Raw genomic sequence first — 144,179 nt, 5'->3', positions numbered from 1 at the left:
CAAAAAACTTAAGAGATGGGGGACGTAGCTATGTAACGGAGGAGAGAGGATGCGTCCTGGCAGAGCTCCCATAATCCTGCCATCATCCTGCATTTTAAACCCTCCTCAGCACGATATACTTACAAATATCGGGACCCCTCAAGCTCCGGGAAGCTTTTGCCCCCTGTGGGAGACTGACAAGAGGCTCTGGTGAGCTGGACGCTGCAGAATCCTTGGCAGACGGCGGGGCCTGCCTGATGCGGCGGCCATTTTCTGAGGTGCGCTCCAGCAGGAAGATGCGACGCCGGATCTCATCCTCATAGTGCCATCGAATGGTGTTGTTCGCTCTGAAAGATGGGCCCAGCGCTCCCCCACTGATAATACGCCAGATGCGTCGGTGCCACCACTTTAAGGGTCCTTATACCCTTGCTGCTGTCTCTGCAGGTGCTGTGGATCCTTTTTGCTGCGTAGGATCCTGGCAATAATCCAGAACCTGTTATAATACTTAGAACTTCATTCACCCAGTCTACTTAGAGTTATCTCAAGATATAAATATGGTACAATAGCCCTGCTGTATTTGGGATTGGGAGTGTGGAACCCCCACAACTATAAGTTAAGTCATCCTGCTTAAGCAGCGGACTTCTGAGACCAGCTACAAGTTGGTCCCTCAAAAACCCGCTGGGTGATTGCCGAGTGAATCATTTGTAAGGCGTTCATATATTGGGTCACAGACTCCCCTTCACTCTGAATGCGGCTAAACTAGTGCATGAACAATTCTCCAACATCCATTAAGTCCCCATGCATCTCCTTCACAATTTGTAACACCTTGGTGAAAGTGTTTCACTCATGCAGGGGATGAAACAAAACAGAACATAAAGCTTCACAAACTCATCTGCAATGTCTTCAGAGGAGATTCCACAGCTCAGGGTATAGCAATGGCCGGTCTCTGGTTTTACCCGTTGAGTCCATAGTAGTGATGAACGAGCACTAAAATGCTTGGGTGCTCGTTGCGTGGGTCGAGAAAATTGGAATGCTCGGGTGCTCGACCTGAGTGATGAGCCCAATGTAAGTCTATGGGAAAACCAAGCATTTTTGCCAAGATCACCCCCAGCGGTCCTTTAGGGTAAAAAATGTCTGAAATCGATGGGAACAGTGCTCAAATGACAGACAGAGGAACATCATGGGGAAGTCCTGTGGAAGCATTTCTGACTCCTAGGTTACTGCTGTGAAAGATGTTGTCAGAGTGTTATGCCACTTTTACAGGCGCACACTAAAACATACAAAAACAAAACCAAAATGGATTTTCCTGGGAAATATGTTAAGGAACATCCTTTCCAGGGAAATAATTTGTATCTAAGGCAAAAGAAATAACCCCCCCAAAAAATGTACCTCCACCACTTGTGCTATGTTCACATTTTTGATGCGTTTTTCAACTTTAGCATTGCTTTCAACCAATACAAATTCATTCACTGGGAAATTTTAACATTTGCCATGTGGTGTGTGACACATCATTAGACACATCTTGTTTCATCTATGAAGGAGGGACTCTGAAAAACTATAAGTCTATTTTTATTGGGGCATCAGGCAGCATTAATATTCTTAAAGGGCCATCAGCCGGCTATGCTTTGTTGTTCCCATTATTAAACAGTGGGTCTCCTATACTGTTATTGCCTATGCATTGAAGGCAAGGCCTGCCCCAAATTTGGACGCATCTCAATACTTCTTTGACGAGACGTACAGGAGGGCCTCTTGAAAAAATGTTCCCATTATAAGAAAATGGGTCTCCCTCCAATAGTGTTTACATATACATTGAATACAATGTCTACCCTGTACCAAAGTAACGCGCACCCCAATAACCCTTTCAATAGATGTACTTGAGGGCCTCATGACAAAAATGTTCCCATTAGAAGAAAGTGTGTCTCCCACATGAAACCAGAGTTCCCATTAATTTTCATTTGGTACTGCCATACTTTTAGCTCATGCATTGAATGCAAGACCTGCCCTGCCACAAAGTTACACGCACCCCAATAAGCCTTGGAACAGACGTCCTGGATGGCCACATGAAACCAAAGTTCCCATTATTATTTATTTGCTACTGCCATACTGTTAGCCTAAACATTGAATGCAAGGCCTGCCTTGCCACAAAGGTACAGGCACCCAATTAAGCCTTTGAACCCATGTACCGGATGGCCACATGAAAACCAAGTTCACATTATTCATTTGGTACTCCCATACTATTTGCTTATGCAGCCTTTGAACCCATGTACTTGAGGGCCTCATGACAAAAATGTTCCCATTAGAAGAGATTGTGTCCCCCATAGTGTTTGCCTTTGCATTGAAGGCAAGGCCTGCCCTGCTCCAAAGTAACTTGCACCCCAATATCTCTTTCAACAGACGTACTTGAGGGCCTCATGACAAAAATGTTCCAATTATTAGGAAGAGGGTCTCCCATAGTGTTTGCCTATGCAGTGAATTCAAGGGCTGCAAAAAATTTGAAGGCACTCCAATGTCCCTTGAAAGAGATATGGAGGGTGTCCTCCTATAAATCTTTTCCCAATTAAAAGGAGTGGGTGTCCTATACTTAGAAAACCCATACACTAAGTGTATGAACTGACAAACATTTCCCCCTGGGGTACACATCAACATATTTGTTAAAAAAAAATTTACGGGCAACATAAAAACCCTTGCAAAAATTTCTAGTGGCTGTTGCATCACAGAACATGGTCACCATGGTGATCTAGTGGTGGTGAATGATGAGGATGAGGAGAATAACACCAAATAGCCAAAATCAGGAAGCATATACCCATGTGTGGGAGTGAAGAGGTGCATGGGAATATACCTCCCAAAATAAAACACTGTATTGGAGGTTATTGTCACGATCCATTTTTGGATTTGTGCTAGTTCTGGCTCCACTAAGTTAAAACTTTTTTTCCTTTCAGGCCATCAGGGGTTAATGTTAGTTTTTCCCTGCTGGCAGCGGCAACCTAGTGTTACTGCAGTGCTGTAGACAAAATATGGAAAGGACAGTCCAGCTCAAAAGGGTAAAATCGAAAACATTTTATTTATTTATTTAAAATAGGTATGCAGAATACAAAAATGAATGAACCTGACCGGAAAACCAGAGGGAAGGTTGAGGAGACACTGTACGCGTTTCGAACGAAAAGTTATTAAGCTCAGTAAGTAGTTTAAGAACTTTTCGTTCGAAACGCGTACAGTATCCTTTCTGTATTTTGTCTACTGCCTGACAGAGCTGTGGCCCATGCTTGAAAGCAACATGGAAGTATAAAGGGTAAGCTGAAAACTTTTTTTTTTGCACTAAGTTCCTTGGGGGGTCTAGGTTTCAAAATGAGGTCACTTGTGGGGAGTTTCAACAGTTTAGGCAAATCAGAGGCTCTCCAAACGCGACATGACACCCGCATACCATTCCATCAAAGTCTGCATTCCAAAACGTCACTACTTCCCTTATGAGCCCCGACGTGTGCCCATACAGTAGTTTTCTCCCACATATGACATATCAGCGTACTGAGGACAAATTGGTCAACAACTTTTGGGGTCCAATTTCTCCTGTTACCCCTGGGAAAATAAAAAAATTGGGGACTAAAAGATCATGTTTGAGGAAAAAATATTATTTTTTTTTCACGCCAGGGCATTATAAACTTTTGTGAAGCACTGGGGGGTTCAAAGTGCTCAACACACATCTAGATAAGTTCCTTGGGGGTCTAGTTTCCAAAATGGGGTCACATGTGGGGGGCTTCCTCTGCTTAGGTACATCAGGGGCTCTCCAAAGGCAACATGACACCCGCAGACCATTCCATCAAAGTCTGCATTCCAAAATGTCACTACTTCCCTTCCGAGCCCCGATGTGTGCCCATACAGTAGTTTTCTTCCACATATGACATATCAGCGTACTGAGGACAAATTGGTCAACAACTTTTGGGGTCCAATTTCTCCTGTTACCCTTGGAAAAATTAAAAAATTGGGGACTTAAAGATCATGTTTGTGGAAAAAATATGATTTTTTTTATTTTCACGCCCGGGCGTTATAAACTTCTGTGAAGCCCTTGTGTTCTCACCACACATCTAGATAAGTTCCTTGTGGGGTCTAGTTTCCAAATTGGTGTCATTTGTGTCAAATATTGGTTTACTCCAACATGTGGGGTATCAGCATACTCAGGACAAATTGCACAATAACTTTTAAGGTCCTGTTACCCAGGGGAAAATAAAAATTGAGGGTGAAAAGATCATTTTTGTGGAAAACAAAACGGCTGTACGTTATAAATTTCTGTGAAGCACTTGTGGGTTAAAAGTTCTCACCACACATCTAGATAAGTTCCTTGAGGGGTCTAGTTTCCAAATTGGTGTCATTTGTGGGGGATTTCCACTGTTTTGGCACATCAGGGGCTTTCCAAACGCGACATGGCATCCGATCTCAATTGCAGCCATAAAAGTCAAATGGCGCTGCTTCCCTTTCGAGCTCTGCCATACGCCCAAATAGTGGTTAACCCCCACATATGGGGTATCAGCATACTCAGGACAATATGCACAATAACTTTTGGGGTCCTGTTACCCTTGGGAAAATAAAAACTGAGGGTGAAAAGATCATTTTTGTGGAAAAAATATGATTTTTTAATTGCATGGCTGTACGTTATAAACTTCTGTGAAGCCCTTGGGGGTTTAAAGTTCTCACCACACATCTAGATAAGTTCCTTGGGGGGTCTAGTTTCCAAAATGGTGTCATTTGTGGGGGGTTTCCACTGTTTTGGCACATCAGGGGCTCTCCAAACGTGACTTGGCATCCGATCTGAATTCCAGCCATAAAAGTCAAATGGCGCTGCTTCCCTTCCGAGCTCTCCCATGCACCCAAATAGTCGCTTACACCAACATATAGGGTATCAGCGTACTCTGGAAAAATTGCACAATAACTATAACTTTTGTGTCCAATTTTTCCTGTTACCCTTGGTAAAATAAAATAAATTGGACCTGAAGTAATTTTTTTTGTGAAAAAAAAGTTAAATGTTCATTTTTTTTAAACATTCAAAAAATTCCTGTGAAGCACCTGAAGGGTTAATACATTTCTTGAATGTAGTTTTGAGCACCTTGAGGGGTGCAGTTTTTAGATTGGTGTCATTTTTGGGTAATTTCTATCATATAGACCCCTCAAAGTGACTTCAAATGGGATGTGGTCCGTAAAAATAAAATGGTGCCGCAAAAATGAGAAATCGCTTGTCAACTTTTAACTGTTATAACTTCCTAACAAAAAAAATTTTGGTTCTAAGATTGTGTTGATGTAAAGTAAACATATGGAAAATGTTATTTATTAAGTTTTTTGGGTGCCAAATCTCTGTGATTTATGGGCATAAAAATCCAAAGTTGGAAAATTGCAAAATTTTCACCAAATTTCCATTTTTTTCACAAATAAACACAAGTTATTTGAAAGAAATTTTACCACTAACATGAAGTACAATATGTCATGAGAAAACAGTGTCAGAATCAGTGGGATCCATGGAAGCGTTTCAGAGTTATTACCTCATAAAGGGACAGTGGTCAGAATTGTAAAAATTGGCCCGGTCATGAACGTGCAAACCACCCTTGGGCATAAAGGGGTTAATGGCTAACTGAAATGATGGTAACAAGTTGCAAGCTTTCGAGACTATGCAGGTCTCTTCATCAGGCATTGACTAATACAAAATCTGAAGGATAACATATTTATACTAAATGTCCAATTGGTGGTCTGTTTGTGGGTGAGACAGGGCAAAAACTGAGAACAAGGATGAATTCTCATCGTCACACAATAAGAGAAAAAAGAATGGATCTACCTGTGGCAAAACATTTTTATATCCCTGGCCATAGCATGATGGACATTAAATTACTTGTATTAAAAGGTAACTTCAAGTCTCAGAGAGAAAGAAGAATCTCAGAGTACAAATTTATGAAAACTTTCCAAACATTCAGTGCAGGAATGAATGTGTCGCATGGATTTATATCTTTTTACATCAATTAAGGAATTTGCTCTTTAGACCTTCTGGGGTCATCACAGAACCAGACAGAGGGCAATTAAACCTTCACACTGCTTATCTATGAACTGTCCCAATATATATGCTTATCACTCCCCCATAATGACTAATCCACTTCACATCACTTGTCTTTGCTATTGGGTTATTTCTGTGCTGTCTTTTGTATAAATGTTATCCTTCAGATTTTGTATTAGTCTATGCCTGATGAAGAGACCTGCGTAGTCTTGAAAGCTTGCAACTTGTTACCATCTTTTCAGTTAGCCATTAAAAGGTATCAACCTTTAGGGATCGAACTGGACAGTTAGTATCTGGAGCTAAACGCCGAGCACAGATGTCTCCTGGCTTTCAGAGTTCTGGGGATGCACATTGGCAAGAGAAAGATTTTTCATTCCATTTCTAAGATTTACATCTCACCCATCCTTCATCCACGTCCCATCCACTTACCGATTTGAACTTGTCAAGCTCCTTTCAACCATAATATGTCACAACTTTCACAGGCAGCAAGTTCCTATGCTGCACAATCAAATATGAGGAATAGTTGAAAAAGGTGGAATCTCACTCCAGCTACCTGTAAATGTACAAAAAGAAAATTGTAAATGGGGTATTGTTTGAAACAAAAGAAAATTAGTTCTTTGGGCTTTTAAGAATTAATTTTTCTTCCCCTTGCAGGACACACAATCCAGAAATCAGTGGGTTAAATGTAAAAGATTGGAAGCACACATTATGTTCAGTCTCTTGGAGAATAATGTCAAATGGCCATAAGTAATCCAATTAATTAAAGTAGAATCTGAGAATGGAAATCTGTACTTAGTATGAAAACAGAGGCTGGGGGCTCTGATACTTCATGAAGTATGATATTTTAAATTAAATTGCAAAATCAAGTCTTTACACAACTCTAATTAGAAGCATAAATGATCAGTGATCCATCCGCAAAAGAAGTTTACCAATTTTTTTTTATTTAAACAGCATGTTAAATATCTTTCAATTATGGAGAATTAAAGGAGTTGTCTCATCATAGACTTCTACTCTAACATGAAAGCTGCATCAATGATTAATCACCCAAGACCATCTACAAGACCATCTACTAGCTATTAGAAAAAATAGTATAACATGTGGTCTTCCCATTAACTAATCATCCATGTAATATTAGGACTGCAGTAGATTAAAAAAAAAGTCTGCAATTTTTTGGAATGTAATCTGAAGACAGCGAGAGATAGGGGCTGAAATACAGAATATTAAGGATTTGTCACTTTTTTGGATGTGTGCTGTTCTTTACTTACAATGAAGGTTTTATCACCTAGGAATTATCACTCCCAGGACTGGTGCTTATGTGAGTGGTGTGTGTGGGGTTGGCTTTCTGAGCTTTGCTTCATGCTAGATCTAATAATTCTGATTGTGTCACAACTGCTGCACCCAGTAAACTAATTGATATATTATTTGGAATATTGGAATCAGGCTCACTTGTCCTATATTATACTACTCACAGTTTATATAGCCAAAACCTACTGACAGATTCTCTTTATGCAACAGATTTGTAGGAGCTTTCTACTGTGGATCATGAAGATGGGTAGTGAGTGGGATACTTTTTAATTATTTGCATATATTTTCAAAAAATAAAATACACAAATAGATTCTTCCCTTTAACTTGCTTTCTACAATGCATTTATTTCGAACTGTAACATGAAAACCTTACCTCCAATTTGAAATTTTAATTGTGCCCCTAGTAAGCATGTACTTTTCATAAAACAAGTGGTTTACACAGTAGAGAAATGTGTGGGCCTCCTAATGATCATCATAAAGATGAGCAAATCTTTCAAAATTCAAATTCTTCAGTTTGACAAATTTTTAGAAAAATTGTGATTCAAAGGTAATCGATTAGCCACAAATTGAAACTACTGCAAAGCCTCTAATTGCCTGGAATAGACATGTGTGATTCTCTAAGGCAGTGTTCCCCAACTTCAGTCCTCAAGAGCCACCAACAGTTCATGTTTCCAGGATTTCCTTAGTATGGCCCAGGTGATAATTGCAGTACGTGCACAGGCAATAATTCCATCACCTGGGCAATACTAATGAAATCCTGAAAGCATGACCTGTTGGTGCATCTTGAGGACTGGAGTTGGGGAACACTGGTCTTAGGTCTTCTCCTGTGTATTCAACCCCTTTTAAGCTAAGCAAACACAGTCTAATGCTAAAGTGACCTTAAGATATATTATAGACTGTGAGTAAATGAATGGTACCTGTTCTTCACTGCTGAGTTGTCACACACGCTATGTATACAGTTTTTTCAGTGTTTTATAGCTTTCTCTCCCCATCAGTCAGGTTAAATTGTTAACCATGACATCATTTCATTATCAAGATTTACCTAAATCAGTAAGGCCACGTGAACTAATAAATTAATAAATTGCTGAATAGAATGTTAGCAGTAAAGGACAATTCAAGGACTCGTATCTTCATTGACTGCTGCATTTCCTGCTTCAGCTTTTTTTCAGGCTGTGATGGTTCCTCTTCAGTGGCTGCACCATAACATGTGATAGCTATAATAAATTATGTGGAAGTTCATTTGACTGTGCTTGAGGTCGTATGAACCTTTTTTGGCTGCAGCAATCTTCTACATGTTTACAATAAAGGTGGCCATTTTAAGTGATTCATGCCAAGCAAATTGCAAAATATTGAAGTTCAATGAATTACTAAAAATGTGGGACAAGTTTGATTTTCATCAAATTGATTTATTCCTCTCTAGCTTCTGGTTCCTACTAAGACTGCTAATTCAGCACCGACAATGCCTAAACCTAACTTTTTCGAGTGGCTAATCTAGCCAGATATGGCAGCCATGAACTGCTGGAAATTAAATAATACTTGCATGCCAATACAGTCATCATTTGAAGACTCTTTCAGGCAACATCTTACAGGATTAATCAGAAAACAATTTTTTATTGTTTGTAACATCTTTTCTTTAATAGAATCCAATATAAAGAAGCCTTTGTTCTCTTGTGTGCAGCAATGTTTCCAGCCAGGATCTGAGCACAGAACAATGAGTGCTTAGAAACTGCAAACATATATTCTTTTTTGTTCCACGGTTTCTGATCTTTCACTGAAATAGGTAATGTAATTGAATTTTTTTTAATAACAAAACATTTTTTTTCAAGTATACAAACCCTGTTTTCATTTCCTTTTGAAAGGTGTATATAAATTTTGTGGAATTTAGTCAAGGCATGAATGCGAACTATAGTAACAGCAAAATTACTAACTCTGGGGAGTAGATATTACCATTAGGTAATGAATTTGAACTGTAATGTCAAGTGCAAGTTTAACTTTTTTCTTGTACTTTTTGATAGTTATGTAAAGCAAATAAAATATGTTTTTTTTTAGATATTATAAATTCACTAAAAATGATGTCCCTAGACTGGATGAGAGCCCAGTGAAATGCAGCATTTGGGTGATAACTTAAGTCTGTATTTCAGCAGACAGATACGAGTCCTTGAATTGTCCTTTACTGCTAACATTCTATTCAGAAATATATTAATTTATTAGTTCACGTGGCCTTACTGATTTAGGCCCTGTTTAGTCATTGCATTACCATGACAGAATCTTAAATAGTATCAACAGTGGCTTTCATAGCCAAATCTTTTTAGGCACTTAAAGAGTATCCGTCTTTTTAATTTTTATTTCATAAATCAATAGTACATGTGAAAGTAAACAGCTTTGTAATGCATCTTATAAGAGAAATTTGCTTCTTTGTCCTCCTGGACTGATTATTCATTCTCAAAATTCTCAATTCACGGTTAAAATCTGTATTCACTGAAGACAGATTGTTTTATTACCGAGATAGGAAGTGGCAATTGCTTCTGATAAGATTCTATGTAGAGTGGAAGGAGCAAGAAGCATAACATCTCCCCAATCATCTACATAGAATATTATCAGTAGCAGTTATTATCTCCTGTCTCAGAAATGTAAAAATGTGTCTTCATTGAACACAGATTTTACCCGTGAATTGAGAATTGTGAGAATAAAAGATCAGTGCAGGAGGAGAAAGTATCAGATTTCACTTCTGACATATATTACAAGATTGCCCATTTTCACACGTTCTATTGAGTTACAAGATGAAAATTAAAACGACGGTTACACTTGAAGGATATGTTCCCAAGCATTGGATATGCAACCAATTTATTTAACTGATTTTACTAAAATCTGTAGTGTATTAAAAAAGTCTGTAAGGAATCACACAAAAATAGATTTTTGGTTGAGATTTTACATTCAAAGCATATCAATTCATATTCATACTTATCAAGAGAAAGAAGCTAAAGGCAAATATAAAACCACATCCTTATTGATAAATCTAAATGAAAATACTGTGACGCTAGTCACTTTTCATGGCCAAGCCGTGAGTAAAGTGGTGAAGGAGTCCCAGGTCAGAAGCCAGGATGGTACGTCATAAAGAGAAGGAAGAGACAAAAGCATAGTCAGGTAACGTTCCGAGGTCCGAGTATAGGGATGATAATGGATCAGAGCTGAAGGAGTTAAACAGGTGGATGGTTAGAAAAAAGTCCAAGGTTAGGCAACAGATCAAGCATACAGAGCTCAAGACACAGGTAAGCACAAACCTCACAGGCTGAATGTACATCTGGCAGAGACACAGCTCATTTAAGAAGCATGGCAATTAACTGGAAACATGGAGACAGCCGACTCCTCACAGTTGGATAGTTGGACTGTCAATCAAGCTCAGCTTGCCCATGTACAAGATTGAATGGCCGAGCTGTCAGTAGCTGCATCCCAGACACACTGAGGGGTGGAACCGTGACAAATAAATTGCCAGTGTTAGTATAGACACAACACTAGGGGGTAATAAAGAAAAGCCAAATGACATAAGTTTTTAAAGTCGATTTGTGCCTTATGTTGGGTTCTCAAATTTTCCTCTTAGAAAGGCTGATAACAATAGCAAACAACTAGTGCACTGGAGACACGTTGATGTTCTCATCTATGGACTAATGATGCATGTAACGATGTTTTAAATAGTATTTAAATAATACTGAAATAGAGCTGAAGATTTTGTACTGTTGAGAAGGATTTCTCCTATTACTTTCTGATCATTAATGTCGATGACAGCGACATTCATTCCGTGCTTCAGAGAGACTAGACAACTGTTGAGAGCTGGCTTTTCTTCTTTTTCCAGTTTACAATACATAGTAATACCATCGATGTGATATGGAGTAGAACAGCAGGTAGCCAGGGACTCACAAGACCTGAAGCTTGTTCTGCTTGGAAAGCTTAACTTGATTGCGGATCCAAGTACTATCTTACTTCCCTTGGCTTTATGTTAGTAACTTAGTATCTTACAGAACTCCATATTGTTTCATCATGACAACAATTACACTTGTAGTTGTACTCTGCTTTCTTGAGGTAGACATTCAAATTGCAAAGTGTGCATTTTTATCCAGGTGTTTTCTCAACCTATTTTCTGTATTCTTGTCAACTTATGGTGTCTTTATACTAATATCATATTTGTATTTTATTTTAGAAGTGTCGTGGATAACAGCCAAGAGAGTGGCAAAGATGCCACCATTCTTACCATTTTTGTCACAAATTACACCTGAGAGATCAGACAGGTCCCACCACTGCCACCAATAGGTTACGGATAACAGCCAGGAGGTGTATGCAGAGCTCATCACTGTTCTTACTTTGTGATAGATAACAATGGAGAGATCACATAGATCCCTCTGCTGCTATCAGTTGTCAAGGAAATGCATTTCTGCTGCCTCCAATCACCATGGCAATTATGCAACTGAGTCATGAGTGATGACAAAGCCATAGCTGCTTCCACTACTAAGCTGTGGTTGCTGGGGAACTCACAGTGATAGTATGGTATATACACATGCAATTACAACACATGAGGTGTATATATAGTGCAAATATATATATATATATATATATATATATATATATGTACACATACATATATACCCTGGTACGTCACTGTCGGGGTATATAAAAAATAAGCTAAAAAAATAACTGCTAGCTGCCACCACCAATCATTTATACAGGCCAATTAGACACCCATTACAGGTAGCATATGGATTCAGGGATGCGGCTTGCAGAGCAAGAGAAGCATAGCTATTTAATGTGATATATATAATCTTAAATGATGGGCAGTGTTTTAAATAAACAATTACATAAAGCAAAAAGAAGTAATGAAATAATTACTAAACCTGATGTCACGGAAATGACTCAGAGCTTAGTGGAGGGAAACACTCTAATTGGGAAAATGGCCACTCTCACAGCGAACTATAACTTCCAGATTAAACAAAAACAGAGACCAAAACTTTCAATTTTTATTAGCACAGTGCTACATCCACATACCTCCCCTTGATGAGCTCATGTGTGGACTGATTGTGGGATGTGCTGGGTTTTCCAGAATTTTAAGAGATCCCAAATTCCTATGCTGTAGATACTGTTGTTATGTTTCCTATTGTGATTTTATATATTTATGTAGATTAAACATGACCTGGGTAGCACCATTCATGAGACATCCATAAATATCGGATTGATACAAACCCATATATACCTCACTGATCACTGGCACCGGCTGGGCTGAGTTGAGAGAGATCCTTTGATCAGCTGAAGCATATGCCTCTGTGTAAACAAATCCCCAATTTGGTATCTGGTTTCCTGGTCACTGCAGGAGGCTGCCACTTCTATGGAGATGGAAGTGTTAGTGCGCTTTCTCACTTCCATTGTTAGAATTAGTTTTTCTCACCTTCCAAATATGTTTAATGTGAGGGGGATATGTCCGTTCCCTGGAGATGTCTGCATGGATTTTAATTTTTCTCTATAAGATATATTAACAAAAATGTGGTTTTATCTCAGATTTTTACTTTGCACTTATTTCTCTTGATACATTATCTCACAAAAGTGAATACACCCCTCACACTTTTGTAAATATTTTATCATATCTTTTCATAGGACAGCACTGAACATATGACACTTTGATACAATGTAAAATAGTGAGTGCACAGCTTGTATAGCAGTGTAAATTTTGTGTGCCCTCTAGATATCTCAACACACAGTTATAGAGTACACCCCTAAGTAAAAATAGCAAAATTTTGCCCAATTAGTCATTTTTACTCCCTGATGACATGTGACTCATTAGTTTTACAGGGACTCAGGTGTTTTCGAGGAGCAGGTGTGTTAAAATTTTCTGTCATCGCTCTCATACTGGTCCCTGGAAGTTCAACATGGCACCTCATGGCAAAGAACTCTCTGAAGATCTGATAAGAAGAATTTCTGCTCTAGATAAAGATGGCCTATGCTATAAGAAGATTGGCAACACCCTGAAAATGAGTTGCAACATGGTAGTCAAGACGATACAGCAGTTTAACAAGACAGGTTCCACTCAGAACTGGCCTCACCATGGTCGACTAAGCAAGTTGAGTGCATGTGTTCAATGTCATATCCAGAGGTTGTTTTTTAAAAAATAGACGTATGAGTACTAACAGCATTGCTGCATAGGTTAAAGGGATGGGAATGACATGGATTGGGGCTGCATGAGTGCTGCTGACTGTGGGGATCTCCGGTTCGCTGAGGGAAACATGAATGCCAACATAAATTATGACAAATTGAAGCACACCATGATCCCCTCCCTTTGGAAACAGGGTCGCAGGGCAGTATTCCAATATGATAATGACCCCAAACAATCCTCCAAGACAACCTGCCTTGCTAAAGTTACTGAGGGTAAAGATGTTGGACTTCCCAAGCATGTCTCCAGACGTAAACCCTATTGAGCATCTGTGGACCATCCTCAAACAGAATGTGGAGGAATGAAAGATCTCTAACATCCAACAGCTCAGTGATGTCAACATGTTGGAGTGGAAGAGAATTCCAGTCGCATTCTGTGAAGCTCTAGTGAACACCACGCCCAAGAGAGTTAAGGCAGTGCTTGAACATAATGGTGGCCACAAAAAATGTTGACACTTTGGGCACAATTTAGCCAATTTCACTTAGGGAAGTACTCATTTTTTTTGCCAGTGGTTTAGACATTAAAGGCTCTGTATTGAGTTATTTAGAGAGAACACCAAATTAACACTGTCATAGAAGCTGTACACTGACTAGTTTACATTTTTCAAGGAGTCGTGTCTTGAATGTTGTCCCATGAAAAGATATAATAAAATATTTACAAAAAATTGAGGGGTGTAGTCACTTTTTGGGGATTCTCTATTTATTATCTTTTATGATGCAATTGGCTAGTACATGTGCGAACATAGTATAGGTTCCTTTTAATTCATTTTGACAGCAGAAGTCACCCTTTACAATGCTTAGTGTAGTGTGAAATTAGTTCCAACTTTGCAACAAAATCTTTTGCATATCTATATATACCTAATAATGCAGATTTTGCTTTGGACGTTGCACAGATTTAATTTACACTATATTTCTGCTCTTGTAAAAGTTACAGAATCAAGAGTAGTGATGAGCGAGTGTGCTTGTTACTCAGTTTTCTGAGCATGCTCGGGTGTTCTCCAAGTATCTTGGGCGTGCTCGTAGATTATGCCCGCAGCTGCATAATTTGTGGCTGATAGACAGCCTGAATACATGTGGGGATTGCTAGGGAATCCCCACATATATTCAGGCTGTCTAGCAGCCGCAAAACATGCCGCTAAGGGGACTCAAACATAACCTACGAGCACGCCCAAGATATTCGGAGAACACCTGAACATGCTCGGAAGACTCGAGTAACGAGGCACACTCGCTTATCACTAATCAAGAGATCCTATGACCTAGTCAATTCTAAAACATTAGGGAGAAAGTAGCTTATCTGACAAACAATTAAAAAATATATTTAGCAGATTGTGCTAACCTCTTCTTGATTTAATAAATTTTTGAATCATTGTTTAGCTCCTGCGGATCCTCGGTTTGTCAAACCAACGAGAATAAAGATATGGAGAATTGGTTGATATCTCCCGTGAGCAGATTATTGAAGATGTTAATTCACAGGAATTTATTAAACATGTTGTTTGTATTCAATGTGTTGAAAAAAACTGCATCTTTAATACTCTCTTGTGAAGTAATGTGTACAATAATCGGAAGTGTGGGAGATATCCACCAATTCTCCATATCTTCACGATCTAATCAATAGCACAACTGGAACATCTTTAATTGCTGCTCTCTTCTGCATCTGTTGTTTTGGAACTAATACATTTATTCATAAAAACATACCGTACATACAGCAGGTGAAATAAGAATTGAACACGTCACCAATTATCTAAGTAAATATATTTCTTTAGTTGCTATTGAAATGAAATTCTCAATAGATGTTGGTAGCAATCCATCCAATCCACACAGGCAAACAAATCACACCATAGATGTCAATAAATTATATTATGTGTATGTTATGTGTAAAAATGAGAAATGACACATGGAAAAAAGTATTTAGCACAGGAAGAAAAAGAGCTGCAAAAAGCCATGGAAAGTCATGACACCAGTTGAAATCTATTCTAGAATGCTTTAATAGGGGTGTGTTTTAGTACTAGGAGCATTGGCTTTTACAGACAGGCCATAGTACCAGAATAAAGATTTAAGAAACTCCCTCATCTGAGATCAGACCCGTAATGATTATATAATAATGGTCTAGCCTTAAGATAGCCATCAAATTCCTCTTTAACCTCAGCCAAAGGAGCAGGCTTCATAGGTAGCACTGTTCGCTCAGTAATAAAACTCTGCTTGACAGTCCCATATAAAAGGTTGTGTCTGATACCAGCAAGTGTATTCTTAGCAACAACTTTATCTCGAATCACTCATCTCTGCAGCTCAGTGCTGCATTGGCAACTGGGAAGATAAGATCAGCCTGACAGCAGTGAGATCGTCCCAATCCCCTTCTCAGCCTTAGCTATTCAATGAAAAAATAATATTGTTGTCTCTCTACAACAGCTGACTTTATTACATAACAATTTGATATTTATTGTATCTTTCTCATACTTTTATGTAGCAATTTCATGAAGTAAGTAGTTACACAATCACATATAAATACTGCATTAGGTATATTCATATCATTAACAGGCCAGCATTATTAATAATGTTATCTTTCTAGTTAGCAGAAAAATATTTGGGCTTTCTCTGGCACCTTTGTCCAGATCTTACAGTTATTGAACCTCTGCATTCCATTTTCATACAGAATATGTACAACTAGGCTATTGTTTTTTTAGATGCATTATATTATAATTAAAGGGAATCTGTCACCCCATTTTTTGAGTATCAGCTGCCGGCACCGCCATCAGGTACTTATCAACAGCATTCTGTAATGCTGTAGATAAGCCCCCTGTAATGGTTTGAACAGGGTTCTTGCCCTGCACTCACAGGGTTAAGTGTTCATGGCCTCTTTCTGGATCTGGGAGGGGTATTTATACTCACTCTTTACCAGGGTTCTCTTTCAGCTATAATGTCAGGAGCCCCGCACTGCACTTGCTCTCTGAGCCAGTGCGGGTGTCCTGAGTACAAAAACAGTGCTCAAAGATACCTGTGGAGCAGGGCAGCAGCGGTGACGATGCGTGCTTCAGAGTATCAGGACCTGGAGCACATGACTGCTGGGGGCGTGACCTAAGCTCCACAGATCTAGGAGCTGCAGGGAAACTCCAAGAAAGGTAACTACAGGACAATGTTACCAAGGGGCATAGACAGAGACAGAAACCAGATGAAGCCAGGGTCAAAGCACAAGATAGCAATACAGTTCCAAAGGGTTAGACAGAGCGAATAGTCAGGACATAGCAATAGGTCAGAAAACCAGAACGGGCAATAGACGGTACAATAGGGACAAACTGTAACGGAGTAATGATAACCAAGCCAGGAGGTCAGAACCGGAGAAGACAATAGTACCAAAGCAAGAGACTGAGTACAGAGTGAGGGAACAGGCCGGTTCATACACGGGAAGCAAACAAGCAACGCAGAATACACGCACACTAGGGGTCAGACACACCAGAACAACAGTATAGCTGAAAGAGAACCCTGGTAAAGAGTGAGTATAAATACCCCTCCCAGATCCAGAAAGAGGCCACAAACACTTAACCCTGTGAGTGCAGGGCAAGAACCCTGTTCAAACCATGACACCCCCTATGTAACCTGAAAGATAAGAAAAATGAGCTATTTTATACTCAACGGGGTGGCGGTCCGGTCTTGGTCCGATGGGTGTTGCATTCCGGTGCCTCCCATCTTCTAACAGTGACTTCCTCTTCTTTGCTGCCTGTCGTGGCTCCTGTGCAGGCGCACTGCTCTGCCCTGTGGAGGGCAGAGCAGAATACTGCAGTGTGCAGGTGCCGGACCTCTCTCGGTGCCTGCGCACTGCAGGACTCTGCTCTGCCCTCCACAGGGCAGAGCAGTGTGCCTGCACAGGAGCCACGACAGCAAAGCAGAGGACATCACCGTTAGAAGATGGGAGGTGCTGGACTGGATCGCGACACCCATCGGACCAAAACCAGACCTGGACCGCGCCTGGGTGAGTATTATATAACTCATTTTTCTTAACTTTCAGGTTACATCGGGGGGCTTATCTACAGCATTACAGAATGCTGTAGATAAGCCCCTGATGGCGGGTGTCGGCAGCTGATACTTGAAAAATGGGGTGACAGATTCCATTTAAAGGTGAGCGGTTCCTTTGAAATTTGAATTTGTGCAATTCGCTAATTTTTGGTCTCTGTAGGAGAGAAACTTACCCAGTGACTCTGAAGATGGAAACGATTCTGCCATATAAACTGTGATCTCCTGACAACCACTGATATGTGATGATGGCCCTGGTACTGACCACCAATGAACAAGGTATGATAATCTTCTAGATGTCATAGCTGCAGTTCATTATAAGGAGGTTCACAGGGGCTTGTCTTGTGAATAGACAAATCAAATTTTTTTTTTTCGAGATCCAAATTTATTAAAGTCTGTCACCATATTAGACGTATATATAGCATATAAAACTCTGAACTGAGAAAGTAAATTAATGTGTATGCACAATGTAAGTGCATATTAACACATGACCATTAACCAGAGAAAATAAAAAGCACAAATATCCTGAAATTAAAAGTAAAAATTAAACTGCAAATAATGCATAAAAGTAATAATAATAATAAGGGTATTTAGTAAACATAATTTTGATCAAAATAATGTACAAGCCATCCCACCACATCACGGCAACCCTTGCGGGACAATCCTACTCTAGTATTGAAAACCTTTTCACTTGCCAAGTGATGTGAATGTGAACAAGGATCGAGCGACTGAACCACTAGTAACAGCTTAGGCCAGACAGGATGGGTTTCCCAGCTCAGAAAGAGGGCGGTCACACCAATATATGCACTGAATGCACAATGAAATGAATAAAAAACTGGAGTCTGAACTGAGAAAGTAAATTAATGTGTATGCACAATGTAAGTGCATATTAACACATGACCATTAACCAGAGAAAACAAAAAGCACAAATATCCTGAAATAAAAAGTAAAAAATAAACTGCAAATAATGCATAAAAGTAATAATAATAAGGGTATTTAGTAAACATAATTTTGATCAAAATAATGTACAATTTACTTTCTCAGTTCAGAGTCCAGTTTTTTATTCATCTCATTGTGCATTCAGTGCATATAAGGGTGTGACAGCCCTCTTTCTGAGCTGGGAAACCCATCCTGTCTGGCCTAAGCTTTTACTGGTGGTTCAGCCGCTCGATCCTTGTTCACATTCACGTCACTTGGCAAGTGAAAAGGTTTTAAATACTAGAGTAGGGACTGTCCCACAAGGGTTGCCGTGACGTGGCGGGATGGCTTGTACATTATTTTGATCAAAATTATGTTTACTAAATACCCTTATTATTATTATTACTTTTATGCATTATTTGCAGTTTATTTTTTACTTTTTATTTCAGGATATTTGTGCTTTTTGTATTTATAGCATATGTTAGTTCTTTGTTAAATATGTATCTCTGCAAGGTTATTTCTTTCGCCAAACTTTACTGATCCTAAAAGACCTCCATACATATTAGAATGAAGTCAGCTGAACCAAACCATATCAGCGGGATTGGGTAACAATCTAAGGAAGATGGAGGCCCCCTGACATGTTCCACAAGTAGAAAAGGATCCAGCTTGCCTTATTTCAGCAGCTTATTCTTCTGTTTTCTGGAAGATAACTGAGTGCAAATGGATTCTGGCAGTCACGTTCTTATAAAATATGTACTGCCTGGCATGATAAATTACTTTGTACCATGACCCATAAACATTTCATGGTCCAGGTAGGGGTTAAAATAATCTTGCTTACAACTGAGGTCTGACAAATGTGTGAACCGTATGTACGAAACATATGGCCAAAGGATGATGGCATATACATTGCATATGGTCTTACAATTAGCAAAGCTACATTTGTGAATGGTCTGTCCGCCGCACGATATGTATCAGATTTAACCTTTCTTTTTTAAATTAAATGTGCTCATTTCTCTTTTGTGCCACTGAAATGATGAAAAAAGAGCCCCAAAAAAACATCCTGCACAGAGGACTTTACTCCCAGTTTCCAACCCTGATTAAAAATACTGTATGAGCAGCTTATTATAAAACGATTGCATATCAAATTGGTGACATTTAGACACATAGCAAGTATTCATTGTATTCATTGAGAAACATGTTAAAATGGCACTATATTAATAGAATGTAAATCAAATGTGAAAAGCCTAATTTAAGTCAAATTAAATACAAGAAATCTTTTACCGCATACCTTGTTGAAACCTAGATATGACTCACAGAAAAAGTGAATGATTTAAAAGATGAAAGTAGTAAAGGTGATCTCTAGATGCTGAACCTTAGAGATATCACAATGTCATTGATACAGGGCAAAATTAATGAGAAAAGGACAAATAAGTTAATAAAAATAATGAGTGGGTCTTATTATACAATGTTACAATCTACCGTGCATTCGGTACTGGAAAAAGTAAGATGGAAACCCTAAAATGTTATGCTCCTGTTTTAAAAATTATTTTTCATAGCATGCTTTTTATTATTCTTTAAGAACAATGTAAGCAAAGGGCCCACAACTTCCTTAGGGTACCGTTACACCTAGCGATGCACCAGCGATCCCGACTAGCGATATGACGCGGTCAGGATCGCTGGTGCATCGCTGGGTGGTCGCTAGTGAGCTGCCACACAGGCAGATCTCACCAGCAACATCGCTGGGGACGGGGGTCGCTACTTACCTGTCAGACGAGGCGATCCTGACGTCCTCCCGTCCGGCTCCACGTGTCGCTCGTCGTCACAGCAGGAAGCGCCGCAGGAAGTGACCGACGAGAAATGATCCAGCAGCTTCTCGCGCGATCAGCGATAACCAGCGGGGGAGCCGGTCGGAGGTAAGTAACACATGCAGCGATATCGCTAGCAATATCGCTGCAATGTCACAAAATCGGTGACTTTGCAGCGATATTGCTAGCGATATCGCAGTGTGTGACAGGGGCTTTAAACTGTTCTTCCTTCTCATTAATTGAATTACCTGAGGGATAAAGAGTATTTCTCAAAAAACTTAAAAGAGTATTAAATGATTCTCCGAAATGGCAAAAAGGAAGATATTCCATAAAGAATACCCTTTTCCCAGCACAGTAGCTACGCAAGGGTCTTCTTTCCTACATCTTGTATCAGCCCTTTACTGCCTACATCCACCACTGCTATACTCTGTAGGTTTGCGCACACGAATGAGTCACTCAACCTCTGCTCATTTATTGCTCAAGTGACTTCTTCCACGTTTGCTTCGTTGCATTCACTCTAAACTTTTATCTATTACCACTGAAGCCAATTTTCACTTTTTGCTCTTTATTTTTTTTTATGTGTCTCTCAAGAAGCCAACATTTATTTATTTTTCAGTCAACAAAGTCATAAAAAGGTTTTTTCTTTTTTTGTTGGGTGAGTAGGAGTTTTGTTTAACACTGAAAAACAGAAAAATTAAAATTCCAAATGAGGGGAAATTATGAAAAAGACACAAGTCCATTGTATTTTGCATTTTATTTATTCAGAATTTATTGTGTAATACAAATTACCTGTGAGCATATTTTAAGTCAGAAAAATTTCAGTAATACCAAAATTGTAAAGTTTTTGCTTATTATTATTTATTTTAGTGACTTAAAGAATTCTGAATTTTCTAAAATAAAAATAGCCATGGAGATGATGGAGCTACAGTATATGAATGCTTGATTTTTATGTTATGACCTTTAGTGTTTAATAGTACTAGGGATACATACAGAGACCTGATGGTTTTTTACTTCATTTATTTTCAGGATTACTTATAAATAAAGATAAGTGGATCTTCATAAATTCATATTTGCCAACATTCTCTACATGATGTATGTCGTGTAGCGGAAAAGGGCTAAAAATGATACTACGGCTATCCTCCAAAACAATTGTTTATTATATTTTTTTTATAAATCTCAGATTAAGTCATGTGAAATATGGTTTTTAAAGATTAAAACTTGAGCCTCTAAACACCAAGTGCGAGATAAATCATAGTTTCCATATCACCAAAGCAGCATAAATACAGCTTAAAAGCTTAACAACTGACTTTATTTCTATTTGTTTGCTTTGTTTTATAAAACTGATGTCCTATAGGTGTACCTTGTATTTATTGGCAATAAAACATACTAAAAAAGTACTGCTGCCTGTTTGTCATTCCACATAAATTTTGTGACAGTTTTGGCTTTAGGAGCAACAAAAGGACACCTGGGAAAATACGTTGAACAGGGCTGAATTACAAATAGTTTAGCCTTTGGGTTGTGTATGTCTATGTATAAAATACAAGTCTTTCATTTTGTCTTTGATGGAATGCTCATATCAAAGGACAACTATCTCTGTATTAGTATGTCATTAGTTGTACTGTTCCCAGAACTTTCAAAATATGATGTACCGTCTTTGTATTTTCTGGCCACAAAATAACCATTTCTTTTAAAAATTATTGCAATAAAAGGGGATTTACCATGGTCAAAAAGGTCTTAATAACATAATTTTGTAATGAAACCTTAATAAATTACATTGTAATTTATTAAAATATTCAGGATTGAGAGTCCTCAGTAGTTGATACCTTTTAATGGCTAACTGAAAAGATGGTAATACATTGCAAGCTTTCGAGACTACTCAGGTCTCTTCATCAGGCTAGACTAATACAAAATCTGAAGTCACATATTTATGCACAATACAGCCTAGAAAAAATGCAATAGATAAGACAAGTGACGTGAAGCAGAACTATCAATATGGGAGAGGGAGAAACATAAATATAAACATTGGACAAGTTCATAGATAAGGAGTCTGGATGTTTTATGGTCCTCTGATTGGGGTCTAGTTCTGTGTTGCCCCGCAAGGTTTTAAAAGGAAATTCCTTAATTGATGTAAAAAGACATAAATCCATGCGACACATTCATTCCAGCACTGAGAGTGTCAAAGTTCGTCATAAGTACAAGTAAGTACATATTATAAGTACAAATTTATGACGAACTTTGACACTCTCAGTGCTGGAATGAATGTGTCGCATGGATTTATGTCTTTTTACATCAATTAAGGAATTTCCTTTTAAAACCTTGCGGGGCAACACAGAACTAGACCCCAATCAGAGGACCATAAAACATCCAGACTCCTTATCTATGAACTGGTCCAATGTTTATATTTATGTTTCTCCCTCTCCCATATTGATAGTTCTGCTTCACGTCACTTGTCTTATCTATTGCATTTTTTCTAGGCTGTATTGTGCATAAATATGTGACTTCAGATTTTGTATTAGTCTAGCCTGATGAAGAGACCTGAGTAGTCTCAAAAGCTTGCAATGTGTTACCATCTTTTCAGTTAGCCATTAAAAGGTATCAACTACTGAGGACTCTCAATCCTGAATATTTTTCTATCCACTGGCTAACACGGTACAAAGATATACATCTTTCCTGTATTGTAATTTATTGTAACTCTTTGTTACTTACTGCACATGCTCAGCATCTTAAAAGGAACCTTACACACTGCACATCCAATCCGATAAGTAGACAGAACGGAATAGGAAAACCTGAGAATGATGCATATGTATTGTAAATATGCATCTGGACAGGTCCTGGATGAGAGATATCTGTCACCAAGGTGATTAGCCTTGGTGATGTGAAACTTGGAAGAACAGGCTCAAGCACACATAGTGCTGAAAGGATTTTTAATGGGCCCAATATTAGGAATGACTGGAAAAACTGTGATGGACTGGTCATTTCCATTCTCCAATCAAGGGTCTGCAGCTCATTTAAAAGGCAGCTGAGCTACCTTAGAAAGTGGTCTGTGTGGGAAGGTGGAAAGACCAGCTTGTAGAACAGTCTCTGCTAGAGGCGGTAAGAGCAGGGCTCTTATTCATACAGGTGAGCCAATGCTGTTATGTGACCTGTTTATTTTTACTTTTCTACCCAAGAAAAGGCCATTTTGTGAGCTGCGACTGTTTATGGACTTTCAATAAGCTGCTCCCTAATTGAAAACCAAAATCAGATCCCTGTGTGTGCAACTGCATTGATAAGGGAACTGCTCGCCCTATAATATACAGTGGGGCAAAAAAGTATTTAGTCAGTCAGCAATAGTGCAAGTTCCACCACTTAAAAAGATGAGAGGCATCTGTAATTTACATCATAGGTAGACCTCAACTATGGGAGACAAACTGAGAAAAAAAAATCCAGAAAATCACATTGTCTGTTTTTTTTTTCATTTTATTTGCATATTATGGTGGAAAATAAGTATTTGGTCAGAAACAAAATTTCATCTCAATACTTTGTGATATATCCTTTGTTGGCAATGACAGAGGTCAAACGTTTTCTGTAAGTCTTCACAAGGTTGCCACACACTGTTGTTGGTATGTTGGCCCATTCCTCCATGCAGATCTCCTCTAGAGCAGTGATGTTTTTGGCTTTTCGCTTGGCAACACGGACTTTCAACTCCCTCCAAAGGTTTTCTATAGGGTTGAGATCTGGAGACTGGCTAGGCCACTCCAGGACCTTGAAATGCTTCTTACGAAGCCACTCCTTCATTGCCCTGGCGGTGTGCTTTGGATCATTGTCATGTTGAAAGAACCAGCCACGTTTCATCTTCAATGCCCTTGCTGATGGAAGGAGGTTTGCACTCAAAATCTCACGATACATGGCCCCATTCATTCTTTCATGTACCCGGATCAGTCGTCCTGGCCCCTTTGCAGAGAAACAGCCCCAAAGCATGATGTTTCCACCACCATGCTTTACAGTAGGTATGGTGTTTGATGGATGCAACTCAGTATTCCTTTTCCTCCAAACACGACAAGTTGTGTTTCTACCAAACAGTTCCAGTTTGGTTTCATCAGACCATAGGACATTCTCCCAAAACTCCTCTGGATCATCCAAATGCTCTCTAGCAAACTTCAGATGGGCCCGGACATGTACAGGCTTAAGCAGTGGGACACGTCTGGCACTGCAGGATCTGAGTCCATGGTGGCGTAGTGTGTTACTTATGGTAGGCCTTGTTACATTGGTCCCAGCTCTCTGCAGTTCATTCACTAGGTCCCCCCGCGTGGTTCTGGGATTTTTGCTCACCGTTCTTGTGATCATTCTGACCCCACGGGGTGGGATTTTGCGTGGAGCACCAGATTGAGGGAGATTATCAGTGGTCTTGTATGTCTTCCATTTTCTAATTATTGCTCCCACAGTTGATTTCTTCACTCCAAGCTGGTTGGCTATTGCAGATTCAGTCTTCCCAGCCTGGTGCAGGGCTACAATTTTGTTTCTGGTGTCCTTTGACAGCTCTTTGGTCTTCACCATAGTGGAGTTTGGAGTCAGACTGTTTGAGGGTGTGCACAGGTGTCTTTTTATACTGATAACAAGTTTAAACAGGTGCCATTACTACAGGTAATGAGTGGAGGAAAGAGGAGACTCTTAAAGAAGAAGTTACAGGTCTGTGAGAGCCAGAAATCTTGATTGCTTGTTTCTGACCAAATACTTATTTTCCACCATAATATGCAAATAAAATGAAAAAAAAACAGACAATGTGATTTTCTGGATTTTTTTTTTCTCAGTTTGTCTCCCATAGTTGAGGTCTACCTATGATGTAAATTACAGACGCCTCTCATCTTTTTAAGTGGTGGAACTTGCACTATTGCTGACTGACTAAATACTTTTTTGCCCCACTGTATATATAAAAATAGAAATCAAAAAGCAGCAACAAGAGAATACAAAGGGTGCAAAAAATTCTTCCAGGTATATACCAAACCTCATGCTATGATCCAGAAAAATGAAGGCAGCACTCCAAGATGAAAAATAGATGTGGTTTATTGGCCCATGTGCAAGTTTCGGTCCTAAGTGTGGACGTTTCTCAATCCTTAATAAAATGGTGGTGCCTCTTATAATTCATGTGTCTTCTTGCTTTCCGTGGAGTTTTGACTGCGGTGACGTGGGGTCCCAGGGTCACTGCTGGAGGTGGCAAGAGTGGCGCGTTGCTGCTGGCCGCAGGCTCGGATGACAGGGTGTTCTGAAGTGCGCCGCTGCGGGTGAAAATGGCTAAGGTTCTCTGTGTGGTGGGGGGCTCTGCCGGTATTTTGTGAAAGCCCGGAGCCTCCCCACATATCCATTACTGCAATGCGGCGGCCTCTAGAAAAATGGCCACCAGGGCAGTGCATGCTCAGAATGAGATCTCGACAATGAGGTTTCGAGTGCCAAAATCTTGTTTCCTGAGATCTCGGTATGACATCTTGTTGCCGAGATCTCAATCTCAGCATGCGCCGCCCCCGATGGCCATTTTCCCAGAGGTCACCACATCATAGTAATGAATTTGTGGGAGCATCCAAAAAAATGGCCACAGGGGGCTGCGCATGCTCAGATTGAGATCTTGACAATGAAATCTCGGGTGCCGAGATCTCGTTCCCCGGAAACTCAGGATGCAATCTGATTGCCAAGATCTCAATGTGAGCATGCAACGCCCCAGCTGCCATTTTCCCGGAGGCCACCGCATCACAGTTATGGATATGCGGGGGGCTCCGGGCTTTCACAAAATGCCGGTGGAGCCCCCCAGCACCACAGAGCACTGCAGCCATTTTCACCTGCAGCGGCACACATCGGAACACCCCCTCATCCCAGCCTGCGGCCTGTAGCAACTCGCCACTCTTTCCATCTCCAGCAGCGACCCTGGGACCCTGCTCCACCACGGCCAGAAAGGTATATCCACATTATAAGATGCACCCCCATTCCCTCCCCCATATTTTGGGAAAAAAGTGCATCTCACAGTCCGAAAAATACGGTAAGTTGCATTTTATTGCATAAAATAAGTATTTGATAACCTACCAGCCAGCAAGAATTCGGGCTCTCACTGGCCTGTTAGTTTTTCATTAAACTCTGCATTCATTACCTGTATTAATTGCACCTGTTTGAACTCGTTATCTCTACAAAAGACACCTGTTCACACACTCAATCACACTCCAACCTCTCGAACATGGCTAAATCCAAAGAGCTGTCTTAGGATACAAGGGACAAAATTGTAGACATACACAAGGCTAGAATGGGCTACAGGACAATAGGCAATAAGCTTGATGAGAAGACAACAAATGGTGGCACAATTATTAGAAAGTGGAAGCATAAGATGACTGTCAATGACTCAATCTTTCTTGGTAGGGGGCTGCAAGCTCGGTCTCATCTCATCTGGTAAGAATGATTCTGAGAAATGTCAGGAATCAGCCCAGAAATACATGGGAAGACCTGTTCAATGACCTACAAAGAGCTGGGACCACAGTCTCAGACATTACCGTTAGTAACACACTACACTGTCATGGATTAAAATCCTGCAGGGCATTCAAGGTCCTACTGCACACATTAGGACATGTTCAGGCCCATTTGAAGTTCGGTAATGACCATCTGGATGATCCAAAGGAGGCATAGGAGAAGGTCATGTGGTCAGATGAGAGAAAAATAACTTTTTGGTATCAACTTCTCTTGCAGTGTTTGGAGGAAGAAGATGGATGGGTACAACCTAAAGAACATCTTCACAACTGGGAAGCATGAGGATTGAAATATCTTACTTTGTGGGCGCTTTTCTGAAAAGTGGAAAGGATGACTCCACCATATTGAAGGGAAGATGGATGGTGTCATGTATCTCGAGATTTTGGCTAAAAATCTCCTTCCCTTAGTAAGAGCATTTAATATGGGTTGTGGCTGGTTCTTCCAGCATGGCAATGACCCAAAAATAACAGCCAGCGAAACTGAGGAGTGGCTCCGTAAGAAGCATTTCAAGTTCATGGAGTAGCCCAGCTAGTCTCCAAAGCTGAACCCAATAAAAAAATCTTTGGAGAGAGCTGAAACTCAATGTCGGCCAGCGCCAGCCAAAAAAACCTGAAAGATCTGGAGATCTGTATGGAGGAGTGGGCCAAAATCCCTTCTGCCATGTGTGCAAACTTGGTCAAAAACTACAGGAAACGTCTGACCTTTGTAATTGCAAATAAAGTTTCTCCACCAAAAATTAGGTTCTGCTTTTCTATTGTATCAATGTCATGAGGGTATCATATCCCCTGGGAAGGTCTGGGGTTAGGCGATCTTTGCATGTTGCAAATCGCAGGTCTTCCATTTAGCCAGTGAGTTTTGTTACTCAAAATAAATAGACTTTGTTTCTTTTGGCACTGAAGAGGTTGGCAATTCTTTGTATGCTGGTTACATTATGCAGCTCCATCTCACAGCTGCTCCTGACCTGCTTTTTTTCTCTCTATAAAACCTAGCCAGACATTCTCATCCCCGGCCTGTGAAGGTTTTGCAGTTGCTGCTGGAGTTTGTTGTCTGCTGTTTTTGGGTGTATGCTTTCTCCTTTATGCTATTCCCATTTGGTTTGTACCTTCATATCCTTCCTTTTATGAAAAGGGGACAGGATGACTCCACCTTTTTCCAACCCTTGGTGAGTGTTTTTATATTTAAATTGCTTTTTGTTATCCTTGTTTTAGTTTACATGTGTATACACTATCATATCTGTCCCAGGCCTCCTGGTGGGGGGAGAATATATATATTGTGAGACAGTGACCGAAATTGTTGGGAATGGCCGGTATGTGTTGCAGAGAAGGACGTCCTCTGCGCTGTAAGTCTGAAATGTTGCTCTGGGATTTGTAGTTCCATGAGCTTTGTTTAGCTTGTATGGGGCTGGGCTAACATGGTTGGCCGGAGAGCTGGGCGGAACTGGCCAACCACCTGCCTCTCATCAAGGGGTGTGTCTCATGCAATATAATGAGACTGTGGTGTGATCACATGGTCTGTGTTGTAAGGTTCTGAAAGAGGACAGGTCTCTGTGTTGGAAGGTCCTGCAAGTGGACCAGATTCCTGAAGCACACAAGGTGAGGCCATGTACCTGGATAGTCTCTGTTTTGGAAGGTTCTACAAGTGGACCAAATTTCTGAAGAACACAGGGTGAGACCATGTACCTGCAGAGCCTGTGATGGCTAACTGTATTGGGGCCAGGACTGACATGGAGTCAGCGTGTTTGGGTGTAGCTCCTGAAAGGTAACCTCAGACAAGGGGGTTGTAAGAAATGGCAGAGAGGTTTATCTGCTACATGAATAAACTGGTGGTCATGATATGTTCATGGATGTAATGAAATGGACTTTACCTTATGCGGTTTATGCTGAGTAAATAAAGCAAACAGACTGTTTATGTGAGAAACCATTCCTGCGTGCCTAAAGGTACTGTCACACTTAGCGATGCACCAGCGATCCCGACCTCGATATGACCCGGTCAGGATTGCTGGTGCATCGCAAAGTGGTCGCTAGCGAGCTGCAAAACAGGCAGATCTCACTAGCAACATAGCAGCGGTTGGCGGTCGCTACTTACCTGTCAGACGAGGTGATGAAGACGTCCTCCCGCCCTCGTCCACGCGTCACTCGTCGCCACAGTAGGAAGCCCAGCAGGAAGCTGATGACGAGAAACGGCCCAAGATGTTCTCGCGCGATCAGCGATAACCAGCGGGGGAGCCGGTCAGAGGTAAGTATCACACATAGCGATATCGCTAGCAATATCGCTGCTGCGTCACAAAACTAGTGACGTTATAGCGATATTGCTAGCGATATCACTTAGTGTGATGGGCCCTTTAATCCTATTGCCAAGCGAGTGTCCCCCGACACACTCAGGGAGCGCTATCTCACTATATCACTATATACAGTATATACACTCACTGGCCACTTTATTAGGTACACCATGCTAGTAACGGGTTGGACCCCCTTTTGCCTTCAGAACTGCCTCAATTCTTCGTGGCAGAGATTCAACAAGGTGCTGGAAGCATTCCTCAGAGATTTTGGACCATATTGACATGATGGCATCACACAGTTGGCGCAGATTTGTCGGCTGCACATCCCTGATGCGAATCTCCCGTTCCACCACATCCCAAAGATGCTCTATTGGATTGAGATCTGGTGACTGAGGAGGCCATTTGAGTACAGTGAACTCATTGTCATGTTCAAGAAACCAATCTGAGATGATTCGAGCTTTATGACATGGCGCATTATCCTGCTGAAAGTAGCCATCAGATGTTGGGTACATAGTGGTCATAAAGGGATGGACATGGTCAGCAACAATACTCAGGTAGGCTGTGGCGTTGCAACGATGCTCAATTGGTACCAAGGGGCCCAAAGAGTGCCAAGAAAAAATTCCCCACACCATGACACCACCACCACCAGCCTGAACCGTTGATACAAGGCAGGATGGATCCATGCTTTCATGTTGTTTACGCCAAATTCTGACCCTACCATCCGAATGTCGCAGCAGAAATCGAGACTCATCAGACCAGGCAACGTTTTTCCAATCTTCTACTGTCCAATTTCGATGAGCTTGTGCAAATTGTAGCCTCAGTTTCCTGTTCTTAGCTGAGAGGAGTGGTACCCAGTGTGGTCTTCTGCTGCTGTAGCCCATCTGCCTCAAAGTTCGACGCACTGTGCGTTCAGAGATGCTCTTCTGCCTACCTTGGTTGTAACGGGTGGCAATTTGAGTCACTGTTGCCTTTCTATCAGCTCGAACCAGTCTGCCCATTCTCCTCTGACCTCTGGCATCAACAAGGCATTTCCGGCCACAGAACTGCCGCTCACTGGATTTTTTTTCTTTTTCGGACCATTCTCTGTAAACCCTAGAGATGGTTGTGCGTGAAAATCCCAGTAGATCAGCAGTTTCTGAAATACTCAGACCAGCCCTTCTGGCACCAACAATCATGCCACGTTCAAAGGCACTCAAATCACCTTTCTTCCCCATACTGATGCTCGGTTTGAACTGCAGGAGATTGTCTTGACCATGTCTACATGCCTAAATGCACTGAGTTGCCGCCATGTGATTGGCTGATTAGAAATTAAGTCTTAACACACAGTTGGACAGGTGTACCTAATAAAGTGGCCAGTGAGTGTATAGTATATGTATATATATATATATATTTATGTACTATATATATATATATATATATATATAGTGAAAAAGAGTCAGTAAAACCTGTATTTCACCCATTTAATTCATTGGTGTTTACATGCATATGAGTGTAATGGGCGAGCCTGCTCACCCACTGGACATATGCATACAAACAGCAGGTGTTAGGTATTTCTAACAATCCCCACATGTATTTAGGCTATTTAGCAGCCACAAATCATGCAGCTGCTGCAACACAAACTAAATCTCCAAGCACGGCCAAAATACTCGAAGAACACACGAGCAAGCTCGGAAATCTCGAGTAAAGAGCATACTCGCTCATCACTAGCAGGTATCAATTTAATCAGCTCTTCCTGCTCTACAACATACTGCCTGCAGATCAGATACCATTTTGAATGACAAGCTCCCCTTAAATATTTTCTTTGAGCTTGATCGATGCCAAATAATTGTATTATTCACAGAATATTATCAATAGAGGACTACTTGACCTGCAGTCAGGTAGTCCAACCATGACCCTACCACTGATTGGCAGCTTTCTGCTTATGCACAGTGTATATAGAAAGCTGCCATTTAGTGGTGTGAGTGGGGATATACAGAGCTCAGAATTCAAAAATCTAGTAGATCTGTAGCAGATAAAAAAGAGAATTTATCAAAGCTGCAGCACACAGTAAAGTGACACAATGCTGGAATTAGGCTCAGTGACAAAACATCATGCTGCTTTCACTTGGGTAGCAAAAATCTGCAAGGTTTCTGCATCTCTTGGCAGAAAAACTGCTGTGGCAAAAATGCGCTTTTTTGGTGCGTTTTTGCCTAGTAATTTTATGCATCTTTTATGCATGTTTTGTGATGTATTTTCTTGGTTCAACACCACCTTTTTCATGCTGTTGCAGTGGATTCAGGGTAATGGGATTAGGGATTGTTGTCAGCAGCTGTCATTTATACTTAGCCCTAGGCTTAGTTATGAGAACATGGCAGCCTGACACTCTCATTACTAATCTGAAAAGTAAATACAAACAAACACACATTATCTCCAGCCTATGTAGAAGCATTAACAGAACGAACTCATATAGGCTGTAACGAAACTACAACTTTTAATCTGAAAGAAAAAAATGAAAAAAAAAATTGCTTGGGTTCCTACGTAATTTTAATAACCAACAGAGGGAAAGCCGAAGGCTGAGGGCTCATGTTATTATTCTGGGAAGGAGCTTATGGCCATAAAGGTTCCCAGGCAATTAATATCAGCTCACAGCTGTTTGCTTAGCCTTTTATGGCTAGTTTACAGGGGAACCCCGGAAAAAATTGACATATGGTCCCCCTATAAAATCTAACCAGCAAAGGCTAGGCAGACAGCTGCGAACTGATATTAATAGGCTAGGAAGGGGCCATGGATATTGACCACTCCCAGACTAAAACATCAGCTCTCAGCGGCCCTAGAAAAGGCGCATCTATAAGATGAACCAAATGTGGCACTTAGACTCACTCTTCCCACTTGCCCTGTAGGGGCTGCAAGTGGAGTTCATATTTGTGGGGTTGATATCGCCTTTGTCAGATGACATCAAGCCAAAATGTTAGTAATGGACAGGCGTCTTTAAGACACTTATCCATTAGTGACCCCATACTGATATTGTATAAAAACACAGACACCCAGAATAAAATCCTTTATTTGAAATAATGACAGACTCCTTTAATGAATTTTATTTAAACCATACTCACCAAACGCCTGACACTGATGCCAATGTCTCCCACAAGAAAAATAAAATAATTAACCACAATTGTCCACCTCTCCACAGAGAAGATAATTCATAATGTTCCACGACGATCCTGATGACTTTGAGAGCAGTCATTGATGTGACTGCTCTCAAAGACAGCCTGCAATACACTGACAGGAGGTAATCGCTCCCACAGTGTATCACTGAGCTTCCATGATAAAATTCTCACGCAGCGGTGATGTATGTGAGAGCACTGGAGCTGATCAGCTGATGAGCAATGGTAAATTCACGGGAGCTCAGTGGTACACTGCGGGAGCAATTACCTCCTGTCAGTGCATCACCGGCGGCTGGGTAGAGAACTCACATCTCCTGATGTGACTGTTCTACATGTGAGATCGCCATGGGACACTCAAGATTATGTGGACTATGGCAGACAGGTAAGTGTTATGAATGGGTCACCGAGGAGAAAAAAGCTAAAGAAGCTAAGTCACAGAAAACCAGAGAGGTTGGTAACTATGCAGATTGCAGATCCCTGATCCTACCACACAACTAGCAGCAGCCGTGGAGCGTACCTACGATGTTCCTAGATGCTTCGTCACAGCCAGAGGACTAAATAAGCCTGAAGCATGAAAAGGGGAAAACTAACTGCCCCAGAGCAGACCCCAAAGGAATAGATAGCCCCCACACATGTATTGACGGTGAAACAAGATGAAGGCACAAACACAGGCAGGAAAATAGGCTGAGCAAGCGATGGGGCCCAAACTAACTAGAAAGGAAAGGAAAGACACTGTCTGCAACCTGCAAAAAACTCTACAAAAATAATGTCCAACACTTCTAATAGCAAAATTAACCCTGAAGTCACTAGACTTCTCCCACTTTATCAGCACTCTGAAATATTCTGAGACCGAACAAAAAGAGACCAAACTAGTAAGGGACAAAAAGCAAATTGGCAAAATACTGATAAATAAGAGTGGAAATAGGGCGTCGGCTGTCTTAAGTCCAATCTGAGACTCCTGAGGTCCAATCGTCATACTCATTCTCAGATGGCAGATCTCCACCGATCAAATCAGCCTCACTACCTCCTGTTACCACCAGAGGAAGTCTGGAAGGAGAACTCACAACTGGTGAACCAGAGAATGTACTCACAACAGTACCCCCCTTGAGGAGGGGTCACCGAACCCTCATCCATGCCACCAGGCCGATCAGGATGGGACCGGTGAAAAGCACGAACCAATCTATTGGCATGAATATCGGAGGCAGAGACCCAAGAATTATCCTTCTGACCATAACCCTTCCATTTGACCAAATACTGGAGTCTCCGTATAACCAAACGAGAATCCAATATTTTCTCTACCTCATATTCCACATTGCCTTCAACCAACACAGGGTCAGGAGGTGCTGCCATAGGAACCACTGGCTCAACAAACCTCTTCAACAGAGATTTGTGAAATACTTTATGGATCTTGAACGTAACTGGAAGAGCCAATCGAAACGAAACAGGATTAAGAATTTCCAAAATCTTATAAGGACCAATAAATCTTGGCTTAAATTTAGGAGATGCAACCTTCATAGGAATATTCTTAGATGACAACCAAACCATATCACCCACTTTAAACCTTTAAACCGGGGACCAATGGTCCTATGCCGGTTGGAAAATCGCTGGGCCTTTTCCTGAGAGAGTGACAACTTATCCACCACTTGGTCCCATATCTGCTGCATTCTCTTAACCACAGTGTCCACACCTGGGCAGGATGAAGATTCCACTTGCCCTGAAGAGAATCGAGGATGAAACCCAAAATTACAGAAAAAGGGTGACATCAAAGTGGCAGAACTAGCTCTATTGTTCAGTGCAAATTCGGCCAAGGGCAAAAATGAGACCCAATCATCCTGATCAGCAGATATAAAACATCTCAAATAAGACTCCAAGGTCTGGTTTGTTCTCTCAGTCTGTCCATTGGTCTGGGGATGAAACGCGGAGGAGAAAGATAACTGAATTCCCAGATTGGAACAAAAAGCTTTCCAGAATCTGGAAACAAACTGGACTCCTCTGTCAGACACAATGTTCTCAGGAATCCCATGTAACCAAACCACCTGTTGTAGAAACAAGGGCACCAACTCAGCGGAAGATGGCAACTTTGGGAGTGGTACAAGATGGACCATCTTCGAAAATCTATCACAAATCACCCAGATAACAGTCATTCTCTGAGAGAGAGGAAGATCAGAAATAAAATCCATTGAGATATGGGTCCATGGCCTCTTGGGCATCGGTAAGGGCATCAGCAACCCACTAGAACGAGAACAGGGTTTAGACCGAGAACAAGTCCCACAGGACTGTACAAAATTTCTGACGTCACGAGATAAGGCAGGCCACCAAAAGGACCGACTCATTAAATCTCTGGTACCAAAAATACCTGGATGACCAGCCAATGCGGAGCAATGAATTTCAGACATCACTCTCTTTTTCCACTGGTCAGGAACATACAATTTTCCCATAGGGCAACGCTCAGGTTTCTCTTACTGAAATTCCTCCAGTACGCGTCTCAAACTGGGTGAAAAGGCAGAAAGAACTACCCCCTCACCTAGGATGGTAGTAGGCTCGGTCACACTAAGAGAATCGGCAAAGAAACTCCTAGAAAGGGCATCTGCCTTAACATTCTTAGTGCCCAGAAGAAAAGAGACCACAAAATTAAAATGCGTGAAAAACAAGGCCCATCTAGATTGTCTAGGATTCAAGCGTTTGGTCGACTTCAGATAAATCAAATTCTTGTGATCGGTGAGGACCACAATTTGATGTCTAGCTCCTTCCAACCAATGTCTCCACTCCTCAAAATGCCCACTTCATGGCCAACAATTCCCGATTCCCCATGTCATAGTTGCATTCAGATGGGGAGAACTTTCGAGAAAAGAAGGCACAGGGATTCATCTTAGAAGTCACAGGGCCTTTTTGGGACAAAACAGCTCCTGCACCAATCTCAGAAGCATCTACCTCCACCTGAAATGGAAGTGAGATATCAGGTTGCCATAAAACAGGAGCTGAAGTAAATCTCTGCTTAAGCTCCTGAAATGCTGAGATAGCCTCAGGAGACCAATTCAGCACATCAGTGCCCTTCTTGGTCAGATCAGTCAGTGGTTTGACAATACCAGAAAGATTACCTATAATTTTACGATAGAAATGAGCAAAATCCAAAAACTTCTGGAGGGCCTTCAAAGAAGTAGGCTCAACCCAATCATAAATGGCCTGTACCTTGGCCGGGTCCATTTCAATAGTCGATGGAGATAAGATAAATCCCAAAAATGAAATCCTCTGTACACCAAAGAGGCATTTCGATCCCTTAGCAAACAGGGAATTCTCCCTTAAAATCCGGAGCACAGTCTGGACGTGTTCCACATGAGAATCCCAATCACTAGAAAAGATCAAAATATCATCCAGATAGATGATCAAAAACTTATCCACAAAGTCACGGAAAATATCATTCATAAAGGACTGGAAGACAGAAGGGGCATTAGTGAGCCCTAAAGGCATCACCAGGTAATCAAAATGTCCCTCCGGAGTATTAAACACCGTCTTCCATTCATCCCCGTGCTTGATGCAAATAAGATTATACGCCCCCTTGAGGTCAAGCTTAGTAAACCAGCAGGCACTCTTAACTCTAGAGAATAAATCAGACATCAGAGGTAACGGGTACTGATATTCAACCGTCATCTTGTTAAGGGAATGATAAAATAACCCAGCACCTAAAGGTGATGAGGATGGTCTAATATGACCCTTCTCCAATGGCTCATTAATATAGGATCGCATAGCATCATGTTCGGGTACTGATAAGTTGAAAAGCCGACCCTTGGGAAATTTACACCCAGGCATCAACTCAATTGCACAGTCATAACTCCTATGAGAAGGCAAAGATGCAGACTTGCTCCCACTAAATACATCTGAAAAATCAGCTAGATAATTAGTAATATCATGAGACTGAGGAGAGGTGGAGAAAACAGGAGCGTCCCTATGAACACACTGACAACCCCAACTCACCACAGACCCAGATTTCCAATCCAAAACTGGATTATGAGTTTGCAACCAAGGAAAACCCAGAACAATAGTATCATGCAAATTATGCAGCACCAAAAATTTACAATTTTCTTGGTAGTCTGGGGCAACTCGCATTGTCACCTGGGTCCAAAACTGAGGTTTATTCTCTGACAAAGGAGTAGCATCAATACCCCTCAAAGGAATAGGCATCCGCAGAGGTGTCATGGAAAAACCACATTTAGCAAAGTCCAAATCCATCAGATTCAATGCTGCTCCTGAATCCACAAAAGCCTTCGTGGAAAATGTGGATAAGGAGCAGATCAGAGTAATTGCCAAAAGAAACTTAGGTTGTATACTGCCCACAGCAAATGTGTGTGCAAAATGTTTCTCTCGTTTTGGGCAGACAGAAATAGTATGAGAGACGTCTCCACAGAAAAAACACAGCTTATTACGCCTTCTAAACTCCTGTCGTTGCGCCCTAGAAAAAACCCCATCACATTGCATAGGTTCAGACGTTTGTTCAAAGGGTGGCAGCGCCTCCCGTGTAGTTTTACGTTCACGTAAACGCCGATCAACTTGAATGGCTATTGACATAGAATAATCCAGAACAGAGGGAACAGGAAATCCCACCATAACATCTTTTACGGTCTCGGATAAAGCCTTCCGAAAGAGAGCTGCCAATGCACTATCATTCCATGTAGTAAGGACCGCCCACTTTTGGAATTTTTGGCAGTATAACTCTGCAGAATCCTGACCCTGGTTTAATGCCAACAGTGTTCTCTCAGCTTGATCAACAGCATTAGGTTCATCATACAACCACCCCGAGGCTTGAAAAAATGCATCCACATTAGTCAGAATAGGATTTTCAGGTGTCAGAGAAAAAGCCCAGTCCTGGGGATCGCCGTGCAGCAAGGACATGACAATTTTAACCTGCTGTACAGAGCTCCCTGATGAGTTAGGCTTCAAGGCCAGAAATAATTTCAATTATTCTTAAAATTCAGAAATTTAGACCGATCCCCAGAAAACACATCAGGAGTAGGGATCTTAGGTTCAGCAGCATTTGACTGAATGAGGTAGGTGGAAATTCCCTGCACTTCAGCAGCCAGCTTCTCCACACGATCAGACAATTGCTTAATCTCCATTAGAAAAGAGAAAAAAATCCTCCTACGGCACCAGAGAAAAAAGTGGAAAAAATATAAAAAAAAAAATTCTGACACTTTTTTTTTTAACAACTTTTTCCTGCTTTTGAGTACCCTAGAATCTGCAGTATGGCTGGTGATTCTGTTATGAATGGGTCACCGAGTAGAAAAAAGCTAAACAGGCTAAGTCACAGAAAACCAGAGAGGTTGGTAACTATGCAGATCCCTGATCCTACTACACAACTAGCAGCAGCCGTGGAGCATACCTACGATGTTCCTAGACGCTTTGTCACAGCTGGAGGACTAAATAAGCCTGAAGCATGAAAAGGGGAAAACTAACTGCCCCAGAGCAGACCCCAAAGGAATAGATAGCCCCCACACATGTATTGACGGTGAAACAAGATGAAGGCACAAACACAGGCAGGAAAATAGGCTGAGCAAACGATGGGGCCCAAACTAACTAGAAAGGACAGGAAAGACACTGTCTGCAACCTGCAAAAAACCCTACAAAAATAATGTCCAACACTTCTAATAGCAAAATTAACCCTGAAGTCACTAGACTTCTCCCACTATATCAGCACTCTGAAATATTCTGAAACTGAGCAAAAAGAGACCAAACTAGTAAGGGACAAAAAGCAAATTGGCAAAATACTGATAAATAAGAGTTGAAATAGGGCGTCGGCTGTCTTAAATCCAATCTGAGACTGCTGAGGTCCAATCGTCATCCTCATTCTCAGGTGGCAGATCTCCACCCATCAAATCAGCCTCACTACCTCCTGTTACCACCAGAGGGAGTCTGGAAGGAGAATTCACAACTGGTGAACCAGAGAATGAACTCACAACAGGTAAGTATATGGTGGTTTATTATTTTAAGTTCCTAGGAGACGAGGGCATCTGGGATTGGGTGTTAGGTGAGTATAATGGGTTACTATTTTTATTTGAATATGTATGTAACTATTTTACTTTTTTTAACTGTGAGCACAGTCATCGACTGAAGAGACTACCTCTCCCATCAGTGGTACCTGCTGTCACTGTTATCAGTGACAGCAGTAGTAGCCCGATGGGAGCAGTAGTCTCATCAGCCCACACCTGCTGACCTGTGGTAAGCTTTTTACTGCGGGTCACAGTCACAGCTGCGGGGTTACACTGACATCTGACAGCATGATTCTGTAGCACTTTGACCAATGGTAACAGCTACTGAAGGTAGCATTACCGCAGGTCGCAGTCACAGCTGCGGGGTCACACTGATATATGGCAGCATTACCCCACAGCACTCTGACTGACGGTCTTACCGGTGGTAGCATTACACACAGATGACAGCATGAGAAGCACCATAGGAAGCTGGTGAAAATGCAAACAAAACCAGCAAATCTGCAAATGTTTTTATACCTGCATTTTTGCTGCAATTTTAATGGACTCAATTGAAGTTAATGGGTTAAAAACGCTGCAAAAATGCTCAAAGAACTGACATACTGCAGAAAAAAATGCAAATACTGAAAGGGACTTTACTAGTCATGTGCACAAAACTTCAGGATTGTCACTGAATTAGCTTGCACAAGGTTTCTATAGCGATATTGGCCCATTTCTGAGCGAAAAAAAAGCATCAAAAACGCACCGCGTGCATACAGCTTAAATCTGCTTTTATAATGCAGCATTTATATTACATTGTAATTATGTGTGGATAGTAATCTAGATTTTAGTTTTTTTGATTTTGCTGCTCAAGTCAGATGAACATTTTTTAACGTACATACTTTAACAGCAGTATTATCAGCATTTATATTGAGGTTTATAACATGATGGAATACATTTCCATTCTTTAAAAGATAGCATACTGTACATTCCCAACATTGTGGACTTTATCAATTTTCTCTGATGTCGTAATATATTTTACAACTGCTGTTGGCAGGGAATAGATAGTAATGATTTCTGCCTACACGGGGTCAAGCAAAGACGTGAGTCCACACACATAACAGTCATAGGACCTTTGATTACATTTTTGCGATGCGGGTAATCAGGTATTAAACCTTCATGAGTGCTCAGTTGAGATAAGCACCGAGACACACATCGGCTCTTGTAAAAAAAAAACTTCAGGACTATTTAAGAAACACATTCCAAAAAGCATACACTTTTTGATAATGGTACAGTATCTGCATGTGGGGAACTGCAATTGATTTGCGCTCGTGTATCTTGGCACACATTTTATAGGAATTACTGAAACATATTAATGTAAACATTCAGAATCAGAGCTTCTAGAGAGGAAAATATTGTAATAAAGTAACACGTTGCTGGATATTGATCGTTTGTCCATCATTTAGAAATTTTGACATGACTCATAGTAAAAAATGTTAGCAGAATGTTTTTAATTGGACTACATGTAGATGTCATGAGTTATCATATTTCAATTAGGAACCATGTCATACATATTTTTCAAGCAATGGCTTGTAAAGATTTTGTGCCACCACATCATTGCATGCATTAAAGTGGACATGTCAGCACAATAATGTAATGTAAAGTATATAGCTATAATGGCGTTGTAAGGCCAGGATCACACATGCAAGGAATACTGTCCAGTCTCGCATGTTAATACCGGCACTCGGGAGCGGAGCGTGGGGCTCCATGTATTCCTATGTGGCCGCACGCTCCACTCCTGAGTGCCGGCGGTAGTGTTGAGTGTTAACATGCGAGACTCAGCCATATTCCTCGCATGTGTGATCCCGACCTAATACTGATTATATTGATACCTTTGGTGAATAAGTCAGCTTCTTTAATCACCATGTGTAGTTTTCTAGTAATTCAATTTTGGTGCACAGAGACTGGACTGTGCACTTGGCCTTCTCCTCCTTGTCTATGATTCCCTGGCCTCTCCTCCTGTAATGCAAACCCAGTGCCGTAATGAGGCACCTCATGCACTTTTACACTAGGTTGACACGTTGCATATTTGTTACGGATTTTATGCATTTTTTGCCATAAAACCCAACTGACTTTTTGTTTTTTTAAATCACTAGCATGTCATTTTCTATTGCGGAAAAGTACACTTTGGTGCAAATTTTACTAGTTCATTTCAATGGGGCCCTAAATCCTCAATTTAAACCGCTTACTTGACATCGTTTTTCCTCGTTTTTAATGAATTTCTGCAACATAAAACGCACTTAAACAGTAACACACAGGAATAAACGCAGAAAATATGGAAGGATTTTGATGAATAAATCTGAATGTGAAATTCACATATATAGTTTGGACCCAGTTTTAAATGCATCTCTGCAAATAAATGGAGACAATTCTGCTGGAAGCATTCTTGGAATATTGGTGGCCAATGTTTGCTTACTTAGGAACTACAATATAGACAGTAAAAAAAATTCTTCTATATCTGTATGTAAATTTAGCAGCATTATTTTATGTGATTGTGATTGTCTCTCTGTTCTCTGATGTGCACAATTACCATGTAAAACACAGAAATTCTTTCATTTTTATGTTCCTTGCAAGAATTGGAAGTAAAAATCCAGAACAACCTAATGAAAAATGCTCAATCTGTGGTAAACAAATTTCATTACATGCGGAAAACACAGCCAGGTGCATGGAATTGGCAATCAAAGTGGAGCAGCGAACTTCAGAGGTGTGTAATAAGGAAGAAAACAAGTTTGACATCTACAGATAAAAGGGGTCACAATCTATGCCTAATCCTATTTGTATAATATAATAAAATTGATGTCACTGAAGTCTAGATTTCTAAGGAAACGTTTGATATTGAATAATAATGATTGCTATTTCTTGAACCTTAGAAATATACAAAAAAAAATGTTGCTTGTTTTTAAATGATTATTAAATGATAAGAAAAAAAATAAAAGTTAAAAAGATGGTTGCCCATTCAAATGAGTACCAGCCCTATATTTGTCACCCATACACCTCTTATTGATCAATTTGTAAGCTTGAACTGCTGCACCATTATAAACTTTTTATTGTGGGTCCATTGATGCCACTTTCCTGGTGTCTGCACCTAATTTTTTAAAATGTTTTTACTGCAAATTGTGTGCTGCCTGAATTTGGCAGGGCTCCCAATATAGCAGACCTACATCGGTTCTTCACAACCTCTACATTTTAACTTAAATTCTAAGCTGTAAATGCTGGTACAGGCCCTGTTTCATGCGGGATTTGGATGTTTCGCCCCCAGCAGTTCGCCCCAGGTACATTTCGTCCATGCACATTTCGTCCCCAACATTTTGCCCCAGGATGGTTCAACCCTGCACATTTCACCCCCTCACATATCGCCCCCAGTTCGCCCCCAGATGTTTCGCCCCGAGCAGTTTGCCCCCGGATGTTTCGCCCCGGCAGTTCTCCCCGGATGTTTCGCCCCTGGCAGTTTGCCCCTGGTTATTTCACCCCCGAAAGTATGCCCCTGGATATTTTGCCCCCAGCAGTTCGCCCCCAGTAGTTAAATCAACTGTTTCCATCTGTAAACTTGATCAACTTGTTATTCCCCAGAAGTTCCAGGGGATCAATATTGATGGTATGCGCATCAGTGTCTTGGTGACAGGACAGGCATCCCGCCCCTGGATTGACTGATGAATGGGGCAGGAGTGACGTCATGTCAGTGAGCGGCCAGGAGACATTCGGCCTCACTGCCGCGGCATTCATCATGCTTCATGGATCAGTGATCCAGGCAAGATGAAAAGACAGATGGAAGCAGAAGATGTCTCGGGGAACCTCTAGATTGCACTCCGGGACCCAAGGAACTGCAGCTGCGACAGGTAAGTATGTCAGTTTTTTTGTGTTCTAGGGTGATAATACTCCTTTAAGGCCAGCCAGAAGAGACACTGGGTGAGCTACTGAAAAGGCAGCCACAGGAATCCCCAGCAATTGGGGTCCTGTATATTTTACCCCCAGGTATGTTCAGCCCTAGATGTTTTGTTCCGTGCAAGTTGACCCCAAAAGATGAGGGTGAAACATCAGGGGTCAAAATGCTAGGGGTGAAACATCAGATGGCGACACATCCGGGGACAAAATGCTGTAGGTGAAACATCCTGGGGCAAAACATCCTGGGGCGAAACATCCAGGGGCGAATCATCCAGGGGCGAAATGCTGGGGGCGAAATGTGTGGGGTTGAATCTTCCTGGGGGCGAAATGATAGGGACGAAGTGTGCGGGGGCAAAATGTACCTGGGGCGAACTGCTGGGGGCAAACTGCTGGGGGCAAGCTGCTGGGGGAGAAACTTCCTATAACCGGTTCACACCAGTCCCTCACCTATCTCTTTATTTTAACTTAAATTCAAAGCTGTAAATGTTGGCCCAGACCTTGTGTCATTCGTCACCCATGCCTGACTGCTTCATCATTATAACATTTATACTCTGGGTCAATTGATGCCACTTTGCCTGGTGTCTGTCCCTTACTTTTTTTGAGATGTTTGGACTCCAAATTGGGTCTCCTTCTTGTGTATTGCCTCAATTTGGCAGGGCTCTCAGAGCACCAGTCCTTTACGTAAAAATCATCCACCTGTTACTGATCAATGTCTAAGCTAAAAATGCTGGCCCAGCCCTGTCCCTGCATCCATGCTGTGCAATTATACATTTTACAATCTGGGTCAATTGATGCCACTTTTCCTTGTGACTGCCCCTAATTTGAGCTGTTTTTAGCTGCTTTTAGACCCCCTTGAAGGTGTGGTCTTTGTGTTTGGTCTTGCCTCCCACTGAATTCAATGGGGTTCAGATGCTGTATGTTCAGTGAACTGTTTTTAATGGTGAAAAATATTAAAAATAATTTAAAAACATATAATATTTTCTGCAGTACTTTTTTTAACCCTTTTGAGACAAAGCCTGTTTTCTCCTTAATTACCATGCCCATTTTTACAATTCTGACCACTGTCAATTTATGAGGTCATAACTCTGAAACGCTTCAACGGATCTTGGTGGTTCTAAGAATGTTTTCTCATGACATATTGTACTTTACAATAGTTGTAAAATTTCTTTGATATGACTTGCGTTTATTTGTTAAAAAAAACGGAACTTTGGCAAAAAATTTGAAAATTTTGCAATTTTCAAACTTTTAGGTTTTATGCCCTTAAATGAGAGTGTCATATCACACAAAATAGCCAATCAATAACATTTCCCACATATTTGCTTTACATCAGCACAATTTTGGAAAAATATTTTTTTGTTAGGAAGTTATAAGGGTTAAAAGTTGACAAGCGATTTCTCATTTTTACAGAAAAATTTGTAAAACCATTTTTAATTTAGAAACCACCTCAAACTTGATGTGACTTTGAGGGGCCTATATGACAAAAAATGCCCAAAAGTGACACCATTCTAAAAACTGCACCCCTCAAGGTGCTCAAAACCACATTCAAGATGTTTATTAATCCTTCAGATGCTTCCCAGGAATTTTTGGAATTTTTAAAAAAATGAACATTTAACTTTTTTTCACAAAAAATGTATTTCAGATACAATTTGTTTTATTTAACTCAGGGTAACAGGAGAAGTTGGATCCCAAAAGTTGTGCAATTTTTCCTGAGTATGCTGATACTCCATATGTGGGGGTAAACCACTGTTGGGCACATGGCAGAGCTCAGAAGGGAGGGAGCCCCGTTTGACTTTTCAATGCAAAATTGGCTGGAATGGAGATCAGACACCATGTCGTGTTTGGACAGCCCGTGATGTGTCTAAACAGTAGAAACCCCCACATGTGTCACCAATTTGGAAAGCAGACCCCCTAAGGAACTTATCTAGATGAGTGGTGAGCACTTTGAACCCCCACGTGCTTCACAGAAGTTTATAATGTAGCGCCGTAAAAATAAAAAATCATATTTTTTTCACAAAAATTATATTTTCGTCTCCAATTTTTTATTTTCATAAGCGTAACAGAAGAAATAGGACCCCAAAAGTTGTTGAGCAATTTGTCCAGAATATGCTGATACCCCATATGTAGGGTTATACGACTATTTGAGGGGAAGTGAAGGAGCGCCGTTTGACTTTTCAATGCTAAATTGGATGGAATTGAGATTAGATGCCATTTGCAGAGCCCCTGATGTGCCTAAACAGTGAAACCCCCCAATTTGTGTTTGGAGAGCCCCTGATGTGCCTAAACAGTGGAAACCCCCAATTCTAACTTCAACCCTAAACCCAACACACCCCTAACCCTAATCCCACCCCTAACCATAACCCTAGCCACAAACCGAACACTGACACACCCCTATCCCTAATCCCAACCCTAACCCTAATTCCCACCATAACCCTAATTCCAAACCTAACCCTAATCCCAACCCTAACTTCAGGCCCAACCCTAACCCTAACATTAGCCCCATCCCTAGCCCTAACTTTAGCCCCGACCCTAACTCCAACCCTAACCCTCACCCCAAACCCAATCCTAACCCAACCCTAGCCCTAACCCCACCTCTAACCCTAACCTTAACTCTAACCCTAATGGGAAAATGAAAATAAATAAATTATTTTCATTTTATTATTTTTCCCTAACTAAGGGGGTGATAAAAAGGGGTTTGATTTACTATTTATAGTGGATTTTTATAGCGGGCTTTTATGTTTTGCAACTGTTACACACTAAAAAGCGCTTTTTGTTTCAAAAAAATAGTTTTTGCATCACCACATTTTGAGACCTATAAATTTTCCATATTTTGGCCTCCACGTGTGGTAAAATTGATAAAGCATTTTTGTTCTTCGGGTCAGTACGATGACAACGATACCTCATTTATATCTTTTTTTCATGTTTTGGCACTTTTACACAATAAAAACTATTTTATAGAAAATATAATTTTTTTGTGTTGCTTTATTTTGAGAGCTATAACTTTTTTATTTTTCTGCTGATGGTGCTGTATGGCAGCTTGTTTTTTGTAGGACAAGATAATGTTTTTAGAGATACCATTTTTATTTACATCTGTCTTTTTGATCGTGTTTTATTGCACTTTTTGTTCGGCGGTATGATGATAAAGTATTATTTTTTGCCTTGTTTTTTTAAATTTATTTATAGTGTTCCCTGAAGGGGTTAACTAGTGGGAAAGTTTTACAGAGTGGGTCGTTACCAATGCGGCAATACCAAATATGTGTACTTTTATTGTTTTTTTATTTACATAAATAAATGGATTTATTGGAAATATATATTTTCTTTTCTTTATTTGGGCATTTTTTAAAAAAAAATATTTTTACACATTCTAATTTTTTTTAACTTTATAACATTGTCCCAGTTTGGGACATCACTATATCATGTCAGATCGCTGATCTGACACTTTGCATAGCACTGTGTCAGATCAGCAATCTGACAGGTAGTGAGGGTGGCTTGCTGGTGCCTGTTCTCAGCAGGCACTCGCAAGCCACCTACCTGCAAGACTCGGAAGAACCCTGCGGCCATCATGGAACTGAGGGTCTCCATGGAGACCACCGGAATAACGAGATCGCATTATGTTATTCCGGTGGAAGAGCGCAGGAAGCTCCCTCCCTATGCAATTCTTCTCTATGCACCTGTCAGTACTGACAGTGGCATCAGAGGGGTTAAATGCCCACGATCGGTGCTAGCACAGATCGTGGGCATTGCTGCGGGGTGTCAGCTGTCACATACAGCATGAGGATGCGCGATCGTGCCACCATACTAGTACTGCTGTTTGTGGGAACGCAGTACTAGTACGGCACATGTCAGGAAGGGTCTAAATACTAGGGGGAGCAGCTGCTGAAATTTGCCATGAAAACCTATTGTACAACTAGCTCATAGTGTGCCTGCAGTAAATGTGGGCTTGATCTACTCACATGTGTGTGATGTCTCTCCTCACATTCTGGGTGTTTTCAAAAGGATAAGAAAAGATGAAGTTTAGGATCACAGTGGGAAGCAATTTTGTTGGTAAATGCAAAGTGATACTGACAAGTAGACAGTGTCAATGAGGACAGGTGACAGTGCTGATTCTGTTAGTCTGTGCTACTCTCTGTAATAAGATGATTTTAGATACGCTGAGTGTATCAAGTGCTGTAATTAGATATGTTTAGCGTAACACAAGCTGGAATTAGATACAGCGCATCACACGAGATTAGATATAGGGCCCAGCGAAGTGTATCACACAGGATGGGATTACATACACAATATCCACCTTAGAAATGTGTAACTCCTCTTTTTCTACTTTTATGAGAGCAGTGGTGTAATGTAATGGAAATTAGATATAGCTCTGTGTGGTATAATCATGATGGCCATGGGATATTCCCATAATGGGCATTAGATACATGGCTTTGGGGGGTATCATTAGGGTCATACATAGAAATCACTAGGCCCATTAGCAGAAGTTTTAAATGCGCCCTCTCAAAATAAAAAAAATAATATTCGAAGAGTCACAGAAAAGCATATCTCATAATTTTGCTGCCCTTGCAAGTAATTCTTATCCTATTGAAGCCACTAGATTCCCCTTTCATTGCTCCCATATAGTATGATGTCAACAAAAGTGCCCAGCCCAAACCAAGTATAATACCTCCACAGTGAATTTCTCCATAGTACTCCCTCAAAATCTCCAGCAATGTATTGTGAACTCCAACACAGTACACAACACTGTGACTTCCACAAAATCCTCTATACAGTATAATGGCCCCAACACAACCCTTCAAACAGTACAATGGGCCTCACATTGCCTTCCATACAGTATAATGGCCCCACATAATGATCAATACAGTATAAAGGCCCCATATAGTGCTGCATATGACACAATAGTCCCAGAGAGTGCTCAATACAGTATAATGGCGCCACATAATGCTTCATACAGTATAATCACCACACATAGTGTTCCAAACAGTATAATCGCCTCACATAGTGCTAAATAAAGTGTAATGGCCCAAAATAGTTCTTCATACAGTGTAATGGCCACACATAGTGCTACATACAATGAAATGGCTCCAAATAGTTATCCATATAGTATAATAGCTTCACATAGTTTTCCATAAAGTATAGTGGTTCTACAAAGTGCTCCATGCAGTATAGTAATCCCACATTGTGCTCCATATGGTATAATGGCCCCACATAAAAATCCACACAGTATAATGGCTCCACAAAGTTCTCCATACAGTATAATGATGTACCATAATGCTCCATACAGTATAATGACCCCACATTGTGCTTCATTAGGTATAATAGCCCCACATGGTAATCCACACAGTATAATTGCTCCACATAGTGCTCTGTAATATATAAAAACCCCACAAAGTGTTTTATAAATTATAATTGCCCTATATAGTGTCCACACAGAATAATGGTAAATTGAGTGTGTAACAAAACCCTTTAGGGATGAGAAATCTTACTAACAGATTACCCTGAGGGTAAACGAACCCAGCTTAAGGAATATTGGGATTAAAACTTGACTTTTCTTGTAATTAATTAAGGTTGTCAAACAAGTAAGGATTGAAAGAACTCAGGAGGTATTACTTTGTACCATTTCTTCGGGAATCTTTTCTGGGATATCACTCTCCTAAAGCTAATATATCTCCTACTTACATTAATGTCTGCAGTCTTCTAGCTAGGGTAGCTTTTTTCAGGATAGCTGTAGATATCAGTTGCAAGACCACAATCACCCTTGTTTCCCCCCGCATCACAAATTTCAAAACACCCAACTGGTTGTGGGGAACCACAGATGGGCCATTCTGCAGAGCTGTTCACACATTGTTTTCCATGGATATCATAGATCTGCTTTGAAGAATCACAGAATGCAGAGGAGGAAAGCATCTGCACTGATGCCCTAAATTTTTTCACATTGTATCCGGTGCCGAGCGATGTGGAGTCCAAGCAGAATCTAGACCCTCCTCATCAAACTTTTAACATCAAGGATGGAGGTGATCCTGATGAGACTCAGGTACCCGTTGTGCATGCAGACTGTACTGTGGTGTCAGGGTAGGAAGAGGAGGTTGGTGACTCTCATGGTGAGAAGAATGAGCATAGAGAGCATGATGATGAGGTTGTAGTTCCCATTGGTGTGAACACATAGCTATGCAGCTGAGTAGTTCAGCAGAGAAAATGGAGTAGTAGAAAGACAAGGAAGTTATCTGGCTGCTTCCTTCACAGACATGAAGTATTGCAACCATGACAAGCACTGCAAACTCAGCAACAACTCAGGCTGTGGCCAGCACCTATCGCGAGTGTGCAGTTTGCAAATGTTGCAAGGGATGCCTAGCCTGGGCATTTTTTGAGACCGCAAAGTATGACTCAACTCATATTATCTGGCATACTTGCAAAAAAACCTCAGTAGAGGCAAAACTTGAAAAAATTTAACAACTACATGCATGAACCGCCACATGCACGAACAACATAAATTAGTCTGCACTAAAATGCCGACTAGCGGGCCTCAACCTCCGGCTATCCCATCAAACACATATGCTGCTTCTTCCTTTTCATGCCTGTGCCAAGTGTTCTCTCACAGGTCTCTGGCTGTAGAAAATCCACTTGTTTGCCCCCTACAGTTGATATGAATGAGAGCCCGTCAGATGTTGCGGAAGTCGACATGTCTACTATTTTTCTGTCGCCTAGCACAACACATCTTTTTCTATCTGCCATAACATTTCTGCCTGCTCCTCGCTCACAGTCCAGTAGTTTGTCCTGTTCACCCTATTCCACCCTCTCTCAGCACAGCACCCTTTCCTTGGTCCTGCAGTTGTAGTCACGTAAAAGAATGTTTTCTCCTGCACATGCCAACGCAGAGAGATTGAACTCCACCATCTCCAATCTTTTAGCCACAGAAATGCTGCATTTCCATACGGTGTATACAGTCAGTTTCAGAAAGTTGATGGCCGTTGCAGTCTCTCACTACCAGTTGCCCAGTTGCAATTACTTCTCTAAGAAAGCTGTGCCTGCGCTACACCAGCATATCAAATTCAAAATAACCATTACCTGAAAAAAAATCTATGTCTGCAGGGTGCATTTGACCACTGACACCAGGACAAGCAAACTCAGGCAGGGGCGTTACATCTTACTGACTGGGCACTAGGTGACTCTTGTGGCTGTGGGGGCAGGTGGTCAAGGGGCTGCTTCACAAGTATTTGAATACCCTAGGCTTGTGGGACAAATCTCTATATCTAACATTTCCTCCACTGCTTTTGGCTCCCCCACTTACTCTATGGCCAACACCTGTGCTCTCAAACTCTCCCTTTATGACACATGTGTTTCAAAAGTGTAGATAGAATCTCCCACCTCTGTACTGCACAGCTGTGGCTCACCATAATTAAGCAGTGTTAAAATTAATATGACTTGGAGATCGCAGTCACAAAGCTCAAAAATTGTTGACAGCTATCCAGACCGAGTTTGAGCAATGGCTGTCTCCACAGAACCTGGAGCAAGGGAAGGCCATGTGCGATAATGTTGCAAACCTGATGGTGGTCCTATGCCGTGGCAACCTCAACAAGCCTTGCACTGAGATAATGACTTTTGGGTTTTCATTGACTGTAAGCCATAAAAGTCCAAAAAAACTTTTTCCTTTTTTTTTTTTTTTTTTTGACTAATTCTTTATATTGTTCGCAAGCACTCATTCATACTTTCTGCATGAAATATTTATTATACGTGCAAAAAACTCCATTTGATTGTTATTAATTCCATATATTGTTTGTAGGTACCTATTTATACCTTTTGCATGGAACCACTCATTCCTGCGCATCTATAAATTATTTTTGAGGTGTAAAAAAAAATTCTTTTTGATTCTGACTAACTTTACATTGTCCATAGGCACTCATTCACACCTTTCGAATGGAATCATTCATTTCTGCGCAGAAAATCCGTTTTCCATTGGAAGATTACCTTGGAGTTATTTGATTACTTTTAGATATATCCATTTATATTATTGTACCTTTTTTTTTTTTTCTCTCTCTTGGGAACTTGAATCCTGGAGTGATCTGTATCATTGCAAGGAACCGTTCACTTTTCCTTTCATGTGTTGCCACTTTTTGTAATTAATTGCAAGCTTTGTGATTGGTTTGTAACCTGTATATATTTTTCTATGCATATTGTTTTTATTTACCTATGACTAAGGGTGCCTTTGTGCACCGGAAACGCGTCAGGTGTTTTTTGCATTTTAATATGGCATATTAGCCTAATAAAGTTTTTTTCATTTATGCCGGTGTGCTGAACGAACTTTTTCTTCTTGTGGACATCTGCTGTGCTCACCAGCGTATTCATGCACCCACCTGTGGATCAATGAACTCAGCCCAAAGTGGTTTTCATTTGGATACGATGCAAACTCCCAGTCCTCCCTCTCCTGTAAGCCATAATAATCAACATTAACAGAAAGAAACACTTGAAAAAGATCACTCTGTAATGACTATATATAATATACGAGTTTCACTTTTTGTATTGAAGAACTCAAATAAATTAACTTTTTGATGATATTCTAATTTTGTGAGATGCACCTGTATTACAGTAAAAATAAAATGCTGAATAATAGATATCAGCTATGCATTTTCTTGACTCGCTTAAGCTTCTGTTCCCAATACAGCAGCTGCAATTTTTAAATAATTGAAGGTATTTAGGTGTTTTAGGTTCACCAGGTGAATCTAAAAGTTACCACTTGCCATTGTAATTTACATGTATTCAATGTTTGCAGATGCAAGGTAAAACTTTCATGCCATAGGTAATTTGAAGCTGTAATAAAATATCCACAGAGCATTTAACAAAGAACACTGGCCTGGAAGCATAATTAGGCATAGCAAAATGCTTACTTTGGAACCTGCAAATGAAAATTGATTATGAAAGCCTGCGTGACCCATCTGCTAAATCTAATACTTTGCATAATGGTTGTGGAGATTAAAAATAGAAAGTTAAAATTAGATAAGATTATTGATATTCCAAAGAAATATTTTTCTATTCATGGGAGTGATTCATCATTAACCAAAAGCAAGAGGAGATAACAGAATGCAGCTGTGTCACAACTCTGCTGACACGGCGTTCTGACAGAGCATGGATAGCTGCACACCACATTCAGAGTGGCGACAGCATTGTGACCACCACAACTGAAGACATGACTGACAGGTAGAGATGAGTGAACGTGCTCAGAAAATGTTTGCCAATCTCAAATTCGGCACATTCTTATTCATATTCGTATTTCCTAGCATTTTCCTCAAAGTCAGCAAAATTCGGTCAAAGTACGGTAAATGGTCGAGTTTCCATTACTGGTTTGTTAGAACTTTGGCTTTGATAGTGGTGCTTTATGATGAGCGGGGGGCATGTGTTTGATGAGGGGAGGGTGTGGGGAGAGGTCTGATTAGCAGCGGGCTGTATTTTTTTTTAACTTAATTTGTGGAGATTCCGGCAGAAACCATCCACAACGTCCAGATACAAGGGCTTTTGTTATTGGCTGCCAAACTCACATGTTCCTCGCCATATAAAAAGGGGACATGTAATTTTTGTGCCATTTTGTCAGTGTAAAGCTGGAGTCACACATAGCAATCTCGCTAGTGAGATCGCTGCTGAGTCACAACTTTTGTGATGTAATAGCGATCTCACCAGCGAGATCGCTGTGTGTGACAGTGATCAGCGAGCGGCCCCCCTGCCGGTATCGCTGATCGCTGTAAGAAACCTCTGGACATTTTTTTGGTCGCTGGGCTCCTGCTGGCCAGCATGCATCGCTGCGTGTGACAGGCGGGAGACCAGCGATCAGCTGTATAAAATAGAATTAAAATAAAAAATATTGTTACTCTCACCTTCCGACGTCCCGCACAGCATTCCTCTCTACACTCTCTGGCCCCAGTGATCCTTTGCACGAATGACCGCGAGACTTTGCGCTCCCGCGAGACCGTGACTCTCGCGGTCATTCTCACAAACGATTACTGGGACCGGAGCGTGGAGAGAGGAAGGCTGCGCGGGACGCCGGAAGGTGAGAATAACAATATTTTTTATTTTAATTCTATTTTTTACAGGGATGGCAAGCGATGCCGGGCGCTCGGCATTGCTGTGCTGATCGCTGGTGAAGCTGCCTGTGTGACAGCTCACCAGCGATCACATAGCGACTTACCAGCGATCCTGACACCTTGATATCGGTGTCGGTATCGCTGGTAAGTCGCTATGTGTGACTCCAGCTTAACAAGGCAGTGAGGCTGCTACTGCTGCTGAAACTGATCAGATAATTCAGATAAACATGATCCTTTTTAAGATCGATCTAGCATCAAAATTGTTTGTGCTAACAGTGTGGGCCAGAGACCAGGGCACATTTCAGAATATAAATCATTTCTGCTAATAGTGTGATCCAGCCAGGAGTCCACATTTCCAAATCTAAATCCTTTCACCTAATAGTGTGAACCATACAGGAGGCCCCATTTCAGAATCTAAATCATTTGTGCCAATAGTGTGGGCCAGACACCAGGACACATTTCAGAATCTAAATCCTTTCTGCTCATAGTGTGGCCCTTAAACCAGGCCACATTTCTGAATCTAAATCTTTTCTGCTGTTAGTGTGGTCCAGACAAACTCACAGCAAATAAATACTGATTGTTAATTGAGTGACAAATGACTGACATGTCTTGGCCTGGGATTGTGAGACATCTGGTTAAAAGAGGGGAAGGGTACATTCAGCATTACTTGGAAAAAGAAAGGTAATTGTGGAAAGGGTAATAGTCTTGGTGTTCAAGGTGTACGTGGGTTAGGCGGTAATGTTACTGAAAGCTCCCCTGAACAAACACCGTCTCATCCTATCCAAAGACAACTGACAACATTTGTTTCTGGATGGGCTATTCGACTCCCTTTCTTTGGCAGTCTCTCAGCGGTACACCTTATAGTCGAGGGCCAGAAAAAGCATGTGCTCCAGTTGATAGCAAGTGTTGCATCAAATGACCTCGCCTCCTCTTTTGCATACCAGTCGCAGACTGAGCAGACTAGGCGATCGGGTAGTTTTCAGTGCTCTGCACTGATCTCGCATTATTGCAGTCTGTTACACCATTGTCGTGGCTTCTGTGTCTGCTGTTGCTACTGCTGGTGATGTTACCAACAATTTCTTGAAATATGGAAACTCCAATTTGGGTCTTTATCTGATAGGTTGCCTGTAGTGGAAGGGGTCTCGAAGCACCATTATGCTATTTCTACTCTGAGGAGTTTGATGCTACTTTAGTGTTGTGTATCAATAATTTTTGTAATGTGGAGAGTATCCATCTGGTGTGTTGCTTGTAGTGGAAGGGATATCAGTGGCCCGTTATACTATTTGTATTCTGGGGAAATTGCTGCCACTTTAGTGATGTGTGACAATAATTTTTTTAAAATTTTTGCACTCCAAGTTGGGTCTCCTCCTTGTGTGTTGTCTGCAGAAGTAGGGCTCCCAGACCAGCAGGCCTGCACTTACTTTCAATCCACTATCTGTGCTAGGCTGGAGTCACACTAGCGAGGAATACGGACGAGTGCTATGAGATAAAACATTGTATAATAACTAGGATATCCATGGATACTCTCCGTGCAACTGTGCAGATTGAAAATCAAACAGGTCAGTAGATGAAAAAATGGTGATTTATTCACAATCTCAATGCGTTTCAAAGTCAAACACAACTTCTTCAGGAGGTGATGTAGATATACATAGATATACATGAACGGCTATGTATATCTCCATCAGCTCCTGAAGAAGAAGTCGGGTTTGACTTCAAAACACATTGAGATTGTGAATATATCACCATTTTTTCATCTACCGACCTGTTTGATTTTCAATCTGCACAGTCGCGTGGAGAGTATCCATAGATATACTAGTTTTTATACTATGTTTTGTCTATGGGTGCGAGAAAAAATCGCACACCACACAGACCATCTGTATGACTTACGAGAAATACGCACAGGTGTCCTTTGAAAAGCCAGCAATTCATGTGCCCTGTGCAGAAAATTCACACTGACAGGTTAGAAAAGAATAGATATATACACATATAATATATATATATATATATATATATATATATACTGCTCAAAAAATAAAGGAAAGACTAAAATACCACATCCTAGATAACTCTGAATGAAATATTCCAGTTGCAAATTTTTATTCATTGCATAGTGGATTGTGTTCAGAACAATGAAACATGACAAATATCAATGTAAATCAAAATGAATATCCCATGGAGGTCTGGATTTGGAATGATACTCAAAATCAAAGTGGAAAATTAAATTACAGGCTGATACAACTTCAGTGGAAATGCCTCATGACAAGGAAAAGATGCTCAGTATTGTGTGTGACTTCCACGTGCCTGTATGACCTCCCTACTGTACAATGCCTGGACATGTTCCTGATGAGGCAGCGGATGGTCTCCTGAGGGATCTCCTCCCAGACTAGGACTGAAGTATCCTCCAATTCCTGGACAGTCTGTGGTGCAACGTGATGTTGGTGGATGGAGCGAGACATGATGTCCCAGATGTGCTCAATCGGATTCAGATGTGGGGAACTGGCAGGTCAGTCAATAGCTTCAATGCCTTCATCTTGCAGGAATTGCTGACACACTCCAGCCACATGAGGTATGGCATTGTCCTGCACTAGGAGGAACCCAGTGCCAACTGCACCAGCATATGGTCTAACAATGGGTCTGAGAATCTCATCTTGGTACCTAATGGCAGTCAGGCAACGTCTGGTGAGCACATGGAGGTTTGTGCGGCCCTCCAAAGAAATGCCACCCAACACCATTACTGACCCACTGCCAAACCGGTCATGCTGAAGGATGTTGCAAGCAGATCACTCTCCTCGGCATCTCCAGACTCTGTCACGCCTGTCACATTTGCTCAGTGTGAGCCTGCTTTCTTCTGTGAAGAGCACAGGGCGCCAATGGCAAATTTGCCATTCCTGGTGTTCTGTGGCAAATGCCAAGCGTCCTGTTCGGTGTTGGGCTATGAACACAACCTCCATCTGTGGACGTTGGGCACTCAGACCATACTCATGGAGTCAGTTTATAACTATTTGTGCAGACACATGCACATTTGTGGCCTGCTGGAGGTCATTTTGTAGGGCTCTGGCAATTCTCCTCCTGCTCCTCCTTGCGCAAAGGCGGAGGTAGCGGTCCTGCTGCGGGGTTGTTGCCCTCCTACGGCCCCATCCACATCTTTTGTTGTACTGGCCTGTCTCCTTGTAGCAGCTCCAGCCACTGGACACTACGCTGACAGACACAGCAAACCTTCTTGCCACAGCTCACAATGATGTGCATCCTGGATGAGCTGTACTACCTGAGCCACTTGTGTGGGTTGTAGAGTCCGTCTCATGCTTCCACAAGTGTGAAAGCACAGCCAACATTCAAAAGTGACCAAAACATCAGCCAGAAAGCTTTGGTACTTAGATGTGGTCTGTGGTCCCCACCTGCAGAACCACACCTTTGTTGAGGGTGTCTTGATAATTGCCAATAATTTCCATCTGTTGTCTATTCCATTTACACATCAGCAAGATAAAATTGATTGTCAATCAGTGTTGCTTCCTTAGTGGACAGTTTGATTTCACAGTAGTTTGATTAGCTTGGAGTTATATTCTGTGGTTTAAGTGTTCCCTTTATTTTTTTGAGCAGTCTATATATATGTAGATGTCAGTGACACACATATATTAACTGCTCAAAAAAATAAACGGCGCACAACAGAGCTTGGAAGGGAAATAGCACCATTTGACTTTTTCGAAGTAGAATTGGCTGGAATAGAGATCGGACGTCATGTCGCGTTTGGAGAGCCCCTGATGTGCCTAAACAGTGGAAACCCCCCAATTCTACCTCCAACCCTAACCCCAACACACCCCTAACCCTAATCCCAGCCCTAGCCATAACCTTAATGACAAACCTAACCCTAACACACCCTTAACCCTATTCCCAACCCTAACCGTAAACTAAACTCTAACCCTAGCTTTAACCACAACCTTAACCCTAACTTTAGCTCCAATCCTAAGCCAAACCCTAACTTTAGCCCCAACCCTAACCCTAACTTTATCCCCAAGCCTAAACCTAACTTTATCCCCAACCCTAGCTTTAGCCCTATCTCTAGCCTTAACCATAATGGGAAAATGGAAATAAATACATTTTTTTATTTTAATATTTTTCCCTAGCTAAGGGGGAGATAAAGGGGGGTTTGATTTACAATTTATAGCGGGTTTTTATAGCGGGTTTTTATGGTTGGCAGCTGTCATACGGTAAAAGACGCTTTTTATTGCAAAAAATATTTTTTGTATCACCACATTTTGATAGCTATAATATTTCCATATTTTGGCCCACAGAGTCATGTGAGGTCTTAATTTTTGCGGTACTAGTTGACGTTTTTATTGGTACAGTTTTCTGGCACGTGACATTTTTTGATTGCTTTTTATTACAATTTTTGTGAGGCAGCATGAACAATAACCAGCAATTCATGAAATTCTTTTGGGGTGGGGCATTAATGCCGTTCCGTGTGTGGTAAAATTGATAGGGCAGTATTATTCTTTGGATCAGTATGATTATAGCGATACCTCACTTTTTATGTTTTGGGGCTTTTATACAATAAAAACTATTTTATATAAAAATAATTATTTTTGCATCGCTTTATTCTGAGAGCTATAACTTTTTTATTTTTTTTGCTCATGATGCTGTATCGAGGCTCGTTATTTGACGTTTTCAGCTGTACTGTGGTTATTTTTATCGCTCTTTTTGATTGCGAGTTATTCCACTTTTTGTTCAGTGGTCTGATGATAAAGCATTTTTTGTCTTGCTTATTTTATGAGGTTCACTAAAGGGGTTAACTAGTGGGACAGTTTTATAGGTTGGGTCATTACAGAAACGGCGATACTAAACATGTGTACTTTTACTATTTCTTTTTATTTACATAATAAAATTTATTTATTGGGGATTTTTTTTTATTTATTTAGGAATTTAAAAAAAATATATTTTTATACATGATATATATATATATATATATATACTGTGTAAATAATAGATATATACACATACAGTATATATATATATATATATATATATATATATATATAGAGTACAGACCAAAAGCTTGGACACTCCTCCTCATTCAAAGCGTTTTCTTTATATTCATAACTATGAAAATTGTAGATTCACTCTGAAGGCATCAAAACTATGAATTAACACATGTAGAATTATATAATTAACAAAAAAGTGTGAAACAACTGAAAATATGTCTTATATTCTAGGTTCTTCAAAGTAGCTACCTTTTGCTTTGATTACTGCTTTGCACACTCTTGGCATTCTCTTGATGAGCTTCAAGAGGTAGTCACCGGAAATAGTCTTCCAACACTCTTGAAGGAGTTTGCAGAGATGCTTAGCACTTGTTGGCCCTTTTGCCTTCACTCTGCAGTCCAGCTCACCCCAAACCATCTAGATTGGGTTCAGGTCTGGTGACTGTGGAGGCCAGGTCATCTGGCGTAGCACCCCATCACTCTGCTTCTTGGTCAAATAGCCCTTACACAGCCTGGAGGTGTGTTAGGGGCCATTGTCCTGTTGAAAAATAAATGATGGTCCAACTAAACGCAAACCGGATGGAATAGCATGCCGCTGCAAGATGCTGTGGTAGCCATGCTGGTTCAGTATGCCTTCAATTTTGAATAAATCCCCAACAGTGTCACCAACAAAGCACCCCCACACCATCACACCTTCTCCTCCATGCTTCACGGTGGGAACCAAGCATGTAGAGTCCATCTGTTCACCTTTTCTGCATTGCACAAAGGCACGGTGGTTGGAACCAAAGATCTCAAATTTGGACTCATCAGACCAAAGCACAGATTTCCACTGGTCTAATGTCCATTCCTTGTGATCTTTAGCCTAAACATGTCTCTTCTGCTTGTTGCCTGTCCTTAGCAGTGGTTTCCTAGCAGCTATTTTACCATGAAGGCCTGCTGCACAAAGTCTCCTCTTAACAGTTGTTGTAGAGATGTGTCTGCTGCTAGAACTCTGTGTGGCATTGACCTGGTCTCTAATCTGAGCTGCTGTTAACCTGCGATTTCTGAGGCTGGAGACTGGGATGAACTTATCCTCCACAGCAGAGGTGACTCTTGGTCTTCCTTTCCTGGGGCGATCCTCATGTGAGCCAGTTTCTTTGTACCGCTTGACAGTTTTTGCCACTGCACTTAGGGACACTTTCAAAGTTTTCCCAATTTTTCAGACTGATTGACCCTCATTTCTTAAAGTAATGATGACTACTCATTTTTCTTTACTTATCTGCTTTTTCTTGCCATAATACAAATTCTAACAGTCTATTCAGTAGGGCAATCAGCTGTGTATCCACCAGACTTCTGCACAACACAACTGATGGTCCCAAACCAATTTATAAGGCAAGAAATCCCACTTATTGAACCTGACAAGGCACACCTGAGAAGTGAAAACCATTTCCGGTGACTACCTCTTGAAGCTCATCAAGAGAATGCCAAGAGTGTGCAAAGCAGTAATCAAAGCAAAAGGTGGCTACTTTGAAGAACCTAGAATATAAGATATGCAGTATTTTTAGTTGTTTCACACTTTTTTGTTAATTACATAATTCCATGTGTTAATTCATTGTTTTGATGCCTTCAGAGTGAATCTACAATTTTCATAGTCATGAAAATATAGTAAACTCTTTGAATGAGAATGTGTGTCTAAACTTTTGGTCTGTACTATATATATATATATATATATATATATATATATATATATATATATAGCTCTGGAAAAAATTAAGAGACCACTTTCAAATGTTTTGTTTGACTGATTTTTCTCTTTATAGGCATATTTTTGAGTAAAATGCAATTTGTTCTTTTAGTCTATAAACTTCTGACATGTCTCTGAATTTCCAAGCAATACATTTTGTAATTTTTTTCTGACAAAGATAGAGGGTCAAAATTAAAAAAACAACCCAGTGCTTTCAGACCTCAAATAAGGCAAAAAAAAAAACAAGTTCATAATCATTTAGAAACAACAATACTAATGTTTTAACTCAGGAATATTTTGTGGAATAACCATGATTTTTAAAAACAGCTTGGCATGCTTTCCACAAGTCTTTCATACTGCTTCTGGCTCAAAAATTTAAGCAGTTCTTTGATGGCTTGTGACTAGAGATGAGCGACATTTCCTTTTTTAGGGTCGAGTCGGGTTTCATGAAACCCGACTTTCACAAAAGTTGGGTCGAACGAAATCGGCTGACTATAGGGAAAAGTCGGAGTCCGACTGAAACCCGAAACCCAATGCAAGTCAAAGGGGAAAAAAAGTCGGCAGGGAGTGGAGGGCAGTAAACACACCTACAGTGCCCATTTCAATGCCAAAAGCATCAATTCTTATTACTGAAGCTTGTCAACCTTAATATACTTCATAATAATAGTTACGCACTGAAAACTGGGGGTTATTTGGCTAAAGTTGTGGGGGGTAGGGCTGGCTCCAGGTTTTCATGTGCCTTGGGCCAATGAGAGCCCCTTTAACACATACCACAACTCATGATGCTCCGATACGGCACAGAAATATATGTATAGTACAATGACAAATACTTCACTGCTTACATGACTGATATCTATTTTAAATTCTACAATAGCTCAAAAAAGGACAGTATATTACTCCATACAGTATTATGGCCACCACATTGTGCAACATACAGAATAATGAGCCCCATATATTTCTCCATACAGAATAATTGGCCACATATAATGTTCCATACAGTATATGATGAGCTCCACATAATGCTACAGTATATGATGGTCCCCATCGACGATGTTCCAGTGTGTTATGGGACCAAATAATGCTCCACATATCATGGGCTCCATTTCTAATGCTCCAGTGTATAATGGGCCCCATAAATGGTGCTCCAGTGTCTGATGTCCCCAATCTGGATTGCTCCAGTATATGATGGGCCTCATGGATAATGCTCCAGTGTATGATGGGCCCTAATAATGCTTCATATATAATGGGCTCCATTTCTAATGTTCCAGTGTATAATGGGCCCCGTAAATGCTGCTCCAGTGTCTGATGTCCCCAATCTGGAATCCTCCAGTATATGATGGGCCCCATGGATGATGCTCCAGTGTCTTATGGGCCCAAATAATGCTCCATATATAATGGGCTCCATTTCTAATGCTCCAGTGTATAATGGGCCCTGTAAATGCTGCTCCAGTGTCTGATGTCCCCAATCTGGATTTCTCCAGTATATGATGGGCCTCATGGATGATGCTCCAGTGTCTTATGGGCCCTAATAATGCTCCATATATAATGGGCCTCATTTCTAATGCTCCAGTGTATCATGTGCCCCATAAATGCTGCTCCAGTGTCTGATCTCCCCCATTTGGAAAGCTCCAGTATATGGTGGGCCTAATGGATGATACTCCAGTGTCTTATAGGCCCTAATAATGCTCCATATAATGGGCCCCTTTTCTAATGCTCCAGTGTATCATGTGCCCCATACAGTCATGGCCAAAAGTATTGACACCCCTACAATTCTGTCAGATAATACTCAGTTTCTTCCTGAAAATGATTGCAAACACAAATTCTTTGGTATTATTATCTTCATTTAATTTGTCTTAAATGAAAAAACACAAAAAGAATTGTCCTAAAGCCAAATTGGATATAATTCCACACCAAACATAAAAAAGAGGGTGGACAAAAGTATTGGCACTGTGCGAAAAATCATGTGATGCTTCTCTAATTTGTGTAATTAACAGCACCTGTAACTTACCTGTGGCACCTAACAGGTGTTGGCAATAACTAAATCACACTTGCAGCCAGTTGACATGGATTAAAGTTGACTCAACCTCTGTCCTGTGTCCTTGTGTGTACCACATTGAGCATGGAGAAAAGAAAGAAGACCAAAGAACTGTCTGAGGACTTGAGAAACCAAATTGTGAGGAAGCATGAGCAATCTCAAGGCTAGAAGTCCATCTCCAAAGACCTGAATGTTCCTGTGTCTACCGTGCCTGTGTCTAAGATTGTGCGGATGTTGGATAAAGAACCTCCACTAACATCCAAACAAGTTCAAGCTGCCCTGCAGTCCGAGGGTACAACGGTGTCAACCCGTACTATCCGTCGGCATCTGAATGAAAAGGGACTGTATGGTAGGAGACCCAGGAAGACTCCACTTCTTACCCCGAGACATAAAAAAGCCAGGCTGGAGTTTGCCAAAACTTACCTGAAAAAGCCTAAAACATTTTGGAAGAATGTTCTTTGGTCAGATGAGACAAAAGTAGAGCTTTTAGGGCAAAAGCATCAACATAGAGTTTACAGGAGGAAAAAGAGGCATTCAAAGAAAAGTACACGGTCCCTACAGTCAAACATGGCGGAGGTTCCCTGATGTTTTGGGGTTGCTTTCCTGCCTCTGGCACTGGACTGCTTGACCGTGTGCATGGCATTATGAAGTCAGAAGACTACCAACAAATTTTGCAGCATAATTTAGGGCCCAGTGTGAGAAAGCTGGGTCTACCTCAGAGGTCATGGGTCTTCCAGCAGGACAATAACCCAAAACACACTTCAAAAAGCACTAGAAAATGGTTTGAGAGAAAGCACTGGAGACTTCTAAGGTGGCCAGCAATGAGTCCAGACCTGAATCCCATAGAACACCTGTGGAGAGATCTAAAAATGGCAGTTTGGAGAAGGCACCCTTCAAATATCAGGGACCTGGAGTAGTTTGCCAAAGAAGAATGGTCTAAAATTCCAGCAGAGCATTGTAAGAAACTCATTGATGGTTACCGGAAGCGGTTGGTGGCAGTTATTTTGGCTAAAGGTTGTGCAACCAAGTATTAGGCTGAGGGTGCCAATACTTTTGTCCGGCCCATTTTTGGAGTTTTGTGTGAAATGATCAATGTTTTGCTTTTTGCTTCATTCTCTTTTGTGTTTTTTCATTTAAGACAAATTAAATGAAGATAATAATACCAAAGAATTTGTGTTTGCAATCATTTTCAGGAAGAAACTGAATATTATATGACAGAATTTCAGGGGTGTCAATACTTTTGGCCATGACTGTAAATGCTGCTCCAGTGTCTGATCTGCCCCATTTGGAATGCTCCAGTATATGATGGGCCTCATGGATGATGCTCGAGTGTCAGATGTTCCCCATTTGGAATGCTCCAGTATATTATGGGCCTCATGGATGATGCTCCAGTGTCATATGGGCCCAAATAATGCTCCATATATAATGTGCACCATTTCTAATGCTCCAGTGTATAATGGGCCCCATAAATGCAGCTCAAGTGTCTGATGTCCCCCATTTGGAATGCTCCAGTATATGATGGGCCCCATTTTTAATGAACCGAGTCATGGTATGTGAAAAGGGCTCCATGGAGATATCTGAAGTGTGTGCTGCCACATCCTTCACTTTTGATGTGGGTGAAGGACAAAAGGAAAGGGGTTGCTCCTGACCAGAAGCCTGCACTGACGACTCAGTGCTTTGATTTTTTTAAACTTCAGAAGAGTAGGCGATAGAGCTGGAGGCTGTTTCAGCAAAGTAATCCAAAAAAAGTTCCTGATGCTCCGGCTTTAAAAGCAGTCTACCTACTCCCAGAAAAGGGAGCCTTACAGGCCTTCTGGAGCTAGGCCATGACGCAGGCTCAACACCTCCTGTCTTAGCTGCTATTGTGCTTTTGGCACTACCAGCAGATGCACCACCACCACCATCAGTACCAGGTGGCCCCCCAAGCCCACGGCCTCTTCCACCATACTTGCTCATGTTTTGGAAAATGGACCCAAAATACCAGCAGATATATTGTACTGTATCAGAAGCATACAGCTCTAGACACTCTAGGAATAATAGTACATCTCTGTATATATTTCATGAGTCATACACAGATGCTCACAGGCTCAGTATGGATTACACAATAAAATAATAAGTTGAAAAAGGGTATAGTATCACCAGATACAAGGTATATATAGTATAGTGTAAACAATCTGAATCTCCGTATATATTTCAGGAGGCAGACACAAACGCTCTCAGGCCCAGTATGGATTACACAAGAATATGAAAAGCTGTAAATGGTTAATGTAACACAAGCGTACAGCTGTATACAGTGTTGGGGTAATCTTAAATCTCCAAATATATTTCCAGAGTAAAAGACAGACATTCACAGGCTCATTATGGATTACACCTGAATCTAAATAGCAAAAAAGGTTACTGTATCAGAAGCGTACTGCTCTATACAGTGTTGGTCACATTTGAAATCTTGGTATATATTTCCAGAGTCACCCTCAGACGCTCACTCAGTCTGGTTTTGACCATAATAAAAAATGTTATTAAAAAGGTACTGGATAACAAGATAGCAAGTATATATATTATAGGGTACAATTGAAATCTTTGTTTACATAGTCCCGTAGTCACTCTCAGACGCTTAATCAATATGGATGTGATGGTAACACTAAATGTGTACCAAAGGTACTGTATAACAAGATACAAGCTGTATCGAGTATAGGGTAAAAATTTGTAACTCCGATTCAATGTCTATGTAGAAGGCGGAAACCACACATGCTCACACATTATGGATGATACCTTAATAAAAATTTTGGGCAAAGGTACTGTATCAGCACATACCAGGTGTATCCAGTCTAGGGGTAATTGTAAATTTCCGTCTACACTTCAGAGTCAGATACTGACACTCACCGGCTCAGTATGTATTTCACCAGAATTCAAAAAGTAGAAAAAAGGAAAGGTATTCGAAGCGTACACCAGTATACAGTGTTGTGGTACTTTTAAATCTTAGTATATATTTCAGTCTCAGTAAGTCAGTGCAGATTCTCCGCTACTGCAAACTACAAGGCTAAAAGTACAGACGGAAAGTCGAGTGTTTGCAGAAATGCGGGAATTACTCATCACGGGAAAACATGACAGTAGATGTTGCAGAGGCGATGCAGACCCTCACTTACTTTGTCTGTGGAGACAGCGAAAACGGTTCTTTGTGAAGAAAGGATAGCTTTATCGCAGTAGCGTGGATCACATCACCGTTACTCGTCTCAATCAAATTGTGATCACAGGGAGAGATGTAGACATTGTCCTCAGTGCCTATCATGATGTGTCTGGGCATTTTGGACGGCAAAAGACAGAAGCCACAGGCCGTAGGCGATTCTATTGGATTGGCATGAGAGGAGACATTGAAAAATGGTGGTGGCAGGAATGTCACACGTCTGTGACTATCACAACTTTGAAAGGAGATCATAAAGCACCACTGCATCCGCTTGTAAGTTGACATCCATTATAAATGGTAGCCATTGATCATCTGAAGGTAGAGGCCAGCAGGACAGGCCATAGCTATATCTTAACCACTATCAATCAAAACACCAAATTTCTATTGGCCGTCCCTGTGAAGGAATTAACTGCCCAGACTACACAGCGGTGGAGCAGGGAGAGGTAAGTATTGCAAATTGCAAGTGCTGTGGCCATGACCAAGCAGGGAGGGCACACACATGGGCGATGGTACTGGCACAGGGCCACTCATAGTACGCTGTTGTGTCTGACGGCAAGTGGGCCCCTCCACCATCAGAGACTCTGTGTTGTACTATGAGGGGCCCTGTGCCAGTGCAGTCGGCCATCAGTTGGCCCATCCACCTGTTCAGAGCAACGGCACTTACCCGGGTGTGCCAGGTGTAGACCCCATCCCTTGGGGGGTGTTGGTCAGCCCATTTAGGGAGGTTTAAAAAATGGCATATGTTGATGTGTAGGCTGGACATTCAGCAGCTGTAAATGGCGGAATTGGGCAAGTCAGAGGAAGAAGAGAACAAAGGCAAGGCAGTTTTCTGGCAACCTATGTGTCATCAGGGGAAGGTGGTACAAAATCCTTTGAGAGCCATGCATGGTTCATTTTAATGAAGGTTAGATCATCAACATTTTGGGTCGACAGACGGGTCCTTTTTTCTGTCAGGATTGATCCAGCAGCACTGAAGACACTTTCAGATAACACACTAGCAGCAGGGCAAGCGAGCTCCTGTAAGGCATATTATGCCAATTCAGGCCAGGTGTCCAGTTTAGAGTCCGAATAGTCAAAGGGGAATGACCTTGTATGGAGAAAATAGATATGGGAGGATAGGTAGTTTGTCACCATAGTTGACAACTGCTGTCTCCTGTCACTTTTAATCGATGCAGTATTAGGAGATGTGTGAGCGGTACTTGAGAAATCAATCCACACCATGGTCATGAAACCCCTATCTCCAACGCCACTTCTGCTGTGTGCACCATTAACACCTCTTCCATTGTGCCCACTACGGCTCATGGGAGAACCAGCACCGCTGCTGTGTGCTGGGAAAGCCTCAAACAAACGGTTTACCAGAGTGGCTTGTTTGTTAGCCAATAATATCTTGAGGTTCTCCTGTGGCGTGATGTTGTGTAACTTGCCTTTGTAGCATGGATCGAGGATGCTGGCCAGCCAGTAGTCATCATCCTTCATCATTTTGGCAATGCGGGGGTTCCTTTTTAGGATCCGCAAGGCATAATCGCACATGTAGGCCAATGTTCCAGGTGTCAATAATGCACTGCCAGTTGTGGGTGGAGGAGCACTTTCTGGCAAATCCACATCCATACAGTCATGCACAAACACTGTAAATGACCTTGGAATGCCAACATTTTCTCTTGCCCCCTGAGAAGCATCCTCCTGCTCAAAATAATCATCTCCTCCTCCTCCTCCTCCTCTTCTTCCTTTTCTTCCTCCACCTCGTCCAAGACAGTTCCCTGACCAGACAATGGCTGACTGTCAGCAAGGCTTCCCTCCTCCTCCTCCTCCGTCTGTTCCTCCTCTGCTGCAGACGCCTGATCCTTAATGTGCGTCAAACTTTGCATGAGCAGACGCGTAAGTGGGATGCTCATGCTAATGATGGCGTCATCTGCGCTTACCAGCCGTGTGCATTCCTCAAAACACTGAAGGACTTTACAGAGGTCTTTCAGCTTTGACCACTGCACACCCGACAATTCCATGTTTTCTCTCAAACTGCCTGGCCTTGTATCGTCCCACAAATGCATTATAGCCTGCCTCTATTCGCACAGCCTCTCAACCATGTGCAGGGTGGTGTTCCACCTTGTTGCAACGTCTATAATTAGGTGGTGTTTGGGGAGATGGAGCAATCGCTGCAGCTTCTGCATATGACTGGAGTGTACGGTCGAGCGATGGATGTGCTAGCACAGTCTTCGCATCTTATGGAGCAGGGATGTTAACTCCAGATAATTATTAAGGAAGCACTGCACCACCAGGTTCAAATTGTGAGCCAGGCAAGGTATGTGTGTGAGTTTTGCAAGGCCTATAGCTGCCATAAAGTTACGGCCGTTATCACTGACTACCTTGCCTGGCTCATGATGTAGACTACCCAGCCATGACTCAGTTTGTCGCTGCAAGTAGTCGGCCAGTACCTCTGCGGTGTGTCTGTTGTTGCCCAAAGACATCATCTTTAACACCGCCTGCTGACACTTACCACTAGCTGTTCGATAGTGGGACACCTAGTGTGCAACATTGCCAGCTGCGGATGGAGTCCTCGTGCGACTGCGCTCTGTGCACGAGCTTTTGCTTATGGAGGAGGAGGAGGGTCGAAAGCCTACAGCCAACTGTTTCCTGTCACGCCGTTCTGTTTGCATTTGGTTGTCGGCGTGACAATGCATGTTTTTTGCTTGAACCCCTTACTCCTTTCCCCCTAATTGAGCTGGGATACTGCTGGCTTTTACCTATATGGAGCCTGCTCAGTTCCCTGCTCTGCTGCGTACCTGCACATGTGGTGTTAGGTCTTTGCTCTGCTGCTTGACCATTCACATGTGCGGTCCCTGGTCGCCGCTGTGGAAGCTGTCCGCAGGTTGTGAGGTCATTTGTAGCTGGTGCATGACTTTCCACGTGTGTCTAGGCTTGCAGACAATTACAGGTGCTCTGGGCTGCAGTTCCTGCACTGATTGTGCTGCAATGGTTTCTGTGTGTGCTTAGGGCATGCGCAGCCACACCTTCCCTGCTTTTATCAGGGTTAGTGTGTACTTGAAATGCTGTCCCCAGCCAATTGCTGAGGGGCAGCTCCTTTATAAACTGACCCTGCTTTATATGTGGGGCCAGAGCTACTCACAACGCTCCTGGACTTTGCCATGTGTGTCTCGTGTCTGTGTCTCTGGACCTCGTCTGTCTCGGTTATGGTACCAAATTCCCTTCCTTGATTCCTGCTTTGTCCTGTTCCTTCGCCCTGCCCCGGAGGCGGTATATCAGGGCCTGATTCCCTGATCCTGTACCTGTCCTGTACCTGACCCCGTCTAAATTTTCCCTGGCCTAGAGGTGGTGTATCCAGGCTTGAATCCTTGATCCTGTACCTAACCTGTACCTGACCATGTCTGAACTGTCTGCTGTGATATGTTCCTGGAATCCCTCTGTGTTTGGAGCCCCGCACACAGTGACTCTGAGACTCTTGTAACCGGTGTTCCTGCTGAGCATCTACTATGCTGTGCTCTGACTACCATGCGGTGCTAGCTCCATGCAGGCCCAGCAATCCTGCGGTGTTAGCACAATCACGTTTGAGTTCCTTCCTCCGATGCCCAGAGCCTGACGACCGCAGTCTGGAACCTGATGACCGCTGCCTGGAGCCTGGAGCTGGATGACTCCAGTGGTGCCTGTAGGTCGTGTTGAATGTCCGGAACCAAACGACTCCCGTCTGATGTCTGCCGGTGACTCTGATGTCCTGTGGGTGACCCTGATGTCCTGATGACCTCGTGTACCCTGATGTCCTGATGACCTCGTGTGTCCTGATGCCCTGATGACCTAATGTGTCCTGATGACCTTGTGTGTCCTGATGTCCTGATGACCTCTTGTGTCCTGATGTCCTGATGACCTCATGTGTCCTGGTTTTGTCTATGTACTGTGACTTTACTTTAAGTAAACTTTACTTTATTTATACCTGAAGTTGTGCGGTGTCATCCAGTCCTACGTGTCCTTGTCCACATGCTCAGCTGCCACAGAATCCTGGTCGCTGCCCTTCCCTAGTTGGGTAGGCCCGGGTCCCCCTCTGTGGTATAGAGGGTCCATATTGCGCCCCCGGGGGATGCCTGCCCCTCGCCATCGGCATGGAGGCGCCTGCTGGGCCGCATCTGCAGCTGCGAGTGTGACATTTCCTATACTGTGGGCTAGGCAGCACTGTTCCACCGCCACTGTCCCCTGTGGAGCCTGCATCCAGCACATTAACCCAGTGTGCAGTGATGGACACCTAATGGCCCTGGCCATGCCTACTGGTCGATGCATCTGTTGTGAGGTGCACCTTTCCACTCACTGATTGCTTGAGTGCATGGACAATGCTGTCATTCACATGCAGGTGGAGGGCTGGGATGGCTTTTCAAGAAAAGAAGTGCCGACTGGGTAGGTCATAGCGTGGGACTGCGTAGGCCATGAGCTCGCAGAAAGTTTCGCTTTCAACCAATCGGTAGGGCATCATCTCTAACAAGATTAGTTTGGCAATGTGGGCGTTCAAATACAGTGTACACGGATGAGAGTATGAGTACTTTCTTGTCCTACTCAGAGTATCTGGTAGGGTGAGCTGGAATGGAAAGCTGCATATGGGGGAACTAGCAGTGGACCAGACGGAGTGAGAGGGGGTCGGTGATGGTATTGGTGCTTATGGCCTTGATTCAGTGTTGTGTTGCAAAACCATTGTGATTCCCTGAGTGCTTTGGCCTTGCGACAACACCTCAACATTTAGTGCTGGTGGTGTGCTTAACGGTGGTGGTGGTGTTATAGTGGGGGAAGCAATGGAGCATTGCTGGCTATGTTCAGTCGGAGCAGGTGCACATGTGCTCCCTGTAGTCCGTCCACGCTTGCAAGTGCATGTTGTTTAAATGTCTAAGCATGCAACTGGTATTCAAATTTCTGAGTTGTTTACTTCGGCTAAAGGTCCTTGCGCACTTCTTACAGGTTACCTTTGCCTCATCAGTAGGATTTTGGACAAAGAAATGCCACACTGCTCTATTCCTACTATGGTATACATTTTTTAGCCTTGCACTCTGTGCTAACTTGACTGACTGGCCAAGATGTCCTGCAACTCTTTCTTTTTCTTGCTCAACGTTATTGCTCAGCTACGGGCCTGCCAGATAACCGCTGCTGCGATGTCAATGCCTGCTGCGGATCCTTCTCCTTATCTGAACTATTGCCAGTGCCACCCTCCTCCCCCAATGGTCAAGAACTGGGTCATCCATCACCTCCTCTTCAAAGTCATCTGCACCTTCCTCCTTACCTTCCTCTGTGTCAGCGTTTAAGGAGGTATAGTATGCGGGAAGGGGCAACTGAGTTTCATCAGTGTCAGATTCTGGCTCAGTAGACTGTGAGGGCAATGTAGTGGTCTGGGTCAATGCACCAGCAGAATCATCTAGCAGTAGCTGTGCATCAGTGCACTCCATGTCAGATTCATCTTGGACTGGGGAATTCATAATTTGACTGGATAACCCAGCCATGGTATGTGAAAAGAGCTCCATAGAGTAATCTGAAGTGTCGGCTGACGCATCCTTCAATTTTGGTGGGGTGAAGGGCACAAGGAAAGGTGTTTTTCCTGACCAGAACACTACACTGACGACTCCGTGCTTGCAGGTTTCGAACATTCAGAAGAGGAGGCAATAGAGCTGGTGGCTGTTTCGGCAATGTACGCCAAAACCTGTTCCTGAAGCTCCGGCTGTAAAAGCGGTTTTCCTACTCCAAGAAAAGGGAATCTTACTGGCCTTCTTGGGCCAGACGATGATGCAGGCTCCACACCTCCTGCCTTAGCTGCTATTGTGCTTTTGCCAGAACCAACCGATGCACCACCACCACCATTAGTACCAGCCGCGCCCCCCTGCCCACGTCAGCGGTCTGTTCCACCATACTTCCTCATGTTTGGGAAAATGTAACCAAAATACCAGCACAGAGATGGTACTGTATGAGGAGCGTCCAGCTGTGTAAGGTGTATTAAAAAAATTAAATCTACGTATCTATTTTGTTAGTCATAGATGCTCTCCCAGTATATATTTGACCATAATACAACAAGCAGATATACGGTACTGTATCAGAAGTGTACAGATCTATACGTTTTTTGTGTAAGTAACAATCTGCGTATATGTGTTTACGGAGTGTCACACACACACACACGCTGCCTCTGTATAGATGTGACTGTAATGCGATCAGCAGATATACAATACCGTTTGAGAATCGGACAGCTCAATACGGTGTAGGTCTTGAAAAATGGAAAATCTCCTCTGTTTGCTTTTCCAGAAAAACACACAGATAGCTTGTATTTGTCTGTGATGCCAGACAGTACATGGTAGTGTTTGAGGAGCGTACACCTCTAGAGGGTGACTGTATGGAAAATTGTCAATCTCAGGCTTTGTTTATACGGAGTGACACATGCTGACTCTGTATAGTTTGGACCGTGATGAAACAGCAGATATACTAAACTGTTTGAAAAGTGGACAGCACTCTAAGGTGTCGGTCTGGAAAAACGGAAAAACTCCTCAGCTTTTTTTTCCAGAGTAACACACAGATAGCTTGTATTTGTCCCTGATACCAGCCGGTACACGGTAGTGTGTGACAAGCATACACCGCTAGACGGTGTCTGTATGGAAAATTGTCACTCTCAGGCTATGTTTATACGGAGTGACACACGCTGTCTCTGTATAGTTTGGACCGTAATGAAACAGCAGATATACTAAACTGTTTGAAAACCGGACAGCACTCTAAGGTGTCGGTCTGGAAAAACAGAAAAACTTCTCGGCTTTTTATCCAGAGTACCACACAGATAGCTTGTATTTGTCCCTGATACCAGCCGGTACACGGTAGTGTGTGACGAGTGTACACCGCTAGACGTGTCTGTATGGAAAATTGACACTCTCAGGCTATGTTTATACGGAGTGACACACACTGTCTCTGTATAGTTTGGACCGTGATGAAACATCAGATATACTAAAATGTTTGAAAAGCGGACAGCACTCTAAGGTGTCGGTCTGGAAAAATGGAAAAACTCCTCAGCTTTTTTTCCTGAGTAACACACAGATAGCTTGTATTTGTCCCTGATACCAGCTGGTACACGGTAGTGTGTGAGGAGCGTACATACACCGCTATATGGTGTGTGAAAAAATGAACGCTCGGTAACTGAGCAGAGCAAAATAATAAAAGTTGGAGTGCTTTGAAAAAAGCAGTTTGAACAGCAGTGTGCACTGTGCACACACGAATGCAGCTATCGGGTAACCTGAAAAGGGAGCCTAATCACCACCAGTGCTGCTGCACACAACTAAAATCCTCCACTTTCACTGCACATTAACTGTACAGTGAAAAGCGCTAGCAGCAGAAGCAGTTTTTTTTCTTCTTCCCTGCCTAACGCTCTCCATACGGAATCATCAGCAGCATCACCCCTCCCTATTCTAAGATCGATTAATCCGAAGATAAAGGAAAAACACGTTTCTAAAAATAATATATAAACTAATGATGATAAATAAAAGAATATATATAATACTGTAAAATAAAACAAATAAAATGAATAATGATGGACAAAATATGGAAGAAGGCCATACATGCCGAAACGTACGTAGGGACTGGGATTTCTGGTGCTGCTGCACATTGCACTTTGTAGGTATAGATTTAACTATTTGCGTGTTTGCACATTCTTCATGTGAATTGCACATTTTTTTTTTTTACTTGCACTGAGCATTTTTTTTTACTTCCAATCAAGTTTAGTATCATTGCTTTTTAATTAGTTTCACTTTCACATGTTATTTACTAGTCTTATTTACTTGTGCTTGATATCTATTTGCAGCGCCACTTTGTGGCTAACTTTAGCATTTATTGCATTAATTTTTATATATATGAAAGAAACTTTTTACTTTAATAAAGATATATATTTTTAACAATTATTTTGGTTTTTATTACATCGTATCTTTTATATGCTACTATTCTAAGATCGGCAGAAGTAAGATGGCGGTCGGCGGTCACGCCCTTTTATAGCCCCTGTGACGCCACACAAAGCCAGCCAATCACTTGAATGCCCTTCTCTAAGATGGTCGTGACCGCTGCCCATGTCATCGAATTGCCCACAGTGTGCGTCCTCCATCATTGGCTGAAAAAGGGCGCTGGTAGCATCATTTGAAACGCGACTTTGGCGCTCTGATCGGCGACCTCATGGCCGACCTCACGCTATGGTCAGGTTTTGTTTCATGAAACCCGACATTAGCGAAAGTCGGCGATTTTTGAAATTGACCGACCCGTTTCGCTCGACTCTACCTGTGACTATCCATCATCCTCTTGATTACATTCCAGAGGTTTCAATGGGGTTCAGGTCTGTAGAATGGGCTGCCCATGACAGGGTTTTGATGTGGTCATCTCTTATTTTTTCCAGAGCTGTATATATACACCGATTCTCTTTGTATATATATATATATATATATATATATTCTATCTACTCTTTTCTAACCTGTCACTCTGTGATTATACTGATTGCGGCACATCATTTGGCGACTTTTAATACAAAAATTCTATATGTCTATCTATCAATCTAATATTTATAAATATATATATATATATATATATATTTAAACATATATGGATCACCATTCGGAGAACACTCCTGCAATTCTCGGCCGAGAAAATGGGACTGATTTTTCATATGGCAAGTGTGACTCCGGCCTTACTATCCTTAGCGGCTCTTTCACTTGTCAGTTTTTCTGGTACCAAGTAAATGTGCATATTTACAATGATGATCCAGCCTGTTCAGCCTTCATACACGGTTCATACATGGTGTGTAGTGTTGAGCATTCCGATACCGCAAGTATCGGGTATCGGACGATACTTGCTGTATCGGAATTCCGATACCGACTTCCGATATTTTTTCAATATCGGAAGTCGGCATCGGAATCGGAAGTTCAAAGTTGATTGACAGCCTGACGTCATCATGATGCGCGGTGTGTGCGCATCATGATGCGCCGTCATTTCGGGCCTTCCGGGGGTCTCTGCCGGCCTGCCGGGGGGCTGTGTGGACTGCCCGGGGTCTGTACCGGCCTGCCGGGGGGCTGTGCCGGCCTGCCGGGGGGCTGTGTGGACTGCCCGGGGTCTGTACCGGCCTGCCGGGGGGCTGTGCCGGCCTGCCGGTGGTCTGTGCACCCTGTGGGGGTCTGTACCGGCCTGCCGGGGGGCTGTGCCGGCCTGCCGGTGGTCTGTGCACCCTGTGGGGGTCTGTACCGGCCTGCCGGGGGGCTGTGCTGATGTCCGGGGGTCTGTGCAAGCATCGTCCGATGGGACTATAAGTCCCATCTGGCGATGCCTGCTACCATGACAGTGATTGACACATTAGCCAATGATGGGACAGTAGTAGTCCCATCATCCGGCTAATGTGTTAAATGTTAAAAAAAAAAAAAAAATACTACATACATACTACATACATACTACATGCATGCTACATACATACTACATGCTACATACATACTACATATATACTACATGCATGCTACATACATACTGCATACTACATACATACTACATACTGTACATACCACATATATACTACATCCATACTGCATGCTACATACATACTACATACATACCACATACATACTACATACATACTACATACATACTACATGCATGCTACATACATACTACATGCTACATACATACTACATATATACTACATACATACTACATACATACTACATACATACTACATGCTACATACATAACACATATATACTACATGCATGCTACATACATACTACATGCTACATACATACCACATACATACTACATACATACTACATGCATGCTACATACATACTACATGCTACATACATACTACATATATACTACATGCATGCTACATACATACTACATACATACCACATATATACTACATACATACTACATACAATACATTCATACAATACATACATAGACATACAGTACATATAACATAGAGTAACATACTTACCAATACTTGTCACATTGTTCCCCGAAGCCATTGTCTTTTACGGAATAAATATTAACATAACAAACCACAAAATACTCACCCACGATCCGAAGCAGTCCACGAGTGTGTCCCACGACGATCTTGGGTAGAGAACTGCAGCATCAGCCGATGCTGCCGTTCTCTACGGGCTGCAGGAATCCAATGACGGAAGGTAGGTATCCTTCCGCACTGTATTCCTCCTCCACTTAAAAAAAAAAAAGTCCCTAGTCTCACTTTATGCCATTGCTGCGTGGGAAATTCGGCTGATGCTGCAGTTCTCTACCCAAGATCGTCGTGGGACACACTCGTGGACTGCTTCGGATCGTGGGTGAGTATTTTTGTGGTTTGTTATGTTAATATTTATTCCGTAAAAGACAATGGCTTCGGGGAACAATGTGACAAGTATTGGTAAGTATGTTACTCTATGTTATATGTACTGTATGTCTATGTATGTATTGTATGAATGTATTGTATGTAGTATGTATGTAGTATATATGTGGTATGTATGTAGTATGTATGTAGCATGCATGTAGTATATATGTAGTATGTATGTGGTATGTATGTAGCATGTAGTATGTATGTAGCATGCATGTAGTATGTATGTAGTATGTATGTAGCATGCATGTAGTATGTATGTAGCATGTAGTATATATGTAGTATGTATGTAGCATGTAGTATGTATGTAGCATGCATGTAGTATATATGTAGTATGTATGTAGTATGTATGTATCATGTAGTATGTATGTAGCATGCATGTAGTATATATGTAGTATGTATGTAGCATGTAGTATGTATGTAGCATGCATGTAGTATGTATGTAGTATGTATGTGGTATGTATGTAGCATGTAGCATGCATGTAGTATGTATGTAGTATATATGTGGTATGTATGTAGCATGTAGTATGTATGTAGCATGCAATATGTATGTAGCATGCATGTAGTATATATGTAGTATGTATGTAGCATATATGTAGTATGTATGTAGCATGTAGTATGTATGTAGCATGCAGTATGTATGTAGCATGCAGTATGTATGTAGCATGCATGTAGTATATATGTAGCATATATGTAGTATGTATGTAGCATGTAGTATATATGTAGTATGCATGTTGCATGCATGTAGTATATATGTAGTATGTATGTTGCATGTAGTATATATGTAGTATGTATGTTGCATGTAGTATATATGTAGTATGAATGTAGCATGTATGTAGCAAGTAGTGTTGAGCATTCCGATACCGCAAGTATCGGGTATCGGCCGATATTAGCGGTATCGGAATTCCGATACTTAATTCCGATACTTTTTTCATATCGGATTCCGGGATCGGAATCGGAATAGGAAGTTCCCATCATGCTATGAGCCTGCTTGCTTTGATTAAGCCAATGGGAATCCTCCGAAGTGTGGGCACATCCTGTTAGGCATGTAGGCATGTTAACTATTGGCATGGCTGTGATTGGCTGCCGAAATGATGTCATGATGCACTATAAAAGCCACCGCAGCCGCCATTTCTGGTCACTCTGCTGTGAATTCAGTTAGGGACAGGCTGCTGTAGAAGACTGTGAGGGACAGTTAGAAATAGCGATTCTAAAAACAATATTGTGCTTTATCCAGGCTACATAAACCACCACTGTAGCTTGCTTTTCCCTAGCAGCGCTGTTTTCACAGCTGTCTGCAAGGGCTGTGTGAGTGCAGCTCACGCTGTGGAGTGGGTCCTGCAGCCACGTCAGGCTGTAGGCCACCCAGTGTGATCACTGCTGCCTCATACATCTTTTATTTTTTGAGCTGCATTTTTTAAATAATTTCAATCTAGTGTGCTTCCATCCGTATCCATATACGTTGGTTGCAAACACTAGTAGTAGACAGCGGAGCCTTTCTGCAGCCTTTCAGTGCTAGTGTCCACTTTGCTGCACTGTTCACGGCTGTCTGAGAGGTCTCTGACTGTGTGTGAGTGCAGCTCACGCTGAGTAGTGTGTCCTGCAGCTACGTCTGGCTGTAGGACGCTCAGCGTGCGTCACTGCCTCACACATATTTTTATTTGAGTGCAGCTCATTTTTTCTTCTATTAGTGTGCATCCATCCGTCTCCATCTACGGTGGTTGCAAACACTATATAGGAGTACACAGCGGAGCCTTTCTGCAGCCTGTCAGTGCCAGTGCCCACTTAGCTGCACTGTTGACGGCTGTCTGAGAGGTCTCTGACTGTGTGTGAGTGCAGCTCACGCTGAGTAGAGTGTCCTGCAGCTACGTCTGGTTGTAGGACGCTCAACGTGCGTCACTGCCTCACACATATTTGTCTCTGAGTGCAGCTCATTTTTTCTTCTCCTATTAGTGTGCATCCATCCGTATCCATCAACATTGGTTGGTTGCAAACACTATATAGGAGTAGATAGAGGAGCCTTTTTTTCTGGCTTGTGCCCTGCCGGCGCAGCCAGATTAGTATTACCCAATTTTTTTGGAGCCTCATCTTTTGCATTGTAGGTTACCTGCCTGCATTGTAATAGCTCCAAAAAGTTGGTGATACTATCAGTTTCAATTCTTTGTTCTCATACTTTGAGTTTGTTTCAAACAAAGAAACCACATAAAAAGTTCACCAAACACTACATTTTGAACTTGTGTAGGCCACATCAGCTCCTATTAAAGTCTAGTCCACACACACACACTTCATAAAATTAGTGTTTCTTGTACCTGTAACCAGCCGTTCAGGAATAAGCACACTAAGGCCCCCCTTTGTCCTTTTTTGCCTATCTTAAGCAGTCTTGCAAGATGAAGAAGGCAGGGAGTAAGGCGCGGGGGCGTGGGCGTGGGCGTGGAGTTTCAGCAGGGAGAGGACGTGGGGATTCTGCAGGGAGAGGACGTGGGGATTCTACAGGTAGAGGACGTGGGGATTCTGGGCCTGCTGCGGGCACCAGTGGATCAGCATCCCCCAGTTTTAGCAGGCAACAGTCCTTTATGCGCAGCTTTGTAGGACCTCAACGTACCCCACTGCTGCGGGAGGAACAAATTGAAGCCGTTGTCGGATGGATGGCAGCTAACGCATCGACTTCAATTACTTCCGCATCCTCTCAGGGTCAGAGCACCGAAGAGCAACCATCTGTCTCTTCACCACCTGCCAAAGTGCCCAGGCAGTCAGAGAGACATGGACAGGAGCCATCACAATCTCTACTTCTGTTCTCGGAATCTGTTGGCTTGGAAAGAGGGGGCCAGCCAAGCAGCATTCCTGAATGTGAAGAAGAGGGAGTATGCAGTGATGCGCAACTTCTTTGTCCCTCTGAATCTGAAGAGGCGAGTGGGCCAGTGCCTATGGTCAGCACACCTCAGTACGCATCAGATGATGACGAGACTCAGTTGCCACTTTCTGGTGCGTACGGTGCTGGCGAGACAACCCCGGAGAAGCAGCTGTTTGAAGAGGGGAGGGAAGATGATGAGGTCCTTGACCCATCATGGCGTGAGCAACAGGAAGGTGGTGGGAGCAGCTCGGAGGAAGAGATTCCCCTACCGGCCAAAACAGGAGGCAGAGGGAGGGGGAAGACTTGGTTGCCTGTACCCTCCACTTCGGCACCCGTTAGGAGCATTCCTCCTTCCAAAGGCAAACCGGGCGCTCACAAGAGTTGCAGTGCATGGTCCTTTTTTGACACAGTTGCAGATGACATTTGCTTTGTCAAATGCAAGCTGTGTCATCAGAGAGTCAAAAGAGGGAGAAATGTCAGCAACCTCAATACCACAAATATGTGGAAACATGTGCGCACCAAGCACGAGTTGGAGTTGCAGAGACACCCTCAAGACGTAGGCCAACGTACAGCACCACCTACCACCTCTTCAGTTCGTGTTGGGCCCTCTTCCTCCAGCTCACACACTGCTGGTTCGGCTTCCTCACAGGATCGCCAAGGAAGAACCTCTGCCACTGTTGTCCGGAGACCCTGTCAGATTCCACCCATAACAGCACGTTCCCATCCATCACAGCCATCGGTAGCACAGGCATGGGATAAAAGGCGCCCTTACTCGGCAAACCATCCCCGAGCACAGTCTCTGAATGCTGGCATTGCCAAACTTCTGGCAGTTGAAATGCTGTCATTCAGGCTGGTGGACACTGACACCTTCCGGGACTTAATGGCATTGGCAGTCCCCCAATACAACGTGCCCAGCCGCTTTTATTTCAGCAGGCGAGCCGTCCCTGCCCTGCAGAAACATGTTGAGGGCAAAATAAAACATGCGCTACTAAACGCCGTTAGTAGCAAGGTCCACCTGACCACCGATGCGTGGACCAGTAACCATGGACAGGGACGATACCTTTCCCTCACTGCCCACTGGGTCAATGTTGTGGAGCCGGGTACGGATCTGGAGAGTGGCGCTGTACGTGTTCTTCCAACGCCACGGATTGCAGGACTCCAGTCTGTACACATAGACTCCTCCTCCTACTCAAGTTCCTCAGAAACAGCAGAGCAGGAGCCTGTTACGACCGATATGAGCACAGCCGTGGCCAAACGTCAACAGGCTGTACTCAAATTAATTTCTTTGGGGAATCGAAGCCACACAGCGCAGGAGCTCTGGAATGCTATCAAGCTGGAGAGCGATGTGTGGTTTGGGCCAGCGAATCTCCAGCCGGGCTTGGTAGTGTGTGACAATGGCCGAAATCTGGTGGCAGCTCTTGGCCTAGGCAACCTCACACACATCCCATGTCTGGCACATGTTCTTAACTTGGTCGTGCAGAGCTTTCTGAGGGACTATCCGGATCTTGATGCACTGTTGCACAAGGTCCGCATAGAGTGCGCTCACTTGCGACGTTCCAGCACGGCAAGATCGCGCCTCGCTGCTCTGCAGCGACGATTTGGCCTTCCAGAACATCGCATCATATGTGACCTACCCACCCGGTGGAATTCAACGTTACATATGTTGGAGCGGTTGTGTGAGCAGCAGGCAGCAGTCATGGAGTACCAGCTGCATCAGGCGCAAACAAGTCGCACTGTGCGCCGTTCACACTTCAGCACCATTGAGTGGGCCTCTATGAAGGACATCTGCCTCGTTTTGCGTGCCTTCGATGAATCCACGCGGATGGCGAGTGCAGATGATGCACTAGTCAGCATGACTGTCCCCCTTATCTGCCTGCTTCAACAAACACTGCAAGCACTAAGGGATGAGGTTTCAGAAGAGGTGGAGGATGAGGAGTCCCAAATGCCATCTGCTTCTGGACAGTCTGCGCTACGTGTTTCCTCACAAAGGCCTAGGCAGGGGACACTTTGTGAGGAGGATGAGGAGGAGTCGATGGAGGAGGAAGACATCTCTCCAGAGGAGGGAGGTACACAAACCTCTACTCAGTATGTACAGCGAGGGTGGGGTGATGCAGAGCAGGTCGAGGTCACGCCTCAAACAGGGGACAGCGGTTCTTTGGCAGTTGGGAGTCTGCAGCACATGGTTGATTTCATGCTGCAGTGCCTGAGAAACGACCGCCGCATCGCCCACATTCTCGTCTCGGCTGATTATTGGGTGTACACCCTCCTAGATCCTCGCTACCGGGACAGCGTACAAAGGCTCATACCAACGTTGAACCGGGAGCGTAAAATGCGGGAGTACGAAGAGTCACTGGTGCAGTCCATAATGTTTTCCATTCCACCCGACAGCATTGTTGCAAGTGCTTTACAAAGCAGCTCTGTGCGTCGAGGCAGTCGAGGAAACTCTGCACAAAGAGGGAGCAGAGGCAGTGCCGCAGCACAAGGCAAGACCACTATGGCCCAAATGTGGCAAAGTTTTGTGTGTCCACCACAATTGTCTACACCATCAGCGACGCCTCGAGTCAGCAGGAGGCAACGCTTCCGTCAGATGGTGTCAGACTACATGTCTTGCCCTGTCGCTGTACTCCCAGATGGCTCTTCCCCCTTCAAGTTTTGGGTCTCTAAGCTGGATACATGGCCAGAGCTTAGCCAGTATGCATTGGAGGTGCTGGCTTGCCCTGCTGCCAGTGTATTATCGGAACGTGTCTTTAGTGCCGCAGGTGGTGTACTAACAGACCGTCGCACGCGACTATCTTCCGATAATGTTGACCGGCTGACTTTTCTGAAAATGAACAAGGCCTGGATCTCCAAAGACTTTGCCATTCCTCTTACAGACTAAATTAGTGGTTGGCAACTGTATCCAGGTCTGCTGGTGTGTTCATTTTTCTACCACCTGAACTATAATCCCTGTGCTTCAACACAGCCAGTTGTCGCTCAGATGTGTCGTCTGCACAGAGAAACACACTAGCTCCTGTGTTACTGGGGTTCAGTAATGCCAGCTGATCCCCTGCTGTGTGGACGGCAGAGTCACCAGCTCCATCAACATTCAAACCACTACTGATTTTTAACCGTGCCCAACTTAGGTCTCTGGCTCCACTGTCTCTACTATTTCCCCTGACCTCCAACCCCGCCATCTACATCTCTGAAGTGGCGTCAGCACAATCTACACTTGTTCCTGTGTTCCTGTGGCTCAGTCCCATCAGTTTATCCCCTGATGTGTGTCCGGCAAGGTCTCCTGCTCTGTCCACATTCCCATAACCAGTAGTGGGAATGAGGACAGAGCTGGCGAACTTGCCGGACAAACATCAGGGGATCAACTGATGGGACTGAGCACCAGTAACACAGGAACAAGTGTAGATTGTGCTGACGCCACTTCAGAGATGTAGCTGGCGGGGTTGGAGGCCAGGGTAAATAGTAGAGACAGTGGAGCCAGAGGCCTAAGTGGAGCATGGTTAGAATCAGTAGTAGTCCACAACCTCCATAAAAACCGCTGCCCATTGGCCTCTGCATGCGGCATGCGTAATCCTGGGCACCAACAGCGTCAGTTGGTGTTCAGAAGTGTCGTCTCCACAGAGCCAAACACATTCGTTCAAGTGTTAGTGGGGTTCAGCACTGCCAGCTGTTCCCCTGCTGTGGAGATGGCAAGTCTCCTGCTGCCTTCACCTGCCAAAATCCAGTAGGCCCCAGCCTGCTCCTCGCCTAATCCTGGGCTCCAACAGCGTCAGTTGGTGTTCAGAAGTGTCGTCTCCACAGAGCCAAACACATTCGTTCAAGTGTTAGTGGGGTTCAGCACTGCCAGCTGTTCCCCTGCTGTGGAGATGGCAAGTCTCCTGCTGCATTCACCTGCCAAAATCCAGTAGGCCCCAGCCTGCTCCTCGCCTAATCCTGGGCTCCAACAGCGTCAGTTGGTGTTCAGAAGTGTCGTCTCCACAGAGCCAAACACATTCGTTCAAGTGTTAGTGGGGTTCAGCACTGCCAGCTGTTCCCCTGCTGTGGAGATGGCAAGTCTCCTGCTGCATTCACCTGCCAAAATCCAGTAGGCCCCAGCCTGCTCCTCGCCTAATCCTGGGCTCCAACAGCGTCAGTTGGTGTTCAGAAGTGTCGTCTCCACAGAGCCAAACACATTCGTTCAAGTGTTAGTGGGGTTCAGCACTGCCAGCTGTTCCCCTGCTGTGGAGATGGCAAGTCTCCTGCTGCATTCACCTGCCAAAATCCAGTAGGCCCCAGCCTGCTCCTCGCCTAATCCTGGGCTCCAACAGCGTCAGTTGGTGTTCAGAAGTGTCGTCTCCACAGAACCAAACACATTCGTTCAAGTGTTAGTGGGGTTCAGCACTGCCAGCTGTTCCCCTGCTGTGGAGATGGCAAGTCTCCTGCTGCATTCACCTGCCAAAATCCAGTAGGCCCCAGCCTGCTCCTCACCTAATCCTGGGCTCCAACAGCGTCAGTTGGTGTTCAGAAGTGTCGTCTCCACAGAGCCAAACACATTCGTTCAAGTGTTAGTGGGGTTCAGCACTGCCAGCTGTTCCCCTGCTGTGGAGATGGCAAGTCTCCTGCTGCCTTCACCTGCCAAAATCCAGTAGGCCCCAGCCTGCTCCTCGCCTAATCCTGGGCTCCAACAGCGTCAGTTGGTGTTCAGAAGTGTCGTCTCCACAGAGCCAAACACATTCGTTCAAGTGTTAGTGGGGTTCAGCACTGCCAGCTGTTCCCCTGCTGTGGAGATGGCAAGTCTCCTGCTGCATTCACCTGCCAAAATCCAGTAGGCCCCAGCCTGCTCCTCGCCTAATCCTGGGCTCCAACAGCGTCAGTTGGTGTTCAGAAGTGTCGTCTCCACAGAGCCAAACACATTCGTTCAAGTGTTAGTGGGGTTCAGCACTGCCAGCTGTTCCCCTGCTGTGGAGATGGCAAGTCTCCTGCTGCATTCACCTGCCAAAATCCAGTAGGCCCCAGCCTGCTCCTCGCCTAATCCTGGGCTCCAACAGCATCAGTTGGTGTTCAGAAGTGTCGTCTCCACAGAGCCAAACACATTCGTTCAAGTGTTAGTGGGGTTCAGCACTGCCAGCTGTTCCCCTGCTGTGGAGATGGCAGTCTCTCCTGCTGTCTCCGCATTACAAAGACAGTAGGCCTCTGCCTACACCCTCCTATTTCCTGGGCTTCAACACAGCCAGTTGTAGTTCGGAAGTGCCGTCCACACGGAAAGAGATACTTGCTCCCGTGTCTCAGTGGGGTTCAGTAACGTCAGCTGATCCCCTGCTGTGTGGATGGCAGTCTCTCCTGCTGTAAACTCATTCAAAATACAGTAGGCCTCTGCCTACACCCTCCTATTTCCTGGGCTTCAACACAGCCAGTTGTAGTTCGGAAGTGCCGTCCACACGGAAAGAGATACTTGCTCCCGTGTCTCAGTGGGGTTCAGTAACGTCAGCTGATCCCCTGCTGTGTGGATGGCAGTCTCTCCTGCTGTAAACTCATTCAAAATACAGTAGGCCTCTGCCTACACCCTCCTATTTCCTGGGCTTCAACACAGCCAGTTGTAGTTCGGAAGTGCCGTCCACACGGAAAGAGACACTTGCTCCCGTGTCTCAGTGGGGTTCAGTAACGTCAGCTGATCCCCTGCTGTGTGGATGGCAGTCTCTCCTGCTGTAAACTCATTCAAAATACAGTAGGCCTCTGCCTACACCCTCCTATTTCCTGGGCTTCAACACAGCCAGTTGTAGTTCGGAAGTGCCGTCCACACGGAAAGAGATACTTGCTCCCGTGTCTCAGTGGGGTTCAGTAACGTCAGCTGATCCCCTGCTGTGTGGATGGCAGTCTCTCCTGCTGTCACCTCATTCAAAATTCAGTAGGCCTCTGCCTACACCCTCCTATTTCCTGGGCTTCAACACAGCCAGTTGTAGTTCGGAAGTGCCGTCCACACGGAAAGAGATACTTGCTCCCGTGTCTCAGTGGGGTTCAGTAACGTCAGCTGATCCCCTGCTGTGTGGATGGCAGTCTCTCCTGCTGTAAACTCATTCAAAATACAGTAGGCCTCTGCCTACACCCTCCTATTTCCTGGGCTTCAACACAGCCAGTTGTAGTTCGGAAGTGCCGTCCACACGGAAAGAGATACTTGCTCCCGTGTCTCAGTGGGGTTCAGTAACGTCAGCTGATCCCCTGCTGTGTGGATGGCAGTCTCTCCTGCTGTCACCTCATTCAAAATTCAGTAGGCCTCTGCCTACACCCTCCTATTTCCTGGGCTTCAACACAGCCAGTTGTAGTTCGGAAGTGCCGTCCACACGGAAAGAGATACTTGCTCCCGTGTCTCAGTGGGGTTCAGTAACGTCAGCTGATCCCCTGCTGTGTGGATGGCAGTCTCTCCTGCTGTAAACTCATTCAAAATACAGTAGGCCTCTGCCTACACCCTCCTATTTCCTGGGCTTCAACACAGCCAGTTGTAGTTCGGAAGTGCCGTCCACACGGAAAGAGACACTTGCTCCCGTGTCTCAGTGGGGTTCAGTAACGTCAGCTGATCCCCTGCTGTGTGGATGGCAGTCTCTCCTGCTGTAAACTCATTCAAAATACAGTAGGCCTCTGCCTACACCCTCCTATTTCCTGGGCTTCAACACAGCCAGTTGTAGTTCGGAAGTGCCGTCCACACGGAAAGAGATACTTGCTCCCGTGTCTCAGTGGGGTTCAGTAACGTCAGCTGATCCCCTGCTGTGTGGATGGCAGTCTCTCCTGCTGTCACCTCATTCAAAATTCAGTAGGCCTCTGCCTACACCCTCCTATTTCCTGGGTTTCAACACAGCCAGTTGTAGTTCGGAAGTGCCGTCCACACGGAAAGAGATACTTGCTCCCGTGTCTCAGTGGGGTTCAGTAACGTCAGCTGATCCCCTGCTGTGTGGATGGCAGTCTCTCCTGCTGTAAACTCATTCAAAATACAGTAGGCCTCTGCCTACACCCTCCTATTTCCTGGGCTTCAACACAGCCAGTTGTAGTTCGGAAGTGCCGTCCACACGGAAAGAGACACTTGCTCCCGTGTCTCAGTGGGGTTCAGTAACGTCAGCTGATCCCCTGCTGTGTGGATGGCAGTCTCTCCTGCTGTCACCTCATTCAAAATTCAGTAGGCCTCTGCCTACACCCTCCTATTTCCTGGGCTTCAACACAGCCAGTTGTAGTTCGGAAGTGCCGTCCACACGGAAAGAGATACTTGCTCCCGTGTCTCAGTGGGGTTCAGTAATGTCAGCTGATCCCCTGCTGTGTGGATGGCAAAGTCTCCTGCTGCCTACACAGTCGTACCACTACTGATTTTTAACCGTGCTCCAATTAGGCCTGTGGCTCCACTGTCTCTCGTATTTCCCCTGTCCTCCAACCCTGCCAGTTACAGCTCCGAAGTGGCGTCTGCACAATCCACACTTGTTCCTGTGTTACAGGTGTTCAGTCCGATCAGTTAATCCCCTGATGTGTGTCCGGCAATGTCGCCTGCTCTGTCCACATTCCCATTATCGGAATGTGGACAGAGCAGGCGACATTGCCGGACACACATCAGGGGATTAACTGACCGGACTGAACACCTGTAACACAGGAACAAGTGTGGATTGTGCAGACGCCACTTCGGAGCTGTAACTGGCGGGGTTGGAGGACAGGGGAAATACGAAAATCAGTGAATCCACAGGCCTAAGTGGAGCTTGGTTCAAATTAGTAGTCTACAACCGATCTTAAAATTTCTTCAATGCAGCCTAAGCCTGCTCTGTGCTTGTCCCTGGGCTTCAACACAGCCAGTTGTTGCTCGGAAGTGCCGTCTTCACAGAGTAAAACACTAGCTCCTGTGTTTGTGGGGTTCAGTAACGTCAGCTGTTCCCCTGCTGTTTTGATGGCAATCTGTCCTGCTGCCTCCCAATTGACAGCACATCAGGCCTCAGCCTGCTAAGTGCTTGTCCTGGGCTCCAACATCGCCAGTTGCTGCTCATAACTGACTTTGGCACGGGTACTCCCTCCTGCCCAGCTTGGTTCCAGCCCTGCCTGCTGTTTCCGGGAAGTGTCAATGTCAGTTTGCCACCCCAAGTTGCCATGTCGTGTTGCGGTTGGGTTAGCCGAGGCTAGGGTGCCAGCAGTTTAGGTGCTTCCTATGTGGACTGCGGGTTCTGGTAAGAAAGGTTTGTTCCATAGTGCCAGTAGGACAAGCACCCCCTGTAGGACTGTGTGATTCGGTAACTGCGGCCAGCTTGCGGCATGCCAACTTTGCTTTTCAGGGGTAACTTCTGATACCCCTCCGGGTTCCAGCACCGTCAGCTGGTTCTCATCAGAGCCTTTGGCCTAGGTGCCTCCATCTCGGTATCCGAGTTCCAGCAACGTCTGCTGGTCCTTGGTAGTGCTTTGTAGCACAGGTACCTCCTGCTTAGTAACCGGGTTCCAGCACCGTCAGCTGGTCCTCGGTTGTGCCATTGGCTCTTATTCCTTCTGCTGCCCCTCCGGGTGCCAGCACTGTCAGCTGGTCCTCGCTATTTCCATTTGCTCTTGCAGCTTATGCTACCCCTCCGGGTTCCAGCACCGTCAGCTGGTTCTCGTCAGAGCCTTTGGCCTAGGTGCCTCCATCTCGGTATCCGAGTTCCGGCAACGTCTGCTGGTCCTTGGTAGTGCTTTGTAGCACAGGTACCTCCTGCTTAGTAACCGGGTTCCAGCACCGTCAGCTGGTCCTCGGTTGTGCCATTGGCTCTTATTCCTTCTGCTGCCCCTCCGGGTGCCAGCACTGTCAGCTGGTCCTCGCTATTTCCATTTGCTCTTGCAGCTTATGCTACCCCTCCGGGTTCCAGCACCGTCAGCTGGTTCTCGTCAGAGCCTTTGGCCTAGGTGCCTCCATCTCGGTATCCGAGTTCCGGCAACGTCTGCTGGTCCTTGGTAGTGCTTTGTAGCACAGGTACCTCCTGCTTAGTAACCGGGTTCCAGCACCGTCAGCTGGTCCTCGGTAGTGCCATTGGCTCTTGTTCCTTCTGCTGCCCCTCCGGGTGCCAGTACCGTCAGCTGGTTCAAGAGGACAAAGAACAGGAAGACAACCACCAAGATGCAGAACAACAAGAGAGAGAAGACAAAGAAGCATAAAAAAAAACAAAGCAGAAGAACATTAAGCATAAGACTAATACTCTGAGCAAATGATATTATCTTATTTATAAGCAGAAGAAGACTAAGCAGTGTATGGGGGTGAGTCCGTTCCTCCTCGTGGTGCCCCTGGAAAAGGCCTGCTTCTGCAGGCCAAACTGAACGCGGACAAATCCTGTTGTAAATCTTTTGTGACAGGCAGAACGGAAGGTGTAAACTTCTAACTTTTCTAGATAACAACTACAGGAATGCCTGACACAAACAAGAATATGATGAAGAAGAATAGGAAGAAGATGAAGAAGCTGAATATGTAGAATAATAATTGTTGAATAAGAAGAATATGAAGAATGTAAGAAAAGGAAGAAGAAGAAGAAGAAGAAGAAGAAGAAGAAGAAGAAGAAGAAGAAGAAGAAGAAGAAGAAGAAGAAGAATGTAAAAAAAGGAAGTAGAAGAAGAAGAAGAAGAATGTAAAAAAAGGAATAAGAAGAAGAATGTAAAAAAAGGAAGTAGTAGAAGAAGAAGAAGAATGTAAAAAAAGGAAGTAGAAGAAGAAGAAGAAGAATGTAAAAAAAGGAAGTAGAAGAAGAAGACATACATGTCTGGCAAAATATAAATGAGGCTAACATAGTCAATATCTTTGTAACTCCTAACATCTTTAAAAAAAAAAGTTTAATTCCTGCTATTCCATTTGATTGGGCTAAACCTCTATGGCTTTAATGTCTCCTCCACCTCCCACAATACATTCTACATTATTCTTAGTTGTTTTTCTTCATGTAGAATTAACCTACAAGGAAAGAAAGGGTTTTTTTTAATTCCGATATTTTGGCCCCATTGACTTGCATTGGTTCCCGGTATCGGAATCGGCGATACCGATACTTTTTTTTAAGATCGGCCGATCCATTCCGATCCGATATTTTCAAGTATCGGCTGGTATCGCTCAACTCTAGTAGCAAGTAATTTTTTTTTTTTTTTTTTTTTTACATTCAACACATTAGCCGGATGATGGGACTACTACTGTCCCATCATTGGCTAATGTGTCAATCACTGTCATGGTAGCAGGCATCGCCCGATGGGACTTGTAGTCCCATCGGACGATGCCTGCACAGACCCCCGAAGCCTGCACAGCCCCCCGGCAGGCCGGCACAGCCCCCCGGCAGGCCGGCACAGCCCACCGGAGCCTGCACAGCCCCCCGGCAGGCCGGCACAGCCCACCGGAGCCTGCACAGCCCCCCCGGCAGGCCGGCACAGCCCCCCGGCAGGCCGACACAGACCACCGGAGCCTGCACAGACCCCCTGGCAGGCCGGCACAGCCCCCCGAAAGGCCCGTACAGACCCCAGAGAGGCTGTACAAGGCAAAAACAGGGTTATTCTTATTCCGATACCGGAAGTCCCATAGACTTGAATGGGACTTCCGGTATCGGAATCGGCGATACCGATACTTTTTTTTAAGATCGGCCGATCCATTCCGATCCGATACTTTGAAGTATCGGACGGTATCGCTCAACTCTAATGGTGTGCAATCTAGCATACAGCAAAAAATTCCTTTTGATGATGACTAAGTCTATATATTGTTCATAGGCACTCATTCATACTCTTAGCATGGAATCATTTATTTCTGCACTGAAAAGCCATTTTATGTGCAAAAAACTCCATCTGATTGTCACTAATTCCATATATTGTTTGTAGGCACTCATTCACACCTCTTGCATGGAACCACTTATTCCTGTGTATCTATAAATTATTTTTTGATGTGTAAAAAATTCCTTCTGATTCTGACTAATTCTATATATTGTTCATAGGCACTCATTCACATCCTTCATGTGGAACCATTTATTTCTGCGCTGAAAAGCCATTTTCCATTGGAGATCATTTTGAAGTAATCTAATTAGTTTTAGATATATCCATTTATATTATTATAGGAAATTTTTTTCTATGTATAATTAAATTCTCCAGTTGTTTAAAATTCAAGTATGATCTGTCTATTATCGACTAATTACATGTTTGATTGTATGATTTATTTTTGAATTGGCAGCGCACTGATCACTATTTCTGGTCTCTCCTCCATAGGGAGAGCGCCAGAGCAGCGAGTATCTATCATTGCTACATCCGGCTCTGTTAATGACCTGTCTGCACTGCGTTAGCAGTCTCTGTACACCTTCTCATGCTGTCTGTCTCCACAGAATATCTGTATCCTGCTATCCATGGCAATCTCTGCAGTCACCTGTGCAAGTGCCATCCCGCTCCGCCAACAGCCATCCGTGTCCATGGACTGTGACAAGGTTACTTGAGCCTGCTTGCTACCAACTACCCAGAACAAGAACCTGCCTCACCTGTGTCTACTTCTCTATGGACTTTGCTAGTGAATCTGTTATCCCTTTTGGTCTCACTGGGACAGCTGCCACGTGTAAGGGGTCTAACTGGAGGTAGCACCTGTGCCCTCCGGGTATTTCATTCTGGTCCTGTCTGAGGGACTTTACTACGGGTACCCGGGGCTCACTAGTTACACCCCCTGGGGAGCCCCCCAGACTGTGCTCCTGAAGTTCCACTTTAAAAATAAAAAACAAATGTGAACTTCACCATATCTGCCTCCACTTCCATTCGTTACACCAGCACATAATGCAAACATAGTTGCCCTATATTCAGAGAGCAGAACACAGCCATCTTGAGGGAATGGGAAATAGATAGAGTTGTATTCAACTGTTATCAGTGAAAGCAGGCAGCGGCTGATGGGAGAATTAATTAGCCGCTGCTTGCAGTATAAATAAATAAATGCAAATTACGTGGGGCTTCCCTGTATTTTTGATAACCAGTTAGGCAAATCTGACAGCTGTATGCAGCAGCCCTCAGCTGTCAGCTTTAGCAAGGATGGTTATCAAGGGTCCCCACACCATATTTTTCGTTATTTAAATAAACAATTTTAAAAAATGGCATGGAGTTCCATCATTCATCAGCCTTAACTTGGCTAGTAGTCAAAAATGGGTGGGACCCCACACCATTTTTTTAAATTACTCATTTAAATAGTTAAAAAATCCCCCTCTGTTCTAGATAGCCAGCCTTGCTAAAACTGACAGCTGAGGGTTGCAATCCGCAGCTGTAAGTTTTGTCTGGCTGGTTATCAATAATACAGGGGAATTCCAAGTCACTATGAGTTTATTACTTATTTATTTATAGTGCAGGTGGCAACTGATGATTATTCTCATCAGCCACCGCCTGCTCTTGCTGTTAACAGTTGAATACAACTTTCAACATTGTACCCTGCTAGCACTGATCACATTGCGAGCATGGGACAATGATGTGAGTTGTCTTCAGCCCTCGATGCAGGCAATGGTGCAAATAATCCCATTGATTCCCAGACGTTGGTAAGTGTGATACTTATATGGCACACGGTTACCACTCATATGACACACTTATAAACCCACATATGCATGGCTATGGATATCTCTGGTACTGTGTGAAAGAAACCTAAATGTTTCTAACAATAGTAGTCTTTGCAGCTGATATTTGTGCCATCTGAGTGTGGCTGAGCAGAAAAGCAGTTTGAGCTGTTGCATGAGTTATCAGGAAATCCAACAAAGCAGGCTTACACCGGTCCTTCACCCACCTCATCTTAATTTAAACTTAAATTCAAAGCTCTAAATGCTGGCCCAGACCCTGATCATTCATGAATGGCCCATGGCTGACTGCTGCTGTGCCATTATAAAATTTCTATCCTGGGTCAATTGATGCAACTTTTCCTGGTGTCTGTCCATAATTTTTGTAAATGTTTCGACTCCAATTTGGGTCTCCTTCATTTGTGTTGCCTGAATTTGGCATGGTTTTCAGAGCACTAGGCCTACACGTGTCGCTCATCCACTTTCTACTGATCAATTTTTAAGCTAAAAATGCTGGTCCAAACTCTGTCCCAGGCCTTGCCCCATGCCCTGTCCCATGCATCTATGTTGCACAATTATACTATTTGTACTCTGGGGCAATTGATGCCACTTTTCATGATGTCTGCCCCTAACTTAAGCTGTTTTGGCAGATTTTTGGCCCCCATTAAAGTGTATACGTGTTTGGTTTAACCTTCTTTTGAATTCAGTGGGGTTCAGATATGTTTTACAAACTGTTCTGCAAACATATGAATGTTCGCTAATCCTAACTGGACTGAACCATGCAAGGTTCGCTTATTTCTACTGACAGGGTTTGATTGCACTAGGAACAGGGGTTGGGAACTACCTGCCCCTTCTACCCTGTGAGTTACCTTATATGCATTATCACCTTCCATGCTTCATGAATTGTCATCTGGCGCTTCACCCTTTTCCTTTTTGTTCAGGGATTTCTATGTTTGCAGAAGGTTGGCCTTTTAAGGCAGAAATGTCACATGAATACAACTTGAGATGTTTCATATAAAGATAATATTAAAAGGCATTCTCATCTCCAATGTCTTACCCCAATATATAAAAGGTGTAATATTAATAATATTAATATTAATAATATTAGCAAATGCATCCAATTTGACGCTTAACCTATGGGCATGTATTGCAGCCGCCTAGAACTACTGAGGTAGTCATTTTGACTACTTCGCACTATGTATTTCTCCTCTGTGACTACATTGTTTGGAATTCCGGCTTGAGACTCGGTGACTTTTCCTCAAATAGGATGTTAAAAAAGATTTTGTGGCAATAAATAATTTAGGTGCAAAAATTGCGCATTTATTTCAACATTCACCTATAACTACTAAAGGTAGTCATTTTGACTACCTGCTATATTTTGCTGTCCTTTTGTCACTAAAAGTTGCTGTAAAGTTTTGTGCATAATTTTTTCACTGTATCTTATTTACCCTGATGTTCATATAGATGTAGTTCAATTCAGATGTCAACTTTTCACATTTTCATTGTGTTACCTGGTTGTATTATGACTGGGGAATACCGTTATGCAAAGCGATAATGTCTAGGGACCGTTTTGTAGAAATTATGCATTACCTCAGATCTGATGAGAAGTCCAATCGATCACAGAGACTGCAAACCGACAAATTTGCTCTCTTTTCTATTGTGTGGGACAGGTTTATTGCCAATTGCATTGCTTGTTACAAACCTGTCCCATACATTACGGTTGATGAACAACTTTTCCCAAGCAAAACCAGGTGTCCTTTCACACAGTATATACCTTCCAAGCCAGATAAATATGGCCATAAATTTTGGCTAGCTGTAGATAAGGATAGTAAATATGTTGTAAATGGCTCCCTTATCTGGGTAAAGATGATTCACGCCGTGCTGATGACCGTTTAGCTGACCACGTAGTCATGAAACTATCGCAGCCGTTTTTGAAAAAAGGTCGAAATGTAATCACTGATAATTATTTTACATCAGTAAAACTTGCCAAACAGCTAAAAAGCCAGGGAACGACTATCGTGGGAACGCTAAATAAGATAAGACAAGAAGTGCCTAAAGAAATAAAAACAATGAAAGAAAAGTTGTACAGCACTAAAGTCTATAAAAATGAGGATAATTTTTCACTTACTGTGTATCAAGGTAAGCCAACCAAAAATGTGATAATTCTGAGTTCCGTCCATCCCGATGTTCTTGTTGCTTCTGAATCTCCAAAAAAACCTCCAGAAACTGTAAACTTTTATAATGAAACAAAATATGGAGTAGATGTAGTAGATCAGATGACACGCAAATACAGCACAAGAACAGGTACTAGGAGATGGCCTGTTCACGCATTTGAAAATACCTTAGACTTAGCGGGTAGAAATGCTTGGATATTATACAAGGAGATGACCACCGGACAAATGTCACGCAAGGCATTTTTGCAAAAGCTTGTCACAGAGTTGAGTGGTCCGTATGTTGTATCTAGGGGAAAGGGTGGCATGTCCCAAGTTGCTACATCTTCAGATGTGATGTCTCAAAAAAAATTTTGCCAGATGAAAGCAAAATGCAAAAATAATCGATCTGTTGGAAATTGTATGACTTGCCATAAGTCTTTGTGTGGGCAATGTACCGCTGTAATTGAAAGACGATGCCTGAAATGCAAATCAACAAATGTTTCGAAAGTTACCGGTTGTACTTCATAATAACGGTTGGTCGGTTTTATTGAGATTCTGCGCCATATTTTCATTTTTCTTCTCCTTCACTTACATTTTCTCTGCTTGTTGTTCTTAGTTGTTGTTTATATGTGTGCACTTTAATAATAAATTATTTTAAAACGTCTATTATTATTGTTTTACTTAGTTTACTTTTGTTATTTCCTGTAGAAAAATATGAAAAAAAATCAGAAAAAAAACATTCCAAAGCATTACTGTTGGATCTCACAATAATAATACATTAAAAAAATATAATTATTAATAAATAACCACAAATGAAACTCTAATAATAAACGAAAACAAGTCAGTAGTCAAAATGGCTACATTCAGTAGTTCTAGTAGGTGTCACGAGTACAGTAGTTCTAGTGTTAAGTATCCATGGTTATGACAACTAACAACTAGCTAGCTGTCACTATATGAGTGGTCATAAACATGTATACATAAGCTGCTGAAATGCCTGCTCACGGTTAAAGCGACATAGAGAATAAAAGGAATTACACTACAAATCTAATTGGAGGTATTTGCTAATATATTAATGCTATTATTATTTCACCAACTACATATTGGGATAGTATCTTGGAGATGGGAATACTCCTCTAAAATTGGAGTGCCAAGTTATGCTTCATATATGATGGTGTTATACTGTCCCAAATACACTATTGCTTTTGGCCTTGAAAATCATACCAAATGCTAGCTTATTCAAGAGGAAAATGGAAATTAATGTGAAAGTGGCATGGCAAAAACGGTACCAGCTGGTACTTACTTCCACTGTAAAGGGGTCAATATGTTTGGTATTGTTAGGGTAAGGGCCCCATCACATATAGCAATCTCGCTAGCGAGATTGCTGCTGAGTCACAACTTTTGTAACACAACAGCGATCTCACCAGCGAGATCGCTGTGTGTGACAGCGATCAGCGACCGGCCCCCCTGCCGGTATCGCTGATCACTGCAAGAAACCTCTGGACATTTTTTTCGTCTCTGATCTCACCCTGTGGCCAGCACGCATCGAAACGTGTGACAGGCAGGAGACCAGCGATCAGCTGTAAAATAATAAAAAAAATAAAAAATATTGTTATTCTCACCTTCCGGCGCCCCGCGCAGCATTCCCGCCTCTCTCCACGCTCCGGTCCCAGTAATGCTTTGCAAGAATGACCATGAGACTTTGCGATCCCGCGAGAACGGACGTCATCGTGGTAATTCTCGCAAAGGATTACTGGGACCGGAGTGTGGAGAGAGGCAGGATGGCTGCGCGGGACGTCGGAAGGTGAGAATAACAATGTTTTTTATTTTAATTCTATTTTTGACATGAATATGGCATCAGCGCTAATGAACACAGCGATGCCACGTGCGTGGCATTGCTGTGCTAGTTGCTGGTGAAGCTGTCTGTTTTACAGCTCACCAGCAATTACATAGCAACTTACCAGCAATCCTGACACGTTGATATCATTGTCGGGATCGTTGGTAAGTCGCTATGTGTGACTCCAGCTAAAGTTCACACACTGCAAATTTGTGGTAAAAAATTAAGTAACTGTCTCATTTATCTGAATTCGACTAGCAGTAATTCATGCACATTCTGTAAAAGATAACTTTTTTATTTGACTAATGATTTCTTCAATTTCCTATAATTAATCTAATTAATCTAACCTGGGTGAACATACCCTAAAAATGAATTGGTGAACAGCAAATAGAAAATGTCCAAATGTAAAAAGGCAATCTAGCTTCATAGAGGGCTCATACATCACAGAATCACTCTGCCCTCACATAGCAGTTTATTAAATCATTTTTGCCATTGAGTTTTGCTAGTTTTATTGGGTTCACTTTACTAATAAGTTTTAGCAAAAGATTTATGGTAGGAAAATCAGATTTAAAAAAATTATGATTAGTTCTGGTCAGCTACAAAAGACTTATGTTTAATTAATGCCAACACAGTATTCATCTGAAGGGTAAAAGGTGTTGCTCATATGTAACTTGCTAAAATCATCTCATCCTGCTGAAAAAATCCAAAGAATGAGACATTGGAGTTGTGCACCTCTGATTTTGTTAGCACATTAATACATTTAATATCATTATATAAAGAATAGTCCTCCGTAGTCTCAATTAGGAAAAAGCTGAAATTCTTTTTGAAATAATTCTCAAATATACATTAGATTTATAAAACAATTTCAAATATTTTTTAGGGTGAGTTTTGACAGTCCGTAATATATCCGGAATAGCTGCGGATTGAACGCTGTGTACAGCCACAGCATTTAAACTGCAGCGTTCAGATGTTGCAGCATAGTGCAGGAGATTTTATGAAATCCCGTCTCCACTATGCATCCTAATACGCGGGTGACACACTCGCCAAACCGGACATGCCGCGCGTCTTTTTAGACCGCAGCATGTCTTTTTGCCTTGTAGAGATGATCAGTCTCCGCAAGGTAAATAGCCTACTCTATGTATACGATGCGGTGATTCTGGATGTGTTTAATGAGCACATCCGGAATCACAGCGCGTACAGAAGGGGAGGGGCTTTGGGCAGAGCGAGGTTTCTGCTCTGTCTAAAGTGCACACAATGCGCTACATGGAGACATACCCTTAATCTCTCCCATGCTTGTATTGGAGCTATTGATGATATGCCTTGAATTGCCTTGCCTCATCATGCATATAAACTTGTAATATATTGTTTATCGCTAGAAATGAGAACATCTGTGAAAAGATTTTACATAAATTTCCAATTAAGTGGGCATATTTTCTCAACATAAGAGTTTGTCTTTTATGTAAGTGGATTGTCCTTATTAACCCCTTCATGACCAAGCCTATTTTGACCTTAATGACCAGGCCATTTTTTGCAATTCTGACCAGTGTCCCTTTATGAGGTAATAACTCAGGAATGCTTCAACGGATCCTAGCGATTCTGAGATTGTTTTTTCATGACATATTGGGCTTCATGTTAGTGGTAAAGTTAGGTTGATAATTTTTGTATTTATTTGTGAAAAAATCAGAAATTTGGCAAAAATTTAGAAAATTTTGCAATTTTCAAATTTTGAATTTTTATTCTGTTAAACCAGAGAGCTATGTGACACAAATGGTTACTAAATAACATTTCCCACATGTCTACTTTACGTACATCAGCACAATTTTGGAAACTAAATTTTTTTTTATGAAGTTATAAGGGTTAAAAGTTGACCTCCTTCCCTGTCTGTCAGATCCTGATCTGATATTCTGCAGCCCAGTGTGTCTGATCAGAGATCTGATATAATATAGTAATATCCCAACCTGGGACAATGTAAAAAAGTAAAGAAAAATATATTAGAATGTGTAAAAATATATTTTTAAAATCCCTAAAAAAAATATTAATATTTTTCCAATAAATCCATTTATTTATATAAATAAAAGAAAACAATAAAAGTACACATATTTGGTATCGCCACATCTGTAACGATCCGCTCTATAAAACTGTCCCATTAGTTAACCCCTTCAGTGAAAAACATAAAAAATAATTAAAAAATGAGGCAAAAAGCAATACTTTGTCATCACACCGCAGAACAAAAAGTGCAATATAACGCAATCAAAAAGACAAATGTAAATAAAAATGATGCAGCTGAAGACGTCATCTTTTCCCGCAAAAAAACAAGCTACCATACAGCTCCATCAGCAGAAAAATAAAAAAGTTATAGCTTTCAGAATAAAGGGATGCAAAAATAATTATTTTTTCTATAAAATAGTTTTTATTGTATAAAAGTGCCAAAACATAAAAAAGATAAATTGGATGTCGCTGTAATCATACTGACTCGAATAATAAAGCTATCTTACCAATTATACTACACGTAGAATTGTATATAAAAAAAAAAAAATGAAAAGTAATTCCTGAATTGCTGGTTTTTGTTCAATCTGTCTCCCAAAAATCAGAATAGAAAGCGATCAAAAAATGTAATTTGCCCGAAAATGGTACCAATAAAAATGTCATTTCTTTCCACAAAAAACAAGCCCTCACATGACTCTGTCGACTAAAATGTATACTGCACGAGGAGCGGCATAAAAAATAAATAAAACCAATGCTTCACCTACTGTTTTTTTTAAAACTCTGCCTCCCAAAGATCGCAGTAAGTCTTGGCGCACATTTATCTTGTGCTCTGCGTTGAGTGCTTACATCGGGATTTCCATGTAAATCTCTGAAATACGTGTTTCAGATGGAACCTATGGCAGAAGAATCCCTATAATGAGGCAGATGGAGGCACTGTGGATGTCGTCTGACCTGTGCTCCGGCGGTGTCCGTCCCTTTAGGCTGCGTTCACACGTTGCGTTTTTTGGGGCATTTTTGCAGCAGTTTTTAACGTGTGTTTTAGCAGCAAAAACGCAAAAAAAAAGCATCCCATGCAATCACATGGGATTCCACAATGCTGTGCTAATGCTGCAGATTTTTCCGCAGCGGAATCACATTGCAAAAAAACGCAGCATGCTCATTAATTTTGTGGAATCACAGCAATTACGCCCACATAGGAATGCATTTTTCTGCTTACTTTCCGCATGTGGCTGTGCCCACCATGCGAAAAGTAAGCAGAACTTTTGCGGATGGTACCCAGGGGGTGGAGGAGAAGAGACTCTCCTCCAGGCTCTGGGTACCATATCCCTGTAAAAAATAGAATTAAAATAAAAAAATCAGGTTATATTCACCTTCCGGCATCCCTCGCAGCCTTACCGATGCTCCCATGAACTCCCGTTCCCAGTAATGCCTTGCGGCAAGGACCTGTGATGACATAGCGGTCTCACGAGACCGCTACAGTATCGCGAGACCGCTACGTCATCAAAAGTCTCGCAAGGCATTACTGGGAACGGGGGCATCGTGATGATTGGGAAAGCTGCGAGGGACATGGGGAGGTGAGAAAAACACAATTTTTTTTAATTATTTTTAACATTAGATCTTTTTACTACTGATGCTGCATAGGCAGCCTCAATAGTAAAAAGTTGGTCACACTCGTTAAACACTATGGTTGACGAGTGTGACCAACCTGTCAATCAGTTCTCCATGCGATGCTACAGATCGCTTGGAAAACGTTAGCATTCTGCAAGCTAATTATGCTTGCAAATCGCTAATTTTTCAGTGGGAAAATAGCGGGAATTTAAAATGCAGTTTTCCCGAGGAATGGAATTCCAGAATTCTCGTGGTAACTTCCGTGGGAATTCCATAACGTGTGCACATAACCTTAGGATTGCACAGTTTTGTGCACTTCTGAAGAGGACACCACTGAACGGAGGCCAGACTGAGTCCAGAGTAACATTAAAAAGCAGTACTTACCAGTGTAGCTGTGAGTTCAGTTACTGGAATAAGATCATACATAGTGATGAGTGAGTATATTTGCTACTTTTTTCTATTTGCATGGATAGTACGGTATTCAGGTTACTCGTTACATTGCAAGTATTTGTGTACTCACCTCGCTATATTGAGATGTCCCGCTGTGCAGTTTTGGCACCTCCTTTGCAGCCACTAAACATTCTCGGCTTCTTAACCAATCACAGTAATGCCACAGATGTTGGTTGTGGCATTACTGTGATTGGCTGGCCGCCCAGCATCATAGGGTCTATTTAAGCCCTGCCGCCGCCATTTTGCGCACATTGCATCTTCAAGCATAGGGAGAGATCACTCAGCTGCTAGGGAGAATCTTTAGGCCTCTTGATAAAACAAAAGCCCTTTTCAGGGCTACTTACAGTGTATACTAGGTCAGTATAGAGTAGGGAGAGAGATACTCGAGCAGGGACAGTTTAAAGGAGCCTTTCAGTAGCTACATAATACCACCAAAAATTAGCTCTTTTCAGAGCTGAAGACACACATCAAAACTAGATTACAGGGAGGGAGAGATTGCGTATTAGGTAGGGAGAGGTTAAAGTGTTTTTCAAGTGTCCATATTAAAACAGCTCTTGATAGAGGCAAATCAATATTTTTCCAGCACACAGAGTACTAGCAGTTTGTGGTGCCTTTTTTTAAACCACAAATGTCTTTTTTTGGCCTTGCTAACTATGTTACTATGTTACTATTTATGATTGACTCAGCCCATAGAGCAAACCCTATTCACAATGTGCAACGGACAAACCAAGACAGTATTCCTACTCCAGTCTAACTACTATTTGTGATTGGAGGCCCTTGGGATGGTGGTTTCCTACATCAACCATGACTCAGCCCATAGGACTAATTTTTACAAACCCTATGCACCTTGTGCAGTGGACAAATCTTGAATGTATAGTGGTCCTACCAAACTAATATTTGTCATTGGAGGACTTTGTGACAGGTTGTTCCACTTTGCGACTGAGATAGGGGATGCATATTCAATAGAAATCTATGTTTGATAGTTGTTCTTGTGTATCTGTAAAAGTGGCGTAATACTCCAACAAACTTATTCCCAGAAACCATATGTGAGTAAGAAATGCATGCAGGCATATTTTCCAGGCTCTTCCCATTCTGCTTCATCACTTTCCCATCCATTTCAGCCTTTTCTCAGGCCCCCAAAACCCTTTGTTAGTGTCCAGCAGAAAATTACTCGCACTTCCCATTGACTTGCATTGTACTCGATATTTGGAACGAATACGTAATTTTTACAAAGTATTCGTTGCAAGTATAGTGATTACGAATATTACGGCACTTGCTCATCACTAATCATACACTTGCTAAAAATCAGAAGCACCTTCCATCTGCATCTCTGGTTTTCTAGAACTTGCCTGTTAATATAACAGTAACTTTAGATACAAATTAATGATGAGCGAATTCATTGAAATTTTAATTTTACTAGAAAATTTGAAATGTTTCAAAATTATTTAATGCAAATTGAATGTTTCTTTTAATGACAGGGTCTCTAGACCCCAGTTCATAGTAAATATGGGGTGAAAAAATACCTTGCTGCTCATCTTTAGTACTGCAGCTGTCTACAAATCTGTTTTCTGTATGTCTGGTCATTGGCATGTCCTCTTCTCTCTTTTTGTCATCTTCAAGCCCCAGTATCAAGTAGATTTCAAGACTGCATCACTTAAGTAAACACCTCTGATTATAGGCAGCATGATGTCATGACATCATGACCTTTAACCCCTGAGGCACAGACAAGGCAATGCACGTTGTGTTGCCATGATGATGCTTGAGGCCTATTCAGAACTGGAAGCCCTGCCTCTGTGGGAGGCTGACTGAAGAGCTGAAGAGTATTCTCAAAGGACAAGAAGAGGTCTAGCAAAAAGGTTGTAGTAATGGGACACTTGAGCAGTTGGGTGAGTATTTTGTTTTTGGCCCTCTATAATTCAGCAAAATGGAGGCTGACCCCCATTTTGCTGAATATGCGCCAAGCAAATAACAAGAACTTTAGCTTAGTAGAATCCATGTTGTATATTTTTTCATATGGCTAATGATCACGCTACAAAAATATGTGCATGCATCCTTCTCAGAGGTTGTGATTAGACAGACTTTGGTGAAATTGGACAACAATAGTGTCACTGTCTGGCAACCTAGATATCTAAATGTGCAGTGCTCTTACCTTTAATATGAGAGTCTCTGGTCCAGTCAATGATTACATTTCTTGCTTTCTTTCTGAATTTATGCTTCATATTGATTTTTTTCTGTTACTTCATCCTGACATGTTTTTCTTTTCTTTTTTTGCTTTTGTACCTGCAATTAAAATAAAACAGCATGTCATCTGCAGGGTGGGTTATTTATATGGATACACCTAAATAAAATGGGAACGGTTGGTGACCCAGATCAGCGTGCTGAATTTGCAGAATGGGCAAAACAAAAATTTGAACCGGACCCTCAGTTTATACAGAACATTGTGTTCAGTGATAAGCCAAACTTTTTTGGGTGGGTCATTTATATTGGGTACACCTAAATAAAATGGGAATGGTGACAGTTTTCTTGCGTAGGGTGTCTTGCATTGAAATCTGCTGCAATGACCTGGGTACTGCGTTCAACAGACATCAACACAATTTCTATCCGCTCCTCACATGTTAACCTCTGCAACATGTCAATGGTTGTAAACAAAGAAAAACTTGTAAATAACTCATGAAAGAATAAAGTTCCGTTAAAACCAAGCACACCATTTTTTTCTTGTGAAATTCTCAATAAGTTTGATGTGTCACATGACCCTCTTCCCATTGAAAAAAATAAAGTTGGATCCAAATTGGCCAACTTCAGAATGGCCGCCATGGTCACCACCCATCTTGAAAAGTCCCCCCCATATACTAATGTGCCACAAACAGGAAGTTGATATCACCATTCACCAACCATTCCCATTTTATTTAGGTGTATCCATGTATTTTGATTTATATGTATTCTTACTCTTTCATTAAAAGTTTAGCGCTTAAAGATCATGAACTGCAAATTAGTTACAATCTCTTAAAAACATGATGTGAATTCAATTAAGTGTTCAGCTATACAAAAGAGACAAAAGAGGAAGAATATAGTAACAAACTTAAGATGTTGCTCAATGTCAAAGATTTCTTTTAAATTACATGGTAGCGATAAAAATCAGAGCTGAACCTTTTAGCTTCAATTAAGAGCAAAGATAGTGAAAGAATGAAAAGCAATAAAAGAAAGGAGATTCAAATGGTTTTCCTAACTAATAGTGATGTAATATCACTTGATGTTTGGTATCACACAAAATCACTAAAAGTGTCAAGCAATTTTGGATCAAAATACTATGGTCATTAATGGGTCAATAGAGGGTGCATTGCAATATAAAGGTGGGTTTGCACTGGTCAATTAACATGAATGAGTATTCCTAGTAATGCTTATCTTCTGATAATTAGGCAGTGTAAACAGGCTGCTGCACCCAATGAACATGCAAAAAACTTGAACTTTGGTTGCAGTGCTCTTTTAACTCTATTAAAAAGATAATTGTTTTAAGCGGTACATCATTTTTTGTAAACAGGACATGTGCTGCCAAGAACATTGACAGCCTGTATGCATGTATGAGCCTGTTGGAGGCTGGCCTGTCTACACAGGCAAGTAAATAAACAAGTTGTTGATCTCCGATTATTTACCACTGCCAGTCAATTGATGTGAACCTGGCTTAACCAAATCTTACATTTTGATGGACATACTACCTGTCACTGTTTAGTTCAATCTTTGAATTTAAAGGAAACAGAAGAAAATGGAAAAATGGTTTACAATTGTTCCTAAATTGACCTTCTGAAACAGAATGCAGGTTAGGCTAGCTTCACACTAGCGTTTTGGGCCGCAGCACATAGCTAAGCCCTGCCCCCTGCCCGCCCCTTCTGGTCATCTCCGCCTGTATCGCACACAGCTGCATGCGATCTGCACACCCTATCTGTAGCATAGGGTGCGCAGACCATGCGCTGACCGTGCGCTAGTAGAATTTTACATGCGCGGTGCCATTTTGAAGGTGCGCCGGTGTGCGCCGAACGCACCATGTTGCATTTTGGTGCGCTTGGAGCCCTGTCAAAAGGGCGCAGTGCACACAAAAGCCAAAAATCATTACTGCACATGCGCCGGTACACTATGCTCCAGAAGTATTTTGCTGTTTTCCGGGACATAGTGTACCGGCGCATGCATAGTAATGATTTTCGGCTTTGCCCACAGTTGGGCAAAGCATACTATGCATGCACGAAGCAAGATTGCTTTGCGCACACGCGAACTATGGAGCTAAACTTCTCTAATATCGAAAAGATCGTGGACGGGTGCCACGGATGGGGTGGAGAAAGAAAAAGAAACACTGCCCATTGGATCAGATACAGGCCATTTACATAGGCCCCCAACTTCCGGTGGCTGATTCCCTTTAAGGTTCTTTTTTGTTTCCTTGGTTCCTGGTTAATTATAATATTGTTGAATTGTTGATTATAAGATATGTTCTGGACAGTTGCCTGGCTGCCATTTGATTTCTCTCTAACTTTATCTGACTTACTATGCATTTTCATTGCAAGAACTTTGCCAGGTATGACCTTACTTTGGTAATAACTTGTGGTCTGTGGATGTGACCTTGGGATTCTTTGCACAACATCCATACCCATGTGAAAGACTTTTTAAAATGATTAAAAAAATGGTAATTATCAATCTTCTATTTATATTTATGCAGCAATTCAAAACAGTCATAGCCATGCAGAGCGAGAGATATGGCAACAATAATGCACATATCAAGATGCTAGCATGAAAAATCCATCACCATTACTGTACCCCTCACCCTGAGAGTCTATGCCAAATTTATACCACAGTATAATGAGGATTTATACCTGTACAAAGAGGATAAGTGAGTGCAATGATCTTTGACTTAATTTTGGCACACATGCTTTTGTTGTTCTACCGTAAATGCACCACTGTGTATCTACGATATATGTCTCTGAACCCCTCTGAGCAGTTGAGGTAGTGCTTTGGTCTATTTTCCTTTTGTGCATATATATAGCCTTTTAAAATGAAGATTACAAACTTCTTCAGACTCAGTTTTCTTGGTTTAGCTTTAGCCTAGCTCAGTAGGTCCATGTAGCAATCCAGAGGTTTGCAGTGACACTTCCTAGTTCAAGAATTTCCCCCAAAAAAGTGATAAGAACAAAGATAGATCCTCTATTACTACTGTAAGAAGGCAGAAGGTAAGGTCCTGGATGGCAGATAATTGTTGCTGAGATATTTTTTACTTTGGCTGGATTTTGGGCCCGGGATATAAGAACGACGAATAGTGATTTGGTGGGAGAAATCGCTCCCATACTTGATTCAAGGATTTACTGGTCTAATAAAATGCACCTAACCCACCTTACACAGTAGTATTATGTTGAGGCTAGAGAAATGCAGATGGTTAACAGTTTGTACTGCAGCCTGAGAGGTTTCAATATAATGTTCCTATAATGCCAAGTTGGTGAAACTGTTTTATTTTACCTTATCCAGGGATAAAACTGTATTGTTTTTTATTTGTGCTGAAGAAAGTACTACTTGATAATTAATTTGTGTTGAAGAAAAGCTGTGTCATTTTGGTGCTGTAAAGCTTAGAAAGGACAATATTCTTTATTCTGTTTTAATATAAAAATCCAGTACCTGTGCTTATCAAAGTGGCTTCCAGAGATCAGAAACCCTTTAATATCAAATGTTATCTTCAGCTTAGGTTCAGCAACTCTTTAATTCTATAGGAATTTTAAGTACGTAATATATAATTCCTCATTCTTTAGATTCAGTAAAAGCAACTTTTACTAGAACTACTGTACATTTTGGTAGCATACACATCAACTTTAGATCAAATTTCAACTGCACAAATTCTAAAAAATACCTTAAATTTATGGTACATTGGGTACGGAAAGTATTCAGACCCCTTTACATTTTTTACGCAGTTTCATTGCAGCCACTGGTTAAATTAAAAAAAGTTCATTTTTTCTCATTAATGTACACTCTGCACCCCATCTTGACTGAAAAAAAACCAGAAATGTAGAAATTTTTGCAAATTTATTAAAAAACAAAAACTGAAATATCACATGGTCATAAGTATTCAGACCCTTTGCTCAGACACTCATATTTAAGTCTCATGCTATCCATTTACTTGTGATCCTCCTTAAGATGGTTCTACTCCTTCATTGAAGTCCAGCTGTATTTAATTAAACTGATAGGACTTGATTTGTAAAGGCACACACCTGTCTATATAAGACCTCACAGCTCACATGTCAGAACAAATGAGAATCATGAGGTCAAATGAACTGGCCAAGGAGCTCAGAGACAGAATTATGGCAATGCACAGATCTGGCCAAGGTTACAAAAGAATTTCTGCAGTACTCAAGGTTCCTAAGAGCACAGTGGCCTCCATAATCCTTAAATGGAAGAAGTTTAGGACCATCAGAAGTCTTCCTAGACCTGGCCTTTCCGCCAAACTGAGCAATCAAGGGAGAAGAGCCTTGGTGAGAGAGGTAAAGAAGAACACCAAGTTCACGGTGGCTGAGCTCCACAGATGCGCTAGATAGATGGGAGAAAGTTCCACAAAGTCAACTATCACTGCAGCTCTCCACTAGTCAGGCCTTTATGGCAGAGAGGTCCAATGGAAGACTTTCTTCACTGTCATACATATGAAAGCCCATATAGAGTTTGCTAAAAACACATGAAGGACTCCCAGACTATGAGAAATAAGAATTCCTGGTCAGATGAGACGAAGATGGAACTTTTTGGTTATAATTCTAAGCAGTGTGTGTGGAGAAATCCAGACATTGCTCATCACCTGCCAAATACAATCCCAACAGTGAAACATGGTGGTGGTAGCATCATGCTATGGGGGTGTTTTTCAGCTTCAGGGACATGACAACTGGTTGCAAATGAAGAAAACATGAATACGGCCATGTACAGAGATATCTGGATGAAAACCTCTTCCAGAGTGCTCTGGACCTCAGAATTGGCCAAAGGTTCATCTTCTAACAATACAATGACCCTAAGCACACAGCTAAAATAACAAATGAGTGGCTTCATTATAACTCTGTGACAATTCTTGACTGGCCCAGCCAGAGCCCTGACCTAAACCCAATTGAGCATCTCTGGAGAGATCTGAAAATGGCTGTCGATCAACGATCACCATCCAACCTGACAGAACTGGAGAGGATCTGCAAGGAAGAATAGCAGAGGATCACCAAATTCAGGTGTGAAAAAATTGTTGCATCATTCCCAGGAAGACTCACGGCTGTACCAGCTCAAAAGGGTGCTTATACTCAACACTGAGCAAAGGGTCTGACTACTTATGACCATGTGATATTTCAGTTTTTCTTTTTTAAAAAATGTGCAAAAATTTCTGTTTTTTTTTCAGTAAAGATGGGGCACAGAGTGTACATTAATGAGAAAAAATGAACTTTCTTTGAATTTACCTAATGGCTGCAATGAAACAAAGAGTGAAAAATGTAAAGGGGTCTGAATACTTTCCATACCTACTATACTTATTAAAGATGCAGAAACAAACAAAATGGACAATTCTAATTGAGCAGAGTTTTATATTCAGCATTGCCTGTTAAACTAAATTATACTTTAGGATGCAAAGCAAATACAAAGAGCATATTGTATGTGATCCAAACAGTAAGTGATATGATAATCCTTTAACGTGGCAGATCTATAATAATAAATGCCCTAACCAGCTTCCGGTTGTAAGAACTTCCGTCCAGTTGTAACTGGTGACGTCACCACACACACACGCACACGCTAACCCTCAACACACCACACCGCCTCAACACACACTCCTCTCACCTTTCACCTCCACTCATGTCCACTCACTCTTTCACTCCACATACGTTCCTTTCTCTCACTCCGTTTCTCATACTCACACCGTCATCGTCGCTGCCCCGACATCTTCCTCCGCCGCCGCGATCCAGGATCCAGACGTTCTCCAGGCCGCCGACATATTCTTGCGGGACGCCATCTTGGATGTCGTGAAGTCCCGCGAGATTCAAGATGGCGTCGCCGCAACAATATGTCGCTGGCGTGGACGACATCGGGATCCAAAAAGATGGCGTCGGCGAAATCTCGCGAGATTACGCCGACGCCATTTTGGATCCCGATGTCGCCCATGCCAGCGACATGTTGTTGCGGCGACGCCATATTGAATATCGCGGGACTTCACGACATCCAAGATGGCGTCCCGCAAGAATATGTCGCTGGCGTGGGCGACATCGGGATCCAAAATGGCGTCGGCGTAATCTCGCGAGATTTCGCCGACGCCATCTTTTTGGATCCCGATGTCGTCCACGCCAGCGACATGTTGTTGCGGCGACGCTATCTTGAATATCGCGGGATTTCATGAAATCCAAGATGGCATCCCGCAAGAACATGTCGGCGGCCTGGAGAACGTCTGGATCCTGGATCGCGGCGGCGGAGGAAGATGTCGGGGCAGCGACGATGACGGTGTGAGTATGAGAAACGGAGTGAGAGAAAGGAGCATATGTGGAGTGAAAGAGTGAGTGGACATGAGTGGAGGTGAAAGGTGAGAGGAGTGTGTGTTGAGGCGGTGTGGTGTGTTGAGGGTTAACATGGCAAGAGGTGTTAACGACATCGGCGAAATCTCGCGAGATTTTGCCGACGCCATCTTGCATTCGTGAAATTGCGTCATTTAGCTCACGCCGACTTGCTGTGCGGACGCTTGGCATTGCCTGTACCACCATAACTACTGCTGCCTTGGTCCTATGCCTGTTTACTGCCGGTGTCTAATTACTGGACCAATTTGCCTGTACCTCCATAACTACTGCTGCCTTGCTCCTCTGCCGGTGTCTAATTACAGGACCAATTTGCCTATACCGCCATAACTACTGCCTTTGTCCTCTGCCGGTGTCTAATTACAGGGCCAATTTGCCTATACTGCCATAACTACTGCTGCCTTTGTCCTCTGCCAGTGTCTAATTACAGGGCCAATTTGCCTCTATCGCCATAACTACTGCTGCTTTGGTCATCTGCCTGTTTACTGCCGGTGTCTAATTACAAGACCAATTTGCCTCTACCGCCATAACTACTGCTGCCTTGCTCCTCTGCCGGTGTCTAATTACAGGGCTAATTTGCCTCTACCGCCATAACTACTGCTGCCTTGCTCCTCTGCCGGTGTCTAATTACAGAGCTAATTTGCCTCTACCGCCATAACTACTGCTACCTTGCTCCTCTGCCGGTGTCTAATTACAGGGCCAATTTGCCTCTACCGCCATAACTACTGCTGCCTTGCTCCTCTGCCGGTGTCTAATTACAGGGCCAATTTGCCTCTACCGCCATAACTACTGCTGCATTGCTCCTCTGCTGGTGTCTAATTACAGGGCCAATTTGCCAATACCTCCATAACTACTGCTGCCTTGCTCCTCTGCCGGTGTCTAATTACAGGGCCAATTTGCCTCTACCGCCATAAGTACTGCTGCCTTGCTCCTCTGACTGTTCACTGCCTGTGTCTAATTACAGGGCCAATTTGCCTCTACCGCCATAACTACTGCTGCCTTGCTCCTCTGCCGGTGTCTAATTACAGGGCCAATTTGCCTCTACCGCCATAACTACTGCTGCCTTGCTCCTCTGCCAGTGTCTAATTACAGGGCCAATTTGCCTCTACCGCCATAACTACTGCTGCCTTGCTCCTCTGCCGGTGTCTAATTACAGGGCCAATTTGCCTCTACCGCCATAACTACTGCTGCCTTGCTCCTCTGCCGGTGTCTAACTACAGGGCCAATTTGCCACTACCACTTCATAACTACTGCTGGGCAATTACAGGGTCAATTAGTATCTGTTTACTCTACAATACTCCAGGACGCCTTCTTCACTGCCAGATAACTGCCAAATAGACTCCTTTACCTGTGCCAACATGAGTCATCACAAAAAGTATGCCAATGCCAGTGAAAGGAAAGCAGCTTTAGCACTACGACAAAAACAACGCCGTGCTATTGAGACTCCTGAGGAAAAACACCATCGCCTTGAGAAGATTAAGGCTTATAAACGCCGTCGCCTCACACACGAAACCCCTAACTCTAAATCCATAAGATTGGCTGAAGAAGCCTCTGCACGCCGTCACCGCCGACAACAGACGGCCTCTTCCTCATCATTATTATTAGACTCACAACAGGATGCTTCCACATCAGCATGTGGAACAATTTACTGCTACACTTCATCCCATATGCCGTTCACTGACATAACTAATCAGCAATCTGTTTCTGCCCTATCAATACCACCATTCAATACCGATGCACAGTATGCCAATGCCAGTGAAAGGAAAGCAGCTTTAGCACTACGACAAAAACAACGCCGTGCTAATGAGACTCCTGAGGAAAAACAGCATCGACTTGACAAGATTAAGGCTTATAAACGCCGTCGTCTCACACACGAATCCCCTAACTCTAAATCTATTACATTGGCTGAAGAAGCCTCTACACGCCATCACCGCCAACAACAGACGGCTTCTTCCTCATCATTATTAGTAGACTCACAACAGGATGCTTCCATATCAGCATGTGGAACAAGTTACTACCACACTTCATTCTATATGCCGTTCACTGACATAACTAATCAGCAATCTGTTTCTGCCCTATCAATACCACCATTCAATACCAACGCACAGTTTCTTCACATACAAGCTGCAGTTAGCCCGCAGAAAGTGCAACCAAGACAAATATACGTTGGTCTCAAAACTAGGCGCACCCCATCGGTTGGACATGCACTTCTACTACAACCTCACATTTTCACTAATGATGAAAATAGTATTACCGAACACAGCTGTGGTGACATGACCCATGTATGTGAGCATTGCGAAGCTTTGCATTTTGTAGCAGAGATACCTTCTGATAACAACTTTACGCTCTGCTGTCAGAAGGGTAAAGTCCATGTACCCATACTACAATATCCTGATGTCTTTACACGTTTGCTGAAAGGGCAAAGTGAATTTAGCAAAAATTTCATGGATAATATTCGAAGTATTAACAGTTCCTTTGCTTTTGCCTCCATGGGTGCAAATATTTCACCACCTCCTGGATATGGCCCATACTGTTTCCGCATACATGGCCAGATCTATCATAGAACTGGAACACTACATCCCTCAGATGACCAGCAACGTGCATTTGCCCAACTTTACATTCTCGATACCACTACCGCAAACGAACAACGCTTACGATGTAAAGAAAATCAAAAATGTCATCCTACATTGATGAACATTATTGCCCTTCAAATCCAAACTATTAATCCTTTTGTGGAAGCTAATCAAATGTTACGTGATGTGGAAGAACAAGAAAAAATTAAATCTCTACAAAACGGAACTGTCATGCCAAACATCACTATGGCTATTAAACAAGATCGTACTCAAGACCCTCGATGCTACAATAATCCCACTGTCAGTGAAGTAGCAGTCGTGTTTCAAAATGACAATGGTGAGCCACCTTTCAATAGAGACATATTAATTCATTTAAAACCTGATCCCCATAACCCTTTAGCTCCAAAAACACAACAAATTAGTATTCTCCATAGCAATTTGGATGCCCTCCTCTATCCAATATTTTTCCCTTATGGAGACCAAGGATGGCATGATGGACTCAAACAACAAGGCAAAAGTTCGAGGAGGATCACTCAACTCCAATACTATTGCTATATGTTATCTGTCAGAAATTACTTTAATCCACTCCTCAATGGTGGTAAGCTAACACAGCAATATTTAGTAGATGCCTATGTCAAAATCGAAGCTAATCGCCTACATTACATCCGCAAACACCAAAAAGATTTAAAAGTGGAGGATTACTGCATCCTTCAAGAACATCTACTCAAAAAATCGGTTCGAAAGGGCATCCCTATTGGGAAAACCGTCATTTTACCATCTTCTTTTGAAGGCAGTCCAAGAAACATGCAGCAGCGCTACCAGGATGCTATGGCTATTGTTACAAAGTATGGTCGACCAGATCTATTTATCACCATGACATGTAATCCTAAGTGGAATGAGATTACTACACATTTAGAACCGTGGCAGCGTGTTGAACACAGACCAGACTTGGTTGCACGTGTCTTTAAAATTAAACTGGAATCCCTCTTAAAAGACATTAGCAGTGGATTATTTGGAAACGTCACTGCAATGGTCCATGTCATTGAATTTCAGAAGCGTGGTCTCCCACACGCTCATATTTTAATTATTCTTGACAGCCTGTCTAAATTACGGACTGAGGCGGACATAGACAATATAGTCTGGGCTGAAATACCTGATGAAACAATCTACCCTCAGCTCCATAACATTGTTCTTCAACACATGATTCATGGTCCCTGTGGAGAACACAATCCTAATTCTCCCTGTATGGATCTTGGAAAGTGTAGCAAAGGTTTCCCAAAACAAAACCAACCATATACCATCAAAGAAAAGGATGGCTATCCCACTTACCGCAGACCCATTGGCAAAACATATGAACACCATTCTAAGACGATTGACAATTCATGGGTAGTTCCATTTAACCCATTTTTACTCACCAAATACAAGTGCCATATTAATGTAGAAATATGTGCTTCCATTCAAAGTGTAAAATATTTATTTAAATACGTTTACAAAGGACATGACAAAGCCAACCTTGAAATTTCCCAAAATAACATCCAACATGATGAAACACACCAATTTACGGATACCAGATATGTTAGTGCACCTGAGGCTGCATGGCGGATATTTGCTTTTCCTATGCATAAAAAATCTCATGCCATCATTCGCCTAGCCGTACATCTGCCTAATTCTCAACCACTCTATTTTCATGAGAATGACTCTGCAGACAACATCCATCAAAAGCTCAATTCCAATTCTACACTTATGGCGTATTTCAACCTTAATAAGATCGACCACAATGCACATAACTATTTCTACCGCGAAATTCCAGAACACTACGTTTGGAAACAAGGCACATGGGAACAAAGAAAACGAGGGGGTCTCACAGTTATTGGAAGAATGTATACTGTTAGTGTGAAAGACCAAGAACGCTATTATTTACGTTTGTTGTTACTGCATGTAAAAGCTGCTACCAGTTTTGACAGCATTAAAACTGTCAATGGAGTTATGCATGAAACCTTTAAGGATGCTGCGTTAGCACTTGGATTATTATTCGATGATAGTATCTGGAGACATACTTTAACAGATGCTTGCATTCTTAACATGCCTTCCCAACTTAGAGACATGTTTGCTTATATCTGTATTTTTGGCCCCCCCAGTAATCCACTTGAATTGTGGAATGAATTTAAGGACCATTTTTTACAAGACTATTGTCATACATACCACAGCAACACTGAAGAGTGTATCGATTGTGAAGGATATGCTATGAAAGATGTCCAAGATGTCCTCATAGTCCATGGAAAAACTTTTGCTGATTATAATTTACCACACCCAGCAAAAAATATTAAACAACTCCTTAAACAATATGATAAGGATTATGAGTTAAAAAAAGCTGCAGAGATGAAAGAAACTCTTAATCAGGAGCAACTTTTTGCCTATGATGTCATTACTGAAGCTTTACAAAATAGCAGTTTAATACCAAAGTGCTTTTTTCTCGATGGACCTGGTGGCAGTGGAAAGACCTACCTATACCATCTACTTACACATCATTTAAGAGGACAAGGAGAAATTGTGTCACCTGCAGCAACTACAGGAATAGCATCTAACTTGATACAAGGAGGCCGAACAATCCACTCTCTATATGGCATACCTATTCCGATCAACGAAACATCTGTTTCCAGGATTAAAAACGATACAAATGCAGGAAAACATTTACAGAGTACAAAACTTTTTATTATTGATGAGTGCACTATGGTCCAAAAACATGCATTGAATGTGATAGATAGACTTCTACGTGACATCATGACAACAAATGTTGCTGAAAAAAATAAAACACCATTTGGAGGTAAAGTTATTGTTCTTGGAGGAGACTTCAGACAATGTCTTCCCGTCATCGCTCATGGAACAAGAATAGACATTGTAGATTCCTGCATTAAATATTCAGAACATTGGCAACATTTTACCAGACTACCGCTAATTAACAACATGCGCTCCACTGATCCTGAATACAGCACTTGGTTGCTTAAACTTGGAAATTGTGAGCTGTCTAATGAACATAACCTTGGAGAGGATGTCATTGAAATTCCTCCAGACATGCTTTGCACTGGCTTTATAGTAACCGAGATCTTTGGAGACCATATTTGCATTGATGTTAATGACCAACAAAGCCTCGACACTGCTGCATCACATGCTATACTATGTCTGAAAAATGATGACGTCGATTTTCTGAACTGTAAAGTAATGGATCGCATTAGTGGTGATTATACTGTATATACAAGTGATGATTCTGTCGATGCTAATGAGGCAGAGGAATGTGAAAACTACCCAGTTGAATTTTTAAACTCTCTGACACCATCAGGAATGCCATCACATCTCTTAAAACTTAAAATTGGCACCATTGTGATGCTATTAAGAAACCTAAACACCAAGAAAGGTCTCTGCAATGGCACTCGCCTCATTGTCATTGCCTTACTCCGCAACATCATACAGGCTAAAGTGGTTACTGGCTCAGCTGAAGGAGACATTGTGTTTATTCCACGCATCGATTTGTGTCCTTCAGAAACTGGGTTACCTTTTAAATTAAAACGTCGACAGTTTCCTCTAAAACCTGCTTTTGCTATGACCATTAACAAATCCCAAGGACAGACCCTCAATCGAGTTGGAATTTTTTTGCCCGAACCTGTATTTGCCCATGGACAATTGTATGTTGCATTCTCCCGAGTAAAGCAACGCAGCAACGTTAGGGTCAAAGTGGTGGATACACCACTTCAAGGACAATTGCTACCTAATAGCCCAAAAATCTTCACTAGAAATGTCGTTTACAAAAATGTCTTACTTTAAACTATTTAAGTTGGTCCTGGAATTGATAGATATATAGATATATAAATAATAGTTACATTCTAAATAGATATAGATAATAGACTTCTAAGACTTCTATACATAGCTTGATATATGTTATATATATAAATATTTTAAGCAGATAGATATATCTTACACTAATTATCTCTTTCACATATATGTCATAGACATATTTAAATCCATAAAAATATACATAGGTATAGGTATATATAGATTAAAAAAAAAAGGCAAAAACAAAAAAAATTTAGGCAAACATACGTAGATTTCAACTACATAGCTAACACATACCTACATAACTTAGGTCATAATAATTAATTTTGTATTTATTAATAGAGTACTATTATTTCAATAGCACTTTACATACATCAGTAATACTGTCCTTCTTGAGGCTCACTATGTAAATATCTTATCCACATAAAAACATAGGTGTGATACATCTATCTACTATAATAAATGCGCTAAGCAGCTTCCGGGTTGTAACAACTTCCGTCCAGTTGTAACTGGTGATGTCACAGCACACCTCTTGCCATGTTAACCCTCAACACACCACTCCTCCTCAACACACACTCCTGTCACCTTTCACTATCTCCACTAACGTCCAGTCGCAGGATTTTAGAATACTCAAGATGGCGTGGCCGCAAGAACATGTCGCCGGCGTGGACAACATCGGGATTTAGGATGGCGCCGGTGGAAGAAGATGTCGGGGATCGTTTAGCAGCGATGATGACGGTGTGAGTATGAGAGACGGAGTGAGAGAAAGGGTCATATGTGGAGTGAAAGAGTGAGTGGAGATGGTGAAAGGTGAGAGGAGTGTGTGTTGAGGCGGTGTGGTGTGTTCAGGAGGAGTGTGTGTTGAGGGTTCACATGGCAAGAGATGTGTCACTATCCTCCCGATGCGATAGCATCGGGCCTTAATCTACTATAATAAATGTGCTAAGCAGCTTCCAGGTTGTAACAACTTCCGTCCAGTTGTAACTGGTGACGTCACAGCACACCTCTTGCCATGTTAACCCTCAACACACCACTCCTCAACACACACTCCTCTCACCTTTCACTATCTCCACTAATGTCCACTCGCAGGATTTCAGAATACTCAAGATGGCATGGCCGCAAGAACATGTCGCCGGCGTGGACAATGTCGGGATCCAGGATGGCGCCGGCAGAAGAAGATGTCGGGGATCGTGGAGCAGCGACGATGACGGTGTGAGTATGAGAGATGGAGTGAGAGAAAGGGTCGTATGTGGAGTGAAAGAGTGAGTGGACGTGAGTGGAGATGGTGAAAGGTGAGAGGAGTGTGTGTTGAGGCGGTGTGGTGTGTTGAGGAGGTGTGTGTATTGAGGGTTAACATGGCAAGAGGTGTGTCACTATCCTCTCGATGCGATATCATCGGGCCTTAATCTACTATAATAAATGTGCTAAGCAGCTTCCGGGTTGTAACAACTTCCGTCCAGTTGTAACCGGTGACGTCACAGCACACCTCTTGCCATGTTAACCCTCAACACACCACTCCTCAACACACACTCCTCTCACCTTTCACTATCTCCACTAATGTCCACTCGCAGGATTTCAGAATACTCAAGATGGCATGGCCGCAAGAACATGTCGCCGGCGTGGACAACGTCGGGATCCAGGATGGCGCCGGCGGAAGAAGATGTCGGGGATCATGGAGCAGCGACGATGACAGTGTGAGTATGAGAGACGGAGTGAGAGAAAGGGTCGTATGTGGAGTGAAAGAGTGAGTGGATGTGAGTGGAGATGGTGAAAGGTGAGAGGAGTGTTTGTTGAGGAGGTGTGTGTGTATTGAGGGTTATCATGGCAAGAGGTGTGTCACTATCCTCTCGATGCGATAGCATCGGGCCTTAATCTAGTGGACTATAATGCTTGAAAATTCTACTGGCATTTCTGCATTTGAGGCTAAATGCACGCAATTATGTATGTGCATAGATAATACTATTGCTGTATATTTGAACAGCAACTCTGCAGTCAAATAGTAATTAGAAGGCTAAACCTTAAGTGTTAGTGAAATCTATGGCACTAAAAATCACATTTGACTGTATGACTTCTGTTGTTTATATGTAGCAGCTGTTAAAAGCATTCCTAAATGGGTGGTAATTTTGCTAACTAGCTAAACAACTGAGCCTGAGCCCTTTTAGCATGGCGTACCTTGACATGCGAGGACACCATCGGTCTTTGGTTTTCATTGTTGGTTATTAGTACTTTCTCTCTGTGCTTGAAAGAATAGCAGCAGACACTGGCATCACAAACAGACAGATGTTTCTGATAACAAATATGGCTGAGCTAGTATGTTCATGTAGAGCAACTTCTTTTTAGCAAATTTATTTTAAAGATATAATTTCTCTTCTTCTCTACTTATTATAGAAGTTATAGTTATTGGGGTAACTATTTAGACAGGTCTGCAAATCCTCTGCTCAGTGTAATGCAATATACAAAAAAAACACATAGTGCCAGCACAAAGAATGGAAGTTTTTAGACTACTAAGCCAACTTTTAAGTCTTGTATTTAGCTATCAATTTTCTGACAACTTTTTGCCAATAGAAAAAAAGAATCTCCTCTTAGATAGAGATGAGCGAATTTGTTCAGATTCAGTTTCAAATACGATCGGACTTGAATATTGTTTTTGCAATATTCGTCAAACACAGCCGAACGTCATCAGAGTCAATGGGAGTAAAAATTACCGAATATGTTCAGAACGATCATAAGACATACACTACCGTTCAAAAGTTTGGGGTCACCCAGACAATTTTGTGTTTTCCATGAAAACTCATAATTGTATTAATCAAAGGAGTTGCCAAATGAATTTAAAATCTAGTCCAGACATTGACAAGGTTTGAAAAAAAGATTTTTATTTGCAATAATAATTTTCTCCTTCAAACTTTGCTTTTGTCAAAGAATGCTCCCTTTGCAGCAATTACAACATTGCAGACCTTTGGCATTCTAGCAGTTAATTTGCTGAGGTAATCTGGAGAAATTTCACCCCATGCTTCCAGAAGCCCCTCTCACAAGTTGGTTTGGCTTGATGGGCACTATTTGAGTACCATACGGTCAAGCTGCTCCCGCAACAGCTAAATGGGGATGAGATCTGGTGACTGCACTGGCCACTCCATTACAGAGAGAATATGAGCTGCCTGCTTCTTTCCTAAATAGATCTTGCATAATTTGGAGGTGTGCTTTGGGTCATTATCCTGTTGTGGGATGAAATTGGCTCCAATCAAGCACTGTCCAAAGGGTATGGCATGGCGTTGCAAAATGGAGTGACAGCCTTCCTTATTCAAAATCCCTTTTACCTTGTACAAATCTCCCACTTTACCAGCACCAAAGCAACCACAGTCCATCACATTACCTCCACCATGCTTGACAGATGGCGTCAGGCACTCTTCCAGCATCTTTTCAGTTGTTCTGCATCTCACATATGTTCTTCTGTGTGATCCAAACATCTCAAACTTGGATTCTTCTGTCCATAACACTTTTTTACAATCTTCCTCTGTCCAATGTCTATTTTGCTATTGTCTAAATGCTATTTTGCCCAAATTAATCTTTTCCTTTTATTAGCTAGTCGGAGATATGGCTTTTTCTATGCCACTCTGCCCTGAAGGCCAGCATAACAAAGTCGCCTCTTCACTGTAGACGTTGACACTGGCATTTTGCGTGTACTATTTAATGAAGCTGCCAGTTGAGGAACTGTGAGGTGTCGATTTCTCAAACTACAGACTCTAATGTACTTGTCTTGTTGCTCAGTTGTGCAGCAAGGCCTCTCACTTCTCTTTCTACTCTGGTTAGAGCATGTTTGTGCTCTCCTCTGATGGGAGTAGCACAGACGGTTGTAAGAAATCTTCAGTTTCTTGGCAATTTCTCGCATGGAATAGCCTTCATTTCTAAGAACAATAATAGACCGTCGAGTTTTACATGAAAGTTCTTTTTTTCTGGCCATTTTGAGAGTTTACTGGAACCAACAAATGTAATGCTCCAGATTCTCAACTAGCTCAAAGGAAGGTCAGGTTTATAGCTTTTCTAATCAGCCAAACTGTTTTCAGCTGTGCTAGCATACTTGCACAAGGGTTTTCAAGGGTATTCTAACCATCCATTAGCCTTCTTACACAGTTAGCAAACACAAAGTACCATAAGAACACTGGAGTGATTGTTGATGGAAATGGGCCTCTATACACCTATGAAGATACTGCTTTACAAACCAGACTTTTGCAGCTAGAATAGTCATTTACCACATTAACAATGTATAGAGTGTAATTCTTAATCATTTAATGTTAGCTTCCTTGGAAAAAACTGTGCTTTTCTTTCAAAAATAAGGAAAGTTCTAAGTGACCCTAAACTTTTGAACAGTAGTGTACATTTGGCTTGAATAGTGTTTGAATATGGCCCGAATATGTCAGATTCGGGACCATTATCTGAACAAATTCACTCATCTCATCTTAGACTTCTCCTTGTTTGCACAAGATTACATACTGTAATGGTCATTAACCATTTAGCCAATAAAAATGTTGTTGGTGTTTGTGGGTGTCAACTAGAGTTGAGCGATACCGTCCGATACTTCAAAGTATCGGATCGGAATGGATCGGCCGATCTTAAAAAAAAGTATCGGTATCGCCGATTCCGATACCTGAAGTCCCATTCAAGTCTATGGGACTTCCGGTATCGGAATAAGAAAAACCCTGTTTTTGCCTTGTACAGCCTCTCTGGGGTCTGTACGGGCCTTTCGGGGGGCTGTGCCGGCCTGCCAGGGGGTCTGTGCAGGCTCCGGTGGTCTGTGCCGGCCTGCCAGGGGGTCTGTGCAGGCTCCAGTGGTCTGTGCCGGCCTGCCGGGGGGCTGTGCCGGCCTGCCGGTGGTCTGTGCAGGCTCCGGTGGGCTGTGCCGGCCTGCCGGGGGGCTGTGCCGGCCTGCCGGTGGTCTGTGCAGGCTCCGGTGGGCTGTGCCGGCCTGCCGGGGGGCTGTACAGGCTCCGGGGGTCGGTGCCGGCCTGCCGGGGGGCTGTACAGGCTTCAGGGGTCTGTGCAGGCATCGTCCGATGGGACTACAAGTCCCATCGGGCGATGCCTGCTACCATGACAGTGATTGACACATTAGCCAATGATGGGACAGTAGTAGTCCCATCATCCGGCTAATGTGTTGAATGTAAAAAAAAAAAAAAAAATTACATGCTACATACATGCTACATACATACAACATGCATACTACATACATGCTACATTCATACTACATATATACTACATGCAACATACATACTACATATATACTACATGCATGCAACATGCATACTACATATATACTACATGCAACATACATACTACATATATACTACATGCAACATGCATACTACATATATACTACATGCAACATACATACTACATGCATGCAACATGCATACTACATATATACTACATGCTACATACATGCTACATATATGCTACATATATGTTACATACATACTACATATATACTACATGCATGCTACATACATACTGCATGCTACATACATACTACATGCTACATACATACTACATATATGCTACATACATACTACATATATACTACATGCATGCTACATACATACTGCATGCTACATACATACTACATGCTACATACATACCACATATATACTACATACATACTACATGCATGCTACATGCTACATACATACCACATACATACTACAACATACTACATGCATGCTACATGCTACATACATAACACATATATACTACATGCATGCTACATACATACTACATGCTACATACATACCACATACATACCACATACATACTACATACATACTACATGCATGCTACATACATACTACATGCTACATACATACTACATATATACTACATGCATGCTATATACATACTACATGCTACATACATACTACATATATACTACATGCATGCTACATACATACTACATACTACATATATAATACATACATACTACATACATACTACATGCATGCTACATACATATTACATGCATGCTACATGCTACATACATACCACATACATACTACATACATACTACATACATACTACATGCATGCTACATGCATGCTACATGCTACATACATAACACATATATACTACATGCATGCTACATACATACTACATGCTACATACATACCACATACATACTACATACATACTACATACATACTACATGCATGCTACATACATACTACATGTTACATACATACTACATATATACTACATGCATGCTACATACATACTACATGCTACATACATACTACATATATACTACATGCATGCTACATACATACTACATATATACTACATACATACTACATACATACTACATGCATGCTACATACATACTACATGCTACATACATACCACATATATACTACATACATACTACATACAATACATTCATACAATACATACATAGACATACAGTACATATAACATAGAGTAACATACTTACCAATACTTGTCACATTGTTCCCCGAAGCCATTGTCTTTTACGGAATAAATATTAACATAACAAACCACAAAAATACTCACCCACGATCCGAAGCAGTCCACGAGTGTGTCCCACGACGATCTTGGGTAGAGAACGGCATCATCAGCTGATGCTGCCGTTCTCTACGGGCTGCAGGAATCCAATGACGGAAGGTAGGTATCCTTCCGCACTCTATTCCTCCGCCATTTAAAAAAAAAAGTCCCTAGTCTCACTTTATGCCATTGCTGTGTGGGAATTTCCCACGCAGCAATGGCATAAAGTGAGACTAGGGACTTTTTTTTTTAAGTGGCGGAGGAATACAGTGCGGAAGGATACCTACCTTCCGTCATTGGATTCCTGCAGCCCGTAGAGAACGGCAGCATCAGCTGATGCTGCAGTTCTCTACCCAAGATCGTCGTGGGACACACTCGTGGACTGCTTCGGATCGTGGGTGAGTATTTTTGTGGTTTGTTATGTTAATATTTATTCCGTAAAAGACAATGGCTTCGGGGAACAATGTGACAAGTATTGGTAAGTATGTTACTCTATGTTATATGTACTGTATGTCTATGTATGTATTGTATGAATGTATTGTATGTAGTATGCATGTAGTATATATGTGGTATGTATGTAGCATGTAGTATGTATGTAGTATGTATGTAGCATGCATGTAGCATGCAGTATGTATGTAGCATGCATGTAGTATATATGTAGTATGTATGTAGCATGTAGTATGTATGTAGTATGTATGTGGTATGTATGTAGCATGCATGTAGTGTGTATGTAGTATATATGTGGTATATATGTGGTATGTATGTAGTATGTATGTAGTATGTATGTAGTATGTATGTAGTATATATGTGGTATGTATGTAGTATGTATGTAGCATGTAGTATGTATGTAGCATGTAGTATGTATGTAGCATGCATGTATTATATATGTAGTATGTATGTAGCATGTAGTATGTATGTAGCATGCATGTAGTATATATGTGGTATGTATGTAGCATGCATGTAGTATGTATGTAGTATATATGTAGCATGTACTATGTATGTAGCATGCATGTAGTATGTATGTAGTATTTTTTTTTTTAACATTTAACACATTAGCCGGATGATGGGACTACTACTGTCCCATCATTGGCTAATGTGTCAATCACTGTCATGGTAGCAGGCATCGCCAGATGGGACTTATAGTCCCATCGGACGATGCTTGCACAGACCCCCGGACATCAGCACAGCCCCCCGGCAGGCCGGCACAGCCCCCCGGCAGGCCGGTACAGACCCCCACAGGGTGCACAGACCACCGGCAGGCCGGCACAGCCCCCCGGCAGGCCGGCAGACACCCCCGGAAGGCCCGAAATGACTGCGCATCATGATGCGCACACACCGCGCATCATGATGACGTCATTTCGGCTGTCAATCAACTTTGAACTTCAACTTCCGATTCCGATGCCGACTTCCGATATTGAAAAAATATCGGAAGTCGGTATCGGAATTCCGATACAGCAAGTATCGGCCGATACCCGATACTTGCGGTATCGGAATGCTCAACACTAGTGTCAACTGATTTATGCAGTCCTTAAGACTGGCTGCATTATTGCTGCCACGTATTTTCAAATCTTAAACACTGCTGCATTTCAGAGAAAATATACTTTATAAATTTGTCCAAGTGTAATGTATTTAGGCTCAGCTGGTGAGGTGGATTCTCCATGCCCTGGGCAAGTCATGCAGGAAGTAAGAACTCAGCAAACATAGGAGACTCAGGACCAGAAGTACAGGTGCAGTGGTATAACGCAAGGATAAATGCAAGGATGTCAAAATGAGGATTAGCCTGTTAAGCTGTAGGTATTACAAAAAAGGGAGGTATGAAAAAACCAGAGTATATTGGCCCATAAAATAGATTGTGTTTATTAACATACATATATATGAACATTTGTCAGTAGAACAGAGGCTGCTAAATACTGATGGAGGGAAAAATATATAAAAATGGTGATTCTACATACATGTCTAAATAAATTACCAATATAAAGGCCCTAATGTAAACTAGTAATGCTGGGTTAATCTTCCCAGGTAAATTAAGAGAAAAGGACAAGAATTGAAATAGTGCATAATATGTGTTACAAAAAAGTGAGGTATGAAAAACCCACAGAGTATGAAGGACCATAAAATAGATTTTATTAATTAAAATATATACAGTCATGGCCAAAAGTATTGACACCCCTGCAATTCTGTCAGATAATATTCAGTTTCTTCCTGAAAATGATTGCAAACACAAATTCTTTGGTATTATTATCTTCATTTAATTTGTCTTAAATGAAAAAACACAAAAGAGAATGAAGCAAAAAGCAAAACATTGATCATTTCACACAAAACTCCAAAAATGGTCCGGACAAAAGTATTGGCACCCTCAGCCTAATACTTGGTTGCACAACCTTTAGCCAAAATAACTGCGACCAACCGCTTCCGGTAACCATCAATGAGTTTCTTACAATGCTCTGCTGGAATTTTAGACCATTCTTCTTTGGCAAACTACTCCAGGTCCCTGATATATGAAGGGTGCCTTCTCCAAACTGCCATTTTTAGATCTCTCCACAGGTGTTCTATGGGATTCAGGTCTGGACTCATTGCTGGCCACCTTAGAAGTCTCCAGTGCTTTCTCTCAAACCATTTTCTAGTGCTTTTTGAAGTGTGTTTTGGGTTATTGTCCTGCTGGAAGACCCATGACCTCTGAGGTAGACCCAGCTTTCTCACACTGGGCCCTACATTATGCTGCAAAATTTGTTGGTAGTCTTCAGATTTCATAATGCCATGCACACGGTCAAGCAGTCCAGTGCCAGAGGCAGCAAAGCAACCCCAAAACATCAGGGAACCTCCGCCATGTTTGACTGTAGGGACCGTGTTCTTTTCTTTGAATGCCTCTTTTTTCTCCTGTAAACTCTATGTTGATGCTTTTGCCTTAAAAGCTCTACTTTTGTCTCATCTGACCAAAGAACATTCTTCCAAAATGTTTTAGGCTTTTTCAGGTAAGTTTTGGCAAACTCCAGCCTGGCTTTTTTATGTCTCGGGGTAAGAAGTGGAGTCTTCCTGGGTCTCCTACCATACAGTCCCTTTTCATTCAGATGCCGACAGATAGTATGGGTTGACACTGTTGTACCCTCGGACTGCAGGGCAGCTTGAACTTGTTTGGATGTTAGTTGAGGTTCTTTATCCAACATCCGCACAATCTTGCGTTGAAATCTCTTGTCAGTTTTTCTTTTCCGTCCACATCTAGGGAGGTTAGCCACAGTGCCATGGGCTTTAAACTTCTTGATGACACTGCGCATGGTAGACACAGGAACATTCAGGTCTTTGGAGATGGACTTGTAGCTTTGAGATTGCTCATGCTTCCTCACAATTTGTTTTCTCAAGTCCTCAGACAGTTCTTTGGTCTTCTTTCTTTTCTCCATGCTCAATGTGGTACACACAAGGACACAGGACAGAGGTTGAGTCAACTTTAATCCATGTCAACTGGCTGCAAGTGTGATTTAGTTATTGCCAACACCTGTTAGGTGCCACAGGTAAGTTACAGGTGCTGTTAATTACACAAATTAGAGAAGCATCACATGATTTTTCGCACAGTGCCAATACTTTTGTCCACCCTCTTTTTTATGTTTGGTGTGGAATTATATCCAATTTGGCTTTAGGACAATTCTTTTTGTGTTTTTTCATTTAAGACAAATTAAATGAAGATAATAATACCAAAGAATTTGTGTTTGCAATCATTTTCAGGAAGAAACTGAGTATTATCTGACAGAATTGCAGGGGTGTCAATACTTTTGGCCATGACTGTACATATGAACTTTGATCAATAGAATAGAGGCTAATAATGTATACTAGTAAGGCTAGGTTAATCTTCCTAGGTAAATTAAGAGAAAGAAGCAAGAATTTAAATAGTGCACTTGCGTGTATACCACACTCTTTGTGGTAGTGTTCCCACCGCTTCTGGGACCACATTACATTTAAAGTGACTTTTGGAGACCTATAATGTCTGAAAATAGCCAAAAGTGACACAATTCTAAAAACTACATCCCTCAAACTCTTTAAAACCACATTCAAGAATTCTATTAACCCTTCAGGTGCTTTAGAGGAATTAATGGAATGTGGAAGGAAAAAATGAAAATTTTATTTTTTTTCACAAAAATTTTATTTAGCCCCAAATTTTTTTATTTGTCACAAGGGTAACAGGAGAAAATGGATAGAAAATGTTGTGCCATTTCTCCTGACCATGCAGATAGCCAATATGTGGGTAAAAACTACTGTTTGGGCACATGGAAGGGATCGAAAAGGAAGGAGCATCATTTGACTTTATGAATGCAAAAATGGCTTGAATTGAGAGCGAATGCCATGTCAAGTTTGGAGATCCCCGATGTGCCTAAACAATAAACCCCACTTAAGTGACCCCACTTTGGAAACTAGACCCCTTAAAAAATGTATCTAGATGTTTGGTGAGCACCTTGATAGCCCAAGTGCTTCACAGAAGTTTATAACATAGAGAGGAGAGATGAAAATAAAAAAATCACATTTTTCCCCACACAAATTCTCTTGAATTTGAAATTGTTGTTTAGTAACTGTCACAGTGCCTTCACATTCCTACAAAAGGCCATCTCTTCCTTATAAATACATTTTGTCTTTTTAGCCAACTTAACATGGTCCTCAAGAAAACATCTATAGAGAAAAAAATGAGGATCACAATAGGTTGACAAACAGAGAAGAGGCATCCATATCTATGGATGGAGTTGAAAGGAAACAAAGAAAAAACACCAGACTCAAGAGAGCAACCGAAGAGTACATATTTATGACAAATGACAAAAGGACTTTTCACCAATTTTTTATGTTGAACTGGACGCAAAATTAAATAATGACTGCATTACAAAACAAAACTGTTTTAAAAAATGTTGCCTCTCCATTGGGGAGATATTAGCAATCAAAGAATTTGGCACCTTATGAGTTGACTTTTATTAAGTCCAAGTGAGTATAATAATATAGCAACTCTAAAGCCACATTCACATGTTGAGTATTTTGACATCATTTTACTTCAGTATTTGTAAGCCAAAACTAGGAGAAGAACAAACAGAAGAAAAATATAATAGAAATATGTGTCCACTTTAGTATTTTTCATCCATTCCTAGCTGTGGCTTACAAATACTGTTGTAAAATATTGACCAAATGCTGAACGCATGCACGGGTCCTACAGGTAGAGATGAGTGATTATGTTCGGAAAATGATTGCCAAATTTCTGAGGTTGCCGATCATTTCCAAACATATTCACTGATCTGTACTCCCATTGAGTCCAGTGGCATTTGGCTATGTACGGTGAATATTGACGGCAATCGTAATCTGAGACGAATATTAAAATATTCGCTCATCTCTACTTACAGAGGGAAAAAAAGGAAAACTTGCAGTGAGAAATGTCTCTTAACACCAAGTTGGACTTAACAAAAGGTAACACATTTGGTTTAAAACATATGTACAAATCTGACAGGATTATTGGAGACCTACTGCCAGCACTTCCAAAATTTGTATACAGATGAGCACCAACCTTAGATCTGAAGATTGCTCCCATGAACAATGGCATCTATTTACCCGTATCCAGAATAACTACCAAACAACAAACTTTAGGTGATTTCTTCCCATGTAGTTTTTGCACTTGTTGCAGACAAGTCTCCAGAAAGAACCCTGGTAGAGTTGACTTTCAAAATTTGGAAGCCACTAAAACTTACTCCATTAGGCTAGGTTCACATAGCGTTATGGCAGTCTGTTGAACAGATTGTGTCACAAAGCGGCATTAATGAGATGTAATGCATCCGTTAACACTGCCATAGACTGCCATAACATAGCGCATTGCCAACGCAGGTCATAATCGGCATGCGTTAGCAATATGCCGTTATGCTGTGACTGACCCTCGGACGTGGTCTGCAGCGTTCGCGGGTCTGTCACTGCTGGCGCAGATGGAGCATCTACACTAGCGTGATCGCATAACGCGATCAAAAAAAGGAGTAGCGTTAGCGCAGTCCGTTTAACGCATGCGTTGAACGGACTGCTCTAACACAATGTGAACCAGGCCTTACGGATAAAATCACATGTTCCACCATGGGTGCCATTTATATTATTAAATGCTTGTGTAAGAAAATTTACGTAGGGCATACCAAAAGGAAACTGTCACAGAGGATAAATGAGCATCTTAAGAATATTAAAAAGGATTTTGAAGGGCACCCGCTGTCAAAACATTTTAAGGACCTATGCAACCATTCATGTAAGGGTCTTAATCTTTTGGCATTCAAATTATCCCTACACATTGGAGAGGGGGGATTATATCAGCATCAGCCACATGTCCAGAGCAGAGTCAAAATGAATCTTCCTTTTAGATAGCCTGGCACCAAAGGGCCTCAACTTTGAAATTGAGCTATATGTCTCCTAACGTTTCTAATAATCCCCAATAAATCCCCTCTCCCCATCCTTCTTTTACTCATCCCTTCCTTTTCCTTACATCAATTTTACTCTCATTTTTCATATCTATACATTTTTTAATGATAATGTCAATAAACAATTTAAAAAAAAAATGAAAATTCTCATATAATGAAAACATTTATTTTCACATATTTAAGTATTATATTTAATTATATAGTCATACATGTAGGGTCAACTATATATAGATTTACAAAGTATTCATTTTGCAAAGAGTTATGATAACATCCTCCATAAAAAGCAGCATTTGAAGGATCAATGGACTCTGAAGAGGAGGTGGACCTTCCCGGATCATAAAAGTTTCTCTATGCATTGCCTGGAGCAAACACCCTGTTGAAGGGGAACTGAGCATTCCCTGAGATGCATTGGTAACCATTTTGGCTCCCATGGAACACCTTAGACACCTTACCCTGTGACGTCACACTCCTTTTCAGTGCTACCATCCATCTTGGATTCAGGTATCCAGGGACGCTACCAGCTGGAGCAGCCCTGCCTCTACACATGTGGTCATGTTCCTTTATATCAACTGCTTCCCTGCCAGCCCGCCGAAGTGCTTCTTCATCTCCAAAGATGCAGCTCTCATCTCAGCAAACATCCTCCATGCACGATCTGCTATCAACTTCGACCTAAAGGCTCAGTAAGTACTGCCTTTTTAATACATTGTAATGCTGCATCAACAATGAAGACACCTAAGAGTACTTTGCAAATTGTTCAAATTTGATTTTTGATATCTTAACCATTACCCCGGTTGGCACGGAGTGCAGGGTTTGTGTCTAAACGTGTGTTTTGTGTAGTAAATTACAACAAATGAAATAATGTTTTTTGCAATTTTATGCAATAAAAATCAAAAGTGCTTATTATTTTTTAAATGTGAAATATGAGTACTGTACTACTTAATTTCACTGGAGTAGGTGACACATTAATTTAAACACATTTCAAAAGAAGTTGCAAAAGTCAACATTTCCTTTTTTAGAAGGCTAACATTTATTTGCTTTCATGATCGGCTTCCGTCTTGGAGATGTAAATGAAGGCAGTTGTCAGTAGTGTCTTTTATTTTATTTAAATAGAACCTCTTATTGCAAAGTGAATGGGAAAAAAACCGAGAGACCAAAGTGATTTACAGTCGGAAAAGCGTGCTACAATAGTGCATTAAATTATACATTGTCTTTCTTTAGTTTTTACTATCTATTAAAATCAGTCAGCCCAAATGAATGTATCACAATTAGTCGTCATTAAACCCGAGCTTTACTTTATTCGTGGCTTATACTTGTTAGAGTTGCCATACTCAAGAGACTTCCTTTGTGTTTGGTTTTTGCTGTCAGAGATGTCTTAAATCTTGTTGCTATAGTTACTGTAAAAAAAATACAGTAACAAGTTGGCAAAGCTGATTTCGCTCCTACATTCTTTCTAATTCACATTGCAGATTTAGTTTAATAACCCAATTTAATAACTCGTCTGAACGAAGGAAAAAAAATATGCAAGGTTTGTTAATAATGTTGCATTTCCATATTCTCTAGGCTGAAAAGATTGTGTAAATTGTTATCATATCATGTTTATCTCATTTTAAATGCTGAACAATTTAGTCATCTTTATGTAAAAGATTCATATTTTTGTCTTTTTTTTCCAGCAATCAGTTGGTGGTAAATCTAGAAAATGATGCGCTTGGTATCAGAGGTGAAGAAGAAAATTGTCATTTTTATGTTTTAATGGAAGGTTTTTTTTTTCATTTATGGACTGAAAAACACTTAAATGTTATATAATATAAAGTCCCAGGTTCTGTTTTATTGACATAGCTTAATCTATTGAATAAAGAAGCTGCTTTTAGTAAATTACGGTAGATGTTTCTAAGGTGTTTCATTGGGAAAATTGACTAGGAAGTAAGCAGATTGTCAGATCCACTTATAGGCGCTACCATACGATATCATTTTACATAGGAGAATTAAATAATACAATCTCATCAATACAGAAGAAAAATTTCTGAAAGAAGTTGCTCATTTTAAAGAAGGTTCCTCAAAAATAAACTGAAAAAAATAATACTTGGGCAACAATTGGAATCAAATAAAAGCAAAATCTGGACACTTTTGAGCTGGTGACATTTCCTCTTTAGGCCTTCTAACTCTAAACACTTATGCAGCTATTCAAATTTTTTAAAAAAAATCAAAAATTAGAAAATGTAAGATTGACTAGTAATTATTAGAGATAAGTAAATTGATTCTGGGCAAATTGAAGTTGCTATGAATAATAAAAAAAATAGATTCTCCAGAATTCAACTTTGGTGCTATTTGATTGGCATAGATCAAGCAAAATGTTTACTGGTGACTTGGCCTCATATGTTGTTATTACATGAAGAGCACCAATCAGTGCCTGTGGCTTTGTAAGTGTTGGAAGACAGAATCAGACTAAAGACCAGTCCAGATCAGGGCTGCGGGATGGGGACAGATGGGAGCTTAGGAGAAGAAAATATGTTTTTATTTACGTTTTAAACCTACATTTTTTAAGCTTTGAGGTATGAAAAGACTTCAAAGCATAATAGATAAATGTGTTAAATACATTTTTGTAATTTTGCACTACGAATTGTTCAATCCTTTACTCATTATTTTCTCTTTGTTAAACATGATACAGCAATTGGTGTAATAATTTAAAAATGACTTTTATTCAATTCAATATTTAAAAACATACTAAATACTTAGACAACACGAAACAGATTTCCAGTGAGAAATGGAACATTTCACAGAACATGTCACATTCTCACCAAAATTTAATGTGTGGGGATAATTCCAGATGATTCTTCCTATTAAACTGGACATGGAACCTCATTAGTCGTGCCTGTTATTCATCCAGGAAAAGAGGAACATTATTAAACATAATTAATAGATAGGTGCAGTTGGTTTCAACATCTGTAGGTATTTTGTACCCGAATCTAAATGTGCCAATAGAGATGCAGTTTGTGTCTTCATATATATTCTGTTTGTTCTGTGTGGTCTGTCAAAGTGTTTTGGATCTATTTTTAATACTGATTTGAACAAAAGTTAGCTTTTAAATTATCCTGTCAATTGCTATATCATGTGTCTTAAGCTTATCTTAAAGATGAAGAACTCTGCAAACTATAACTCTGGGAGTTACTAATACCAAAGTTGGAGGTGATTCATAAGGTTAGTGTTGACTATGCCACTGCTTTGAAACCATAATATCAGTTGAAATCTGTTGGGGAAACTTTAGGAAATTGTTACTTTCTCCTGCAGTTTGAGCACAGGTGACATATTATGTTATGTCATGTCCTCTGGAGCCAAAGTAGGTGCATACTAATCTAGCTGAATGAAATAGGTCTTAAACAAGAATATGTTCTTTATTAACTATTAAAGAAAAAAAAGATTATCAGAAAATGCACTTGAAAAATTTTATGATTTCATACAGTAAAAGTTATACATTTTTTTCATAAACATTTCTAAAATTTTCCTGAATTCATCTAAGGAAAAACAAAAGCTGCCTCCCTCAAGCTACATATGAGCTGCTACACTGTAAGAAAATTTTAGATAGTGCTGCTCGCATGTGAACAGGTCACAAACCAGTCAGTGAGGTGGCATTTGCAAGCACTGTTACAGCACTGCCAGACAGGCTGCAGTGGTAAGTGACTTGAGGAAATGGGCGTGTACCTTAAAAAGTAGCTTAGGCAAATCTGGGTGGGTTTTGAGAAAGCATTGAACCACTAAGTTGAACTCATGGCCAGGCATAGTAGGCATGCCAGCTGGCCAAGCTTCAAAGTCACCACCAGGTTTTTACCATTATTACACACCTGGTTGTAGGTTCAGTGGCAAGAGTCACAAACCTGTCTGATCTGTTAAAAATTTCAATAACTCTGTGACGGTCTGCCGTTTGTCATCTAAAGATATGAGTTTAAGCAGAGCATGTTGCTGCTTCACTGATGCAGTGCTGCAGTGCTTCCAGCTTGCAACTCATATGGACAATAATTCTCAGATGGGAGATGAAAAGGAGAAGGGGTGCAGGAACTGGACTAGAAGGAAGGGAAAACCCTGATGAAACTTGAGCCTGTAATTCTAGATATTGGTGGTATGTGTGCTGTTCCAGGGTCTGATCTGGTCCCTGCCGCCATCAGGTTCACCCAGTGTGCCATCAGGGAATGTAGTGTCCCTGGCTAAAAGCACTTATCCACATTTCAGTGGTTAAGTGGACCTTTCCATTAACCTCATTGGTCAGGGCAAGGGTGATGTTATGGGGACCGAGTACCAAAGGACGTCCACTGGTTGTGAAAAGCCTCAGTGTCCACAAGCCTAAATGGCCACATGTTCAAGGCAAGCAGTCAGTAAATGTGGTTGTTTAGTGTTTGAGCCTGTGGATGGGTGGCTAGCTTGGTAATTATGATTGCATTTCAAGCTCCGGAGTTAGGACAGCTGAACGCTACTAAGCGACAACCAAGTGGGCATGGTGCTTGCGTATGTGCAATGATAGGTGCAGAGCAGGAAGCATCCACGCCTGCATCATGGACAGATGATTGGCAAGTATGTAGCACAGGGGAAGGTGTTGCAACGTCACCCAGTGACACTGATTGTGAACCCAGGCATTCGGGCAGCCTAAGTGAGTGCTTTGATGACATATTCCTGAGCATGCTCGTTGTGGTCAGGCTGATAGCGGTCGTGCCCTACTGAGCTTCATACGGCACTGATTGAAAATGACAGCTTTCTTGTCTTCTGCACTTTGCATAAAATGTGTGAGTTTGAGGAACACCTAACACTTGGCCTGGGATCTGACCATGGGCAGGTGCTCTGGAAAACAGTTGACCCTCTTCTATCTCTGGACACCTCACTGCCAATTCTTGCCTGTTGCATTGCTGTGGATCCCTTCCCCTCTATGCTGCAGTGCTTACTCTGCATGCCAGGTTGGGTTAGTGACTTCATCATCCACAACCCCATCTTCCACTTCCTCATCTTGTTCCTCTTTCTCACTTGTTGACTAAACTAGACTTGTTGGCAACTGGGTCTCATCATCATCCACCTCTTGAGATACTAATTGCCAGTAACAGCGGTATTATTAGAGAATAGAATATATTTAAATCATCCATGAAAAGAACTGTCAGTTTAACATCAGCACCAAGGACTGTATTGCAATGAACCCTGCCTAAATGCCTCTAATACGCTATCCCTACTCAAACAGCTAACTCTACACTAATTGCAGCCAACAACTGTATTGTTATAGAATAAAATCTATTTAAATTGGCCCTTAAAGGACTTTTGGTTGTACATGGCAACACTAAGGACTGCAACTCATTGAACCCTGCCTAAATACCTCTAATACGCTATCCCTACTCAGTCAGCTAACTCTTCATGAATTGCAGATAAGAGCGATATAATTGGGGAATCCATATGAATTTGCCCTAAAAAGGGCTGCTGGTTTAACATAGCAGCACCAAGGACTGTAATGCAATGAACCCTGCCTAAGTGCCTCTATTACACTATCCCTACTCAAGCAGCTAACCGTACACTAATTGCAACCAAGAACTGTATTATTATAGAATAAAATAAATTTAACTTAGCCCTGAAAGGACTTTTGTTTTACATGGCAGCACCAAGGACTATAACTCAATGAACCCTGCCTAAATGCCTATAATACACTATCTCAACTCTACCAGCAACCCCTTCACAAATTTTAGATAAAAGCAATATTATCAGTGAATATAATCTATCTGCATTATCATTGAAAAGGACCGCTGGTTTAATATAGAAGCACCAAGAACTGTAACACAATGAACCCTGCCTAATTGGCTCTAACACACTATCCCTACTCCAGCAGCTAATCCTACAAAATATTCAGCTAAGAATAGTAATATGGATTAGAATCCATTTGACTAAAGCCTGGAAAGAACTGTTGGTTTAATGTTGCACTAGCAGGTACTGTAGCGCTATATACTGTAGCACACTGTCCCTTCTGCAATAGAAACTTTTCCTACACTATTTCTGGGTACAATGCACCAAGCATGGTGTCACTAGGTCTTATATAGACCAGATGATGCTATGTAATTGGCCTATCCCAGTAATGCCAGTAGCCAACATGGCTAAGGCATTACTGTTATTGGCAAGCAATCTGCACATATTTACTGGCTGAAAATAACCCACAAATAGAGCATGGCGCCCTATTACCTGATTACTCACTTGAGTACCAAGCGTCTCGAGCACATGGATGCTCGATTGAGTAAGGAGCAGTATCAAACCCTGTTGCCCATCACTAATTATAGGTCATCAATGGCAGAACAGTAGGGATAAGAGATCAAGCACCCCCGCTAATACGCTGTTACCAGCTCCATCAGTGGCTAGATGGAAACTGTGTATAGAGAGCAGTGTGATGGAGTGGTGGTGCTGTCTCCATACAATACTTACATTGGTCCATGTCCACAAATAGTAGTACAAGCTGCTTAATGGAGCTGTGGAATGTCGGACCTCCACTTCTCTGACTTCGATGACCTTACTGAAGCATATTTATCCATATCATAATAATGGAAAACTAACCTCTTACCATACATGAGTGCACAAGTTTTATTTCTCTAGATATATTTTCAATACTCTAAAAAGGAATAATGAATTTCTTTATGCTCCCACACAGCCCATGATGACATAAGAGTTTGTGTGACAGACTAGTAAGAGGAGGTGGGTTAACGTCATATTTGCTCTATAGAACATCTTACATATCTAAAGAAAAGTAAAAGCAAGGAGGTTTGCTTGCGTTAACATGTCAGATGAAGGTGCTATTTGAGAATTTTAAAAAAAAATAAAGACTGCTGTCAAATAAAATAACTTAGACATCAAAATACTTTTCAAAAAGAGTTTTACCTGAAATGAATAGAAATGTAGATAATGTATCAAGATGTAGTCATTTCATTCAGTGCCAAAGTAATGGCATATTCACAAATCCATCACACTCCAAGAATGGAGCATGATGCACGAATTGAAGACCGGATCTTCGCAACCTCAAAGACATTTATGAAGCCATCATGTTTGTATCAGGAGATTTGCAGCCAATTCATGCCTCATACTCGGTAGACGTGATGTGTTAATGCAGCATTAAAGTAATGAAAAACATGAGTATTCTGCTCTGCTGGTTATACTGTATATTCACAATAAAGTGCAATATATGGCATAAAAGTGACAGTGTGGTTCATTTTTGATGCGTTTCAAAATCGGCAAACTTCTTCAGAAGAATCATTGGTTAAGCTCATGCTACCAAAACCATAAATCAGACACTGGCTGCATTATTACAGGCATGTCAATTTTACTCTGGAAACTTGACAGAAAATATATGCTGCCTGAATCACATGTTGCAATCATGTGTGCTTTATTCTCAAAGGCTCCAGAGTTTTAAAGAAAGCATACTTTAAAAAAACATCACGAGACCATGCTTCTTAGTTAACAAATCTTTGAAGATGGTCCCAATTGCTTTTTCCCTGTCCCACTCCCCTAGATTGACTGATATCTCCCTGTCAGTCATAGAAAGCAGCCTCTCGGACTAGATCTCCAAAATGTAGGTATGTTTTCTCTGGACCTCTGCATTGGTTCAGATTAAACCATACCTGGCTGCAATTTATGATTAGACCAGCATTAATCTACTGAGAAGTTTCCTTAAAGAAGCACTCCTCCAACAAAATGTGTATCCTTTCAATATCTTGCGGTTAACATGTTGTATAGCACTGTGTACTTGCGATAGCAAATTTTGACCCTCTACCCAGTTAAAGAGGTTTTCCACTACTTTTACATTGATGGACTATTCTTAGCATAGGTCTTGAATATCTGATCGGTGGGGGTGCGACACCTGATGCTGTTTCTAGCATCAGTCGGAACTACTGAGTTCCGGATTTGCTCAGTGCAGCACCGTCAACTCTATAGTGCCCACGACCAGGTAATGCACATCTGTCCCCTATTCAAATCAATACAGTACCCGGCTGTGGCCACTATTCCATCGTCGGAGTCATGCTGTGCAGCTCCGTAACTGAGCAGTTCTGGTCAACTCTGGAAACCGCTAATAGGTGGAGGACTTAGGTGTTCGACCCCCACCAATCAGACATTGATGGCCTAGCTTTAGGTTGTGCCATCAGTGTTAATCTAGTGGACAAACTCTTTAATTTTTCTATTTTCCATTAGGTCTATGACATTAAATGATTAATAAAAGACTAGCTGAATCCTTCTAACCTTTATGTAGAAACAGAAAGCTTCTTTTCCATGTATGAGTCATCATTAGAACTAAAGTACTACACAACTTCAACATCACTGGTAGTGGTAAAAAGCAGTGCAGCTACTTTAGGAGATGAAAAGGGGGATGATTCATGCAGGGAAAATAGACTTCCTTTTTCCAAGTAAAGCTTAAAAGAATTTGGCTAGTTTGTTTTTAATTCGATGATCTAACAGTCTTAATGGAAAAGAGAAGAATTATCCATGTAAAAAGGCAAAATGAGCAATTGTAAGCACACAGTGCAATATAATATTATGCCTGCAATATATTAAGATTATAAAAACTTTGATGTAATACTTTGTTTAACCCCTTCACCCCCAAGAGTGGTTTGCACGTTCATGACCGGGCCAATTTTTACAATTCTGACCACTGTACCTTTATGAGGTCATAACTCTGGAACGCTTCCATGGATCCCGGTGATTCTGACACTGTTTTCTCGTGACATATTGTACTTCATGTTAGTGGTAAAATTTCATTCAAATAACTTGCGTTTATTTGTGAAAAAAACGGAAATTAGGCAAAAATTTTAAAAATTTCACAATTTTCCAACTTTGAATTTTTATGCCCTTAAATCACAGAGATACGGCACACAAAAAACTTGATAACTAACATTTCCCACATGTTTACTTTACATCAGCACAATTTTGGAACCAAAATTTTTTTTTGTTAGGAAGTTATAAGGGTTAAAAGTTGACCAGCGATTTCTCATTTTTACAACACCATTTTATTTTTAGGACCACATCACATTTGAAGCCACTTTGAGGGGTCTATATGATAGAAAATACCCAAAAGTGACACCATTCTAAAAACTGAACCCCTTAAGGTGCTCAAAACCACATTCAAGAAATTTATTAACCCATTAGGTGCGTCACAGGAATTTTTTTGAATATTTAAAAAGAAATAAACACCTAACTTTTTTTCACAAAAAAAATACTTCAGGTTCAATTTTTTTTATTTTACCAAGGGTAACAGGAGAAATTGGACTGCAAAAGTTATTGTGCAATTTGTCCTGAGTACGCTGATACCTGATTTGTGGGGGGAACGACTGTTTCGGCGCATGGCAGAGCTCAGAATGGAAGGAGCTCCGTTTGACTTTTTCAATGCAAAATTGGCTGGAATTCAGATCGGACGCCATGTCACGTTTGGAGAGTCCCTGATGTACCTAAACAGTGGAAACCCCCTACAAGTGACCCCATTTTGGAAACTAGACCCCCCAAGGAACTTATCTAGATATGTGGTGAGAACTTTGAACCCACAAGGGCTTTACAGAAGTTTATAACGTACAGCGGTACAATTAAAAAATCATATTTTTTCCACAAAAATGATCTTTTCACCCCAATTTTTATTTTCCCAAGGGTAACAGGACCCTAAAAGTTATTGTGCAATTTGTCCTGAGTATGCTGATACCCCACATGTGGGGGTAAACCACTATTTGGGCGCATGGCAGAGCTCGGAAGGGAAGCAGCGCCATTTGACGTTTTTGGCAGGAATTGAGATCGGACATCATGTCGCGATTGGAAAACCCCTGATGTACCAAAACAGTGGAAACCCCCCACAAATGACACCATTTTGGAAACTAGACCCCCTAAGGAACTTATCTAGATGTGTGGTGAGAACTTTGAACCCCCAAGGGCTTCACAGAAGTTTATAACATAAAGCCGTACAATTAAAAAATCATATTTTTTCCACAAAAATGATCTTTTCACCCTCAATTCTTATTTTTCCAAGTGTAACAGCACCCTAAAAGTTATTGTGCAATTTGTCCTGAGTACGCTGATACCCCACATGTGGGGGTAAACCACTATTTGGGCGCATGGCAGAGCTCGGAAGGGAAGCAGCGCCATTTGACATTTTTGGCTGGAATTGAGATCGGACACCATGTCGCGATTGGAAAACCCCTGATGTACCTAAACATTGGAAACCCCCCACAAATGACACCATTTTGGAAACTAGACCCCATAAGGAACTTATCTAGATGTGTGGTGAGAACTTTGAACCCCCAAGGGCTTCACAGAAGTTTATAACATAAAGCCGTACAATTAAAAAATCATATTTTTTCCACAAAAATGATCTTTTCACCCTCAATTCTTATTTTTCCAAGGGTAACAGCACCCTAAAAGTTATTGTGCAATTTGTCCTGAGTACGCTGATAACCCACATGTGGGGGTAAACCACTATTTGGGCGCATGGCAGAGCTCGGAAGGGAAGCAGCGCCATTTGACGTTTTTGGCTGGAATTGAGATCGGACACCATGTCGCGATTGGAAAACCCCTGATGTACCTAAACAGTGGAAACCCCCCACAAATGACACCATTTTGTAAACTAGACCCCACAAGGAACTTATCTAGATGTGTGGTGAGCACTTTGAACCCCCCAGTGCTTCACAGAAGTTTATAACGCCCGGGCGTGAAAATAAAAAATTCGTATTTTTTCCACAAACATGATCTTTTAGTCACCATTTTTTTTATTTTCCCAAGGGTAACAGGAGAAATTGAACCCCAAAAGTTGTTGTCCAATTTGTCCTGAGTACGCTGACACCCCATATGTGGGAGAAAACTACTGTATGGACACACGTCAGGGCTCGGAAGTGAAGTAGTGACGTTTTGGAATGCAGACATTGATGGAATGGTCTGCGGGTGTCATGTTGCCTTTGGAGAGCCCCTAATGTACCTAAACAGTGGAAACCCCCTACAAATGACCCCAATTTGAAAACTAGACCCCATAAGGAACTTATCTAGATGTGTGGTGAGAACTTTGAACCCCCAAGGGCTTCACAGAAGTTTATAACATAAAGCCATACAATTAAAAAATCATATTTTTTCCACAAAAATGATCTTTTCACCCTCAATTCTTATTTTTCCAAGGGTAACAGCACCCTAAAAGTTATTGTGCAATTTGTCCTGAGTATGCTGATACCCCACATGTGGGGGTAAACCACTATTTGGGCGCATGGCAGAGCTCGGAAGGGAAGCAGCGCCATTTGACGTTTTTGGCTGGAATTGAGATCGTACACCATGTCGCGATTGGAAAACCCCTGATGTACCTAAACAGTGGAAACCCCCCACAAATGACACCATTTTGTAAACTAGACCCCCCAAGGAACTTATCTAGATGTGTGGTGAGCACTTTGAACCCCCAGTGCTTCACAGAAGTTTATAACGCCCGGGCGTGAAAATAAAAAATTCGTATTTTTTCCACAAACATGATCTTTTAGTCACCATTTTTTTTATTTTCCCAAGGGTAACAGGAGAAATTGAACCCCAAAAGTTGTTGTCCAATTTGTCCTGAGTACGCTGACACCCCATATGTGGGAGAAAACTACTGTATGGACACACGTCAGGGCTCGGAAGGGAAGTAGTGACGTTTTGGAATGCAGACATTGATGGAATGGTCTGCGGGTGTCATGTTGCCTTTGGAGAGCCCCTAATGTACCTAAACAGTGGAAACCCCCTACAAATGACCCCATTTTGAAAACTAGACCCCCTAAGGAACTTATCTAGATGTGAGGTGAGCACTTTGAACCCCCAAGGGCTTCACAGAAGTTTATAATGCCAGGGCATGAAAATAAAAAAATCGTATTTTTTCCACAAACATGATCAATTAGTCCCCAATTTTTTTATTTTCCCAAGGGTAACAGGAGAAATTGAACCCCAAAAGTTGTTGTCCAATTTGTCCTGAGTACGCTGACACCCCATATGTGGGAGAAAACTACTGTATGTACACACGTCAGGGCTCGGAAGGGAAGTAGTGACGTTTTGGAATGCAGACATTGATGGAATGGTCTGCGGGTGTCATGTTGCCTTTGGAGAGCCCCTAATGTACCTAAACAGTGGAAACCCCCCACAAATGACCCCATTTTGAAAACTAGACCCCCTAAGGAACTTATCTAGATGTGAGGTGAGCACTTTGAACCCCCAAGGGCTTCACAGAAGTTTATAATGCCAGGACATGAAAATAAAAAAATCGTATTTTTTCCACAAACATGATCAATTAGTCCCCAATTTTTTCATTTTCCCAAGGGTAACAGGAGAAATTGGACCCCAAAAGTTGTTGTCCAATTTGTCATGAGTACGCTGACACCCCATATGTGGGAGAAAACTACTGTATGGACACACGTCGGGGCTCGGAAGGGAAGCAGTGACGTTTTGGAATGCAGACTTTGATGGAATGGTCTGCGGGTGTCATGTGCGTTTGGAGAGCCCCTGATGTACCTAAACTATTGAAACTCCCCACAAGTGACCCCATTTTGGACACTAGACCCCCCCACGGAACTTATCTAGATGTGTGGTGAGCACTTTGAACCCCCAAGTGCTTCACAGAAGTTTATAACGCTCGGACATGAAAATAAAAAAATCATTTTTTTCCACAAAAATGATATTTTTGCCCCCAATTTTTTATTTTCCTAAGGGTAACAGGAGAAATTGGACCCCAAAAATTGTTTTGCAATTTGTCCTGAGTAGGCTGATACCCTACATGTGGGGGTAAAACACTGTTTGGGCGCATGGCAGAGCTTGGAAGGGAAGGAGCACCATATGACTTTTTCAACTCAGAATTGGCTGAAATTGAGATCAGACGCAATGTTGCATTTGGAGAGCCCCTGATGTGCCCAAACAGTGGAAACCCCCAATTCTAACTCCAACCCGAACCCCAACACACCCCTAACCCTAATCTCAGCCCTAACCCTAACCCTAGCCCTAACCCAAGCCCTAACCCTAGCCCTAACCCTAGCCCTAACCCTAACCCTAGCCCTAATGGAAAAATGGAAATAAATACATTTTTTTTATTTTATTATTTTTCCCTAACTAAGGGGGTGATAACGGGGGGTTTGATTTACTATTTATGGCAGTTTTTATGTTTGGCAGCTGTCGCATGCTAAAAGACGCTTTTTATTGTAAAAATAGTTTTTGCATCACCACATATTGAGAGCTATAATTTTTCCGTATTTTGACCCACCGAGTCATGTGAGGTCTTATTTTTTGCGGGACGAGTTGATGTTTTTATCGGTACCATTTTCGGGCACGTGACTTTTTTGATCGCTTTTTATTCCGATTTTTGGGACGCAGAATGAACAAAAACCAGCGTTTCATGAATTTCTTTTGGGGGGGTGCGTTTACACCATTCTGTGTGCGGTAAAATTGATAAAGCGGTTTTATTCTTTGGGTCAGTACGGTTACAGCGATACCTCATTTAGGTCGATTTTTTATGTTTTGTCGGTTTTATGCAATGAAAACTATTTTATATAAAAAATAATTATTTTTGCATCGCTTTATTCTGCGAGCTATAACTTTTTAATTTTTTCGCTGATGCTGTGTGGTGGCTCGTTTTTTGCGGGACAAGATGACGTTTTCAGTGGTACCATGGATATTTATATGCGTCTTTTTGATCACGCGTTATTGCACTTTTTGTTTGGCGGTATGATAATAAATCATTATTTTTTGCTTCGTTTTTTATTTTTATTTTTTAAGGGGTTAACTAATGGGACACTTTTATAGGGCAGGTCGTTACGGACGCGGCGATACCTAATATGTGTACTTTTATTGTTTTTTTTTTTTATTTTCAAAAAATGAATTTATTGGGGAATATTTTTTTTTTTTTTTACTAATTTATTTGGCGATTTTTTTAAATTTATTTTTACACTTTTTTTAAATTTTTTTTTACTTTATTACATAGTCCCAGGTGGGACATCACTGTCCTGTGACAGATCGCTGATCTGTCACATCACAGATCACTGTGACAGATCAGCGATCTGTCACAGGCAGTGCCGAAGGCTTCCTCATGCCTGCGCTTTGCAGGCACTGAGGAAGCCAGCTTCCTGCAGGCCCCTGAAGGCCCCCGTCGCCATCTTGGATTCGGGGGCCTGGAGGAAAGGAGCCCCCCACAGCAGCGCTGCACATTGCGCTGCCGTGGGGGGCTCAGGGAAGCACGGAGGGAGCCCCCTCCCTGCCGATGCTTCCCTTTAACTCCCGGTACACCGTGATCATGTTTGATCGCGGTGTGCAAGGGGTTAACGTGTCGGGGGCGGTCCGTGACCGCCCCTGACACATTGTGCCGGGTGTCAGCTGTGATAATCAGCTGACACCCGGCCGCGATCAGCGGCGCTCACCACGTGGGCGCCGCTGATCGCGGTAAACGTACTATCCCGTCCACGGTCATACGGGCCCGGGTACCGTGGACGGGATAGTACGTCGGATGTCAGGAAGGGGTTAAAGTTAAGCAGTATGGAATGCTACATTATGGCATTTTATGCTAAATTGTTATGTTTAAGAAAGAGAATGTTTTAAGCACACAGTAGAATTATACTGTTATATATTAATTGTGTGTAGGTTGGAAATATGGAGCCATGGGGAATTTTTGTTCTTCTATACTAAAACCCTAAAATGGCTCCAACCCTGCAATGTATGAAATTTGACAATTGTAATAGTATCATTACAAATGTCTGCCATTGTGCTCCATCTACCCAAAAGAAACCAAGAAAAGTTGTTATTGCCTCTTTCTAGATGCTGTTCACTGTCGACACTAGCTGTCTCTAAAGATATTAAATTCTTCATCATTCTCTCTGCCATGCACACAATAGACAAACACATATTTTATTTTTGTAGTTCTCCGTTATTAAGCATTTGAACTTCCCAGTCAGTTACCTCATTTGTACCTAATAACATTTCATTTATTGCGATTATAAGGTATTTTAAACATTTATGTTGTGCAGTATTTTTAGTCATGTTTTATTTACCAATCTTGTCACATTTTGCTAATGATGCCATTAAATTATTTCATGTACCTATAAAAGTTAAGTTTAAATTGGTTCTTACCTATTACACTTGCAAATTAAATAAATTCTAGTCAACGTGTAATGAGCTAGACTGCAGAGTTTGTGATGGCTTGAGCTGATGACAGATTAATCAAGATGTAAAATTAAGGAAATACGTGCCTCTAAGCAGAGATGATGATGCAACGCAGAGGAAAAATCTTGTCTTTTGATACTTGCATTTAATTATGCAGACTTTAAAGAAACAGCTTTTTTTCAAGATTGTAACCCTTTCCTAAGAGTATCAAATTTAAAAAAAGCATCTTTGAATTGCTAATGAGTTTCCATTAATAAATTAAATTTAATTGAAAACAAGATAAATGTTCCAAATTTAATGTTATGTCTTGTAAATTTGTTCTTTTTATAAATGTGATTTTAATGTGTCACCCAATTCTCCTTCCATTGAACATCTAATAATATGCCTCACAAATCAGAGTTTTATCAATTAGCACAGGGGTAAGCTATCTAGACACTGGGTTAAGGCTGATTTCAAACATTCGCAAAACACTGACAGAACTTAGATTAGAAGACCCAGCCAGACTGTACAGACTCCTGACCATAGCTTTCAGTTTCATTTATGCTTATGAAGCAGTTATCTCGGGTTGGGAGCCTCAGATGTCTGGACAGGTCTTCAATTCAAAGTACAAATGGGATTTCTGAATGTGATAAACCAGCATAAAAATAAGGAATCTCTTTTAAGTGTTTTTCAGCTTTTCCAATTTTATGGTATTTTTGGCATAGACCATTAAGAAATTGGATGCTGGAGACCCCAAACAGTCAACATTCAAAAAGATATAATGTCTTCACTGCAGTACCAATCACAATGTAGTCTACAAGGGGTGGCTCTGCCTGGTGCTTCAGTACAGCCTGAGGGTCAGAGAGGAGCAGCAGGTCCAGACATGTTGTACTATACCATTCACAAGATCAAGTCTGCCTGCCAGAGAATAATGTTTATTATGGCTGGCCGTTAATATTAACCTCTTCAAGACCTTGCCCTTTTTGTTTTTGCATTTCTGTTTTTCGCTCCCCTTCACGGAGCCATAACTTTTTTATCTTTCCTTCAATATGGCCATGTTATGGCTTGTTTTTCTGAGACAAGGTGTACGTACTTTTGAATGACCCCATTGGTTTTACCACATTGTATACTTAAAAATGGTAAAAAAAAATTCCAAGTGCGATGAAATTGCAAAAAAGTGCAATTCCACAATGGGTTTTTGGATTTTTATTTACTCTGTTCACCAAATGCTAAAACTGACCTGCCATTATGATTTTCCTGGTCATTATGAATTCATAGACACCAAACATGTCTAGGTTCTTTTTAATTTAAGGGGTGAAAAAAAATAATAAATTTGCTCCATTATCTGATACCTGTAGCTTCTCCATTTTTTTGTGATCTTGGTGTAACAATTATATGGGTACTACGGAATCTGATTGAGTGGGATAATATAACACTGAGACCAAAGTTGATGCAAATCAGTATATTTAACAAGTGTACAAAACTAACAGGGCACTTCCTGCCCTGTAACGAAAACACAGCACAATATGGAATGATGCAAGTAAAGCAAATCTAACAGAGCACTTCTTGCAATTGTAATGAAAACACAGCTCAATATAGAAATGTCCAGAGTAACTGAAGAGCCCGGTGTGACCGCTAATATAACCAGTCCAACAGTCATATAACACAGGTGTGTACAAGGTGTAGGAAACCAGCAGAAAGTACGTGAGTAAGCACACTGCATTTAATGAGGCAGACCAGCGATATTAAAAATGAGCATACACACAGCACTAAAGTGTAGAAGTCCAGCAATCATAAAGGTGGTAATGCACTCGGCACTTAAACTTGGAAGTCCAGCTTTATACAGGAGTGGCATTAACAAGAGAAAGTCACTATGTATACCTTTTGGGCTGTAAGTCCCGCACAAGTCCTGCACAGCAGCCCACACAAACACAGACCTAGAGGAGAAGATGATGTCAGGATTCCTTACAGGCCACAGCAGTTCAAGAGACAAATAGCTTCAACTAGAAGTCCAGACAGTAGTTAAGCACAGACAGCATCAGGGAGACACCAGGAGGACTGTAGGCAGCAGAACGAGGAGAGGCAGAGTACCGAGTAATGAGCAGCAGCAGGGAGCCCACCAACAGAACAGCAGAACCTCAGGAGACAACAGCAACAAAATACTCAGGCAAAGAGGAGCACATGACCTGGACTTAAATAATCAGGACAGACAGGAATTTCCATGGCAGGGTGAGGCACAAGACTGCATCTGGGATCAGGGCAAAAAGGCACAAAGGAAAGTCTGGAATCCTTACACTCAGGTTGGGTGAGGGTATATTTTTTGCATGCCAAGCTGACATTTTTAATGATACCATTTTGATGTACATGCGATCTTTTGATCGCATATTATTGCATTTTAATGCAATGTCGCGGCGACCAAAAAACCGTAACTACGGCATTTTGACGTTTTTCTTGCTACACCGTTCAGGTTAAAGCTTTTTTTCATTGATAGATCGGACGCTTCTGAATGCAGCAATACCAAATATGTGTATGTTTGATTTTTTTATTATTTTATTTTGAATGGGGCAAAAGGGAGGTGATTTAAACTTTTATAGCTTTTTTGTTTTTTAATATTTTTAAAAATATTTTTTTACTTTTGGCATACTTCAATAGTCTCCATGTGAGACTAGAAGCTACCATACAAACTATGATCAAATCACCTGTATATAAGAGAATACCTCACTTGCAGTGCTCACAGCAAGTCGGCAGTGACAATCATAGAGGTCTCCAGTAGACCTATGGTTGTCATGCCAACCCATTGGTGTCCCACGATCACATAATGGGGGTCACCGATGGGCGGATTTCTGGCCCTATGGCAGGAAGCGCATGTCAAATGCCGTTGTCAGAATTTGAAAGTGGCATTTAACGGGTTAATAGCAGCGGGTGTATTGCGATTCCACCTGCGGCTGTTCCGGGAACATTTCAGCTGTTCAAAACAGTTGACACGTGCCAGAAAAGATGTGGGCTCACCACAGGAGCCCACTTTAATGAGGAGACACGACATGCACCGTACTAGATTGGCCCATGTCGTGAAGGGGCTAATACTTACACTTCAAGGAGTTCTCAAAGAACAAAGAATGCTTCCCTTTTAAAACAAATACAGCCTAACCATTCAACAGACATCTACAAAAACTTTCAGCAAAATTTGGAATGGTTATTAAAGTGAGAAAAAAATATAAAATAAACGTTTAGACAGCTCCTAAATTTCAGAGGTGGCAAAAACAGCAACACTTGTACAAAGTTGAAAATCTGAGAATCACTGTACAGTGGATATATAAAGTCTGCATGCCCACCCCACCAATTAAAATGTCAGTATTATTCAATGTTAAAAATCATTAGAAGAAGTATTATTTCAAAACTTTTCCACCTTTGACCCCTTCAAAGCACTGCAAATTTTCACTTTTGCGTTTTCAGT

The sequence above is a fragment of the Dendrobates tinctorius genome, unplaced genomic scaffold (genome assembly GCF_039654945.1).
Source record: "Dendrobates tinctorius isolate UK_male_01 unplaced genomic scaffold, ASM3965494v1 ptg000133l, whole genome shotgun sequence".
Classification (NCBI taxonomy): domain Eukaryota; kingdom Metazoa; phylum Chordata; class Amphibia; order Anura; family Dendrobatidae; genus Dendrobates; species Dendrobates tinctorius.
The sequence above is the reverse complement of the archived record's forward strand: the minus strand, read 5'-3'. Positions refer to the sequence as shown.